The 144,179-nt window shown below is 37.2% G+C and overlaps 1 protein-coding gene across 1 annotated transcript; it reads left to right on the top strand.

The window, feature by feature from the left end:
* The first annotated feature begins 35,985 nt into the window (after positions 1–35,985).
* Positions 35,986–122,190, top strand: trp (transient receptor potential). Its single transcript, XM_081739258.1, has 13 exons — positions 35,986–36,082; positions 38,640–38,841; positions 42,374–42,547; positions 49,753–49,987; positions 56,982–57,134; positions 58,066–58,211; positions 64,350–64,456; positions 67,796–67,929; positions 70,458–70,581; positions 73,610–73,805; positions 78,299–78,463; positions 91,796–92,018; positions 120,980–122,190. Exons 1-13 carry the CDS (start codon positions 36,012–36,014, stop codon positions 122,122–122,124), a joined length of 3,075 nt encoding a protein of 1,024 aa, XP_081595384.1. The 5' UTR covers positions 35,986–36,011; the 3' UTR covers positions 122,125–122,190.
* Positions 122,191–144,179: the final 21,989 nt, after the last annotated feature.

The following is a 144,179-nucleotide window of genomic DNA, read 5'->3' as shown; positions in this document are numbered from 1 at the left end:
TGTATCATGAGGGACATATTAGAGGGTCTCGTGACAGGAAAAATAGGAAGAAAGCGAAGGAGACTACAATTAATGAATGATATCAAAACAGAAAAATAGTACGTAAAGGCTGTGGAGAATGGAAGTTTATCAGTTGCAGCAAAGTGACCTGCCAATAATAGCAGAATACCTATGATGATTATGATTTGTCCTTATTTTAACAAGCTGTAATTAGTTTTCCGATTGCGGGAAAAGTTCCCTTTTCGTTGATTTTAGCAAATGTTTGTTATACACACTGCATTTTAGTTAACATATAACAAAATAACAAATATACACCATGCATTTTCCAGTAATTTTTGTTCTCAATAGCATCAGTGAATTTTTTTACGAAAATTTGAGTAATTCTAAATCCGAACTTTGAAGGTTAATAACTCGGAAACCGGAGTTACGAGTAAAAATAAACTAGGTATGCAATAATTGTAAATTTGGAGCGAAGGAATTGACCTTTATTAATTATTCATAGATTTTTGTTTTTAGTGCATGAATTATTTTCATGAACGAACACGACATGCAAATAGTTGAATTTGGCAAAACAGTGAAAAGCATAATGACTTGTAATGTACCTTTATTTGTCAACCATAAAGATATGTCATGTATGTAGAAATGTGGTTTCATGTCCTCTTTTATTAAGATCTTTATGACACTTTTTCCCGGGATCTCTCACGAGTGGGACACCCTGTATATTTCTGAGTAAATAAGTTAAATTCGCTTTTAAGAAACATGACCAAAAATATGTTTTTATATCACTTTGGGTCCAAATGTAACCTTAAGCTGAAACATGGTTCAAATGTGCGTTTATATGGCCAATGGAAAAACATATATTAGTGCACACAAGGGTCAGAAATATGTAAAGAAGATACCAGCATAAAAATGTGACATGCCATAGAAATCCGAGCCTTACTTATAACATTTGTATTTTTTAAAAAATATTTTATATGCATATTTATATTTGCAGAGCGCTGGAAGATGGCTATCAGTGACTCCAGAGAAGATCTTTTAGCCGTTGAAGAGGAAATCATTGCTGATGATGAGGATGACAGAAGTGTACATGATATAATTTCCGCAAATGGTCTATCACAGGTTGAAAAGAATTTTTTGCTTCAAGCGGACCGAGGAGATTGTGCAACCATCAGAAGGTAATTGAAACACACATAATTACTCAATGATTTTTTCATATGAAAGGTTATAAGATTAATTTTAAGTCATGTTAGGTTAGTATGGACAGAATGGCCAATAATGCTTTTAGGCTTCTCGGTTTCTCATCATTCAATGCAATTATCATGCGACTTCTTGACCCTGCAGGAGGTTCACGAAAGACGCTTAAACAACAACAACAACAACAACAACAACTACTACTACTACTACTACTACTACTACTACTACTACTACTACTACTAATAATAATAATAATAATAATAATAATAATAATAATAATAATAATAATAATAATAATAATAATAATAATAAAGTTGCTCTTTCTGAAACCATCAATCTGACAATTGGTTTGAAGCACATTTCCACTTTTCTCTGTCCCGAGCCAATCTCTTTACTTCTAAAGATTCTACGGTTTTACACTGTAAACAATTAATTCTGGCTGCCAATACCCTAAAATTTACGGAATTAGTGTTTAAGTTATGGTAATAGGATATAAGATTGGTCTTTTTTTATGGCCTATAACCATAAATTTTACAGCAATACCGTAAATTTTAGAGTAATTTGTTGGCAGCTAGAATTGACAGTAATCGGTCAGTAAATGTGACCATAATTGTTTACAGTGTAACGTCATTCCGAACGCTCACGTTTCAATTTGCAGATTTTTAAAAGGAAAGGAAACAAGTGAAGTTAGTTAAAGAGAACGAAATCCAGGTGCATCTTTTTGTGTAATAAGAACGAGTATTATATACCTTTTTTTTTTAAAAAAAAACTTGTTTTTTAAAATAGTCTTTGTAATATAAGAAGTGAAAAAATAATCTAATTAATTTTAAATACTCATCGAATTTCTAATTTAGAAAGGAATAGTCACCTCGTCGAGATAAAAATTACAGTGAAAAGAATTTTGCCACTTTTGACCCTAAGTGCCATAAATGCAGAATTTCATGTTTTCCATCCCTGGTAAATTCTATGCACAAACTTAATATCTTTTTCTTGCTCTATAAAAAAATTGGGCCCTACTATATCATTTAAGAAACACGGCGAAATGTTGGAATTTCTTCTTTCTTTCTTTTTATCTTCTTGTTTTCCTTCTGTTCTTTTTTTATGAGAGTACTCAGCACCAGTGATGTCAATTTCGGGAAAAAGTCGCTAAATCTAGGGGATTCGACTTTCAGGATAGCGACAAAAAATATCTTTTTCGATTAGCGGCTTTTTTGGTGATTTTTGAATGAGAATTTGGCGACTTACGTACAAATCTAGCGACGTTTGTGCTACCAACAACTTGTCCTTCTATAACGAAGTACTATTAGTCGAATCAGTTTAGATACATGTTTGTTTTCCTTTTGTTTATTTGAATTAGCGCAAGCATTGATGAGCTGGGAAAGTATATACCATGTATCTCCATATTTCCACTATGATTGCTGTTACCTCTTGCCCTTTAACGGAGACCAACTCCAATTTATAATGTCGTTTAGGTTGCAGAGCTTCCGTTTAAAGGCAAAAATAATACTTTAGCAATAGTAAGTTGATAATTTGTAGAAACGTAAGTAAAAGTGTAGTAGATGTAAGATGGGATCCTTTGTTCGTTTCTCTAAACTCATTTTTGATTTTGCTAAACTGAAATTGATCATAAATTAAAAAATATATATATCGTTCTAAAAATGAATTATTCTTAGTTATATATGATCCTTTCAAATTGAATTGACCACAAATTTAACACACACACACACACATACTCTCTCTAACTCTCTCTCTTATATATATATATATATATATATATATATATATATATATATATATATATATATATATATATATATATATAGAGAGAGAGAGAGAGAGAGAGAGAGAGAGAGAGAGAATTCCACTAATAATTTTTTAGCGACTTTTCACCCGAAATTGTAGTCATTTCATCTCCCATTTAGCGACTTTTTGTGTCAACTTGTTGGCAACACTGCTCAGCACGGACACAAAGAATCTAGGGGCTGGAGCACAGGAGCACCTCCGGAGTCGGCGGTCCTGCTTTACATATGCTTTCATCAGTCTTTTGTTACTAATAACCATAATCTATAAAAATGAAAATTAAAATGACTATGTATGTGACTTAATAACTCCTGAAGCATCCAATTGGTCTCGATCAAATTTTCAACATAGTTGAGATGGTTTCTGTCATTTCACTTTGACGCTGCAACTTAGGGGAGAGGGATATGTATATATACATAAATGATCGAAAATGGCCGTTATTAGTGTCGAATCCATTGTTTTCGGGGTCGCTCAGATGAACAGTGACACTTCCGATGCCATTTAAGTACAAACTGAGCCCTGCAACTTGGGGAAGGTGAAAGGGGAAATATATAAAAATTTTCGAAAATGACCAATATCAAAAAGTACTTCAGTAATAGTAAAAAGAGACTGAGTAAAGGAATATATTACTAATATTTCTTATTTTAGCCAAGCGAAGTGGGTAATTGATGCTAGTTGAAAATATTCTTGTTTTTTTTTTTTAAATCATAAAACCGCCCTCCGTAGTATAGTGGTTAGAATGCATGCCTTTGTGCATAAGATCCTCAGTTCGACTACCAGTGGGAAAGCATCTAACGCACTACTGTGGAACAGACGTTACTTTAAGCTTTATGTCTAGTAAATAACATCACTACTAGGATAGCACTTAACCCCTTTCTGCATGATTTTTTTTTTCTTTTAGCGAAAATAATAATTAGTATTGGAAATCCTCATATGGAAGCTTGAAAAATGAATTAAAAACTTGAATTTTATATTTTTCACTTAATTTCGACGAGAAATAAGTAAGTGGCATATATGACACACTTATAAGTCACAAAGAACATGCCAGATGACACCAAAATCTCTTAGTCATACACGTCAATATCTCACACAGCAGAGAAAATAGTCATTTGATGCCTTTGATAAATCAGAGAAAACCTAAAGTGAAAAACGGGTATGTACCATATATGGCACGGCATGGGGTAAGGGGTTAAATGAAAACAAAACCCTCTAATAAAGAAAACTCAAAAAACACACTGGAGAAGATTTTAATGATAAAGTTGCATTTCGTAGGTACTCTAATTTTGTCTCGTGACACAGTTTACACACCTAGAGTAGTATCATCTTTACTCTCCTACGAAGAGTACGTGATTTATTTTTTAGCCATGTCACATTAAATAATGTCACACGAAGCACAATATTATCCCCTTTGCGTTAATTCAGAGGCTTCTCTTTAAACTTCATAATTACTATAAAATCGATATGTAACGTATAATTCAGAATAGCACGCGAATTATTCATAATAATATCTATTTATTAAATTGTAAATAGCTCTCTGTGTGTATTTGATTTATTGTAGACATCTACCTAGATACGTACATGGATTGTGTTATGTGCTTATGACAAGATATGATTGTGATAAGTATTATTTTTAAGAAAATAATTTGTGCATATATGATTCTAATCAGCTTATATTTAAGGCTATCCACTTAACACAAGAATATAATTTGAAATTATTCTTTTAAAAATAAAAATAGCATTTATTGCATAAGAAATGTTCAGAAGTTTGCTGTGAGGAATAGTTACGGGCTTCATGGATGCAGAAACCTAGGATCTACTGCAAATAGCTGTCTATATTAGTGGCCTGGTATCTTATCTTACTTTAATTCAAATTTTCCAGTGATAATACATCAACTATTGGTCATCCTACTGGATAATGAAATACGGTTGCTCTTCTGCATACTGTACGTTATAGACCTACTTGTATAATAAAATATAATTTGAATAAGTTTGAAGGTTATTGTTGAAGGGGAAAATGCAATGTTTCCCATATCCTGTTTCTTTCTTTCTTTCTTTCTTTTTTCTTTTCTTTTTGTCACTTCTATACAATAATTGACACTTCCTCTTTGGAAGAAAAAAAAAGTCCATACATTTTTTTTTTAATTCTGCGAATAAGGTTAGGAAGAGTTTAATGTATTCTGGAGCAAGGCGAAAGCATAGTATAACGAGAGTACGAACCAGAGAGGGAGTGGACCAGAGGGTCGTGGGTCAACAGAATGTGACCCACTGTGACTCACCACCAACCGTGACCCACCATGACTCACCGATCCATCATGGCCACTCTGACCCACTACGGTTCACCAACTCACTCTGCTCAGTGCATTGTAGAAAGCATCTCTGAATTCTAATGAATTAGTCTAGTTTAACTTTCAAGGCCCCCGTTTTTCTTCCTTTTACATTGGTTTCTATTTACTTACCTGAGATAAGTGAAAAAAGTTCAGGCACTTTTTGATATTGATATTTGTAATTGTAATAATAGCAATAGTACTTACTACTTGGGTTTCGAGACACAGTCGAATTTTACACTGTTTTCTTTTATTCTTTTACGTTGACCTACTTTACGTAGACTTTCAAATTTCATTCTATTTTCTACTGAAAAGTATCTGTAATTCAACAAGGAAATAATTATTTTAATATGGCCCATAACAAATACTTTACCATTCTATATTGTAAAGATCAGATCCACCGTTATTGTAACACAGCGGTGCTTGAGCGATTGACCGTAGAAATTCAAACTCCGATTAGTTAGAATTTCACAGCCTTGTGTAAACTCTTTAGTCAGTGGAGTAGAGGCCGTGGATCATGGGTCAGAATTGATGCCGATGGGTTTTGGTGGGTGGTGGGTCAGAGTTAGTCACGCTATCTGATGGGTTATAGTAGGTCACATCGGGTCGTGGATCATGGTGGGTGATGGGTCAGTGGGTCATAGGTCAAATTTTTATTGACCCACGCCATCTCAGCCTACGAATTACATAAGTTTCTGTTAGAAATGGGGTGAAGGACAACCATTTCCGCCTTTTTTTTTTTAGTTTAACGTCCCATGATTATACAGCGAGAACTAGAAAGATAATAGTGATGAGATTAATAAAAATGGAGAAACGATGAAAGTAGGAAGAAACGGAAAAACTTCGAAAAACCCCCACACACAATGTTTGCCCACCGCAAAGCTCACTTAGCGGAGCTGGGATCAAACCAAGGACACCACGTGCCAGAGATGAGAACTCTACCAGTGAGTCATCACGGTCGCGAGAACCAGTTCTGTTGGAATTCCCCTGAACAGAAGAATCAACCATAGCCTGCTGTCATATTTCATATATGAGCCCTCTCGCGCGGAAGACCTGGGTTCGATTCCCGCCAGGAACTCATGTGATTTGGATCTGACGTGAAATTGTATGTCCATGTCCCATAAAGCCTCGGTGCTGAACGGAATGCTAAAGCTAACTCAACTTAATTCAATACTCCCATATATATATATATATATATATATATATATATATATATATATATATATATATATATATATATAAGTTTGGCCCCCCACTGTACAACACATGTTTGGGTTGCCGATCTTTTTTTCGTTTTTAATTTGTCATGTGGACCTTTCTCTTCACCGTCAGCAGTAACCTGTTCACCTGTGAGTGTCGTGCTGTGAAAGTGGTGCGGTAAAATGTGTGACCTTACAGACTTCCAAAGAGGCATGATCGTTGGTGCCCGTCTGGTTGGAGCTTCAGTGGCAACAGTGGTGAACATTGCGGGGGTATCGAAAGGCACTGTGTCCAAGGCAACGAGGATATACACAATTCATGAGCAAACGACGTCTACAAAGCACAACAGTGGTCAAAAGACAATCCTGTCAGATAGGAACCGGAGGGTATTAAAATTGATTGTAGCAGCTAAAAAGAAGACCACTGCAATGAAAATTACGTCTGAACTCAATTCCGGCCTACAGAACCCTGTTTCATCGAAAACAATGCGACGGGAACTTCATAAAATGAAAATTCATGGCAGGGCCGCTATCGGCAAACCGTGGTCAGAGCAGTAAGTGCAAAGAGGAGTATCCAGTGGTACAAGGACCACAAGACGTGGACTCATGAGCAGTGGAAACACGTAATGTGGTCCGATAAATTGACCTTCACCTTGTTTCCAAGAACCGGCCGTGTTTACGTATGGAGATACGCAGGCCTATGATACAGACTGTCTGCTCCCAACTATAAAGCATGGGGGTGGTTCTGTTACAGTATGGGCACTGATATCGTGGTTTTCTGCAGGTCCCATCACAGCCTTGCATGTAATGATGAATGCTACGGCGTATGAGGCCATTTTGGGGAACCAGGTTCCACCTATGGCACAAATATTATTCCCTGATGGTGATGGCATCTACCAAGATGATTTGGCACTCTGTCACGCTGCAAAAAAAAAAAAAAAAAACGTTGAAATCATGGTTTGAGGAGCATGACCATGAACTATCATACCTTCCCTGGGTCCCACAATCAGCAGATCTGCACATCATTGAGCCATTGTGGTCTGAGTTAGAAAGGCGTGTTCGGTCTCATTACCCTCCACCAGCATCCCTTAAGGAACTGGAGCATGTTTTGGAGGAACAATGGTACAAAATTCCATACACCACGATTCAGAAGCTAATATATATATATATATATATATATATATATATATATATATATATATATATATATATATATATATATATATATATATATATATATGTGTGTGTGTGTGTGTGTGTGTGTCTGTGTGACATAACTCTTTTTAAAAATACATTACATTTTCTAAGAATAAAAAGTGGTATCATATTAAAACAATTAATAGCACATAGTAACTAGAATTACATTGAAGTTAACTGATAGAAATGGTTACCTTTTGAGAGAACTCATATGATTCAGATGTCACGTTAATACATAGAAATACATATCATATACTATAGTTTCATACGGGATATTAGACCAGACGCTGGGAAGCAACTATCCACAGCGCAACACTTGGTAGCATCATAGATATCAATAGTTTATATTATAGTACGTTTCACTGCTATAAATACGAGGCGCACCAAGAAAGTAAGTTTCCCACGCGTCCCATAGCCAGGAAACCGTATGTTGCGCGAAGCGACTGCGTGCACGTGAGAGAGTAAGGTCCTAAAATGGGACATGCGCCAGTGGAACTTCCCTAGTGCTCTAAGTAGCGTCGTGGCAGTGTTGAAGATTGGCGTTTCTATTTCAGCACCCGCCAAATGTGAACTGCGAGCAGTGGTAGTTTTTGAATGTACAGGGCATAGCCCCAATCGAAATCCATCGTTAGCTGTGCCAGGTCCATGGGCCTAACGGCATGAGCAAACAGTTCCTGCAGATTTTCCGCTCCTTATTGCACACCACTGTCACGGAGTGCCTGTTGATCAAGAAGTTTTGTGTTGAAGCAACTGACCCTAGAGCACAAAGCAAGGCGCACAGGGTCAGCATTGACATTTTTACAACGATACAGCTGACGATAGATTTCAATCGGTGCAATGCCTTGTGCATTCTAAAACTTTACCACTGCTTCCACTTCACACGCGGCGGGAGCTGAAATAGGAATGCCAATCTTCAATCACTGCCACGACGCTACTGAGAGCACTAGGGAAGTTTTGCTGGCGCATGCGCCATTTTAGGACCTTACTCTCTCACGTACACGCAGTCGCTTCCCGTATCATACGGTTTCCTAGCTATGGGACGCGTGGGAAACTTACTTTCTGGATGCGCCTCGTAATATATATACGTTTCACTCCAGGCTGTTACCTTACTTTCTGATCACGACTTATACTTATGTTACAAATTGAAATAGGATAAACTAACAATAATACATAATCGAACAGTCAAAGGAAAGGATGTAATATGTTTCTCCATATTTTTTGAAAATTCTTTCTTTTAGCTCCAATGCAATATACACTACTAGAGTTAAATGGTCCTATTTAGGAATAGACGCAAACGCAACGCAATAGCTGAGCACTCTCGAAACTTACCCCAATAAGCCTATACGAGTATAAGCCGCCCAGAAAACAACTGCATTCTTCTGAACCACGCTTCAAAATATTTTATCAATTCCAGTTCTCTAAGATATTTTATCATCTGTGTAATTCTAACTTCATTTCATCGAATTATTTTCAGAAGTAAACCCTTATCTTTATTGTTCTTGGAACAAATATCACAGACAATCCGGTAGAGAGAAGAATAAAGAATGAAATGAAATGAAATCTTTAAGTTTTACGTCCCATGGTTATGCCGGTTACTTGGTGCGAGCTGGGATCGAACAAAGAATCTCAATGCACCAGAAGTAAGCCCTTTACCACTGAGCCACCGCGGCCACAAAGTTTTATTTTCAATTCAGTCTTCGTACGTAATCAATTTAATTTTGTGGGCACGGTGGCTAAGTCGTAAAGCACTTACTTCCGGTGCACGGGGTTCTCTGTTCGATCCGCAACAAGCAAGTTTTTGGTGGACAACATAGGGTCCGTGGGTTTTCTCGGGATACTCCTATTTTCTTCCACTTTCTCGTTTCACCATTATTCCATCCATAATTCTTCCATCATTATTCCTTACTGTAATTATCGTCTCCTTTAGCCTAAAGGGCATAAACGTGGGACGTTAAACTGAAAGATTTAATTTTGTAATCAATTTATTGCTTACTCAGTCGAGTACGTTGATATTTTCCAGTACCTGAAATAGGACACACAAGTTTTGTAACCACTTTTGAGACTAGTGACCTAATTGTTAGGTTTAGACTAACCTTTGGTATGTACAGTGACTTCCACTTTGTTTGGCTGAACTAATTTGTTGTGGGAGTTTACTCAAATAAGTGCTGTTACAAGAAAAGTCACGCTGTAGGTCAAAAGTCACTTCATTGCCACATTGTTTCCCAGTGGAAGTTGTGTAAATGTGCCTTTTTACGCTGTTAAAGTTTGATATTTCGAAAAGTTGTATGTCACCAGAATTTAACATTGAAATTTCATAAGAAATAAATCACATTTTGACCTTTGAGCTTTTAGCTCATTAACCCTTGACTAAACTTCGGACCTTGGTCTATAATTAGGGTCGACCATAGGCATTTGGCATCACGTCCTATGGAATTGGCCCTTCCTTTCTCCAGAAAGAACAAATCTTAAAAGCCATTATTTTGTGTAAGTATGCTATCCTATCATGAACAACAAAGAGGAGAGAAAGTGCACTCGCACTCAGAAAGGCCTAAACACTACAAATACAATCTCATTGTGTCTATTTTCTTCTTTAAATAATAATGTATTATGTTAGTGAAAGATAAAGCAAACGCACCTGCAGAAGAAAGATGGTAATCCTTTTTTCTAGAATTCAATATCGAGCTTCAATCTCAATACATCAGTTTGCAATTTCAGTGTAACTGTCTTTATTTCTTGAGTTTCTTTTTATTTGATGAAAAAACGTGTTTGCATCTCCAATGATAAGGAACTTGATTGTGACAAAGACAAAACTAGTTTTCATATCGAAACTGTGATAACTAACTACTGTAAATGGAACAGGTGTTCGCTATTGTTCTAGAATTGAGTTCTTGTATTTTACAACAATCAAGCAATTCATTCTGTTATTTGATTGACCATTTGCTTTAGCTCTGTCCATGTAACCCTTAAAATAATGTGCTTAACATGATTTATGAGTGTAGTATTCAAATGGAAGGTTAACTTAGTAAACGTTGTGTAATGAGTGTAATATTAAAATACATAGAACAATTGGTATAAAGCCTGTATGAATTAATTAGAAAAATTAATTGTTTTTAAATTCGTTGTGGCAATGGGGCTCAGTGGTAGAGCGTTCATCTCTGGTGCAAGGGGTCCCGGGTTAAAACCCTGCTCACGCCAAGTGAACTTTGTGATAGACAAACACCATGTCCATGGGCTTTCTCTGGGTTCTACCGTTTCCTCCCACTTCCTTCATTCCACCATTTCATTCACATTTCATAATCACTGTCTACTTTAGCCTAGCCGGCATAACCGTGGGACGTAAAACTCAAAGATTTTTCGTTGTGGCAATGCTCTTGGAGCATTCTGAACTGGTTGTATATGTATCTTGACAAGGTAAGTATTCTTTCTTTCATAATATCTTGTTAAAGTATGCCTGTGGGGAGAAGGGCTGAAATTCGGATTCACCTTCGTATACGCCATAAATTTCAAACATTCATTCGTACTTGTAGATTGCTGGAGAAGTGGAAAGACCAACCAGAAATATTGAACATCAACTGCGTGGATCCATTGGATAGATCAGCGTTGATTACAGCCATTGAAAATGAGAACATTGAACTCATTAAGATTCTCCTTGAAAATGGAATTAAAGTCAAGGTAAGTTGTCGTTACTTAACTGTTTTAGGAACACATAACGTTGCACCACGATAACTAATGCAAAACTATTATGAAATCAACTCTGAAGACTTCATAAATAATAATTTTATTGTTTGTAAGCAAAAGAAAAAAAAATGTTTGCGGCTTCTATGTAATTTCATAATCTACAAACACTTTCATGCCCTGTTTTTTAATACTTACAAATGTTAAAAGCAAAATAATTACACAGAAGCATTAGTTTAAAACTGAAGACATTATATTGATGGTTTAGTACATACTTCTTTTATAGGAGCACCATTCAGCCCAAATTTAAACTTTATTATAAATATGCAAATTGGTCTTATAATATTTTAACCGGAGATTAGTCCGTACGCCCGTTACTTCACTGAGCTCGTTATGGAGCTAATCCGATAGCATCTTCAAGGGTGACGGTGATTTTAACGGTGACTGTCCAAACCCCGTTCATTCATTAAGGTACGTTTCGCTCAAAGATCATATGCAAACCGAAAAACATTGGTGAGTTGCAGGTTGCATAAACACCTACGAAAATGTTTAGATATTCTTAATCCTTATGAGGATCACGCAGTGGGCCTTATGAGATTGTGTTGTTAGTTGTAATCAGGCTAGTGGGCCTTATAAGGTTGTAATGTTAGTTGGAATCCCGCTAGTGGGATTTCCAAGATTGTGTTGTTAATACTTTTGCTATTCCGTTACTTCGCACAAGTGTTGAATGGATTCTGCTTTTTTTTTTTTTTTTTTTTTTTTTGCAATAGGTAGTTAGAACGATTATCTCGCCAGAGTTTGTTAATGCGATAAATCTGTTAACATACGACGATGGCTATCTATAGAACATATCCCATGCATGTAAACGAATTTTTGAATTTTGTTTCTTTTTGCCATAGAAAGTTAGAGCTATTATCTCAAACGAGATCGTTTACGGTAGCTATTCATATCTCGTTTAAAATCTATAGCATTCCCTAGTTTCTATGCAACCTGCACAATAGCAACGAAATTTTGGTTGCATATGATACAGGGATAAATAGCTTTCCTTAAATTGCAATTATTCGACCGAGTTCGTTAGCGGAATCAATCCATTAACATCTTAACGGATAACGGTGGGTAACGCTGTCGAAACCGTTGTAACCAAGAAGTTCGTAAGGCGAAAATCGAATTTGCTAGAAGTCTCCTGAGCCATACGACCCAACCACGAGAGCTATGGCAAAAACTGAAGTTCCTTGGTATTGGTGTCAAAGCCAAAATCGATAAACTTCCAGAACTTCATATAGACACCATAAATGAACAGCTATGCTATACACCAGATATCACACCAGATAAAATCAATACTTTGAAGAATATTAAAAAAACGAGCCCTGTAAAAAATATATTTAACCTTCACCTCGTCACTGCTCCGGAAGTCATGAAGGCAATAAACAAAATCAAATCACCTGCTTCAGGAGCTGACGACTTGCCAATCATTCTTATTAAAAAAATATTACCGTTCATTGTAGATGTCATTGTGCATATTTTTAATAGTTCCATCACAACCGGAGAATTTCCATCAATTTGGAAACTCTCTCACGTTCGCCCATTGCCTAAAACCAAAAATCCAACAAAAACAGAAGATCTTCGCTCTATTAGTATACTCCCTGCACTCTCCAAAGCATTAGAGCATATAATACATGACCAATTAACTAAGTTCCTCGAAAAAAATAACATCTTAAATCCGTTTCAGTCAGGTTTCAGATCTCAGCATAGCACTTGCACTGCTCTAGTAAATATCACTGATGATATTCGTGCCGCTATGGATGAACGCCAAGTTACACTGTTATCCCTACTAGATTTTTCTAAAGCTTTCCAAACTATAGACCATGACATACTGATTGCCAAACTGTCTTCCTTCTACAACTTTTCCCAGTCAACTTTATCTTGGTTTAGCTCCTATTTATCAAATAGAAAACAAAAAGTTGTCACTAATAGCATATGTTCTAATACGACACTTGTTCCATGTGGAGTCCCGCAGGGCAGCGTCCTAGGACCTCTCCTGTTTTCCTTATACATCAACGATTTACCTGAGCACATCACCCATTGTAAATATCACTTATATGCAGATGATATACAATGCTATTTAACCACTAATCCCCTAAATTTAACCACCGCGATTGATCACTTAAACAGTGACATTGAAAGTATCTGCACATGGGCACGTAAAAATGGACTGCAAGTAAACCCAACCAAATCAAAATATATCATGCTTGGTTCTCGTAAACTAATCTCCACAATCAATATTACAAGCCTACCGAATGTTCTTGTAAACAATGTAGCCATTCCTGTAAGCGATAGTGTCAATAACCTAGGACTCCAGATCGATAAATTCCTAAATTGGACAGACCATATTAATAGAGTATGCAAGAAAGCTTACGGCTCTCTCCATTCTCTTCAGCGTTTAAAAAACCTTCTTCCGGAATCCATTAAAGCGTCCCTGGTTCAGTCATTGGTAATCTCTCATTTAGATTATTGTGATGCAGCATATGTTGATTTAGCCGAAGATCTGGCAAAACGTTTACAGCGCATTCAGAATGCTTGCGTTCGATTCATATTTAATAAAAAGCGCTTCGACCACATCTCCCATTGTTATCAGAAACTAGGATGGTGCAATCTTAATACCCGCCGCCGCATTCATTCTCTAACACTTTTATATAAAATAATTAATAGCAAGAAACCTACTTATCTATCCTCTAAATTTAAATTTCTCGGCGATACTCACCCACTAAATACCCGTTCTAAAGGAAATACAACTCTCGCTGTTCAAACGCACAAATCTAATTTCTTTTCCAAATCTTTCACACTATTTGCCACCAAAGCTTGGAATGACACCCCTGAAAGCATCAGAAACTCTGGTTCAGTGTTGACTTTTAAACGTCGGCTTAAAGAATATCTTTCTGATGAAGGTCTTCAGTAAAAAAAAAAAAAAGTTACACACGAAACTATTCCTGGCGTTACCATGCAGTCGTTTTTTTTCTCTCTCTCTTTCTATTTCTTCTCATTTTCTTTTCTATTCCCTTCTGATACAGGTGTATGAACGTATACATTATAGACAATCACTTAAGCAGGTGGATCATTTTATCTATAGATAGTAAATCATAGGAATGTATTTTATGTTATATATAATCAAGATTGACGTCTTTGTTTCTTCTTGTATAGTTTAACATATCTTTAGCATTGTCTCTTGTTTGTTTTAGTGTTTATTTTATATGTAATAAGTTTTATTTTCATTTTTCATGTTTTATTTTCTGTATTGTTATGTATGTCGGTAACTCTTTAACATGCCAAACTGCATATCATTTTTATTCTCGTCGTAAAAAAAAAAAAAAAAAAAAAATGAGATCCGACTGTATAAGAAAAATGTAAATGGTTGAGTGGAAGAAAAGGTTATGCCTTAACTCCGCCATTTTAAATAAGAAATAAATAAATAAATAAATAAAAATAAATAAATCTTTCGCGTGATCCCCTTTACTTTGTATACCAGAGTTTATTATAAACTCAAATCCATTCATTTACGTTTCATAAGCGTGTCTCCTATTTAGTATCTCTAGCACAATTAATTTTTGTGGTGCATAAGAAAAGCATGCGTCCTTAAGTATATTATATAACGATCCATTAAGTGTATCTTTTACAATATGATTTATTCTAAAAGTAACCCAGATACTATTTGTATAGAAAGAGAAAAAAATCCTTTAAAATATTAAATGAAATTTTCTTTTAAAAACACATAAATTGGCAGCTATAAATTCATTTGTCTGCGTTGAATCTGTTGCTATATTGCACTGAATAATATATTTGACCAAAAAAAAAAAAAAAAAAAAAAAAACGGAATAAATAGAAGCTTTAAATTCACTTATGAATTTTCGAATATTTCTATTTCGTTGTCTATTATTAAGAAGAGGAAGAGAAACTGGTTGGGACATTGACTAAAACGCAACTGTATCATCTCGGACGCGGTAGAGAGTATAGTGGCAGGAAAGTGAGGGAGGGGGAGAAGCAGACTACAATTAATAGAAGATATCAAAACAGAAAAATCATATGTCAAGACGAAGAGGTTAGCGGAAGATCATGGAGCATGGAAGCTTCTCAGTTGCAGCAAGTGACCTGCCAATGAGGGCAGAATACGTATTATGGTGATGATAATTTTCAGCTGATATAATGTCAGATTTTATTATTCTCAAATTAAATTTACTGGTAAGACATGTAAAGTAGTAAATCGTGCAAATAGTTACACGTTACAATTTATTTGGTACATTGATATTGCTTAACAGTCAAGTTGTTCTGGATGTCAATATGCACCTTCAATTTCTTGAACCTCAAAACCCTACATGATCAGTTCTGACGTGTACAACTAGTTTTTTTTTTTTTTTTTTTTTAATAATTATCCTTTTATTATTACTCTTTGTTTCTCAGTATCTGCATCATTAATCAATGTTTCTTAGTTGCAATATTCTCACAATATGCAATATACGTGTATATGAGTCAAAGGTCATTATTTCACGATCTTCCATGCGAAAATTCAAACACTGTTTCACGATCACTTCCAGCTTAACTTTATGGCCTATCAAACCCGGAGGTTCAATGCCACGTTCATAAAAGTTATCCATTCACTTTTTGTCCTTAGCCAGCTGAATCCATTCTCTTGTTTATTCCTATTTCTACGAAATCCATCTTAATATTGTCCTTCCATCTGCACCTAGGTCTTCCTAATGATCGTTTTCCAATTGGTCTTCCAGACAAGACTTTGAAAGCGTTCCTACTTTCTTCCATCCTGGCTACATGACCTGCCCACCTGAGCCTCCTAGACTTGATGACCCTAACAATGTTTGGTTTTAAAAAAAATGTAGTTCCTCTTTATGAAGTTTCCGCCATTCCTCATCACGTTCCTGTAGGGTAACAATGTTGGTTTCGGAATTTTATTCTCAAATACTTTCAGTCGATGTTCTACCCTCAGCGCAACGACCATGTTTCGCAACCATGCAGAACAACAGGCATTATTATCGTTTTATGTATTTTTTTAAAGTTTCAAATTCCTCGACAGAATTCGCGACGACAAGAGATTTTGAACTGAATAATAACACGAATTCCCTGGTTTTAATTTGCATTTAATTTCTTCGTGAATATGGTTTTGATCTGTCAACATTGATCCTAGATATTTAAAAGTATTTGCTTCGTTGAAAGTATTATTTGATAGTTTGACGCGTCTATAATTTGCAGTATTACGATCCCGACGAAACTTCCATGCATGTAGTTTTCTCTACATTTACTTTCAAACCCATGTTTCTGCAAATAGTGTCGGACTGGAGCTGTCAGAGCTAGGCGGAGATGGAAAGTTAGAGGGGCGCCTCATGGACAAATTTATATAAACATTTTGGCTTTCAAAATGACCTTTTAGTTTCTTCACAGCATTAAGCATACATAGTTACACACAAAACGGCTAGGACGAAATACCGTAAATGTTGGATAGCACAGAATAATATAATAACAGCCAACAAAAATGTGAATGTAGGATAGATAAATTAACAGTAGCCTACCCATTCAAGTACAAACAGAGGAAAAAAATTACCATTAGTATTGTATGAATACATTACATTTCACACCATGAGTTATCTTTTAAGATTTCTTGACATTTTTGCTATTTCGCTTCCAATAACATCGTAATCTACAGGAAAATTCTGGACATATTCAGCGTTAAGAAGCATTAACTTTTCCAGTACACTTTGCTCCAAAAGTGGCCTCAATTTTTGATTTAATGATCTTCAACTTAGAAAGTAAGCATTCACACGTTACCGGATTAGTTGGAAGAGGTATATTATATTTATACACACAATATAAATTGCTATAAGTGCTTGCATTTAAAGTCAGCTTATACAAGAGTGTAAATTCACAGTGTATACAATATTGGATTCAGCTGATCGTGATCTTCCGTTTTGTTTTTTGAAGCATCAAAGATGTTCACTACATTACATAAACAAAACATCACACAAATGGTAAATAAAACAAAAATGAATCGTGGGGCCATGTCGATGCATATATTAAGGGCCTTAGAAATAATATTTATTCGTATGGCTTCGAAATTTGTCAATATTGTTCCCTTAATTAATTTGTCATGTGTGGAATGGTCCGACGGGTATAACTAACGGCCCCGCAGACCTTGCCATGCGGAAGGGTCCACAGGATCCGGGGGCCCACAAAGAGTAAGAGAAAGATGACAAGAGGGGCCCAAGAGTTAGGGAAAACGTTTTCTAAGGGGCCCAAATACGCGTATTAATGCTTGCCCCAACCAGAAAAAATCTAAGTTACGGCGCTGGTCATTAGCCTACTTCCCAATCATAGAGAATTTTGTTGGTGTCGATGAAATAAATATGTAAAAAAAAAAAAAAAAAAAAAAAAAAAAAAAAAAGTGCTACCGATTTTGACGATCGAAAAATTAATGTCATAAAATCCCACAAACTTGGATTTTTCCGAAGGAGTTGCCATCACTACATCTTGCAAGTGAAGGAGCAGTCTTTGACGTTGATTGCGATACGACCTCTGTTCTGACTTTGCGATGGTCATAACAAATCCATTTTTCATCAAAGTGACAATCGGATGTAGAAAAGTTTTGCATTTATTCGTTAGACTCACAGAACTACACACCTCCAGATGCTGATTCTTGTTGGTTGGAGTCAAATCATAAGTTCAACGTTTTCGCCACACTGATTAGAAATTGATTTAGCTCTGTGTTCAAACTCATGAGTATTCTTTCCATGCAAACAGATTATTATGGTTTCGCAAAATGTAAAAACTCTATGCAAATTTTACTGGTTCATTTTGGCAACATTTCAGAGATGAGCAAGAGTCATTGGCTGCATTGCAAAAATACATGGCCTTTGGCTTCAATTCGGCAACATTGCAGAAATAAGCAAAAGCTTTTCGCTTCAATTTGGCAGGATTGCTGAGATTCGCAAAAAAATTTGACTCCATTTTAGCTGCATTATAAAGATCGGCAAGTTGGTAACACTGCAGAAATAGGCAAGATCCTCCGGCTTCACTTTTGTGCAATTATAAAAAATAGACACGAACTTTTGGATTCAGTTTATAACATTACAGACATAGGTAGGCAAGGGCGCCCATCAGGGAAAGCAAGGTGAGGCGCTCGCCCTCCCCCCTTTAGAGGAAATTGTGCTTCGGAAGATCGAAACACCAATAGATTTTTAGAATAGTTACCGCAAAATTTGAGACTATATTTGAAATGTCGCTTATAATTGCCCTTCCTTGGAAACCACAACATGGGCACCCTTGCAGGTAGGCAAGAGTATTTGGCTTTAATTCGACAGTATTGCATAGCAGGAAAGAGCTTCCAAATTTAATTTGACAGTATTGCAGTAATAGGTGAAAGCTTCTTGCTTTACCCTTGCAACATTCTAGAAATAAACAATAGTTTTTGACTTCAATTCGGCAGTATTGTACTCAAGGCAAGAGTTTTTGACTTCAATTCGGCAGTATTGTACTCAAGGCAAGAGTTTTGACTTCAATTCGGCAGTATTGTACTCAATGCAAGAGTTTTTAGCTTCAGTTCGGCAGTATTATACTCAAGGCAAGAGTTTTTAGCTTCAGTTCGGCAGTATTGTACTCAAGGCAAGAGTTTTTAGCTTCAATTTGTTAGCATTTTAGGAATAGTGGAGGTACTCTGAGTTCAATTTGACAATTTTTCAGAAAAAGAATCGAGATACTTAGATTTAGTTTGACAGTATTTCACTTTTGCAGAATTGTAGAAACAGACAATATCTCTAGGTTTAGCCTGGCAATTTTTAAGAGCCGAGCCTTTGGCTTGAAAAAATGAAATCTTTAAGTTTTACGTCCCACACTTATGCCGGTTAGGCTAAAGGGGACAGTGATGATGAGAGATGAGTGAAGTGGTGAAATGAAGAAAGTGGGAGGAAACGGGAGGACCCCGAGAAATCCCACAAGCACGGTATTTGTCCACCACAAAGTCCATACGGCGCGAGCTGGGATCGAACCAGGGACCCCAAGCACTGGAGGTGAAAGCTCTACCACTGAGCGACCGCGTCCCCTACCTTTGGCTTGAGTTTGATGCATTGCAGAGATAGACCTTTGGCTTGAATTCCGCTGTATGGCACAGATAGTTAAGAGCTCTTGTCTTCAACTTGGTAGCTTTTCATATACAGGGTGGTAGGTAACTCCACCGACAAACTTTGGGAGGTGATTTCTTATATAAAATGAAAGAAAAAAGTTCTAATAAACATGGTATGAAAAACGTCTCCTTTCAGAGTTATGAGCCGCCGAAAATTCGAAAATTCACGTTTCGAAACGCTCTTCCTTAGAAACTACAGGACCGATCCCAAGCGGTTTATGGAATTACAAAGAAACTAGTATGCGCTCTATCTAAATATCCATATTCCACTGTGGTCCGTTATCGGCGAAACGAACTGTAAAAAGGAAAAATGAAATGAAATCTTTGAGTTTTACGCCCCACGGTTGTGCCGGTTAGGCTAAAGGAGACGGTGATGATGAGAGATGCATGAAATGGTGGAATGAAGAAATGGGAGGAAACGGGAGAACCCCGAGAAAACCCACGCACACGGTGTTTATCCACCACAAAGTTCACCTGGCGGGAGCAGTGTTTGAACCCGGGACCCCAAACACCAGAGGTGAACGCTCTACCACTGAACCACCGCGGTCCCGAACTGTAAAAAGGAAGTTGAGATATAGGGATACTCCTTTAAGTACTAATGGCGCGTTGGTTTCGCCGATAACGGAGGATGTTAAAACATGGATATTTAGATAGATCGTATACTAGTTCCTGTGTAATTCCTTAAACCGCTTGGGATAGGTCCTATAGTTTCTAAGGCAGGGCCTATAGTTTCGAAACATGATTTTTCGAATTTGCGGTGGTTCATAACTCTGAAAGGAGATGTTTTTCGACCTATGTTTATCAGAACTTTTTTCTTTCATTTCATATAAGGAATCACCTCCCAAAGTTTGTCGGTAGAGTTACCTACTACCCTGTATAGGAAGGAGCCTACGCATGTTCTTTACTTTACCCAGCTGACAGTTACTGCTCGGAAAGCTCCAGTGATCATGCTTCCTTCCGTTAGCTTTTTAAATATTAGGTGGGACATGCGACATTTCATATGCACCAACAAGTATATAGGAGCAAAGGCAGAAGAAGAGGTTACGAGGTTACGGGAGGTTATCCCTCCTCCCGAAAATCGTAAAAGAGATTTAAAAATAACGTGTGAAATATTAATTCTAGTAAAAAAACAATATTTTCTGAACACCTCCCTAAATAAAATATTATATTTGTCCCTGAAAGTACGAGAGGGAGTCTGAATATAAGTTTCCCCTCTCGTAACGGGGGAAACAAGACAATGGTTGCACGTGCAGCACACCCAGACTCAAGTGATTATCGTTCGCCCGCGATCCTACAGATGGCGCCATCGCCGCGCCTCCGCAAAGAGGAGACGAGTCTCTTAGTCTGACCCTGGTAGCTATGTAGAGAAGACGCGTTTTGACGTCGTGGTCAAAGGAAGAAGTTGAGAGCGGGTGTCCGCTTTGAATGGGCACGTGGCGTATCGGGACAGAAATCCATAACCGTCTCGTGGAAGTCTGTTGTTGGATGACAATGCGAGACCACATTCAACGCAATGCAACTCTTGAGTGGGAGCGCCTTGCACATCCGTCATACAGTCCTGATCTCGTTCCCACTGCCTTTCATCTGTTTCCGACTTTGAAGAAAACTCTCGGCGGCAGGCGATTTGGAAGCAATGCTGAAGTCACAGAAGTTGTTCCACCTCTTCTATATGCAGAGCCATGCATTTCTCCTGGAAGGGTTTTTAAAGCTTATAGATCGATATGACAAAATGTGGTGCATATGTGGAAAAATAAAAGTACGTCTAATCTTAATGTCACATGTTATTTTTGGTCTTGCATCCCCGCCTCTGTCCACAGTCGTCTGGGGAAACTTATTTTCGGACTCCCCTTCGTAATTCTATCTTCAAAGCCTAACAAAAATACTACACATTTAGTTGTTTTATTTGGAAAATATCGTTGATTCCAAAATAATATACATTCTATAGAAAATGATTAATTAACATACCGTAAGACCAAACGCCAATTATGTGACGGATAAATCTCATTTCTCACAGACAAAATATAGGAATATGAATTTCAATTATTTATGAATATTTCACATATGGATATTTCAATTACACGAACATAAATTATCTCCCTTTCAATCAACAGAGTGGTTAATTTTATTTACAACTTAATAGTAGCACCGCATAGTATTTCAATCGTCGAAATTTACTTCTGTTTGTGAATGGAACTAAGTTTTGAACTATTGAACTATTACAACTTGCCGCTCAACGATGCCGCCTAATAAATAAATAAATAAATAACCAAGTATCACAAACAAGTAACGTAACTAACAAGAATCAAATATATGAGCTAATATATCTAAATGTACAGATAGTTACAGAGCAATTTCTTTGCTGAAATTCTGGTAGTTCTGTTCAAGTTTTCATACTGTAATATACTGTAATTTACTGAAGTCGCACTGAACAACGTCGAAGAAATTAAACATTGATGTGACATGACTAGCATTCCCAACTCTGGAATATAAAATTGCCAGCAGTCTCTCACAAATTTCCTATGATATAGGCCTGTCGTAATCAAGGTACCAGCGTTATCTCCGACCCTACCAGTAAAATACTGCCCAAACGATAATCTTAAACATGACATAGAAAATTATTGGGGGTATATGTCCCTCCCCTTGTAAGGACGCCGGTGCTTCCTTTTTCGTTACACATTGCTGTCAAAAGTTGACAACTTTATAATTTCCTTTATTTAATGAAGTTTTTTAAACTAAGAGATATCCACAACAAATGACCTAACGAATTAGTGAATTGCGTTAAGGTATGAACTAAGGACTCTAGGCTTTGAGAACTGCGTTTAAAATGTTTATGTTTTTTTTTTCTTTCTTCTTAGGATGCATTGCTTCATGCTATCAAAGAAGAATATGTGGAAGCTGTGGAATTGTTACTCGAATGGGAGGAGAAAACTCATGTACCGGGACAATCTTATGTAAGTAAGTTTATACATGATATATCGAGTATAAAATGTGTTTATTGAACGTAATGACGGAGCAAGAGTTTCAAGGACACACATGACATGAAAATCCCAGTACGAAATTAGAAGTGAGTATTAATTTAGGTCCATTACTCTATGCAATAATAAACTGAAAGGTTCAATTTTAAAAAAATGTTGTTGGATGATATTCTATATTAATCTAATTTAACTGGACCAGAATTGTGCTTATTTTTTCATTCTCCTCTGATCATATATTATGTCCTGATAACTCCTTCATGGCCAAACTCAAAACATTTTGTCTCAGGGCCTTACTTACATCATGTGCGTATTTCTTATTAGAATGTCGGATGTGGTTTCCAAAGTCTTCAACAGGAGCGGGACACTCGGATTCGATTCCCAGTGGTACCTAGTGTGGTTCGAATCCTACGTTAATTTGTAGACCCATGTCTCATATAGTCTCGGTGCTAATAATAATTTGGTCTTTTAGTCTAGAAATACTCTGCATACCTATAGCTATAAACACAGTTTCTCTCTTTCTCTTTCTTTCATAGGGGATACAGTGGCTCAGTGAAAAGCGCTTACTTCTGTAGCGTGGGATCGCTGGTTCGATCCCCGACCATGTAAGTTTCTGGTGGAAAACATCGAAACTGTGGGTTTCCTCGGGGCACTTCCACACTCTCATTCCATTATATATTCCATCATCATTTATTTACCTTAATCATTCATTTCCCTTAGCCTAAAGGACATAATTGTGGGACGTTAAACCAAAAGATGTCATATGTGATGCCTTTCTTTCATTCTTTCTTAAAAAAAAAAAAAAAAAAAAGCATGTCCTAATGCATTACAAATTTCTACCTTTATCATCAACTTTTAATTTATACTAGATATAAATTAAGCTGTGAGGGGCCTTTAGAAGCAGTTACTTGTTTTTATATGTTTTTCATTAACTTAGTATGGTTCAACTGTGTTCTGGTTCAACCATGTCCTCAACTCTTGTCACTTTAATTTAACTTATTTTCTGATGTCAGACAATGATAAAATTTTGCACAGCAATATAAGTTGGGTGACAACGTAGTATTACATTGTCATTTCTACATATTTTTGTTTATTTCTATTTTTATTAAGTTATTAATATTACACTCTGCTAACTATCTATACATATACTAAAATGCTAGGTTTGTATGTTTGTGATCAAGAAGAGGTTACATGTCTATTATATGTTTGTGGCCAATCCTTTCGACAGTGAGTTTTCTGGAACCATAGGCTCTAGGCTCAGTGATCGATTGTAAATTTTGTGTAGATTGTTTAGTTCTAATTGAATATTTAGAAACTATGTCTGTTATTTCTTTATTGCATTATTTAGAGGTATATTGGGAGTATTGAAATGTAAAAAACTAAAGCTACATATCCTGCGAGTTATGCATTACAACACCACATATTTGTATGCGGGGTTAGTATATCTCTCCGGCGTTTGTTTCATGACTAAATGATAATCAAAAACGAAGGATAGGATATAACCATTTCTCCAGTCTAAGATTAGTCTCTATTGTTTCGAGTGTTTTGCCCAATGAACACCATATATCACTGACATTATAATTACTTATATGTGTAATGTATTTGGTTATTTCATACTCCATGCAAGAAGAAAGAAAACATTGATTATACATGAATTTGAAACTCCAACCGGAAGTAGGCTCAAATGTTCCAAACAGTGCGAAATACTAACAAAATGAATAATAAAAAATCTTCCCTTTATAGTACCGTTTGCCGACTTTTCTCAAGACGTCTTTGATTTGTGTCTATAAAGGAACATATATTGTGAGGAATGACAAGGAAATTAATGCTCATATGTGAATAATGCGCTGTGTAGAGAGAGTAGATTCAGCTAGCATATCTTATTCCGTTAAACGACCAAAAATGCTGTGAAGGGAACATGGGTAGCGCTCTCATATAATAAATTTATAATACTCAAAGCTGAAGGGAAGAGACAAAAATTCGAGAAAACAGGTTTTTCGACCAACTAATGTAGTCGCAACCAAAATTCGAGATACAGTGATTCCACGTTTCTCATTAAAAGTGACTATAATCTCTATAACTTGAAGCTATTTTTTTTTATTCAACCTCTAGAAGTTGAAGTGAAAGTTCTTTAAATTAATAAAGTACTGTACATATATTGTTTTGAAGCGATGAGAGGAGGAGGGGGCATTTGTGTCTAGACATGAGTGAAACAATTATAGTACACATTAGCAACAATACAATTTCGTGAAAGCGTATAGCTTCGAGTTATCGAGGTCACATCAAGAGAAATTCGATTTATAGAGGTAAATTTCGATTTGAAGAGGTTCGCAAATACGAAAGTTCGAGTTAGCGAGGTTTTTAAATAGGTTTATGAAACCCTTAAAATTCGACTCACCGAAGTTCTATTTTTCAAACATTCGATCTATAGACGTTATTTCAGCATTGGGTGCTATGGAAAGTTCAAGGGAATGTTTAAACAATCGAGTTACTATGGTATTCCAGTTATCGATGTCCAACCAGGGAGTAAATGTGAGGGGGAACGGGGAGGACGCCATCCCCCGACCTCGAAAAAATATGTACGGCGTCTCTTCAGTTTGTAAAGAATTACAATGGGCAAAGATAGGCACGGGGAACGGCGTGACGTCATGCCGCTACCTACCGTCCACCACCTTTTTGAGATCCACTTTGACCCCTGTGTCCAACTGTATGTGAAGCGCTTCCGATGCTTTATTTTTGATGATTCATGAAGAGATTTTTGAAAAAGAAGTAATTTTCTCGAAAACAGAATTATTTATTATTCTTTATTATATTTTAAAAGAAACCATTCTTTTTTAAAAAAATAAATATATAGGTCTATTATTTTAAATCTCTTCTCGATGTGTTACAAACATATGTTTTATTATTTATTTTTCCACTTTTGTTAGGCATATGCCACGAGGTTATTTATTTCGTGACCTATCGAGAAGTGTAGGGGCCGGAGTGAGCAATAGCTAGAAGGGATAGATAAGTGGTGCAGAGGATTAGGGCTCCAAAAGCGCTGGTCTGTACGGTATCCGAGGCTTGATTTACCTTTCTACAGTAAAGGTGCTTGTCTTGAATCTTATACACAAATTCATTCAAATTGATATAGGGACAATTAAAAAAAATTAATAAAGAAAGAAATTAATATTTACAGTACTAATTTGGTTCCCATCTCTGTCTGAACTTCACTTGTACAAAAAGGGTGCCCTTGTACCCTTGCCAACCATACGATAATTTATCGTGATATGCGATAATTTAAACCTTAATACGATAATGCCCTTCCGATAATAGCTGAATATACGATAATTTTAGAATTCATACTTTTTTCTTTTTCTTTTTTTCTTCTTTTCTTTTGCAGTTTTTGAATGTACAAACAAATTGTAGATGTGTTTTTAATAATTATAAAACTCACACAAACACTGTAGTTTTTAACAGTCATTCCCCTAAGATAAACCAATACCGATTTGAGAATTGGCAAATGACAACCCTGTATCCATTCTTAAAATTCAATTACGTTCATAATGGGTGGGAATATTGTTTTCCAGAGTAATATTAATAAGGATATTTTTAAAAAATCGTGAGAACAATGACGCCGATTTGGAGTTCGAAACTCAATATTATTAGATAAATGTATTATATATTACAGTGGTGCCCCCCTTATGTCCATGACGCACCCCCCAATTCTCTATCCATAGGTATTCTTCCATGAAAAAAATCTTTTCGATTAATTTTTACACCCCTCAAACATATTTATATAGATTTTTACCCCCCAAATATTTCAATGACGCAGTTTGCGTCATAGCCCCCTTTGTGGGCACCCCTGTATATTATAACCAGTGTTGTATTTAGGATTTTGTTTCGGGGGGGGGGGCTATGCACAACATATGAATAAGCACTCATTTTACCTTTTGGGTACCGGCAAATTTTAATGAAGTTTTGCATATAACAAATTTATTTCGAAGCGTGGCGGAGCTTGAGCCAGATAGCCACTCTCCTAAATACGCCACTAATTATAGTTATTATTAGTAGTAACATACTTGTTTTTACAATTATCACGTGCGTAACAAATAAACGATATTTTTTGTAATATACGATAATTTAAAAGACGAAAATCGATAATTACGGTTTCTGAGGTTGGCAACTCTGTTGCCATTCTCTATCCGTGAACTTTCATTTGTACGTAAAGGATGTATCGTGTCCACAGTGCATATCTTGCTCAGAAAGGTACTTTCATCGTTTTGAAGGAGTTTTCAGTTTTGAATATCCCGAATCTTTTTCTCTGAGTTGTCACGTAACGTTAGTTTACGTTAAATTTGCTCCTGTATTATATAATATTTATTTTGTTGACTACAGAATTGATTCTTTATAAATATGTATCTTTAAGTCCACGATTTAAATTTACGTGGAAATATATGACATTTTAATGTCTTTAGACATAACCTGTATCTTAAATTTATGTTCAGTGTGTTTTGAATGAAAGCATAACCTGTATTCTATTATTTTGACAATGTACTAGATAACGGTATTCAATTATGTTGCTAGCATGCCATTTTGTCCCACAAAAATATATGAGAAAAGACAGTATTGTCTTTCAAATATGGGTGTGTAGTTCACGCATTGTTTACAGTTGTCGTGCAGAGTCATCTGTTATTCAATATGTGTGACAGTATTGTTTTTTATACAAGGCTTATTGAATATTCTATTTCCCTTTAGAAGGCGAGAGGCAACATGCCAAAAGCATTACAGCCGAGCAAACTTCACAAACGGAACTATAATTAGCCATAAGCAAGGTCATTGTTCTTTAATCATTAGAAAACTAATAGATATGCATATAATGTTATTTTGTTTGTACGAGAGAAACCGAAGCTGATAACGAGTATTTGTTTCAGAATGAGTTGTGCAAATGTGTGTGGGTGATTGTTAGAATTTGGTGAGAATTGAAAGTACTTGGCAACAGTAGCAGGACCGTAACTTGTTGGGAGCAGGAGGGGCAACTGCCCTCCCTGAGGAAGCTCACCGCCGTTCGAAGGGGGTCCATTTTGAGACAAAATTTTCTTACGCCATACGCGATACGAACATAAAATTATAAATAATGCTTCAAATAGGTTCACTACATTACATAAACAAAGCAGCACACAAAAGGTAAATAAAACAAAAATGAGTCGTGGGCCCATTTCAGTAAAAAAACGTCTACTATTATGGACCTTAGAAATAATATTTATTCGTATGGATTTGAGATTTGTCAATATTGTGCCCTTAAGTAATTTGTCATGTATGGAACGGTCCCAGGGGCGTAACTAATGGCCCCACAGACGTTGCCGTGCGGAAGGGCTCACAGGTTCCGGGGGGCCCATAAAGAGTAGGAGAAAGATGGAAAGAGGAAATCCAAGAATTAGAAAAAAAAAACTTCCCTAGGAGGCCCAAATACGCGTATTAATGCTTGCCCCTCCCAGAAAAAAGTTAAAATTACGGCACTGAACAGTAGTTATTAAGAGTATGTGTCGAACAGGGGCATACCCAAAAATTTTTGTTTCAAGGTGTTCCAGCTTTAGGGAGGGAGATCCAAGTAGCTACTACATGCCACTGTCCATGTAATATTAAACGGGTATTATTGTACACTCGAAAAGACGATAAGTGAATTGTAAAATACTTCAGAAAAAGAAATGCTAGAACTAGATTGTTTTTCGGTGGCTCAATGGTGGGTCCTGGGTTCGATTCCAGGTGAATTTTAATTGGCCTTTGGAATTTTAACTGTCCTCGATGTTTCTGTGTTCGTGTCCTGTCGTTCTAGGTTAATAGAAAAACAAATAAAAACCTAGTAAACAGTAGTTAAGCAAGTCAATGAGGCACGTTCGGTGAATCTGTTAACTTTTTTTTTTTTTTAAAAAAAAAAAAAGTGGTAGAGCGTTCATCTCTGGTGCATGGGATCTTTGGTTCGATGCTGGCTCGCGCCAAGTGGGCTTTGTGGTGGACAAAAACAGTGTGTATGGCTCGTCTTGGTGTTCTCCCGTTTCCTTTCACTTTCTTCATTTCATCATTTCATTCATTTCTCATCACCGTCTCCTTTAGCCTAGAAGGCATAAACGTGGGACGTAAAGTTTAAAGATTTAATTTTATTTCATTAGATTGCTTTTATAAGAAAATAGTACAGACGAAGTGTAAAATCAACTTTTCACACTATTTTAATAATTTCCTTGTTAAACAAGTATATTTTTATTGAGAAACTGTATGTTGAGTTATTTTTAGGAGGGCCCGTGCCCAATCGACTCTCGTGCGTGCGAGTCTGGTGTCGAAACGAATGAAAATTAAATCTTTGAGTTTTACGTCCCATGATTATGCCGGTGAGGCTAAAGGAGACGGTAATGATGAGTAATGAATGAAATGGTGGAATGAAGAAAGTGGGAGGAAACGGGAGAACCCGAGGAAACCCACATACACGGTGTTTGTCCACCACAAAGTTCACTCGTCGGGGGGTGGGATCGAACCCGGGACCCCAAACACCAGAAGTGAACCCTCTACCACTGAGCCACCGCGGCATATCTATAACTGTCGCATATCTATAAATGTCTTCTTGTAAGAATATAATTTGATAATGATTTTGCAGGGTACTTTTAATACTGATACTATGTGTGTAATCGGGAAATGTATATTTGTGATAAATTGCATAGGAAAAGAAGTATAAATACGAAAATTAGAACGAGTAAAACAAAATGTTGCTAAATGGACAAGAAAGTTTTATTTTCGTTTTATTGTTCTTATTTACTGATGTTTTGACATGAAATTTGCCATATATACCTTCGGTATGTCTTTGCCGAATATACACACACTAACATTATAAGAAATATCTGGCAAATTCGTTATCAAATTGTATACCTACAACAACATATTTATAGACATGAGACAATAATTTTGGACATGAGTGTACATACTAGTACTATGAGCTCATGAAATAGATTGCATGTAACAAGATGATTTACCTACTAAGTATGACACATGACTGCTCTAGCTGATCTGATAACAAATAAATTATTTCTTGATATTTCTAAGAAGGAATCAATGTTATACTGACGCAAATTGCTATAGTATGATCGGAATTTTTTAAGTGAAATGTATTGAGACATTCAATAATTATTCTATTGTTCTTAACTTCCAAAGAAATGCTATTTGTTTATTATTGTCTTCAAGAAGAAGTGTTTTGTTTCCCGTTGCTTTGGAAATTAATATTTCTTTCAGTAACAAGGTACAGTCCGCTGCAAGAAACCTGCAACATGAACATGTACAGTAAGTTTATTGTGAAACGACGAAGTCTTTTGCTCCAAAATAAGTGTGCAGGGGAGGACGCCGAGGTTTCTCCTGGCGTGATTCTTGCCACTTAGATGTTATGTTGATTCCCTGCGCTATTAGGCGTAGTTTCACAATAAACTTACATGTTCATGTTGCAGGTATTTTGCTGCGGACTGTACAAGCTGCGGCAGTGAATTCGGCATTTAAAAACGTAATTACGAGGAAGCGATGAAATGTATTTGGGTGTAACAAGTTGGAATGCATTTAGTTATTTTTGAGTTTAAGTTACCAAACAGAAAACTGTGTGGCACAAAATAAGGAAAATAATGTTTCACCGAAAACGTAAGTATCCCAAAATGACGTCATGCAGATGACTACTATTCCGCTGTTCACATTCAGTACTCTCTTCCTAAAAATTCGCATTACTCTTTGCAGCATATGAAGAGAGTTCGTGGAATTTCGTGAATGCAAACTTTCAGTTCTGGAATTGACATACAGACACAGTCTCGGACTGGAGGATATAGAACCCCAGCAGAAGCCTCACTTGGGGACCCCATCTTCCCTTCCCATGTAGCATGTAGGAACCTCACAAAGTATACTAAGTTACAGAGTCTTGTAAAATCTCTATGATCGGGAAGGGGGGGGGGTCTCTTGATAAAGCTGTCAGCTTCGTTTACGTGTGGTAATGGGGCCCCAGGGTGGGAATATGTTCTGTTTCCTTATGGTGTTACAATAACTTGTGAAACGAGTAACAGAAGACCCCAGCAGGACTTTATACAAATTACTCTCATTTCGGCATTCCTGAGGCCCCAATACACATTAGACAATATGATGCTGGAGCCCCATTCTTCATTGTTGGGCCATATTCTTACTAGGTCACAAACAAAGGGCCCCAAATAGAACTTTATAATACTATTAGTTCCATTCCAGTAATGGGACCCCAACACTACACTCAATACTGGGGGCCACTGAACTTTGGGAACGGAACAAACTACGAGTAACTATGCCCCAACACAGGAGACATGTTTTATCTTACTTTCCATGTTATTCAACATTCATTATATATATATATATATATATATATATATATATATATATATATATATATATATATATATATATATATATATATATATATATATATATATATGACTTTATGTAGCTATATTTAATATAATATATTTAGTGATGGTCCCGCCAGGAATCCCTGCCCTTCTGGCCCTGGCCAGTCGGAGCCTGTATAGACAAGAAAGCTCCATCTTTGAAAAACAAAATCATTGTGATAATTTTCTTTTGCGGTGCAATACTATTTTTTTCTTAAATTTTATTTTGCGCAACACTGTTTTCTATTCGGTCATCTAAATTCACAAATAAATAAATGTTTTCACCGCGTCTAGTTCCTATTCCAACTTGTTGCACTCAAATAAATTTAATAATTGCCTCGTAATAGCGTTTGTAAAATCACCCAATCCACTGCCGCACTTTGTATATGAGACAGAAACCCAAAACTTAGCATGGAAAAAAGAATATAGAGTTCCCACGGGGAAACGAACCCGGCTTTCCCACATTAAAGGCAGCTACCCTCACTAGTAGGTGACCAGCTAGGAGCTAAAACTATTTAATTCTTTTACATTATGCATTGGTTAATCATTACTTGTTATACACGGTAATTACAAATGAATAGAATAATTTTACCCACGTATCTCAAATAATGTATGCACTGTAAAATAAATAAAATAAAATAAAATAAAAAGTACACAGGGGAACAGAGAACAGGAAAATTCTCAAAGTTTATGGATGAATGGATGGATTAGAGTTTAGTATCCCTTTCAGCAGCTAGGCTGAATGAGACGTGGAGATTAACGCTGCACTAGGAAGTAAACAAAGGTCTCGCGCTCTCAAAGCTTGTATATACGTTATCGATAATACTAATAATACTAATTATTTTTACGGTTGAATAGTTGTTATGCTTGGTTAGAGACGCTGTTATTGAAAGGGATTGAGTAACCTTTACAAGGAGTATGCTATGTTGGAATTAGTTGGGACAATTTTTATTATCCCGGCGGGAGCTCATGTGGTTCGGATTCCACGTTAATCAGTAGGTCCACGTCTCATATAGCCTCGATGCTGAACGGGACGTTAAACTCAAAATCAACTCAACTCAATTTTTATTATACCAGTGCTATGATATTTCCGTACAAGTTTTACTAAAAATCTACCAAGTTGGAACAATATCTACCATTAATGCAGTCAGTTTGTAGAGATTACCTCTTAAAATTCACGATGTTTATTGAAGAATTATTTGCCTCACAGCTACATAGATCATATAACCAACAACAAAGATGAATATCGAAAATGGCCACACAGGTCACCAGATCTTACTGCTTGGGACTTTTTTTCTGAGGGCATTTAAAGGATGCCGTTAGATGCCACAAAATATATCTGACTTGGAATTTCGTGCAGCTACTGCCATTGAATCCATATATATATATACTGATCCATGTTTGACAAGGATTTTGGTCTCGTCCAGAAATACGTCACGTGACACACAGCTTTCACATTGGCTGTCTGCGACTTTGTTAGCATACATAACATTTTAGACTCTCTTCATGGCTAATGCAAGTGGCTAATGCACGTGTGATTTCAGGCTCGACTTCGTGTAGGGATACCTACTTTAGATACAAATCAGAGTAGTAGTTGGAATATTACTATAAAATTCTCTAGTAATGCTGTAGAGATGGTATTTAGGTTGTTTTCCGGTGGTGGCGGATATACCCTGGGGGCCTCGGCTCCTCAGTTTTTAAGTATCAAAAATAATTGATGCAATTATTCATATATTTTTTAAAGTTTATGGTAAACGTTCCCTTTTATTCTTTATTAGAAAATTTTTGAAACAGACATATTTTCAGTTGCAATTTTGTTATGCAATGTATAAAACAATACTTGAGGTACACAATGTTAACTTCCAACCTAGCCATAATATCCATTGGGAGAGAGTTAAATAGGTAACTTCCAGAGTTGGCTTGGGTCAATGAAAACTTGACCCACGACCCACTGACCCACCACCCACCGTGACCCACTCTGACCCACCACCCACGGTGACCCACTCTGACCCACCACCCACGGTGACCCACTCTGATCCACCGTGACCCACCACCCACCATGAACCACTTTCATCTCCTGTGACCTATTCTGACTCACCAAAATCCATCATCATCAACTCTGAACACGATCCACGGCCTCTTCTGTACTGACTAAAGAGTTTACACTTGTAATAAAACAAGACTGTGAAATTGTCACTAATCGGAGTTTGAATTTCTAGTCAATCGCTCAAGCACCACTCTGTTAGAATAACGGTGGATCTGACCTTTATGATATAAAATGGTAAAGTGTTTGTCAGTGAGGGAATTGAAACAGTTCGAGGTGGGGGGAAATTAGTGTGTGCCTAAAATATACTTGTACTAAGAGAGTATTTTTGCAAGTGTTACTTTCTGAACGCATTCCAAAAGAAACTTCTGCTCGGGTACCCTACGTGAGAGCATCTCCATAAAGTATGCTCATAATTGTAGTTTGTGTAATCACTAAAACACTACGTTAAATTTAAGTTACAAATTTGCATAACTGCAATTATTATGAATATTTATTCAAAGTAGTGTATCTAAAGCAAAGAAGAGACTTACTAAAAAATAGGTACAAAGTTGAATAACACAAGTAAGCCATTAGTAATACAAGTATACATTTTCTATAACTCGTAATTTTCCACCTTAAAACAAAACTGAAATCGGGTTTATTTTCTGTTGGTAACTTTTACGTGGTAAGCCATCCGCAGTGGAATGATGTCCATCCTTCAGCCAAGAAATAATTAGCTCGTCTACTTTGAGCTTGTCTAGCGGTGGGCCATTAACATTGATGAACAACAAGTTAGACAATGTTTGAGCACTTAGTCTATTTCTAATATCAGTCATCTGTAAATTCATAAGGGGAAATTCCCGTTCGCACTCTGTTATGGAAATTGATAATATTTCTACCCGATTTCTGCAACTCCTCATCGACAATCTGCTTGTTAGACTTAAATCTGATAACGATTTTTCTTGGTCAGTTTTGAAATACTCAGCAAGAAGTATCATCTCTCTATCACCATACAACATCTTTTCCATATCACCATGTCAGTTGGCAATGTCAACTCATGGAGAACAGAAACTTCATCTACCACGCCTTCGATAGGGAATCTTGTGATAAATTATCAATTAAAGCCTGATAAACTGATGATTTCTTATTTGTTTATAAATTTAATTTTTGTAATTACACATGAAGGTTTGATGCCATTACCAAGTTCTCTCCCCGTCTAGAAAGCGAAAGGGAACGAGGTTCCTGGAAAGTGTTCAGAGGTGAATGGGAATTTCCCTCCTTCTTCCTCTCCAATGACTACAATGCTGTTTGCCATGTGCCAAATTACGATGAATTTAAATTAAATTATCATAGTATAATTATTTCCTTGTTGAATTATCAATACTTTTCAGTGGAAAAAAGGATGAAATTTGAAAGTTCCAAATCAAGGTAAGTAGACCAACGTAAAGGGAAAAAAGTGTAAAATTTTCCATATAATTATGCGTACAATCCAAACTTAAAATTTCCGTGTAATTAAGCTTACAGTACAAATTTTGTGCCTATTTTAGTCACAAGTTTTTGGGTTGATTGTCCTCTGCTGTAAGCGCTCCATATAATAAACATAAGTTTCAGCAATTATTATAGTAGAAAGCAATGGATATATGAAGCCAAGCACTGTAATTTTTTGTTTCTGATTTTTTTTTCTTAAATAACATCAACCGTTTTCGATCATTTTTACAAACCAACTCACTACCAATTTTCCATATATAGAGAGTGCCCACCCCCCACATAAAGGAGAATTTTTAAAAATGCTAGGACACATTCTGTTTATTTTCAATAAAGAGTTAATACACTGAATTTCCGCTCCATAAGTTTAACGGCTTGCGAGATACTCATTTTTTTCGCAAGAATTCGGATCCTCACTACCTCCTTAGGATATTATGTATTATAATGAAAGCAATATAACATCCCAGTTTGGATTAAGGCCTAACTATATACCAAAAGTAATTGCATTTGACTTTGCAATTTGACCATGATGATCAGGCACACATAGCTACATTCAATTTTTTATATAATAATTTATATATTACAGTGATTCAAAAATGTAATTTTTTCCAGTAGTTAGCTCTAAAAACTCACAGGTCTCGAAAGCCAAGTAGTAGTATAAGTCCTAATGCTATTATTACAATTAAAAATATCAATATCCAAAAGTACCTGAAGTTCTTTTTTAACTTGGTTAGATATACTCACCTCAGGTAAATAGACAGAAACAAATGGAAAAGGAAGGGAAATGAAGATCTTGAAAGCAAAATGAAGACAAATTTACCAGTCTTCAGAAGATAGTGTCTACCATGCAGTGAGCAAAGAGGGTCGGTAGATCATACTGAGTCGGTAGGTCGCAGTGGGTCATGGTGGGTGGTGGGTCGCAGTGAGTCATGATGGGTGGTGGGTCGCAGTGGGTCACGGTGGGTGGTGGGTCACAGTAGGTCACATGCTGTTGTCCCACGACCCACTGACCCACTCAGAAAACTTGACCCACTGACCCACCGACCTACTGACCCACTCCATCTCTGGTAACTTCTGCAGGACCCATGAAAAATTGTAAAGTCATGATATACCTATCATCGTTTGGGCTCTGGCTGCCTCCCAGTTTTACTTTCTACATCCGCCACTGTTTTCCTGTCATCGGACTTGTTTAGGTGACCGCGTTTGAAAAGTGACACACAGATCTAACTCGCTTGAAAAAAAAAAAAAGTTGTGATTCTGCCATCACTGATGTGCTTGTTGGCGGCTTCTACATGCCTGTAGAGGTATTAGAATCCAACAAGAGCCCAAGTAGCAATTCTTAACGGTACGTATTTTCTCATACATGATACCCAATAGAAGACAACCTCAGTAAAGGAATGTACACTTGAATCATTCAATGAAAAAGACACTATAAAATTGTTACTGCTACATTCAAAACACATACTTTTCTGTTTTTCAGAGCTGGGAATCAGTAGATAGGGACACGTCTAATTTTACTTCTGACATTACGCCACTGATTTTGGCCGCCCATATGAACAACTACGAAATCCTGAAGATTCTTTTAGACCGAGGTGCTACGCTTCCTATGCCTCATGACGTCAGGTAAGCACGTAACACTTTTTCAAAAGCTTTAAGGTCTTCATACAGTAGCTATGAACATACAGTCACGAACGAAAGTATTCTTCAGTTGACACAATGTCTTTTCCTAATAACTCAAGAATAAATTAACCTATTAGAATACCGATTTTGGCAAGTTATCAAATTATAACTATTGTATGGAAAACGACAAAAAGATCCAGATTAATTCGTTTGTTCCCGAGTTATTGGGAAAAAAGATAATTTGTCAACTGAAGAATACTTTGTTTTCCGTGTGTACGATGAAAGTAAATGGAACTCGTACCATTAAGCGTGTATAACGGAGTTAAATGTCCACAGTCAGACAACTATCAATCAATGCATGTCACTAAACTAAACAGAATGGCATAAGTGAATGTAAATACTCATGCACATTTTCTGAGAAAATAAAAAAAAAGTTATTACAAAATAAGTACATATATTATTTAAAAAGTAGGTAACAAGGAACAAAGACAGTATGGCAATCATCAATTACCATTGAGTTCATTTTTTTAGTCGCTGCCTTAACCTAGATTTTTGGATAATTCAAATTCTGGTCACGTAATTTCTATGGATGGCAACACTGAACATTCTTTTGATTCATACTTTTGGATGTAGAATAACATTATCTATTATTGTGGTAAATTACATTTCATTATCTGTTTTTACTTAAGAGAAATTGGCAAAAGAAAAATTGTTTTGCTTCTGAAAAATATTTCGTAGTCTGCTCCCTTAAGAACTCTTGAACCACCTGGCCGATCTCGCAACATGGATGAGGTTCGGGACTAGGATGGTTTTGTCATTCCGCTTTCACGGTAGAACTTAGAGGAGGGGGAGGAGAGGGGGGAGATATATAAAAAAATAATAAAATTTAATGACTTTTGAACAACGGGACCGATCTCGATCAAATTTTCAACATAGTTGAGGTTCAGGCCTTGGATATTTTCTTGTCATTTCACTTTAATGGTGCAACTTAAGGGAGAGGGAGATATATATATACTAATGATTGAAAATGACCGGTATTAAGGCCTGTGACAAACATCTTGGCATTTCAACTAAATGAATAAAACGCAATCTCTGGCGTGACGTTGGCAAGTGCTAAAGGGGTGTGGCTATTGGTAAGCAGACAAACTAAAGCGCGATCAGGTGACAGAGGATAGATGTGAATGTGTGCAAAATAAACGTGGCAATACCGCTGGCCTCTCATTTGCTAGCAGCATTTATAGGGAACTTGGAGCGCCGCCTTCAAATGCCAAGATGTTTGTCACGCTGTTTAGTGTCGAATAAATAGTTTTCTGCGTCCCTGAGATGAACAATGACACTTCCGATGTTGTTTAAATCAAAATTCAGCTCTCCAATTGGGGGAGGGGCAGATGTATAAAAATGAGTAATAATAACCAATATCAGAGAGACCTTCAATAATAGTAAAAAGTGTTTGGCTATTGGAACATATTACTAATTTAACTTATTTTAACCCAGAAAAGTGGGTAATTTACGCTAGTAATTGTATAAGTTTTAAAGGCTAAATTTGACAGGTACGTGTCATGCATTGATGTACGTGTCATGAACCTAGCTTTAAAAGGTCATACTCTAGCGACAGTGTGCAGGAGATTCTACTAATTCATCTCTAGATAACGATTTCAATTGACAAAATAATAATAATAATAATAATAATAATAATAATAATAATAATAATAATAATAATAATAATAATAATAATAATAATAATAATAATAATAATAATAAGAAGAAGAAGAAGAAGAAGATAAAAAAGTCTCTCTTTTTTAATTCCAACTGAATGTAACATGTTAACAGTGCAAGGTTTTTCAAAGGAAGATGGTAGACACTTAAAAAAAACACTGTACAATATTTACCGCATGCATAACCTGAATATAACCTTTACTTTGTTTGTGGGGGCACGGTGGCTCAGTGGTTGAGCCCTTACCTCTGGTGAGTGGGGTCCCCGATTAGATCCTCGGCCGATTAAGTTTGGATGGACAATATCGTGTCAGTGCCCTAGTGGCAGAGACAAGTTGCAAACCACTTGCTGTAAGCTTGAATTGCAAGTCGACCAAGCTTACATTCAGCATGATTGGAAAACGTGCAAGCATGCTGCAAGGTGGATTCCAGTAACGAAGTTACAAGGGGGCAACTTTGCATTCAGTGTTCTATTCAAGCTTGACACAAGCGTATTACAAGTAAATTGAAGTCAATAGCCAATGAATGGCCAGTGATGCTATGACGCTCTGCGAAAGGTCTAAAGCATTGCTTGCAAGTACAACAAAAGACAGATTTATGAGAGCATGCGTTTCAAGTGCAAGCGTAGAAAGCCAGAAAAAAGCACGCGTCAACTGGCAAAAAAAAAAAGAAAACTTTCTTGCTACTAGGTTGGGTTTTATCGATGTATTCCTCTTTCCACCAATTCTTGCATCATCATTCACTTGTTTTAATCGTCTGCCTTAGCCTAATAGAGATAATCGTGAGACGTTAAAACTCAAAGATTTCATTTAACTTTTTCCTTTATTTCTGTATGTACTCTTTTCAGATGTGGATGTGACGAATGTGTGGCGTCCAGTCAACAAGATTCCCTGCGTCACTCTCAAGCGAGGATCAACGCCTACCGTGCTCTGACCTCTCCCTCGCTCATCGCGCTCTCCAGTCGGGACCCTTTACTCACAGCTTTCGAGCTCTCCTGGGAGCTACGGCGCCTGAGCAAAATGGAATCTGAATTTTGTGTCGACTATAACGTACGTAAAAATTACTTTTCTAGTTTATTAAATTTTTATTAATAAAATCAACGTATAGTCTGTTCGTTTTAAGACTTCACCTGTAATATGGCAACTAAAGTGATAAATATTAATATTTTGATAAAGAAAACAAGTAGCAGAGTCACAAGTACGTGAAAGAATTTGCTTCCTGTGGCATTATACTTTCTCAAGTATTATTGAAACCAGGAGTGGTACTGCATTTCTGCCACGGACGGTTTAAATAGAGGGTTAAGAGGAAGGTCTTCCAATTGAAAATGATATATATATATATATATATATATATATATATATATATATATATATATATATATATATATATATACATACTTTTCTAGGTGAGAAAACATCTTTTCGAGACGATATTTTCGAGACTTGTGGGCAACAGTATAACTCAGAATGAGAATTTGCATTAGCTGTTATTGTTGGCTATGTGAAAAGCTTTACGCAATATATTTGACATTTACACTGACGAGGGAACCTATCCAAGTGCGACTCTGACTTCGAGTCGAGACTATGGCCGTTGGATACCTTGTCCCAAAAGATCATAACACGAAAAGTGATACATCCTCGATCGCAACCGTTGCAGAGATATAAGCGTGAAAAGTTAAAAATTGAGCTGCATACTATACATTACAAAGTCAGCTTCCGGGTCAGAATTTTCGGAAACGGTCAGGTAAGGAACCTCAGCGAATACATATCAAATTAGTGTTGGGAGCCCACCACCTTTTGAATGAAAAAAATGTTGCTCCCGGGGCACTCGCAGGGTCCCAGGCGGGGTCCAACTCAAAATTGGCAAATGGAACCGGGGGTCAAGTAGCATATTGTATGAAAGCTATTGTTAAATAAAAGAATATAGAACAAATCTCAACTTAACGGATTTAGAAGAGTGGCCATATATTGTCTGATGTAGGTTGTATTGACATTTTGACCAGTTGCCCGTTTGTACAGGGGCATCATAGAGAGTTGAGATTTGTTCTATCTTCTTTTATTTAACAATAGCTTTCATACAATATGCTACTTGACCCCCGGTTCCATTTGCCAATTTTGAGTTGGACCCCGCCTGGGACCCTGCGAGTGCCCCGGGAGCAACATTTTTTTTCATTCAAAAGGTGGTGGGCTCCCAACACTAATTTGATATGTATTCGCTGAGGTTCCTTACCTGACCGTTTCCGAAAAATCTGACCCGGAAGCTGACTTTGTAATGTATAGTATGCAGCTCAATTTCTAACTTTTCACGCTTATATCTCTGCAACGGTTGCGATCGAGGATGTATCACTTTTCGTGTTATGTTCTTTTGGGACAAGGTATCCAACGACTATAGTCTCGACTCGAAGTCAGAGTCGCACTTGGATAGGTTCCCTCGTGAGTAAAAAACAACGCATGAAAATGATTTTGTCTGTGTTTGATTTTTGTAATACATTTACATGAATAGAAGTCCTGCCATATGTTGTTCTTAATTGCACCATGTTCTCATTTTTATCCCTCTCATCTTTACTGTTCTTCTTAGTGTTGCAGAAACATCGGTATCTGTGATGCTATAATGAGCTTAGATTTTAACACTGAATGGAAGAGTTTTCATCTTTTTGATTTATTGTGGTAGCTAGCTGAAGTAATGGATACATTTGAACGAAATGCACCTTGTATTGGTAACATCTCTCATGCTGATATTGCTAGTATGCAGTGGCGGATCCAGGGGGCGATCAGGGCGATCGCCCTCTCCCCCAGAATAGGAAACTTTCTTATTTTATGTATATAAATATAACTCATATCAGTGTTTGGAGCTCTTAAAAGTAGCTCTAAATAGCAGTATTACAACCTACCGCCTTCCCAGAAATCCATCCTGGATCCGCCCCTGCTAGTATGTAACATTATTTTCTCTTTTCCCTATACGTACTAAGGAAGTAGTAGGTACGTAAGCTATAAATTGTGTTGACATATTGGACATCCTGTATCATATTGGGTACGTGTAAAAGTTCTACCCAATTGTAATAGGCAGTGTTTCTTCCAGAGATTTTTTGGGGGGCAATGTCCTCCCGGAGCTCTGAGAATGCCAAGAAGGAGACCAAAATAATGCATCTATAATATAATAATAAATACCAGCAGGGGAGATATTCCCCTCCGAATACTAAGTGTGCCACCGGAACATTTTCTGTGAAAGAAACACTGGTAATAGGTCACTGGTGAATGGTGTTATAACCCAATAGATGGCGCTCCAAGAGCAGGAATTGGTGGTCGAGGAGAACATTACAGAAGGAGCAGGCAGTGAGTGTATACTAGTGGGTCGTAACTAGAGAGTGTATTGCGGTGATGAAATAGACATCAATAAGGAACACTTGAGACACTGTTTACTATTTTAGTTCGATAAAGACAGTAGTGCTGCCTTGGACCACCAACATTAGACAGGTTTGTGGTGAGGATGCAATTGACGAAAGCACATGCCACAGCTGGTCTCAAAAATTCAGAGACGGAGACAGAAGCTGTCAAAACCGGTCTGAGCGTCCATCAGCACTTTCCGAAGAGGATCTGGACCAATCCATAACAGCCAGTCCGAATCCAACTGTAGAGGAATTAGCAGAAACTTTCCATACGCACAAGGCAACAGTGGAAAGAAGACTTGTGGCACTGCGTTTTACCAGAAAGTTCCATTGTTGAGTTCCATATCACCATGACCTGAGTGCAACTCAACAAGAAAGGCAAGTTACGGTATTTTATCCCAAGAAGTGTTATTGATTGTGTGGTGAGATGTTTCATTGGAATGTCCTGTAACCCAATCAAGCTGTAAATACGACCTTATATTGTCAACAACTACACAGGCAGCAATCATTGCGGTCGAAGCGATCAGCCGTTCTCAATCGCCAAGGGGTTATCACCCAAGAGATAACGCTAAGCCACACACTGCTGCGATCACACGTCATAAATTAATGGACTTTGGTTGGAAAACTTTACAACATCAATTCTATTTCTCTGACTTGGCCTCTACAGTCTTTCACCTTTTTCAAGTTTTGCAGATCTTCACTGGAAAGACCTCTGCTGAAGTGGAGGCTCTGAAAATTGCCTTACTTGAGTTGTTCAACTCCAAATCTACGAAGGTTTATCGGCGTGGAGTTTATCTTCTAGCCGAAAGATGGCAAGAGATCATTGATCATTCTGATATTTGTACAAATCTCTATGTGAATTACCTTTTTTGTTCTTCGAACTTCCATATATACACTAAACACCGGTAGAACTCTCGCAATAATATAGTATATTGCAATTATTTAAATTGAACGTTCCAATCAGCATATGAGATTATCATCTTCTGTAGGAGTAACATGAACTTGCACGAAAAATCGAACTTGGAATCACGTGCGCAGAAAGCATGCTAGTATCTCGATGGTCAATATTCTTCTGTCTCTTCCTGTCTAACATTAACACTATGCAAATGGACTTTTTTCCATGTTTTACAGGAGTAGGTTAGCCCATGTCTGCAGTAAGATCTATAACTATTTCAAATAAGGACTTATTTTAACAGGAGATGAGAGCCCAGGTGGAGACATTTGCTACATCCCTCCTCGACCACGCTCGGACGTCTTTGGAGCTGGAAGTGATGCTTAACTACAATGAGAATGAGGAACATCTGTCAGAGCCTTCGGAAAGGCACGACCTTCACAGGTTAAAATTGGCCATCAAATATAAGCAGAAACAGGTAAGCAACCCTAGCATACCCATTGTACACATTGATGAAGTAAGTGATTAAAGTTCAACGTGGCGTGACGGCAGGCAAAAATTTAAGGGATTTGTTACAAGAGCAACATGGGTTACCGGTAATGCAAATCAGAACATAAAAAGACGCCCGAAATAAATAATTCGGATTAATCCATTTTTACACATTATCTGAAAAGACAATATTGATTCAAGTTAATCCAGGAAGTGGTTAAATTATCAGTTGACTAGAGTAGCAGGAATTTTCAGTTGACTATAGTAGTAGTGGCTGATTGTCGTAAACAATATGTTACGATGTAGTTCGCGACAATGCGTGGTAGACAGAAATCCAATATTATAAGTAGCAAATGATAAAACTTAGCACTCTGTGCGACGTCTAACAACGTGCTGGAAGCGCAGCAAAAGTGACGATAGTCAGTAGCGTCTAGTCCCACCATGGGTGTTCATAACAACTGCAAAAAGGGGAGACATGGAGAAGACGAGATCTTGGATGTTCTTCTAGAATATGGGAGGTCATGTCTTTGACACAATGCCACAGTTCATCAACTGTACCTACCGGGTTTGCTGGTATGAGATGCATTGTTAAACTATCGATCAGATGTGTTCAAACGGCGAGAAATAAAAGGAACGCGAGGGACAAGGAAGAAGAGAAAGATGAAGGACAATAGGTACAAGGTAAAAGCACGCGTTATTCTGATGGAATGTTGTGGGGATCACAGTCGGGCCCAACACATTGTTACTGAACATTTGGTTTGTTAAAATGTCAGTACACGTGTAAGACGCACAAATGTAAAGGAATCGAATGGCATCCCATACAATAACATTCGATGCCGAACAGACCTGGCGATGCGAAAAGCAAACGATGCCCAGCCTAGTGTCAAGTAGTGCAAGATACGGCTGCGGCCATCATGATGCTGCAGGAAGAAGAGGGATACATCCGCAAAGAAAATGTTCTGTCATTGGCGCCAAGTTCTTGACATCATTATTGTCTCACATACCTATGCTGTGTAATGGAGCGTTTACACTTGGTCGATTTAGTCGCACGGCTAAATCGACTCGCTGCATTTGCCACTAAATCGAAGCAACTAGGCCGAATCAAATCGATGGATGTGTTCAATTGTTTCAACCACAGAAAATAGAACGTCTTTAAATTCAGTTGCCAGTCGATTAGTCACCTTCGATCAACAAGCGATTAAGTTGAAGTCCCGTTTATACGGTCGATTAAGTTGAAAGTGACGTCAATTCAACTGAATCGAACGCAAATCGACTAAGTGTAAACGCCCCATAACCAGTTGAAGCGTCAGTTATGGAAGTCATACAAATATGTCAAGCTCTGCTAGAGGACGTAGAACACTTTGGGGAGACACTGGCCGCTGTGTAACAGCCTCCCGTGTTTACCTAATGTGCAAAATTTGGCTGTACAATTCCCCAAGATCATAGGCACAAGCACTTTGTCTTTGGCCCGCGAGGGTCATTGGAATCCGGTGTTTCGCTGTGTAGTAACTACGTGGAGCTATCAAGTTTATATGCACTTCACTGGTAGGGATACGCACGAGTCGAGATTTAAGCCTAAATCTCGACTCGTCTCGACTCGAAAATATGTTTCTGTCTCGACTCGTGTCCCGACTAGACAGTTTCTGTCTCGACTTGACTCGAATTCGAGACGAGACGTCTCGCAATTCGAGTCATGCGCACACATCAACCAGAACTTTATGACTACCTACCTAATTGTCAGTATGATATGCAGCAACACATTAAAGCCTCAAAATAGATGGGGAATCGAATAATTAGGAAGTTATGTAGCAATTTTGCGTTCATGGGAACGAAAACACACTAATTATAACTATGCTAAATTACTATAGACTGCCAATTGCTCATTCAGAAAATTTATGAAGTTCACTTTATCGTGATTTTATACAAACTAGATATAGGCTACGGATAAAAGTTTATACAAACTAGATAATCAATTATTATTATTATTATTATTATTATTATTATTATTATTATTATTATTATTATTATTATTATTATTATTATTATTATTATTATTATTATATTTGAAGTACAATCAAATATCACGACATTAGGCCTAATTATTAGTTTTAATTAACTGAATTGAGTTGAAAATTAAATCTTGATGTCGAAAGGTTAACTATTACGTTTACGCATTCTGTATCTTTCTAAAGTAATAAATGCTGGAATTGATTTCAGGGCTGATTCTGAGTGAATACTTTCGTGAAAATAATATTCAAAATTATAAAAAGATTCTCGAGACATTCGAGTCAAGTTGAGATTTCTACGTTTGTCTCGACTCGAAAATTCGAGTCGAGAAATACGTTTGTCTCGACTCGTCTCGAATTTTACAAAGTGTGTCTCGACTCGTGCGCATCCCTATTCACTGGGGCTGTATTCAACTGTGACGGAAGGATAAAGCACGCTCGCGGTACGCCACTAGTTGTTCATGCCATAGGGTGACACCTGTTGGAAGTACTGCCGTTTTCAAGGACGAAGCATCATTTGACACAAACTTACGTCACACTAGGTTTCGACAACCAGCGAACTGTGGCTCGTTGCCCGGCCACTATATGATATACCCTGCCGTTGTACTACTTCACAGTACTGTAGTGATAATCAAGTTGAGTTGATTTTGAGTTCAACGTCCCGTTCAGCAACGAGGCTATATGAGACGTGGACTAACTGATTAACATGGAATCCGAACTACATAAACTCCCGTCGGAAATCGAACCTGGGTCTCCCACTGCAGTGATAATCAATTGTTTGTCCTTCAATACTCTACATCAGTGTTTCTTTCAGAAAAAAAAAATATATATATATTCTGGAGGGGCACACTTAGTATTAATAGGACACATATTATTTTCACATGGTACTATTCTATTCATCATTATATTATAGACGTATTATTCTGGTCTCCTTCGGGGGTTCACTATTACTGTTTCCCCCCTAAAATATGTCTGGAAACTCGCAAATTTGGGTTTCGTACGATATCCCCTTCTTGGTGTTGCATTTTAAATAACGAGCAGTATATATTTAACCTATTTGTAATTTATTTTGCAAATGTATCCTTAGAAGTAAATGCCTCAATGCTAAGGCTGTATGTCACTGTTAAGAGAAGATGAAGAACAATAGATAAAATTTGCTACTCTACAAAGTTTTTTTAAATAAAAAAAATTAGAGTACGTTAATAATATGTAAACGATTTCTTTCAGCAAAATATAATCCATTAAGTAGTACTACCAATAAGCAATATACTTTTTTTTTTAGCTATAAAACTTACAAGGAACGGACATGAACGTGACATCCGGACATCCAAATCGAACCTAATGCATTAGATAAACATAACAAAGATATCTTCATGCAGATAAAAATAGGTGCCATGGACAACGGAGTAAGTCCCTGGGGCCCATTAACTCTGTTAATATAAAGAAAATCGTAGACTCGCAGTGAAAAAGCTATTGCATCAACACTATTCGTTGGAAAGTCATGGTTTATAATTCATTCTCTTCAGCATGAAACAAGCTTTCCAGAGGTGCTATGAATTGTGGCCCATAACCTACTTGAGCGGGGAAGATTGCGAGAATGTCTGAAAAATTCCCTCCAGAAATCCCTCCCATCAACTTTGGACCCCTTTGGAGTGGCCTCGGGTAAAAGCACACAATCCGTAGTCAGTAGTGTTACGTGATTGAAGGACGGTTCGTACAGCGACACGACTATTTTTCCTGTTTTAGAAAGTTGTGCTACATGATTGGAGGACGGTCCATACAGCGACACTACTATTTTAAATTGTTTATCTTTACAAGCAGCGTAGCTATCGTACATTATCAATTTCTAGGTTCGCCAAAAAAAGGTCTTTTTTGACTTTCTCAAAAACTATGCATGAAGATTTCGACTCATCCATATCAGTTTTTTTTTCAGTTTTGTTAATCTATCAATTCGTAAATGTCTCATCTTTAATTATTTCTTCTTTAAGTGCTAATAAATATTACAGAATCGCAGTCAGACTCTTGAGACATAAAACGCGTTTTGTAGCAATTTCTGTCTGCGCTTCTTAATAGAAAGCACATGTTTTCATTTGAGCAATATATTGGCTGTATTAAGAGCAGTCTCAAATGAAAGCTTCAATTGACTGATATATGAGGAATGACCATTCGTATATTGCATGTCTAGAGCGAGTCAGATGTTTGATTAGACGACACGCAAAAGGGATCGGAAATCGGATTCAGTTAAGAAATAATAAAGAAGGAAACGAGCAGGGTAGAGAGTTCGATTGTCAGAACCCCAACAATTCAGAGTATGACTGCTCCAATTCTATAAAGCACTTCTATTAGGAGCGTGTATTGTAACGAGAAGAGTTATTTAATTTTAAACAAACAAGTGTTGTTTCATGTTCTGAAACTATGATAGACTTCCTAAATCTACGAATCTAGCATTAAAAGCAAAACTGACAGACATAGTATTTGGTATTTCAACAGAGGGGTAAGGGCGGAGATGAGCCCATATTATAAACAATTTTTGTGATCTCTTACTGTATTGCCACATGGCGGGGTTTCTCAACGTGAGGATCAAAACCCCTAAGAAGTTGCAAAGAGATTTGGAAAAGGTAAATGTAATTATGATCTAGTAGCGGACAAATATAAACTTAATTTTGAACTTCTTAATTTTTTAAAAAATGTGATGAAATATTTCAGTTTTACATCCCCTGATCCCTCGTATGTCGTCTTTGCTAAACAAGACAGTGATGATGAGAATAAATGAAATGGTGGAGTAAAGAAAATCTGAGGATACGGAAGAACTCTTAGAGAACCCACACACACCATGTTTCTCCATCATAGCGGTGACGCTTACCACTGAGCTACACACCGAGATTTGTGTTGGACAAACATCATCTGTGCGCATTTCTACGGATTGTCCCACTTTCTTCATTTCAACACTTCATTCCTTCTCATTATTGCCAACTCTTTTAGTCTACAGGAGATATTCAGTGGTAGAGCGTTCACCTCTGGTGCCTGGGGTCCTTGCTTCTATCCCAGCTCGCTCCAAGTGAACTTTGTTATGGACAAACATTGTGTGCGTGGCTTTTCTCAAGGTTCTTCCGTTTCCTCCTACTTTCTTTATTCCTCCGTTTCACTCACTTTTCATTATCACCGTCTCCTTTAGCCTAGCCGGTATAACCGTGGGTCGTAAACTTAAAGATTTCATTTCATTTTACTTCTACAGGACATATAACTATGAAACATAAAACTGAAATATTTCATTACATTTACATTTTTGTTCAACTGTAAGCGATAGAAGCAGCAGTAATCGAAGTGCTTATTACAAACCGGAAATTTGTTATGGCAGGTCATTGGCAAGACAGTGTAATAACACGGGGGCTTGATACAAAATATGTTGACAAAACATGCTCTATGAAGATAAATATTGAAATAAAACTAGTAGTAGATTTATATATCTTTCTAATTCGAAAAGATTGTACGTTCCACTTTCCCTTTCAATAGAATGATAAGAAACGGGATTGGGTATATTTGTGAAACATTGAATCCTTATGAGAACCAGTTCGTTGTTATCTATTCTCGCTTTTGCTCTATGTAATCAATATTGAAAACAAATTGTGGGTAACACACTTTCGTTTTCAAAACTGGTAAAGGACGGATTGAATAATAATAATAATAATAATAATAATAATAATAATAATAATAATAATAATAATAATAATAATAATAATAATAATAATAATAATAATAATAATATATAATTTTTGAATTCGGAAGGAATACATAAAACATCTGTATGATCAGAAGAACCGTCCCAATTTTACTGTGGTCAAAGCAGAGAAGGACGTGGATGATGAAGAAAAAGGAGCCATTATACGAGGCGCATCCAAAAAGTAAGTTTCCCAAGCGTTCCATAGGTAGAAAACAGTATGTTGCGCGAAACGACTACATACACGTGAGAGAGTAAGGTCCTAGCATGCCACATGCGGCAACAGAATTTTCCTAGTGCTCTTATCAGCGTCGTGCCACTGGTCGAAATTGGACGTTTCCATTCCAGTTCCCGCCGCGTGTGAAGTGCAAGCAGTGATAATGTTTTTGAATGCACAGGGCATAGCGTTAATTGAAATCCGTCGTTAGCTGTGCCAACTCTATGGGCCTAATGGCAGGAGGAAGCAGATGGTGCGTTGCTGGTGTAATCAATTTGCAGCAGGACGCCAAAATGTGCATGATAATTAGCTCAGTGGGAGGCCAACCGTCATCACAGACGACCTTGTGGACCTTGTTCGGGAATGCTTCATGCAGAATCGTCACTTCACTATAACGGAACTCAGTGGCCAGTTTCCGCAGATTTCCCGCTCCTTATTGCACAACATTGTCATGAAGCGCCTGTTATTCAGAAAGTTGTGTGGCACGTGGATGCCGAAGCAACTGACTCCAGAACACAAAGCAAGGCACATGGAGTCAACATTGACATTTTTGCAATGATACAGCTGACGATGGATTTCAATCGGCGCTATGCCCTGTGCGTTCAAAAACTTTAATCGGCCAAAGTATTACTCAAATTCCTCAATACAAAACATTTTGTCATTCATCGGTATTTGAGGTTGGAATAATGTACTCCAAAGCTACACGTAAAGGCTAGTTAGCTAAACAGAAGAAAGTATAATGAAATGAAAACTTTGCATTTAACGTCCCACTATTACGCCTTTTAGACTAAGAGAGATGATTATTAAGGTAAGTCAATGATGATGGAAGAATTGGTGGAATGAGAAAGTGGGAGGAAACTAGAGTACCCCGGGAAAACCCACGAGCACAATGTTGTCCACCCAAACTTACTTGGCCGGGGACCGAACCAAGGACTCCACGGGCCAGAAGTAAGCCCTCTGCCACTGAACCACCGTGCCCCGAAAAGCTAAACAGAGAGTATCTACTTCCATTAAAATTTAATGCAAATTATGACAGAAGCAAGATGCAGAAAAAAGTGCAATATAACCTAAACTAAATTATTAATTCCTATATATAATAAATAAATAAATAATCACAGGCTTCAATTTCCAAATGCGAGGGAGCTTAGAGAAAACAATGTTCTTTTTAGAAAAGAGTGTACTTTTTTTGACTGCTTAAGTATTGTCTTCTCCATATTTATTTATTTTATTTATTGTTTATTTTTTTATTTTAGTTTGTTGCCCACCCGAACGTCCAGCAGCTTCTGGCGTCCATCTGGTACGAGGGTCTTCCAGGATTTCGAAGGAAAAGCATGCCAAAGCAAATAATCAACGTTGTTCTGTTGGGGCTCATGTTCCCTGTCTACAGTATCATTTACATGGTGGCACCCAACTCCAAAATGGGGAAATTCATGAAGAAACCTTTTGTTAAGTTTATCTACCATTCAGCTTCTTACGTGTTCTTCTTACGTAAGTAATAGCTTAATTCTTTGAGCGATTCTTTGAGGATTCATATTTATGTCCATCATTTTCAACAATATTGGCAACATAAGCACACAGGACAAAAAATATTTACTTACCTCCCTCTAGAACTAATATTAATTCGCTTCTCTTGTTATATATATATAGCGAATCACTGTAACACGTTACCTAAATGACACCCTTGATGGTGTATGACCAATGCAGTTATTCAGAGGGAGTGTGCCAGTTGGTCGTATGAAAACAACACATCAAGAAGGGTCGAAGCAAAGATAACACAGAATAGCAAACCAGAAGTCATTGTCTTGAATGTATTCGTGGGCACTTCATGAATGAAATGGTCTGATTGATCGGTATTGCGAGTATCAAACACACTCTTCATGATCACCCACTGGGAGAAGGCTTTCTTAAAAGACCAGCCTTACACTAGTGGTCGATCCGTAATTCCAATGCATCAAGATGCATGTGCATGAAGTATTTGCTCAGGACTTCAAACGAAATCCCCTTTTGTTGCCCATTTGTTACTAGCACGTTTTATTGTCTCTATCCTACTAAGTAGAGGCCTACTACGATATGCAGTGATGGCTCCCAAGCGTTTTAAGGCAAGCTAACCTCCTCCTTGGAGAACATAGACCCAAGCTACCGAATCCCTTCGTATGATCATAGCCAGGCAATGTCCAATCCTAACCAGGACCTCTAGGCGAATCCAGGGTAACCAAATTCTGACCCTGCCTACCTCTATGTCGTTCAATCAGCGCCAGCAGGTGCCGCGTAGGAGGTACCCAACCAACCATCTCCCGGACCCAGCTGTATGCCTTATTCGCCTATTTTAGAAGTATCCCGAAGACATCCCTTCTCCGGTTGGGATAACAGGATCCCAACCTCTACCTACCTCATTTCACGGAAGAGGTACACCCTACATTATGGGTACCAATGGGTGATGTAGTGCATCTGCTCCAGGAAGATATTCCTGTTTACAGGGTACTAATCGTCCTTTCCGTTTTGGATACTGGCAGCCTCTTCTGATCTCTTGCCTCCCTCAGTAGGGGATCCCATTACCACTTCCACCTAATAGGCCCTGATTCTGGCGTCATTTGTAATTGCCATACTGCTGGTAATACATGCAGAATTGAAGATCAGGAGATGGTCTATTTCTGGGTAGTCGGAGTGTTCTGTAAAACGTGTTTGAGGAATATTTACGGCAATGTTACAATTCCTAGCTAATTCCATCGCGAACAAAAACATTGAAAGAAACCTATTATGTAGAAAAGAAGATATTTATTTTCATGGCTAATCCCAGATATTGAATTGTCACACCTTGCGTTAGAAGAAGAACTAAATAAAACAGAAATTCAGTTAACGTTTAAGTTAAAACTTACCGTGGTGAGAGTCAAGAAAAAGGAAAGATGTTTTCTTTTACCCATACGGACGTGCACTTAAAATTCATGTAATATGCGTGCAACTATGCTGTTAAATGTGTTGAAACATGCACTTAATACGTTCTAACACTAGAATAGAAAAGAACATTTTCAAACTTACAGCAAAGTTGTGACAGAAGTTTGTAGAAGAAATATAACATCGAATGTGTACTTTATCCTTCAGGGACATTTGTTCGAAATGTATTGCTCTAATATTTACAGTTTATGTACTCCTAAACGTTTTAAAACAAACAAAGTATGAGACTAAAATGAACACATTGATATGAAAGCATTTTAAGGTGCACTACACGAAATCATAAAAGTCTTACTTTTCCACATGTTCATACTGTACATATGTTTATCTACTCTTTTCCTAAGTTATTCTACAGTGTATGACAAGATGCTTCTCTACATTTTCTGATGTCAGTTTATAACGTTTGTCCATTAGAATAAGTTTGTAGCCAGAAGAAGAACCTCGCAACATCAATAGATATTTTCGGACTATTTATGGAGAGGACCAAGCTTAGTATCTACATTTTCTGGCAAGTTAGAATCTAACCCTTGAAAGTATTTTATCATGGATTCAGTTGTTTTGTAGTCGGTGTTTCTGACAAGAACATCTCTCGATTCCCCCCCCCCCCACAGGGCTTCCGAATTCACTGTGAACTGACTGGAACTCATGCTGAACCTTATCAACTAGAGCTAAGCAGTTGCTGAGCAGCATTCCTCTCATCTCTTAGTTTATAAATTGATGTCAACACGATCCTAAAATGAGTCTTTTTATCATTATTTGATTTCTCTTAACTTCTTGACAATTGAAAGCGTCTTGTCTCTGCTGAATGACTTTCACCTCAGAAGAGTCAAATTCTTAATGTTCTCAATAAAATCTTGGAACCTCAAGCCAAGTTCCTCAGAGGATAAGAATGGGTTCGAGGGGTGTGATGAAGTCCTTCATGATAAGCTTGTATACGAAGCGATACTTCCTCAAAGAATGTCTTTGTATTTGATATTAAGAAACTGACATCTGTAAACAGAGATCAAATTTCTTCTGCTATCCTATGAAGTCCATTAGTCAAACAGGTAACGTGGATCATCTTGGTATTTAAAAAAAATACAATGCTGTACTCGCCTTCAGCATCTAACCAACCACGTCTGATACCAAGACAAGAAACTTCTCGTCCCTACCGCCTGTTGGCTACAACATTTTCAAAGATTCATTAATAAAACAAGTTATTATTGAGTAGTTCACCCTCTCTTTACAACTTTTGACGCAATGCAGTAAGATAAGGTGTATCGGAATCATGTTCGGAGGTCTTTTTTTATAAATTAATAGAAAACTAAAATATTTTAAATAAAATTAACATTGCAACAGTATTAATGCATAATGGAATCAATCATTCTGCGTTTTACCGCAAACTCATGCGTCAAGATGTGTAAGGTGCCTAATTGTTCTCTAAACGCATGTCCGATGTCAACACTACTCCATACTTAAGTAAAGCCACTACATTCTCAGTAGGGTAAGGATTCTTTCACATTAATGCGGCGATTTGCCGTCGCCGTTCACGGCAGTTTGACGCGTGAGAAGTGTACCCTTTTATATTACGTGGTGTTTTGCCGCGGATGAAAAATATGCGATCAGGGTTGCTGTGCAACAGAAGAAACAAAACCTTGGGACTCTTGTCGTGTTGTGGTGGTTGCAATGGACAGACACAAAGAGTATCTTCTACTCGCCTTGTTAAACAGACAGAAAAAAAGGTCAGAGAGACATATGGGTTTACTTTTTTTTCTTTTCTTTTTTTTCTTTTTCTTTTTTCTTTTTTTTTTAGAGAAGTGATATCTTAAAGGAGATTTTTCTATACTGTTTCCACAATTGATAGACTTGAGCAAAATAGCGGCCAGATTCTGGATATTTAAAATACCATCCCGGTATTCACCTGTTGTGACTGGCAATACCAGAATAAAGTCCTTCCTGGTTAGTCGGTAATTGAGATCTATCTCAGAATCCCAAGTTAACACACAATCACTGAGCCCTAGACTGATCTGTACATATTATTGTTATAGTATTTCGGGTTTATTCTTTTGTTTTAAGCGTTCCGACTATTGACTCAAGTATCTTTAAAGCACTGCTCTAGTCCCTGAATTCAAAGGATTATTCAAGAAATTACAACCATAGAACTGTTAAAGATAATTATAAGGTACGGTATATTTATCAAATATTACATCTTGCTTTGCTAAAGTACATTAAGGTATTATTACTGAAGACCGGAACGAATTTTTATGTAACAATATATAAATACATACATACATACATATATATATATATATATATATATATATATATATATATATATATATATATATATATATATATATATATATATATATAGCAAAATGGTACATAAATATATAGCAAAAGACTGTAAAATATGTAATATTGCTGAAATATTTGATAGTGTATATTTCAGTTTTAGGCACCACAAATTTATAGAATTACAAGCTCATTTGACCAGTGCTGCCCGGACATTTATTTCTTCCAATCTTCCATTATATAGAAAAATAATTTATATTGATTTGGACTCCTTTTAATCAACGACCTGTGAATTCGACACTTCGGTAGTATCGGTCGTTTTCGATTATTTTTACATGTCATATTTTCCTATTTATTGTATGTAAAAAGTTTTGTTATTATCACAGCCATTCTCTACTCTTTCCTGACAATACTTGCTCTCTCCCCCAACACGCAAGCGGCAGATCGCTGCGTATATGTGAAGAACTCCATTGCTTGTAATGTCCTGCTTGGCTATACGCGGCGATCTGCCGCACTGCTTTCTAGCAGGGAGAGGCGGCTGTTTTTGCTCGCCGTGTAAATGGGCGGCGACCGCTGCGCATATGTGAAGAGTTTCATTGCTTGCAATGTCTTTCTACACTATGCGGCAGTTCGCCGGATAATGAGAAAGAGCTGTAAATTGTAAGAAAATTTCCAGAGAAGGTTCATTGATCTTAGTACCGTACCTTGCCCACTTTGTCAAAATGTAGGATGTTTTGTTTCTTACTTTTACTGAAAAACATCTGGCCGGAATGGTGTTTAGGAAAAAGGATTAATAAAATTTACTGAGAAGTAGGGACCGAGCTACAGAGAGAGAGGAAGATATTAAGAACACATGGGGGGATGGGTATTACTAATTGTTCCTTCTCTCAAACATTCTTTCGCCTTCTACGAAAGAGTGAAAGCGCTAAGTTTCTTTTCTATTTTTAAATTTTAATTTCATGTCGAGTCCTCCTTGAAAGCGAGGAAGAGATGGGGGACGTGAGACTAAAACCTGTATGATTTTTGAACAAGTGTGTGCCTTGTTTATTTCGTTTGTTAATAATATTGGTTCCTCCACATACTATACGTTCCTTCATCCTCGCATGTAAAAAGCCATTCTGTTGCATAGGCATTTAAATGCACTGAAAATACAAACTAAAACTGGAATTGTTGCATGCTATAAGCGTATATCTAAGATACAAACTTACACAACATGCTGAATATGCTCTTAAGCACTAACATATGCATTAATCTTTGAAATATGCGTTTATATGCACTATAAAACTTCCAATTCCAGCTGTATTATTTTTGTTAGAAATCCCGACCAAATTTAACATAGATGCATATAAATATGCTTTTGCATGCAATAAAATATACATTTGCATCAAATTCCGATATCTAGTTATCACCACCGACGACGATCACCGAGGCCTCATCAGGGGTGGATCCAGAACAGACTTCTGAGGGGGGGGTTGTAATACTGCTACTTAGAGCTACGTTTAAGAGCTCCAAACTCTGGGATGGGTTTTATTTATATATAAAATAAGAAAGTTTCCTCCTCTGGCAGGAGGGGGGGGGGGTCAATTGGCCCGATCGCCTCCCTGGATCCGCCATTGGGCGTCATGGGAATAGGATATAAAAGACGCCGCAGCAACTTCGACGGTATTAGTCGGCATTCGACTGGTAAAACTTACTTTCCTCTTCTCTAGTTGGAACGGGCAGGAGAAATCCTTTACCCTCCCTCCAATATTTACTGAGATGTCTCGACTCGTGTGCATCTCTACTAAAGACTGACTTGTACGGTTTAGTTTCATTTGGGTCGTTCAGAGCACAAGGGTATCAAATTCAATTGCCAAAGTTGTTAGAAATGTAGACATAAAATTTGTACGATTAACAGTGTTTTTCTCATTATAACAGTTACTTAAAGTATTTGAACATGAATTTTTTAAGCTTTGAAGGGAGCTTCAGATAGAGAACTTAAACATGAAATATACCCAAAATAATTTTAATAAAAAGTTTGATTATTCTCTTGTGGACAGAAGGTACCATTCGTTTGTTGACGTTTAGCTTTCCTTTCAGCACCAAATCTATATGAGACATGGGTCTACAACTTAACATGGATTCCGAACCACGTTAATGCGTTCAATGATCGTCTACCAGAAATCAAATCCAGGAATTCGTCAGAAATCTTATTTTTCACCTCTACAGTATTTTACATGTAAAGAGAAAAGAAAATGTGGGCATCTGCCAATTTACATATCGTGTAAGAACTAGTTCACGGCTATATGGTTATTGCAGCGTTTCCCAACCGGTGTGCCGTGGCACACTGGTGTGCCTTGAATGGGCCGCTGGTGTGCCGTGAATGGGCCGCTGGTGTGCCGCGAGGAATCGAAACAAAATTATTAATTTTATAGAAATCAAATTGTAAAACGTAGAGAAAAGTGTATATTTGTATTTCACATTACTATGAATCTACAATTTTAAATTTCATACCGTGTTACTGTTCTGTAAAATTTCCAATGTTGAAAAAAGTATTTGTTGTTATTGTTATGACCATTATTGCTTCTTTATTGTTGCAGACTATTTCGCAACTTGAAAATTTAAAATATCATTCAATCCTTTCGACAAATTACCTACATTTGTGTTTTAAAAGTAAATGAGATTTGTTTGTTCGTTCGTTATTTAGTGATCTTCCTTCTTACTAGTTAGTAAAAGGTTGGATACAGTTTTTTTTTTTAAAAAAAACGTTATTTTTAGAAACTTCAGTCCAATATTTTATTGTAATTGTTTTCTATTTTTAAATTAGAATGCAAAATAAGCATAATGATTTGCGACGGGGAAAAACCAGTGTTCGAGCTTTCTTCTCTGTGAGAAGGAGATCAATAATCACGGAAAAAATACCACTGTGTTTTATATTTACAAATAATATCTATAAGTGTGCCGCGAGAATCCAAATAACACGCGTAGTGTTCCGCAAGTTGAAAAAGGTTGAGAAACGCTGGGTTATTGTATGCCCACATTTTCGGTTCGATTCCTGGTGTGATCTTATGTGATTCGAAACCCACGTTAAGCTGTATCTCCACGTCTTATATAGTGTTAGTGCTGAAAGGAAAAATAAGAATGGAATCCAAGTAACCAACTAACTTGTGTAAGTCTTAGCTGATGACATTGAAATTCACTTACCATGCTATTTCGACTAGAGTTTCTGAATTGAACTGCCAATGTCCTTACTAATAATGAAGTCATCTTTCTTTATCAGTGGTGTTATGCGGTGCTTCCCAACGTGTGGAGTACATCTTGTTGGAGATATTTGGAAACTCATGGCTGCAAAGAATTCTCCAGGACTGGATGAGACGGGAGAGAGGAGCGTTTCCAGGACTCTTTGAATACGGAGTCATAGTTTATGTAATAAGTAAGCATGCATTTTGGTTACTACTCTGTCTATCTTATCCTCTATAGACCACATTAATTGTTATCAATATTATTAGGAATTAGAAACAATAGTTGTTATTTTTTTAAACTTAAACTCTGAGCTGATTGTTAAATGTAAGTTAATAGCCACTTACCTCCGAAACTCTAATTGTTTTATTGTACTTTTGACAGAGCACCGAGGGAATTCTCCAGTTTCTTTGGAGATTATCTTTGTGTCGCCCTTGTGACAAAGTTCTCGTGTCAATGTTGTAGGCTCATAGTAGATGCTAACCCAAATCTGGGATGTTCGAAAACTTTTAAGCGGTTCTATATAAAAAATGAAAATTTCCTAGTGTAAGGGTAATTTTGATCCGATCTTATCAAAACAGTTAACTATTAGTGATAAACAGTATAAAATCTATATAATTTATTGAAAAATAAGCATTTTTAATGAAGATAGTATGCTACGGAGAGACGCGTATTGGATAGCCGTTTATGAGTATCAAAGTGTAACTGGTTTAGCTGGAGGATTGGAAATAATAGTTGGAGAATTTCAGGAGTGCTTCATGGACCATAGGATAGGTGAGCACCTCTTTACAGACATAATAGTATTATCTTTACTTACTTTAGGTCCTAAGAGGCTCAGGTGGGCAGGTTATGTAGCTAGGATGGAAGAAAGTAGAAACGCTTTTAGTCTTGACTGGAAGATCAATCAAAAAACGACCATTAGGAAGACCTAGGCGCAGATGGGAGGACAATATTAAGATGGATCTCGCAGAGATAGGAATACAAAGTAGAAACTGGATCCAGTTGGCTAAGCATAGAAGACCGTGGAGAGCTTTAGTGAACGCGGCATTGAACCTCCTGGTTCCATAGGCCATAAAATTAGTTACTTTAGTTAATCTTCATTTACTTTTGACTTTTTTTTAAAGGTTTAGTTTGGTGGGAAATCCGAGCACTGTGGACGAGTGGCCTGTTAGAATATGTGAGCGATTTGTGGAATATTCTGGACTTCATTACCAACGTTTTCTATGTAACTTGGATAGCTCTTCGCTTTACGTCTTGCTACATAGTACAGGTAAGTCAACTGTATTATTAAACCTTTAAAACGTATGTCGCTTACATTTTACATGACACATGAAATCTAAAATAGAACTTACTAAAATCATATACAAGATGCCACCGACACACGAAGTGACTCTGCGCTTTGCTTCTTGGCTCAGTTATTTCTGACCTTCCAAACCGGAATTCACCACGATTTATTTAAAGTAGCCCTGTAATGTGAATATTGCAGAGACCCACGTATAACCGAAGTAGCTTATAAGAGTAAACTCACTGACTCCCTCACCAACAGATCTGACTCATTGGTTATAGGAACTTGAACTTTTGTATAAAAGTTTTCCTTAAACTACCTAGGTATGCACTATAAGTAATTACAGACATATTTACTGGCCGATTACCGTCAATTCTGTCTACCAACCTATTACCCTAAAATTTACGGTATTAGTGTTCCAGTTATGGTAATAGGGCATAAATACGGCTTTTTATTGCCTATAACCATCCATTTTGTAGCAATACCGTAAATTTTAGAGTAATCGGTTTGCAGCCAGAATTGACGGTAATCGTTCAGTAAATGTGACCGTAATTATTTACAGTGTGGGCTGTGAGTAACATAGGGTTTTGCGAACTTACACCCTTCAAGCAAGTAACGAGGATTGAACGTTTACTTTCTGTTCATCAAGTCTGTAAAACTTGGGTATATGAACTTGAAACTTTCAATAAATGTTCGTCTAAAAACGTAGACATGATTTTGCAAAATTCGAAACTCTAAGGGTCAAATAATATCTTTAATCTTTTTTTGGTGTTAACAGATCTCCAAAACTATTGGTTGGTTGATACAAATTGGAAATAGTCTATTATTTAAAAGTTTTCCTCTAACTATATAGGCTCTGAATAACATAGCGTTTTGCGAACTTCGACTATTGTTTAGAGAAAGATTACTTGAATCTTCTCTTAACGTTCAACAAGTTTCTGAAATGTGCGCGTAGGAGCTTAAAACTCTGCATAAATGCTTTTTATTATTATTATTATTATTAAATTTTAGTCTACGGGTAAGACGGGGTTTTGCAAAGATTCACCTTGTAAAGGAGGAAAAGGTATAAACGACTTAAACCCTTTTCCATGACCCATCACATCTTCTAAAGTATTGAGAATGGACTTAAAATTTTGTATACATATTTCGTTTCAACCTTTGGCTATGAATAAGACGGTGTTCTCAGAAACTTAACCTCAAAGTAAGGAAAGGTAGTTAAATATTTTGTCACTTTTCATCATAATCCGAAATCTTTGGGCAAAGGAAATAAGTTTTGTACGAATATTCTCAGCCTCTACACTATAGGTAGAATATCATTTTTGAGAAATTTATTATGTAGAGAGGATGGAAAGGAATCGTAAATATGTTGTGTTCTTTATTATATTTTTGAATCTGTTCGGTCTAAGAAGTTGAAATTTTGTACAAACGTTTCTAAACCTAGCGTGTAGGTAAGACGAAGCGTTGAGAAATTTTACTTTGAAGTATAGGTAAAGGGATTAAAGAATTTTCTATTATTATTTCAGGCTTCTTTTGAAACATTTGACATACAACCACGAAGTTTGAACATGTGTTATTTTTTTATATTCAATTGTGATATATGTCATGCGATAAGACGACTTGGCTCTTTTCAGGTAGAAAAGGTATAAAGGTAACCAAGAAAGTTTTGTCACTTTTTGTGGAGGTCTATGTTCAATTGGCCCTCACACCGTGAGTAGAATGCGAATGGAGATAAGGCGAAAGTCAGTTGTTGGTGTGGGTATATCCAACATACTACCTGGTTGTGGCAGTTCAGTTACAACGTGAACTTACGTAAGGACAGAGTGAACATGGGACCTCCATAGAGCATCATTAGGGCGTATATGTTGTACGAGTTCAATCTGGGGTCAAATACCGCTGTAACGGGGCGGAAGGTATGCCAAACTTTTGGTAGGGTGTCATGATTACCCGGACAGTGCAGCGATGATTTAACAAGTTTAAGGACAGTGACGAATCACTTGAAGATGCACCACGTACCAGAAGACCAACACATATAGAAACTGAAGATCTTCAAGTAGCAATTGAGGCAAACAGTGGGCAGACATGCGAGGAACTGGGACTACAATTCGGTGTGACTGGAAAAAACATTCAGCAGCACCTCCATCAACTTCAGAAACACTACGAGTTGGGTCGATGGGTCCCACATGATTTGACTCCGAGCGAGAAGGCAACATGAGCAGACACCTGTGTTTCTTTGCTGACCCGTCTGAGGAAGGAGCCATTCCCGTACAGAGTGTTGACATGTGATAAGAAGTGGGTCCTGTACGAAGCTCCACGTTGCCGTCATCATTGGTTAGGATGCCATGAACCGGTTCCAAAACAGCCGAAATCAGCACTGCACCAGATGAGGCAGGCGATGGACTGTTCGCGGCATCGTGCATCTGGAACTGCTACCAGCTGGTCAGAGCATCAATGCAAGTGTGTACAGTCAGCAGTTGCGCCAGCACTTCTGAATCGCAAAGAATCCCTCCTGTTACAGGACAACGCAAAGCCCCACGTGGCTAGGATGACCCGGGACACCATTCTACGCCTTCAGCCTTGGATGGGAAACACTATTGCATCCGCCATGCTCCCCGGACATTGCACCGTCCGATTATCACCTGTTCCATTCTTTGGACAATCGCCTTAGAGGATGCCAGTTCAAATCGCCTTAGAGGATGCCCTATGTTTATTGGAACTTTTTTTGTTTGTTTTAGTCTCAGGAATCACTCCTCTGCTTTTGTACAACGAATTTAGCGCCATACTGTATATTGTAATGTATGGTAAAGAAACGGTACACGTTTTGTTTCTTTTCACTTTTTTTTTTTTTTTTTTTTACAAGACGAAAATTTAAATATTTATTCATTTTTAAGCTGATCACAATTTTGGTATCATGTAATCAAACTATAATTGATCCCAACATATATGTGGGAGATAACATATATGCTAGCATAGGAGCACTAAATATTTGCCAGATAGATTTGAAGGAAATAGAAATGGCTATTAAGAACCTTAAGTCCAAAACGGCAGTTGGTTCTGACGGACTTCCCTCCTACATTGTGAAGGGTTGCGCTGATATATTTAAATATCCCCTATTAATTGCATTCAATTTATCACTAAGAACAAGCACTTTCCCAGACAAATGGAAAACAGCTTTAATTTGTCCAATTCCGAAGTCCAACAATAGTCAAGATATTACCAACTTTCGACCCATAGCAATATTACCTGCTTTTGCCAAAGTATTTGAGCATATCTTGTATCGACGAATCCTTAATTACGTCAAACCGGTTATCTCAATTAAACAACATGGTTTTATTTCACAAAGATCCACAATAACAAATCTTGCAATTATTACAGATTTTATAGCGAATTTATTAGATGTAGGCAGCCAAGTAGATGTGATTTATATTGACTTTGAAAAAGCTTTTGATAAAGTTAATCATAACATATTACTAGAAAAATTAAAGCTTTTTCACTTTTCTCCGTCCCTGATTAAATTCTTCTCATCATACCTATCTAATCGTAAACAATCCGTTCTTTTTAATGCATACAAATCTAAAGAATATATTGCATCCTCAGGAGTCCCTCAGGGTTCAAATTTAAGACCATTATTATTTCTCTTGTTTATTAATGATTTACCTGACTGTATTCCTGACCATGAAAAATTACTATATGCCGATGATCTAAAAATATATGCTAAAATCAATTCTGTGGGCGACAACATAAAGCTGCAGCAAGGTCTAGATCATATTGGTAACTGGTGCTCTTCGAATCAACTTGGGGTCAATGCAAGCAAGTGCAAAGCATTATCATTCACTAGGAGCAAATCACCGCGTCACTTTAATTATGAAATTAATAAACATGCAGTAAATAGGCATGATTCAGTTAAAGATCTTGGTGTTACGTTTGATTCTAAGTTAACGTTTGACAATCATATTATAAATATAACAAGTGAAGCATTCAAGCTATTAGGATTCATAATTAGAACGGGAAAAGAATTTAAGAACTGTGCAACATTACAGAAGTTGTACAATGCATATGTTCGCTCAAAGTTAGAGTATGCCTCTACTATTTGGAATCCGACTCACATAAAACATCGTAAGCAATTAGAAAGAATACATACATTTTTTTTTAAATTTCTAACATACAAAGGATCTCACATTTATCGTACTTATGACAGCTGTAAAACCATAGTTGCTAACTTTCTTCTTCCTACACTAGAACAAAGGCAACATATGATTGATTTATTATTCATTCAAAAAGTAACGCAAAATATTTCGGATTGTCCTGATTTAGTTCCTTTATTGAATTTTCATGTCTCCACATTAAAAGTACGTAGAAACACTGGTCTTTATTACTGCAAAAAATCACGAACTAATATAATAAAGAAATCACCAATCTAAAGAACAACAGCTTTGTATAATAGAATGTGTTCAAATAACAATGAATTTGATATATGTGATATGTCGCCTAAGAAATTTAGAAATGCCATTATCATAAGTTATCAAGAGTTGTGAACTCAAGTTATGTTATCAGGAGTTATGAACATGTAATTGCGTAATTTACAACACTGTAATTGGGCTATAGCCTGTTGTGTTGACAATAAATAAATAAATACACTTTCCATGGAGAAGAGATTTTTTTATTAAGCTAGACTCAAGATTCTGCGTCGTCTTCTGTCGTATTTAAAGATGCAATCCGCATTAAAGAGGTTAGTGCTTAATACAGTGAAGTGGCGTGGAAAATCATCGCCCAGGGCGAGAGTATACGACGGCGCCCTTGCACACAAGAGTGAGATTGGTGCACATGGTTGGCGCGAAGCATAAGACATTTTCAAAAATAAACCCTGCTTTTCTTTGATTTTGAGCACTTTTTATTACTTTTTTCCTTCCATTTTATATATGTGTATATGCATTTTCCTAACACGAGTAACATTTTTCCTCTTTCTTTTTCCTCTAGAATTTTGCGCCTCCTTACTTCGGAGCCTGGGGCCGTCGCCTCGCTCGCCCCCTCCCCCCAACTGGCTTAATATTTATTACTTAGAAAAGAAATACATTTACTATGATAAAATCAGGATCAAATATTTTTTATTTCCTGTAAATATATTCAGAATCAATTGAACTCCTAAGGAATCATATTATTTGATAACAAAGTATAAGCATATACTCGTATCTTTAGAGAAACAGAGCGGTAAATAGTTTTGTGAATATATTCCACTTGCATGTGCATGACTACTTTACAAACAACACTTCTCTATACCTTTCTCATGATCATTTCAAGATACTTCTCTCTGTGTCGCTGTACCGGGAGTAAAGACGACATATTCTGACATCAAACTTAGGCCAGTTGGAAATAACTATCTATGCAAGAAAAGATTATATGTTTGTGGCTAATCTTTTTGACAATAAGATCTCGAAAACCACAAGTGTTAGAAACGTGACATTTTCGTTGGTCGAGTCCAAATTTTGTGTAGATTTGCCAGTTCAAATTAAAAAAAAAAAAAAAAACAAAACTTATTTTTCTATTCCACATTTTAGGCGTCGTTTTGACCCCATTAGTTTAATATTGCCACTAGGACGTTAAGGTTGATACCCTTGTGAAAGGCAACCAGTAGAGGAGCTACGTATAGCGGGTTGACGGACATTTTAGGCGCTTTGCTTTAATCTGAATGACAAAACCTATTGCAAGATGGCAACTTCGAAGGCTTGTGGATCCACAATGAGACGTACTCGGATATGAAATTATATATATATATATATATATATATATATATATATATATATATATATATATATATATATATATATATATATATATAAAATGCACTTGGTATCATCTATCACTTATTCAAGTTCGCCACAACCCTCTCCCCCACATTCTATATATTAAAATACTACATTTATCTGATTGTCTATGGCAATTCACTGCGTTTGAGAGTCTTTCTGTCTTTTACTTGTGTCCTTCTAGGGACTTGCACGGATGTAGTGAGAAATGGGAAGGAGATTCACGCTCATATTAGAAGTGTGCGCTGTATAAATAGCGCAAGTTCAACTAGTTATATAATAGTCAGAAAGACTAGCATATGTTTTACTTTTATTCTTTTATTAGCGAGAATACAGCCTCGGATACAATCCCTGGTACCCACGGGAAGACTGGCATCCCTTTGACCCTATGCTTCTGTCAGAAGGAGTATTTGCTGCAGCCATGATATTCAGGTAAGATTTCCCTTTTGTCTATTTTTTTTATAATGTTTTAGGAACCTTTAAGATTTGGATTAATAGTCATAGGAAGTGCTATACGTTCAAACTGATGGTAACATATGTAATAAATAAATAAATAAGTAAATAAAAATAAAAAAGCGTTAGGAAACCTCGCCCAACTGAAACGAAATTTGTACAAGCTTGCGGCCGTTATTATTATTATTATTATTATTATTATTATTATTATTATTATTATTATTATTATTATTATTATTATTATTATTATTATTATTATTATTATTATTATTATATGATTACTATCCTGTTTTTATTATTAATTATTATAATTTAAATCTTGTAACTTTAGTTTCACGCACTCCCAGCAGTATTGAACAAATTTCAATTGAATTAATCTGTAAATGTAATTTTGCAATTAACAATTGAAGTAAGTAATGAGTTATTAATTGTAGTTGGCCATTAATAAATGAGAGTTAGTTGCAATTAATGAATCAATTGAAAGTAATTTGCAATTAAATTCAGTCAGTCAATTGCAATTAAATATATATACAGCAAAAAATGAGGTGTTGAAATAACACAAAATGATTACCACTTTAGCGTGTTACTTGTGTGACAATTCAACACCAAGCACATTGCCTTCACAGCATATCAAAAATACCTCGTTACTGGCTGTGTGTTTTTGCATTTTTTTTATTGTTTGGTATGAGCAAAGCTTTGCGAAATATATTTCGCATTTATGGCACAGGACAGATAAAATTCCAAAGGCTCTCCCACTGGGAATCGAACTCGGGACACCGTGCACCAAAGGCGGATGTGCTAGCCACTAGACCAGCGAAGAGGGCGTTTAGGTCTAACTTCAATCACGTCGGATGTGTGGAGGGTGGAGGTCAAAAGGAGTGATCTGCAGTGGTGCTATTTAGCCGGTTCGCTAGAACCTGTTGTTAAAATATTTCGTGTTCGCAGAATCGTCTATTATAGCCAGACATAACAGTAATTTTACCCAGTTATATCTAGAAACATTAAATTTTAATTTAACTGTCGTATCTTTGCTTTTAAAAATTCTCACAGCTACAGGTTAAACATATAATCTCTCAGAATAAGGTATAAGCGTTTATTTCTTAATCTCAAATTCTCAGATATCCAGAATGAGAACTGGGATCACATGAATGTAGTCGTGAGGGTTATTTATATTTGAAACATATATATACCATTATCAACAATTGTCGATCCATTGCTGAACTAAGGTTTTTCCAGTACTTTTTGGCAAAACTCTATCTTAGATAATTCGGTTTGGGTACAAAACCTCGCGGCCAGAACCTCGCGGCGACAAACTCGCGGACCAAAACCTCGCCTGGCCAAAACCTCGCCTCCCAAAACCTCGCGGCCCAAAATCTCGCCAGGCCGAAACCTCGCCTGGCCAAAACCTCGCCGCCCAAAACCTCGCGGGACAAAATCTCGCCGGGCCAAAACCCCGCCTGGCCAAAACCTCGCCGCCCAAAACGTCGCGGGCCAAAATCTCGCGGAGCCAAAACCTCGCCTGGCCAAAACCTCGCCACCCAAAACGTCGCGGGCCAAAATCTCGCCGGGCCAAAACCTCGCGCCCCAAAATATCGCCATACCCAAAATCTTGCCTGACCAAAATGTAAATGTTCCAACAGATGATAAGGATGACGGTATAAAAGACGCTGTTTCAGAAGAAGTATCACGGGTATTTGACCAAGTCCCGCAATACCATATGAAAATTCTATTTCTGTATTAGAGGATTTCAATGTGAAGGTAGGGCGACAGGATGTTTTTAAACTGGTTATAGGGAAAGAAAGTCTGCATAAGGAAAGTAATGACAACTAACGAGGTTAGTTTCGTGAACTTTGGAACATCCAAAAACTTAAAATTTTAACAACAATCTAATAATATTTATGAAAGTATGAAATAATATATGAGTTTTTACGACGTCCCTTGATTATGTCCTATAGGTTAAAAGAGATGTAGATGACCAGGATGAAGGAAATGATCGAATAAAGAAAATGGGAGGAAACGGGAATAACCCGAGAAAGCCCACGCACACAATGTTTTGTATCTTCTTTTTCTTCTTCCTATTATTATTATTATTATTATTATTATTATTATTATTATTATTATTATTATTATTATTATTATTATTATTATTATTATTTGTAATGTGGAATTGCATATTAAGAAACACATTGGGTAAATTTTAAAGAAAAGTTTCATTCGCGGCGAGGTTTTAGCCCGGCGAGATTTTGGGTGGCGAGGTTTTGGCCCGGCGAGATTTTGGGCGGCGAGGCTTTGGCCCGGCGAGATTTTGTCCGGCGAGGTTTTGGCCACGCGAGGTTTTGGGCGGCGAGGTTTTGGCCCGGCGAAATTTTGTCCCGCAAGGTTTTGGGCGGCGAGGTTTTGGCCACGCGAGGTTTAGGCCCGGCGAGATTTTGTCCCGCGAGGTTTTGGCCGGCGAGATTTTGGGCGGCGATGTTTTGGCCGCGAGATTTTGTCCGTAAGATATTCTAAGATATTCTCACTGCTACCTGATTTCGTTACAGCACCTTGTATTAGGATGTTGTGTAGGTATCTATTTGTCACTTGTGGTTTGTCTACTTTGTACTATTCGTTTCCTAAGAGAGTTATATCTATAACAACAAAAATGACCGATATTAGTGTTTAATCCATAGTTTTTGGGGTCGCTGAGCTGCATAATAACACCCCCGATTGCGTTTAAGTCAAAGTTGGCATGGGGTATGAGAAGGGGTGAGACTCGAAAGAAGTGACATAAAATAATCGAGAATGGTCAATATTAGTGTCTAATCCATAATTTTCGGAGTGCTGAGATGATTAGTGGTACTCCTGTTGACATTTAAATGCAAGTTCAACCTCCATCGGTTGATTGAGAAGGAGTAAGGTGTTGAATGGGAAAAGGTAATATTGAAATGCGTATCATAAGAGAGGCAGAGGTTCAATACGTTCCATAAACCTTTTTCCCCGCACGAGAAAAAGGATATTTCTGCTAGAAAATAAATAACTATCGGATTCCTTAAGCCTACAGGAGACAAACCAAAACATTGTATATTATAAGCATATTTTATTTCAGTATAACTATAAAAAGTTTTACAGTGGATAAAATCAAACAAAAGTAAATAAAATTCGTTCAGAGAAAAAGTTTTCTTCCCGTATCTACATGTATAATTTCCATTTCTAGAAAATTCATTCTCATTTTCTTGATGTTAACCAATCCAAATATACAGTATTTTATGTGTGAAGTACAATCTCCTCATTTTATTTATTTATTTATTTATTTATTTATTGTTTTAAATCTAATTCCAGTTTCTTGAAACTGGTGCACGTGTTTAGTGTTAATCCTCATCTGGGTCCCCTCCAAATTTCTCTCGGACGCATGGTGATAGACATCATTAAATTCTTTTTCATCTATACACTCGTTCTTTTTGCATTCGCCTGTGGTAAGTACAAAGTTTGAGTTAGCGGCCTTTAGGATGTCAAATCACTACCATATCTGTATCATGTTGAAGACAAGAAATTGTTGGCCTCCCCTGGTAGTTAGTGAGCCAATTTAGGTTTTAGATAGTATAAAAATAGAGCAAAGGCATATAATTTCGTGATAGAGATAAGTTCGTGATACTATGAGAAGAAATTAAAGTACCAATTGTATTTACGTTGTTAATTAAGCGCTCATAGTTGCTACTAAACCCATTAAATGTTACTATAACCTGGCTACTATCTGTTTGGCCATACGAAAGCAGAAAAACCTAAAGTTAGTTGGTGCCATTTTCTTATCATCTTGTCTGTGTGCATTGCAAGAAGCTTCACATTCAATGTATTGTAAGTATATAAAGTACTGGACAAGCACACAGAGAAAAATCCGTTCTCCGGATAGCGGTATATTGTACAAATATATGATATCCTCTTGCTTACTATAGAAATCAGTACGGAGCATACATCATCCGTATGCTACATAGACACTGTCCTTAGATGTTACATTATGCCGTTGCAGGATGTCTGACATCTAACAGTTTTCCGTATATCACATGCATATACTTATGTTACCTTCGTCAGCTATATGTTATATACGTCCATTTGTATGTGAGATCCGGACCGCCTACATTGTTTCATACGGAAAGTAAGTATAGATGGAACACTTATACAGAAAGTATTACAAAACATGCGTTTTCAGTTATACGTCTGCTGTACGTTAAGTCCAAAAACTACAGGAATTACGCATGTAACCTACCTTTTTAAGTAAGCCTCCTACATTTTTTTTCTCAGTCCATTGGACAAAAATAAACGACCAAAATCGTCATTAGTTCTAATGGCGTTTTGGTCGTTTATTTTATCAAAACATCCGATATATTTCAATGAAATTTTTTTTGTACGCCTTATATCTGGAGAACTACCATATAGCATAGCCAAACCCAAACTTTCACTTAGCTTAGTACGATTTGCTTATGCCGTATAAAATATAAAAACTCGATTTAGGGACCGTTCAAATCTTTTGTGGCCCCTGATCCAAACACTAATTGTTGGCCAAGATCGCCAATAATTTGGTGCATTTTTTGGATCATTCCTAAAATTCTTGGCCAAGATCTTAATCTTTTGATCAATATTTTTTGTCATTCCTAAAATCCTTGTTTTGGTCCGATACTTCCATTCGCGATACCCTAGTGTTCCCCATCTAGTGGTTGAGAAACCCTGCAGTAGATAAACGTTATTTCTAGCTAGTGACGATAAAATATCACATTTTTTTTTTTTTTTTTTTTTTTTACCAACCTGATTTCTTCCTGGAACCGCCACTAATATAAGTAGAGCTTCAACTTAGAAAAAAGTAAGTTCATTGGAAAATTATGTTATAATGTACTAATAAACAACGCTCAAAGTTAGAAGAAGATGAGAATAATATCTTTCAGTGATACATCCGACGTTCATGCCCTTTAGGCTAAGGGTGACAGATGATTATGGAAGTGAATTATAATAGGAAGAAGAACTGGTGGAGTTGTAGTGTAGGAGAAACGGAGTTACCTTAGAATACCCATGGACATGATGCTGTCCACCCCAGTGACGTAACTAGGGAGGTAAACGTGCCTTATGGCCCGGGCGGCGGTTAGGGGTGCGCAAAACTGGGTCAATATTTATTCACTATAATGCAAGGGAAGGAGTTTTAGCAATTTCAAGATTATAAAAAAAAAAACCTTAGAAACTTAACAGTATAACAACTACTCACTAACCTTAGGATCATATCCATAGAGCATAAGTTACCTTCAAAGCTATCTTTTGAATACATTGTAAAAACCTTCACAGCCAAAAGAGCCCGCAAAGTTAAATTTTAATTCCTGCTTTTTGTGTTTTCATTTAACTTACATTGATTTAAGAGATTTGTAAAGTGTCCAAGTATAATACTCGAGACAATAGCTTAACTGTTTGTCATAATTAAATATTCTATTCTAAAGCAACAGACTGTTGATTGATTCTACACGTATGTACATCCCGATATAATTCCAAAAACATTGTGATTTGCAGTTACTGATAAGACTATAAGAATATGTCAAGGATTTTACTTTCGGATTATTTGGCAATCAAATACTAATTAGTTTGGTGTTTTATCTTGTACTAAAAATTAAACTATATACTGCAATTTTGAAATCAAGCTTTACCACTTGAAGAAAAAATGAAATAGAAGAATTATGCCAATACCAATACCGGGTGTAGTAGGGAACGTTTTGGTTTGGTTGGTCAGGGGTGGAGCTTTGAAGATAGTCTTGCTCCGTGACGAGAACTAGCCTAGTTGCGTCGCTGTCCTCCACAAACTAACTTGGCCGGGGATCGAACTAGTGACTTAAAATTGGAAGGAAATATGATAATCTTAAAAAATATGAAATTTTACGCTTCTTTAGTAATTCTTCAACATGAGTAAGATAGATGTAGAAATCTCAACTATTGCAATTTAAAGAGATTTTTGTTTTGATTATATTTTTAGGTTTGAACCAGTTATTGTGGTACTACGCTGATCTAGAGAAGAGAAAATGCTACCACCGCCCAGATGGGAAGCCGGATTTTGAACAAGAAGACAATGCTTGCTACATTTGGAGGCGTTTTGCTAAGTAGAGTACATTCATTATTACATTATTAACAACATACAAGGGCAATCAATTATGTCTTAAAATTTAAGCATTCTCTCAACAAGTGACGGACAAATTATTTTACGACAGGGTCAAAGTTAAGGAAAATTTTAGACGCGTCAATGCAATTTGTTACAAACAACAATAGTACATTTTACAACAATAGTACATTTTACAACAATAGTACATTTTATATTTTATTGTAATACTTATCTCTATAAATGATTCAACTTTCTTGTCATCTTCTTCAAACTGAGATGAGATGTACTGTTTCTTAGAAGTGAAGTTAGTTCCTCATATGACAATCTGATTCTAAATAAGTTGTCTGAAGTAACCCTCATATTCGGTATAGTAAGAGTCAAGGGCGCCGATTTCTCTGTAAATTTGGGAGGGGAGCATTCAGATGCAGAAGGTATATATATAGATGAAGATTTTAAGACAAATTGCACTCAAATTATGCCAAATATTGTATACTCATATATACAATAGGGGACCCACCTGAGCTTTGGGGGGCCCGGGCCCTCTCGGCCCCCCAGGATCGGCGCCCTTGATAAGAGTACACGTCTTTTTCCCTCACTTTTTTTTAATTATAAGAGATGTTTATACAGTTTGTACACAAGATTACAAATAAGTAAGTCTGAAAAGTTGTTTCCTCTACAATTCGATCTCCTGCCCAAGGTTTAGAGGTTTGCTGGTTAGAGCCTTTTTATTTCAACTGTGCTCTCGGAAAATATGTGAAACATACTTCTGCCTCATCCCCACCGCCCTCTTACGGATTGTCATTCAGTCATTTGGTCTTGACGAGTGAAGATCGTAGGCTAGCTTAAAATGGCTAACAAGACAGAGCACAGCGAAGTCCGTGAAATAATCCTGTAGACAGATCCTTAACACATCTTTTGATGCACTGAAACATCAGCAATGTTGCCAATTCAGAGTGTTAATTTATGAAAACTACGATTTCCCTAATTCTCCCTTACAGAGGCCTCATCCGATCAGTTATCATCGGAAATGAAAAAAAAATTCTGTTCCATAGTTTCCAAGCTACTAAACAAACTGAAAATTAACGACAGAACATCTATACGTATGAGGTATGAGTCAATTTACATGTTTTGCAAAAAAATTGATTTACACGTTCGGTTACATCTTGCAACACTGTGTGGTTCCTAATATACTTCAATCGTTACTTCCTAGTTTAAAAATATATACATGAACAAAGCTTCATTTTGGTATAACCATTATTTGTGTATCGCTTCAGGTTCAAAAGTTCTACTATCCCAAACTCTGGGTTGCATTGTATATTGAACACCCTGTATATGTCGCTTGTTAATGCGTACTATTCAATGTGAATCAATTCCGTCAGCTAAGATACGGGGAAATTATTTACAGATTTTGTTTCGTAAGGTAACAAAGCACGAAATTTAGGATAACTTCAATCATGACAGCACTTTTATAAACTGCCGATTTTAAAGGTATCATTTTATATAACGATAACGAAATAATTACATTCAGGATTATAACTTTATAAAAGTTTGTTACGGTTATCGAGAGTGAGCTTAAACAGAGGCATACATTGCTTTATTCTTTTTCAAGAACAATTCCCAAGAAAATAACGCAAATCACTCATAATATCTTTCCTTGTAGATTAATCTTGACTTTTTCTTCAATCAATGATGCTTATTGTATTAATTCTTTTTTTGCAGTTGACTAAGTACACGTGTAACAATGTCCTCACTTGAGAGTTGAATTACAAATACTCTCACCTCCAAGGGCGCCAATCCTGGGGTGCCGGGCCCCCATGTATTTTCATCAATATATATTTTTATTGTTGCATGTATTGTTATATGTATTTTTTTATGAATATAGAATATTTGGCATTATTTGAAATTCAATTTGTCTTAAAGTTCTCATGTATGTCTTTTTAGACCCTCATCTGCAACCAACATACATCTGAATGAGCCCCCTCCTCCAAGTTACAGAGAAATCGGCACCATTGCTCACCTCTGTCAGTTCATGTGAAGCTGGTGCCGTGCTTGTGGTGTTTTCATGCTCAGAAATTACAAGATTCAATTTCTGATACCTCGAGTCCAGAGACAGAACCGCTCACCAACAGTATTTATGAATATGTCATAAAGCATCTTGCGACGTCTGAATATATTTGAGTGTCTGAATGAGGACCTTTATTTCTTAACTGATTTACAAACTTCTATTTGTACCTGATAAGTACATTTGTCCTCTATGTAATGTACTATCCACTTTTTGACATAGTGCTAATTCCTTTGCACGCATTTGCATCAATATGTGACTAGTAGAGCAAACCTGCCAGAGAAAAATTCCGATGTTTCTTATCAACACCAAGATTGAATGATAGTTTTCATCTCTTCGCCAGAACAAAAGTGATGTCCCTTAAGAGTCTTCATCCCGGTGAAATTAAAATACCGCTAATTTTACAGTAATTATGTGATATCTTCAAATAGATAAAAGATAATCGAAATGTGGAACAAGAGCGCCCTAGACAATATTATTTTACATGAGATACCGTTATCACGACTCATTTATCTGCTTTCGATTTCGAGCCATTTTGAAAATCGGCATTTACTTTCGCGTTTCTAAACAGTTGAAAACGGAAAGCCACTAGGTGATTTGTGATAACGGTACCTCACGCAAAATAATATTGTCTAGGGAGCTCTTGTTCCATATTTCAATTATCTTTTATCTATTTGAAGATATCACATAATTACTGTAAAATTAGAGGTATTTTAATTTCGCCGGGATGAAGACTCTTAAGGTGCTCTTTCATATTTGAGAAGAGGTGGAAGTCGTTCAATCAAGCCTTGCTTTTTAAACATCATAGTACAATTTAGATACACACTACTCAAACAAGTAACAATTTTAAATATGCGAATGCATTAGGAAAATTCTTTTTTTGAAGTAGTTATTTTATGCCTCAGAGTACAGAAATCCTGTTGTGTCATAATATACTTAATAACCCAACTTTTTTCTTTCTTTTTAGCTTGTTTGAAACGTCACAGTCACTATTCTGGGCTAGTTTCGGATTAGTTGACTTGGCGACGTTCGAGTTAACAGGGATTAAAAGTTTCACAAGGTTCTGGGCTCTTCTGATGTTTGGTTCATATTCAGTGATTAACGTCATCGTCCTGTTGAATATGCTCATCGCTATGATGTCCAATTCCTATCAGATCATTTCGGTAAGTGTAACTTGAAATGACTTCGACTTCCGCTGTATTTATTGATTGGTCACTAGTGTTATCAACGTGATCATACAGAATTCCTACAGACTTATGAATAGAACGACCACGGAAATCCTGCACACTCACTCTTGAAAAAGTTGTTATAGCTATGAATAAAGTACCATAAGGTGCTTATAGACGGAGCAAGTAGCAAGTACTGGCCACTCTCTCACTTCCACAAATATGCCTATTTATTGGATAAGTACTTGCCGCAAGTAAAGAAGTAAGTATCGTCAGTCGGTGAAGTGTTGACATCATGTCTGACGTTGATGCCTTGTCACTACTACCTCTCTTAAAAACGAGTTAGCTGCTCTATGCCATGCCAACTTCGACTTGTACACTTCATCTGAATCTTTTAGATTTAACAACTTTTACAAATTCCTGCCTGTAAGTGGTTTTTATGGATTTAATTTTCGATCGCAAGAAATGAATAAAAGTTACCACAACATTCTGTTGTAAAAGGCTTTCTCGTAAATTTTTCAGCGCACTTCCACATTTAAACTTGTCAGTGTACTCCTCATGTTGCACGTTCCATAACAGTTCGTAGTTTTGAAATATATCCAAAAAAGGTAATGATGTCATCACTCTGCCACTTGATAACTTCTTTCTTCTCAGGAACATTCACAGACGTGTTTAATTATAAGATTTCGCGACAAATAATCAATTTTTACTCTCAACAACCGCCTACTGTCTCCAAGTGCAACATGAGTGAACTTTGATAAGACAGTTCTGGCCACGAGTAGTCACGTGACCGACCACGTGAGGCGCTACTTGCCGTTTGCGCGCCAGTAAAATCAAACATGTTTGAGTTTTCTTTTCGCCAGTACCTACTTGCCGGTCCAGTGGAAAGTACCTCAATGGACGTGGGTAGTATGTGGTGAGTTGTTGACGTCTAGTAACTTGCCGCCAGTTCTGACTTTCTACTTGCCCCGTCTATAAGCACCTATAGTTACAATTAATTAGGGTCTATACACAAAGGTGATTTTAAAAAATAAAGCTACGAGTCGTATTTCGGGTCTTATATTCTTCTTATTGTTCGAATTTCCAGTTTTGCCGCTGTAAGCAACCACTGATTTTTTTTACAGAGCTGTTACATGACGGATAAGTTGCGTCAGATCATCGCAATATCAAGTTGAAACTCTGTGGTCACAGAAAGATGGTGAAACGTGGAAGTGCCTAGTATAATCAGATTTTTGCGTTTGTAGTCCATCTCGTTAGCAGACATTGATGGACAGCTTGTTGAGATGTACACTACTGTAGCATGATACAAAAAACTGGTCAAGGAAAATTTTATTTATTTTGGTACATTATAGTATACCAAATTTTAAAAGTCCGAAATTATTGTAAATATTTATTTTTTTCTAAAAATCTATGTAAACAATTCAAGGCTGGCTTGAGTACAAACTATTAACTGTCTGAATTGAATGAATTAAGTCAGGGTTGTTTCCAGGATCTAGTCCGCTTTATTGAAATAAGCCCAAAACTTATTTTATTCTATCGGACATACACGTGGAACTTCAAGAGAAGGAAATATGAAAGACATACGGATTACATTCCGCAGTTTTATAGAAAGAAGACCACCTACTTTCAGTCAACGCAATTCAAGTCTATACTTCAGCTCTAGACTTGTCATTCGCCTAGAAGTTACATACATTACGTAAGTCAAGAAGAGGCGGAGCCCTTGAAGTTTACTTCAACTACCACAAGGATCACAAGGATATACTTTCATATTAACCTTTTCTGATAGTTTCAGATTCCTTGCTTCGTATCTCAAGCACAGCGTTTATACTACTGGTGGGCACAAAAACAGGTTTTTCGGTTTTCTCCAAAACCGGTTCGGTTTTTCACCGGATTCGGTTTCGGTTTTCTTCAAAACCGGTTCCGTTTTTTTTCAAAATTTGTTCTATTTCTGACCAGAATAGTGTTTTGTTGTTGTCCGGAAACCGAATCCGTTTCCACAAAAATAGTTCTATATGCTTTCCAAAAGTTTTGGAGAAAACAGAAACCGGCTTCGGTAAAAAACCGAACCGAGTTTTGCAGAAAAGAGAAACCGGTTTGAAATGTCGGTTTTTCGGGTTTCGGTTTTTCTAGAAACCGGTTTCCGGTTTTTATAAAAACCGGTTTTGCCCATCCCTAGTTTATACACGTTATAAAAGCAAGTAATAATATCAAAACCTCTTTATGATTCAATTATCAGTTTTATATTCTCTTCAATTTATATTTGTCTTTATCTATCGCAATATTCTGTAAGAAATCAACCTAAGTTTCAGATAGATTGAGAAAGTACAATCAAGGGTTCGATTCTCAGTTTATACTCCAGTATTTAGTATTCTTCACAGAATAACAACATTTTAAGATAATTTGTAAAATATTCTTATCTTAAATTTGAAAATAAAATTGCGATCTTTTACTGGTACTGCAGATCGGTTTAAATATACACACACGATTCTTCACACACAATATACTCTTTCACCTAGGAAATAAGTTTCAATAATTAAGACTTTCCCGAGTCGAAGAATAAAGCTATCTTTGTATAATAGTGAAACTAGGAAACTATTCTGAAATTAGGCGGAAGACTAACATAAGACTATTGATACAGAAACAGAGGATTCGAGGACCGGCAAGTGTGAAAATTCAGGGAGTCTTGTTTAAATCGTCATAGAAAGAACGTAATTATCGTTATCAATAGCTTTATCTGAAATTAGTGGTGAGTCCAACTCATATATTCGACTACTACATTCACATTCAAAAAACTTGGTTATGTTCTATTTACAATAATGAGCTCTGAGAGATCCTAATCAAAACCACCTAGTTTGCCTGGAGCTCTGCGGGATAACAACTACTCTTTGCTTGCGTGCAGCACATAGAAATTCTAAATCTCTTTCACTTACCTTGTCTGGAGCTCTGCGGGATAGCAATTACTCTTTGCTTGCGTGCAGCACATAGAAATTCTAAATCTCTTTCACTTAGCTTGTCTGGAGCTCTGCGGGATAACAACTACTCTTTGCTTGCGTGCAACACAGAGAAATTCTAAATATCTTTCACTTAGCTTGTCTGGAGCTCTGTAAAAACCCTTTAATTGGCTACCTGGGCCTAGGGACACCTATTTTACTGAAACAACTTAGAGACTTTTGTATTCGTCTTCGGACCTCATTTATAGTGACTTTGTTCTATATTGTATATAACAGGGATTTTATAATTAAAATGATATGGAAGAAAACCGAATCCTATGTTAAATTCCTCTACCTACCATCCCCATGCTGAAAGCGTCGGTGGACTACCGACGTCTCGCGAAAAAAAAAAAAAAAAAAAAAAAAAAATTGGCGGCCCCACAGCGACAACCGCGGTGACCCCGCTTCCGTTTTGAAAATTATAACACCAGTGGCTCACCAGCGGCAGAGACGTGACGAAACACCAGTAAACCATAAAATTACTCCCCCAACATATGTTAAATCGCCTATATACGTGATTACATTAATGCGAGTCTAGAAAACAATAAAAAAAAAAAGTAGCCGAGGGCAGGCGTGAACCACCACCCTCATGATGACTACTTCCGACTTCGCCACGGAGGCGATGAAGAAAACCTCGCTTGTAGAGAGGTAAATCCTTGACGTATTTTTAATTTCGACAACCAGAGTGCTCCTTTATCCGTGTATATTCGACGATAACCGTTTGGGATCAGATAAAATGCGTTCGCCATGTAATTTTGTAACAACATCACGAGCGTCTATTTAGTTTATTTCAAAGTTCTCCCATATTCACTTTCTAATGATCGGCGACAGTTGCCTTCTAAATTCATACAATTATACGCACTTAACTCAAGATTTTTCACTTCATGATATAGAGACAGTGGTTACCCTTGACCCTCGGAGCTCACTTTAGGAGCAATTCGTCAGGAAAATAAATATATAATAATAACCACATGCACGTGACTGGTGATAGTTTGTGTTTGTCCCATCGTGATTCTCCGCAACGAAACGAATGAGCGCGGACCAAAATGAAGCTCTCGCTGCTATGCAATGGTAACTTCAACATCCCGATTCTAGATACCTGTTTCGACTCGACGAAACCCTGTCGCCAGTGGTACATTTTAAGTAACCCTTTGACACGTCGCTATATCAACAATCAACATTTACCGGCAAGTGGGCCATATGTGTTGGCGACATTCACGGCATGGAGATGTTATCAAGGTAATTTTGCAATATGTATTTCTTTTTATCATTGTTAACCTCTTTTATGTATAGGTTTGAGTACAGGAACAAGATCGACGAGTGTATACCGACTTGGCTCACTAAAAGGTATCAACCGTACCTTATGGCGCAGTTACAGAAAACAAACAGCTGTTTTAGCAATTTACAAAACATCACTTTTATTTTATGAATACCCTATATTCTTCATTACCTAACACTGGATATTACTTTGCATTTACATGTATTTTTATCTTTGTGAAGGAACGATCAGACACCGAATGGAAGTTTGCCAGAAGTAAATTGTGGATCAGTTACTTCGAAGAGGGCGACACTGTTCCTCCACCTTTCAACATCTTTCCTTCCGTGAAGACTATACAGAATTTGTTCAACTGCAGACAAAAGAAGCAGCCACCGGATGTGATGGAGGTAATTGGAATGGTTGCCCCCTTAATCGATTTACAGAGTCCGAGATATTAACACTTACATGTAAGTAGTTGACTTGCCACAAGCTTACGGCAAGCCCATACATTTGCTATTACAAGTACATCATGGCAGTCTTACATTGTTTATTCGAAACTAAAGTTGCGTCAAACTTGCCTCGTGTTTATATTGGTATAGATCCATGGTTTCGAACTAGAAGAGAATTTCACTAGTTAAAACTGCAAAACTTTGATGAGTTCATTCTTATGCAGAATAGAATTTGAACACAGGATAGGTACCCAAAGGTTTGAATCTTGCTGACGTCCCTGCGATCGCGCCCACGTGGCTTCCATATTTCAGCACTTTTCGTGGGAATCATTATATCACACGCTGAATAACACTGATCTGTCACCAGCCGCTTTTCAAGTCTGAAATAGCCGCTTTTCAAATCTGAAATAGAGACTTTTCGTGAAATTAATACAAATGTACTGCTAAGGTTTTCTGCACAAAACGCGAATCAGTACAAATTTACCGATAACCCATGCAGCTTTTGTAGCACGTAGAACTTTCCATCAAACAGTCAAACGTAGTTGAAACCAGTGATGTCCATCTGTGGGGAAAATCCCATTTGTGGGATATTTTTATATTAATTTAGCAATGATAACGTTTATGTATATCTACACTGAGAAAAAAAATTGTAGGTGTCGTACTTAAAAAGATAGGTTACATGCGTAATTCCTGTAGTTTTTGGACTTAACGTACAGCAAACGTATAACTGAAAACGCATGTTTTATAATACTTTCAGTATAAGTGTCCCATCTATACGTAATTTCTGTATGAAACAATGTAGGCGGTCAGGATCTCACATACAAATGGACATATATAACATATAGGTGACGAAGGTAACATAAGTATATGCATGTGATATACGGAAAACTGTTAGATGTCATACATCCTGCAACGGCAAGATGTAACATCTAAGGGCAGTGCCTAAGTAGTATATAGATAACGTATGTACTGATTTCTGTAGTAACCAAGAGGATACCGTATATTTGTACAATATACCGCTGTCTGGAGAACGGATTTTTCTCTGTGTAGCTATAGGGCAATAAAGAGAATAGCCCGGTACCTCATGATAACAGAGCTTGTGACCAGACTTGTTTAAACTTGTTTTACGGGCGGAAAGTAGGCTAATGATTTATAATAAACGTGAAATAAGTACTAATAGTAAAATTTTATTATTGAAAACTGCATGTTAGTGTGAAACTTATTTATGCAGGAATTTGTGAATCTGATATAAAAAGCAACAGGAAACGAAAATTGTACTCTGTAGTTAAAAAAAAAAAAAAAAATCATGAACGGAAGAAAGCAAATTACCAAACGAGAAACAGCATATTTGTAAAACGTTCCACACGGAAAAATCGGAGAATTCAATTTGACTAGTTTCAATAGAATATTATGACACAAAACAGGCCCGTATCCATGGCGGGGGGATGGGGGCGGGCTCCTCTAAATTATTCACGGTAGATTTTCAAATGAACTATAATATGGTGATGAACTATTACATGTTTGAATCAGGGCCCCCCTCCTAACTTCTATTGGGCCCCCTTACATTTTTGGGCTGATTACGGACCTGACACAAAAGCGAGAAGGAAATACTAAATTCTGACAACAAAATGTGCTTTTATTTATCAATGATTTCAATAGTCTCTTTTAATTAAGGAAAATATTTATAGGGATTTGGAAGATCGGAATTTACGAATAATTCAACCAAATATTGAAAAAGTTTCAGTTTTCACATTTGACGTGCCTAGTATCAAAATCCGTCACATCCATTTCGCTTCGTTTCGAGTAATCTCGGAAAACGTGCAGTGAAGCCCCATATACACGGTACTAACTAACTAACTAACTAACTCTATGGCCTATGGAACCCGGAGGTTCAATGCCGCGTTCACAAAAGCTACTGACTTCTATCCTTAGCTAACTGCATCCAGTTTCTACTTTGTATTCCAATCGCTGCGAGATCCATCTTAATATTATCCTCCCATCTGCGCCTAGGTCTTCCTAATGGTCGTTTTCCGATTGGTCTTCCAGTCAAGACTTTGAAAGCGTTTCTACTTTCTTCCATTCTAGCTACATGACCCGCCCACCTAAGCCTCCTAGACTTGATGACCCTAACAATGTTGGGTAAACCATATAAATTATGTAGTTCATCGTTATGAAGTTTCCGCCATTCCCCATTCCCGTTCCTCTTGGGTCCAAATATTCGTCTCAGGATCTTCTTCTCAAATACTTCCAGTCTATGTTCTTCCCTCAGAGTAAGTGACCATGTTTCGCAACCATACAGAACAACAGTCATGATTATCGTTTTGTATATTTTAAGTTTCAAATTTCTCGACAGAATTCGTGGCGATAAGAGATTTTGAACCGAATAGTAACACGAATTCCCTGCTTTTAGTCGACATTTAATTTCTTCGTGAATATGATTTTCGTCTGTTAATATTGATCCTAGATATTTGAAAGTATCCACTTTATCGAAAGTATTATTTAATATTTTAACGCATCCACAATTTGCTGTATTCCGGTCCCGACGCACTTCCATGTATTTAGTTTTCTCTGCATTTACTTCTAAACCCATGTCTCTGCAAGCGTTTAATAAGATCTCTGCATTTCTTTCTTTGTTCTCCTATCATCCCCTATTAAATTTACATTATCAATATATGCCATAACATGGTGAATACCGTTCAACTGTAGGCCCTGGTTGCTATCTTTGATTTTCCTTATAGCGTATTCCAGAACGAAGTTAAATAATAATGGCGACATACACACGTACAAAGTCCCATATTTGAACTATTTTTTTGGTATGAAATATTAAGCTTTTAAACACGATTGTGTTCCTATGCAATTCCTTTAAATCAAACGTGTAAAAAGCAATATATAACTCAATTTCGGTTTTTAAAAAATTGATTTGGCGGTTTTTGATACTAGATGTATCATTTGTAAATTTTTAAAAATTTTGTTATTAGTAGCAAAAGCAATATTGTTATTAGTAGCAATTTAAGAGCAAAGTGGGAATTACTGCCTTTGGAGAAGATATTTTATCAGGTTTCAGGTTGGCGTCACTGGTAGAAACCAGTAGAATATCATTGTTTATAGTACCACACAGATAAGCCTATTATCACGGGTTTGTTGTTGTTTATATTTTGCTTTCCTTTTTAGAATGTATTTATGAGTCAGAGACATTACCCTTCAACGGAACTGAAAATTGGTTATGTTCAGTAAAGCAAACACGTTATTGATAAAAAGCTTCTTGTATTTTTGCGTTGTTTAGAAATATGCGTTACTTGCATGTATGTGAGCAACAGGGGCATGAGGAACAAATGGTGATGTATCTTATTGCTTTGTTTACCTATACGTACTATGTTACCTCCATTCCTCGATGTTGAAGGTCAATCACATGTTACAGATAACAACTCAAACGTCTCAGATTACAAATGTTCCTATTTGTATTTGTTTTTGTGTGTATAATTTACCTGTCTATATATAGAGCATTTCGAACTCATGATATTTTTGCGATACAAACATTAAGACTAAAAGTTCTATTGAAATGAATGTTTCTAGCAGTGGCGGATCCAGAACGGATTTCTGGGGGGGGGGGGGCAGGTTGTAATACTGCTACTTAGAGTTACTTTTAAGAGCTCCAAACTCTGGGATGCGTTTTATTTATATATAAAATAAGAAAGTTTCCTCTTCTGGAGGGGAGAATAGTCCCCCCCGGAACCACCCCTGCTTTTTAATCTATTATAAAGTTCATTGGGGCAGATTGAGAGCTAATAGCTACTTCATTGCTGTTTTGAATATTTGACGAAAAGAAAGGGCTCTGGTGAAAATGTAAATCAAGGTAATAATACACTGAGAAAAAAAATGTAGGTGGCGTACTTAAAAAGATAGGTTACATGCGTAATTCCTGTAGTTTTTGGACTTAACGTACAGCAGACGTATAACTGAAAACGCATGTTTTATAATACTTTCTGTTTAAGAGTTCCATCTATACGTACTTTCCGTATGAAACAATGTAGGCGGTCAGGATCTCACATACAAATGGATGTATATAACATATAACTGACGAAGGTAACATATGTGATATACGGAAAACTGTTAGATGTCAGACATCCTGCAACGGCATGATGTAACATCTAAGGGCAGTGCATATGTAGCATACGGATAACGTATGCTCCGTACTAATTTCTATAGTAAGCAAGAGGATACCGTATATTTGTACAATATACCGCTGTCTGAAGAACGGATTTTTTTTTTGTGTAACTGTGCAAACGTCAATGGTATGCCTTTGTGTATTCAGCTATACTGCTAATCAAAACTTAGACAATGTAGAATCAATTTCTGTCAATTAGGAGCTGAGACAGCCCCGTAGCCAGTCCAAAAATCTAGAGGGTCCGGATCCAACCACATTATAGTTCATTTGCAAGTATACCGTAAAAAATTTAGGGGAATCAGGAAAAATTTAGGGGGGGCTGGGGCCCTAGACTCCCCGTGGATACGGGCCTGAGCTAAGATATTTCTTTTGTCCAGCCCTCCTAAAGTTATGTAAATCGCTTCGCGTTATAAAGGTGCAGAGTTTAAAAGGCTCGCAACTTTAGGGCCAAAGAGAGTAGAAAACCTCAAGGACTGACGACTGATAAGTTAAATTGAAAGCCTAGAAATAGAAAGCCTATAAGTTAAATTGAAAGCCTAGAAATAGAAAGCCTATGAGTTAATTTGAAAGTCTAAAAATAGAAGCCTATGAGTTAATTTGAAAATCTAGAAATAGAAAGCCTATGAGTTAAATTGAAACCCTAGTAATAGAAAGCCTATGAGTTAAATTGAAAGCCTAGAAATAGAAAGCCTATGAGTTAATTTGAAAGCCTAGAAATAGAAAGCCTATGAGTTAAATTGAAAGCCTAGAAATAGAAAGCTTATGAGTTAAATTGAAAGCCTAGAAATAGAAAGCCTATGAGTTACATTGAAAGCAGCTCTCCCAAACGAGACAAAAGTTTTAAAATTTCCATGTTGCCCACCAACCTATAATTGAGGTGAGAAAGATTTCCAAGGGTGGAATTCTAGAAGTAATTGAACGGTCTGATCGTGCAGACAGAACTCATCCCCCCCTCCGCCTTGGGGGTACAGTCATAGAAATTGGTATGTGAAACAATGAAGTAGTCCATTATATGCCAATAACCCTGCAAAAGTACTTGTTGCTTATATGAACGAGTAGAGGAGAGGTAAAGTTGGCCAATTTTTTGAGTTTTAGTTTTTTGACGTAAATCACATTTTCTGGGCAGTTCCATATAAGACGAGATATCTTTTCACTGAATTAGTCTAGAAGCATAATTTTTGTTTCTGTATTTTCTCCGGACAGTAATGAAAAAATTAGTGTACACATAACGTGGTACTATGGTGGGATGGAAGACAAGATGAAGGTCTGCATGATCCCTTCTAAAATGATATACAGGGCGTTTTAATAGGAATTTTGTTCTGCATTCTTATCTCGCTTTGTATTACAGCAATGGCTACCATTTTTTTTATTATTATTACAATTATATTTTCTAGACATTAGCTTCATTTTACCAGCGTAGAGTGACTGTAAAGGTTCCCTCAAATTATATTTCTTCATATTTTTAAAAGGATTTTGGTTTTCTTTTTCTACGAATAGGACGGGAATTGCACAAGTGTTACCTCGTTGGAATCATTGTTTTCAACGAGATATCAATCATTACCTTGTGATAATTAGGAAAGGGGAGTCACCAGAGCCCCCAACTGAAAGTCTTCGATTTCGTTCAAATCTCTGCCCGGTGTACGTATAAAGGTAAATGGTCCACTGTTGATATGAATATTATTATAATAAAATTAATTTTTGGTTCAGTTACAATATGGTAATAATTGCGGAATGGGTTCCAAACTGGAACCGATCCAGTTTTTTCCTTGTCTCATATGTAGAAAATAAGTAAATTACATATTTTCATTTTGTTTAAAATAGAATTAAGGCATGCCAATAAGTTCCAGCACATTTAAAAATCCAAAAGTGGAAGCGATCACGATGCGCGATGCAACCAGTGTTCCTAGATCTAACGATTAAAAAGTAGCGAGCTTGTGCTCCAAAAGTGTAAATATATATATATATATATATATATATATATATATATATATATATATATATATATAGAGAGAGAGAGAGAGAGAGAGAGAGAGAGAGAGAGATGTCAGATGCCAAGGTTGACAGTGGTCAGACGGCGACCGCAGTTTCGGACTATTGGCGGTGGTGTGTTAAGGCAAACTCCATACTACGTCAGCTGCAATAGAACTGTAGGTGCAATGAACTGGGCAGGCGATAATAGTATAAAATAGACGAATTTTCTAATTTTCGAGGAGACATATTTGCTTAAGTAAGTTTTAGTGGGCTCTGAAATACACTTTACAATGTTTACAGTAGGTTTGTTCACTGTTATTCTTTACTTCTTTAATTCATTTCTAAATTTTTTAATTGGGAGCCAAGAATTTTCAAAGATTAATTGTATCTCCACTTACACATTATATTAATATTGACAATACAGTAACACAATTAAATTTGCGACGTTCATGTTTACACAGCTCCCATAACTATTAGCACCAGGGATTAACTAAAACAGCAGCACGATCAGTGATACTACAACAGCGCAAACTTAACTAGAGTCTATCCAGTCTTGCCAGATTTGGAGATTTTAAAATGTACTAAAAACAAGAATTGAACCAGTATCGAACATGTTGGTTTTAATAAAACTATTGTTCTTTGTGAATTGATTAAGTGAAGAAACAAAACTTAAACAAAACTTTTATTGTATTATATAACACTAATAATTCGTGATTTCATGTCTTAAAATATATATATAGTGCATTCTTAAGGTGGATCACTAGATATTCTCGCTGCTGTGCTAAACGCTGCTTGAATAGCGCGGCGTTGCCAGATATTGTTGAGTGTTTACTGATGCCAGATAATAAAGAAAGTAATTCTGAAATTCTGCTTGGATACTTACTGGTAAAATTAGTTTTCGACCCTTACCGCAATTCACAGGAAAGTTCCGCTTCTCGAACTACAACGCTAGAATCCAGGACTTTCTTATTGTGACTACCACAATAAACGTAAAAATTTGGCAACAACGCATTATGGTGTTCTGCGCAAATTTCTTCTCAAAATCTATTTCCTTAAATGTAAATTAATATTTAAATAAAATGTGAAACATAACACGAATAACGGTCAAACAAATTATCTATTTCGTAATAAGATCGTTATTTTAAAATACTTTACACACACAATAAGTGCCATCTTGTGTGCTCATTGTAAAACGAATCAAATATTTTCTTTTATGTGTTACCTTTCTCGATATCAGACGACACAACCAAATGAAACAGTGTCTTGTATTGTAGCTGAAACATAACTCCATCTTATAGTACAATATTTATAATATGTAACGTTCCATTGCGCAATAGTTAAGGGAACAAGCTAAAATATGTACTGACTTCCGGGTGGTGATCCACCTTAAGACTCATAGCCTGCAGATAATTAAAAATAGCCGAAAAAGTAGCATTTCTCCCAATTTGAAACTTTGGTAGCGAGGATACTTTAAAAATCTCCCAATTCGCTACTTTTAGCCCAATCTGGCAACACCGAATGAAGCACAAAATGAACCTGAATCGTAATGCAAGAGTTAAATTGCCAATAACAAGGGAAAAAGAACGTAACTTCCGATTCTAGAATTTAGAACACAGTAATTTATGTGATTATTTATACTGAGTACTTAACTTATTTGATTCTGAAATTAAAAAATCCACCAGAATATATTGTATGACAATGGTTAAACATTCTATTGAATTCTTCGAAATGGAATCAGCAATTTGATCCATGAAGATACATGTTGATTAACTTTGGAAACCTTTAATCTCACATGTGGACATTCATCAGGTTATGTCTTCCTGGTAGTCTTGACAGCAACTCTATAAACTAATCCTCTGTGTGTTCACTGATAGCTAATCGTCATAAAGAATTTTACTAATCTGTCGTAATAAGCTGTATAAATATTGTAACATTGCAAATCTTCAACTGCAGAATTTCTGTAAGATTATCTTTCGGTTACATTATGAGTTTATTAGAGACAATTCTTCTGTTAGTTATTTTGTAGTTGAAACACCAGATAACAAAAACAGACTTTTTTTTGGGAGTTGATGTAGAAGGCATTATTAGTCTTTGAGGGATGTATTGAGAGAAGAGTTCGTGTAGTTGCCACCAACTGATTGTTTCTTGGTGAAGTTCTGGTTCCTGGGGAAGTAGATGCTTGGCACAGTGTGGATATTCGGAGGTAGAAATGCGTACTCGTGAGTGGTTGTTCGATAGAAAGGATGTTGAGGTCGCTCGTAGCCGTAGCCTGAAAACACACTCGGGGTCTCAAATTTTGGTGGAATGTTAACTGTCACGTAATAATCAGAAGTTCTCTCAACTTTTCCATCTTTCGGATGTTTCGGTTCTAACTTTTCAGCTTTCTGTTCTAGCTTTCCAGGCTTTAGTTGTGCATTTTCTGATTTGTCAATCTCTTCTGGACGTACATGGGTCAATTTGAAGCAAGGACAAGGCATTCTTGGCTTTAAATAAGATTCCACACTTTCGTACTACAAAACCCTCTTCAACTAATTTTCATCACGTGTTTTTTACTGTTTATGTTATGGTAACTGTTAACAAAGAACCATTGTCGTAAATGTGTTTCCTTGATTAGTTTTTTTTTATGACTAAGGTTTTATTGTTTTAACGATAGCCGAAAACAATTCTGCAGTAACTTTATATCCAATATTAGCCTTTGGCCAGCTGGAAACTCTGTCCCCAGACTCCATCGTTGCTTGGCCTACGGCCTCGCACCTCATATGTATCTTTCTTTACTTTTTAATACTCTGTTTAATCACTCGCTAGTTATTTTTACAGCTTAAAATATATAAAACGATAATCATGCATGTTGTTTTGTATGGTTGCGAAACATAGTCGCTTACTTTGAGGGAACAACGTAGACTGAATATATTTGAGAACAAAATCCTGAGACTAATATTTGGACTCAAGAGGAACGGGAATGGGGAATGGCGGAAACTTCATAACGAGAAACTACATAATTTATGCGGTTTACCAAACATTCATGAAATCTAGGAGGCTCAAGTGGGCACGTCATGTAGCCAGGATAGAAGAAAATAGGAACGCTTTCAAAGTCTTAACTGGAAATCGAATCGGCAAACGACTATTAGGAGGACCTAGGCGAAGATGGGAGGACAATATTAAGATGGATCTCGCAGAAATAGGAATACAAAGTAGGAACTGAATAGAAGTCAGTCAAAGTATGCTAAGGATAGAAGTCAGTGGCGAGCTTTTGTGAATGCGGCATTGAACTTTCGGATTCCATATAGAGTTAGTTAGCTAGCCTTTGTTCTTCAAAGAAAACTTCCATTTAAATAACATGGAGATTTTTCACTTCCCTTTTAGAACCCTAAAAACTAAAAATATTCACTTTTAGCAATTGTTCTTTCGGGTTAATCCCGAAAAACTACAATTATGCCAAATTTCATCATTCCGATCCTCCGGGTGTACCCAATAATTTTGGGGTGTAGAACGTCTGGCATATATAAACAATATGCTAAAGATTTTTCAATTGCCCCTACAACCCCACTAAAGTTGGAATGTTTCGTGATTTATTTAAGTACCTCTAACGAAAATGTACAAGCATACCTAATTTCAACTTTTTATTCCAATTTCATGCACCTAAAACATGAGATTATAGGTAAAAGAAAAAGAGACATTTAAATAACATGGGGAATTTCTTCATCCCTCATTAGATTCCCTAAATAATTAAAAAATATTCACTTTTGGCAATTTTCCTCTGGAATAGTTCCGAAATGCTACGATCATGCCCAATTTTAATTTTCTACGTGAACCGGAAGTGCCCGTTCTTTATGTCAGAGAGTGAGTGAGTTCATGTAGTTAGGATAATGTATATATCATAATGTATTGTTAAAAATGATTTGAGAATCCACTAATTACATAAATTTATTATCGCCTTTTTGAACTTGGTAACACTAAATTGGTAATTCTGTTTTAAGGTTGCTTACACCAATAGTATCTTTCTGAAGACGGTACTTGGTCAAAACTCTGTGACTAAGTATATCACTGCTAATAAACTTCTTAACTTTAGGTCAATTTATATTGCTTATGTTGTACTGAATGTCAGTAATAGCACTAATGGTTGACAAAGTTTATGTATTTCTTTCGTTAGTCCACTGGGCATTTATAAGTGAACACATCCTTCCGACATTAGCACTACACTGTAAAAAATAAAACAACATTTAAACACATTTAGTACAGATGTTGAGAGAGAAATATATCAAGTATGTGTTCATAAAGCGTGCTTTGCGTGTCTTAAAGCGTTCATTGTCCGAAAACAGTATTTAGAGTGACATATTTAAAACACTTCTTGCCGACAAACAGTTCGAAAACAAAGTGATGACATATATTTTGCACATTTTGTATATACATCTAGGACATACTTGGACAACACAGTATCTACAAGGTATCTACAGTGAATACGTGTGTCATCTACAGGTATTCAAAGAGTGTCGGTAATGTGTACCATGTCCTGCTGTGTCTAAAAGTAGTTTCTGTATTTTGTGCAGTGTATGACTTGGAAGAAACGCTAAAATTATGGTATCTTCAGAAGAACCGAATATTCTGAGGTTTAGTTTCTAGAAAAGACTACCTTTTGTCCTTCAAAATATTAAACTTGAGGTCTGTTTGATCATTATTAATAAATTTCTTCACTTTAATGACTTGATGAAACAGATAATTTTCGTTGAGATCTAGTGGCGTAGATAACGACCCTAGAGACCCCTTCCAATTATGAAAATTGATTTGCATAGGTGGTTTCTTAGTTTTATGGGGAGGGGGAAGCAGTGGCTTTTCTAGCTCGGGACCGCGGAGCCCAGGTCACCAGTTTTCTGAGTAACACAAATAATTTAAGTTATTATTTATATATTTTTGAAAGTTTATAGTAAACTCATGATATACCTATTATAGTCTAGGTCCTGCTTGGCGCCCCAGTTTTTAATTTCTAGATCCGCCACTGGGGAGAAGAGCGTATTTCGTTGCCAATGGATTACAATTACTATCTTGCATAGTCACTTCCAATGTTAGTACTGCATTCTACTTTATGCCAAAAGACTGATGACTGTCGAAGTAGGTTACTCAATCAAAATGTTCGTTCTCAGAAAGAGAAGTATCCCATTTCGTTCAGTAACTAATAATGCAGTGTTTTCTCTAAACGTATTAGAGTGGAATTTTCTCACCCTACAGTTCTACAATTCCTCCAAACTTTTTGAAGTTATAGATGTAGCATGTAAATGATGTATACGAGGGAGACCCAAAAGAAACCGGACTTTCGTTCTAAAAAAAAAAAAAAAAAAAAAAAAATATTATATTTTTTACAAAATTCTTTCAGTCTCCTTCAAAGTACTCTACATTAAATGCGATTCATTTCTCCCATCTTCTTTCCCACTGTTTGAAGCGCCCTCTGGAACTCTGGAACTTTTATATCGTCCAATGCGCTCTGTGAAGTTCTTTTTACAGCTTCTATACCATCAAAACATTTTCCTTTTAGATTTTGTTTAATTCTCGGAAAATGTCATCATGTTGGTCAAAAAGTTTGGACCACTTTCAATCTGATTTTTCAAGTCCTGGCTCAAATTCACACGAATGATTTGATCCTGTGTGAGCAGGCGAGAAACAAACTTAGCGGCAACATGTCTCATTTGCAAAACCTCACGCTGGCACGAGCTCCAACTCACTCCTGCCTGTTTTGAAATATCATCGATCATGAAACGGCGATCCTCGCTGATTTTGGGGCAGATTTGTTCGATGTTTTCGTCGTTTCGAAATGATGAAGAGCACCCAGAACGAGCATGATCTTAAACACTCATCCATTTCACCACACTTAAAGCGCCCAAACCACTCAAAAATTTGTGTGCCGTTGATAGTATCCTTCTTGAAAGCCTGTTGAAGCATTTGGTAAGTTTTCGTTTCCGATTTTCCAAGTAGGAAGCAAACACACTCCTTGTTTCTTTGAATCTACCATAACGATTTCGCAGGCGGCAAACGAGAACAGTTGAGAAAAACAATAATACGATCAAACTTTAACCTCCTATGCAGAGCCGCTTGGCCAACTGATCTGGGGAGGTCTCTACTAGACCCACCTAGCAGGAGAACTCTCTACTACGCCTAGGAACGGCAGCGCTCTTTCAATTCGATTTCTTTTGGGTCCCCCCTCGTATTATCTACTCCCTAGACCTTTATATTCTCATCAGCCCGAAACCAAGAAGACTAGATAAAGTACTGCGTATAAATGTACTCATAAAATGATATACGAGGGCAATTAAAAAAATGTTTGGTTATCAATGCCATACACTCGCAGATAAACAACTTTTATTATATACACATTAGAAAAGTACATTACATTACTTTGCAGCATATTCACCATTAAAATTGAAGCACTTGTCATACCGTTTCACAATATTTCAAATTTCTTCTAAAAAAAAAATCGCACCTAGGAATGAAGCCACCCGCTAACAGCATCGTGAAACGCATTGACATGGTCAAAGTGATGCGGCGCAAGCCACTGTTTCGTGCGCCTGAAAAGGTAGTAGTCGCTCGGCGCCAAATCTGGATTATAGGGAGGATGATCAAAAACATGCCATTGGAACTTCTTGCCGCATCGTGCACATCAATTCGTAAATATGCCACATCATTCATGTGCGACACCTTCACTAATCACGTTTGGTCCGTAAACAACATACAGTTCACGATGAATCACAGCTGCCGAAAGCTTTTTCGGAGTCAGAAATCATATTAGCAAACATACACTTCACATTTGATGGATTTTTTTATTCAAGCGTTCATTTTTAATTGCTATAATGGATAAGTGAACTCTAATGCAACCTTCTCCTTCTACTGCTCACCGTCGACTGAACTACTATAACTACACACAACGCCACAGGATTTGACTTCATTCTTTTGTGGCTATTTCTCGCGCATGCGCAAACGGAGCTTTCTGAATTGCCCTCGTACATAATCCATGATTTTTGCAGAATCGGACGAGACATGTTCCGTCCACGTAAATTCTGGACAATCCTGGTCTCCCAGGGCATATAATAACCTTAAGCATTAACACATGTGATAGCTCATATATACTTATGAATCATTTTGAGATAGTGCATTTTATTGAATTGCAGACCCTGACTCGAGAGAAAGAGCAGGAGCGTCATGAAGCAGTGATGCGTCTTCTGGTCCGTCGCTACGTCACTGCTGAGCAGAGGAAGAGAGATGAGTATGGGATTACAGAGGATGACGTCATGGAGATTCGCCAGGACATCTCGACGCTGCGTTACGAACTGATTGATATCCTCAGGAACAATGGAATGAAGACTCCAATGATATCACCACAGGACACATCAGGTACCAGTAACTTCGTGGGTAATGACTCCAAGATTTTATACATCTACAGGGTATTACAAAAATTTGTCAGAACATTTTGGGAACAAATTCCTTACATCATAATATGAAAACATGTAAAAATGAACTTTAAAAGGTCCATAATTCCACTACTATAGGATAGAAGTCAGGTCAAGGCATCACTGAGGAATTAGTATGTGAACTGTCGAATTATCAATATTTCAGAACGTACTTGCACAATCATTTTTAGAGAGGATGTTTGGCAATACTTTTGATCACTTTCCATCTACCTCTCTGAAAATTGGTGTGCAAGTACTGGAGCATTCTTAAACATGGATATTTGGATAGTTCACATACCAATTTCTCAGTAATGTCTTGATCCGACTACGATAGGTCCCATAGTAGTGTGTTGCACGTTTTCGGTACTCTAGACCTCCGAAACTATCCACTTTTGAGCACAGATCCATACTAACTTTTTTTCTTATTTTGATGTCAGAAATGTGTTCCCAAAAAATTCTTACACATTTTTGTAACACCCTTATATATATATATATATATATATATATATATATATATATATATACCGGGTGATTCAATAAGAACGTATCAGGCCTATATCGCAGCTAATACTGCACGTAGAGCCTTCAAACAAAAAATTGCATTACCAAATCGTACGTGTATAATGCAATAAAAATAGCAGCGACACCAGTGGCGTATCGTGAATATCTCCAACGGGGGTCATCTGCAAAATTTGACATGGAAACCGGTTGGTTGTGCCTCCATTGCACACAATGGGAGAAACTTCGAGAAGAAACACGTTGGCATATTTCTTCCTCGCTGGGAGCTACACGGTCGCATTACTAGATGAAAGTCAGATGGCGCGAGGGTGTTTCCCCTCGACGTTTCTCCCATTGTGAGCTTGTTTCAATGGAGGCACAACCAACCCCTGTTTCCATGTCAAATTTTGCAGATGACTTCCGTTGAAGATATTCACGATACGCCACTGGTGTCGCTACTATTTTTATTACATTCTACACATACGATTTGGTAATGCAATTTTTTGTTTGAAGGCTCTACGTGCAGTATTAGCTGCGATATAGGCCTGGTACGTTCTTATTGAATCACCCGGTATATATATATGGGGGCATAGTTGGAAAATTTAATGGTTTGAAAGACTACCCCATGCCGTAAGCGTCGACGAACCACCGATAGGCAAACTACGCGACCTCTCGCCAAAAATTGACTGACCCCTCAGCGACGATCCGCGGTAGCCCCACTTCCGTTTTGAAAATTATACCACCAGTGACAGAGACGCGACAACATGCCAATCAACTACATTATTACTCCCCCGAAAATATGTTAAATCGCCTATATGTGTGATTTGTTTACATTAAGGTGAGTCTTAAAAAAACACTGAAAAAAAGTAAGGGAGGGGGCCCAAATTTCGTCCTCTAGTCATGTTTTCGTACCTTGAGGCTGCAGGATATAGGTTAGGAGAGCCAAATTTGCACATTATCTATAGTGACTATTCCTTTATTGGGTAGTCAAGATGAGTTGCGTGTATCAGCATTTAGTTTTATTTTTACAATATGATTTCAAAAGTATTGCAATCTGTCCAAAAACAAAAACGTGGTCCTAATTCCGTCCCCCATTAAAATTTCAAAAGAAAGTACAATGTTAAGGTTTCTTTTGTAATAAGCAGTTTTATTTAACTAGTTACAAAAAAATAGGCAGAAAAGTGAACATGTGTAGCTGACTATGATGATGTACTTTTAACTTGTACGTGTAACGAAGCAAACTACAAACAAATGAACTAAGGAAAATACAAGTAAAACAAGTGCAAATAGAATTATAGAAAAACTGGTTATCAGGATAAGATGAGGATTTAACCATTTAAACAATCCCGGCAAATGAATGTAGCACGGCGTTCAGCACCACAACAAGCTTCATGAAGCCATGTAAGACATTGCGAGCAGCGTATCCACGTTTCACCATGTCTAACTGTCGAATATTTCCCCCCACAAATTGTACATTGAGCATCAGCATCATCCTCACTAAAGCTGTCAGACGAGTCGGCATATGGAATGTCAAAGCTGGAGTCACTGTCGCTTGTCGTGTCTTCTTTGGCTTTGCGGAAGGATGGTTTCCCGCACTTTTGTTTGGCACTAGTAGGTTGAACACGTGTCTTCGAATGTCTCGAGCGATTTTTTTGCCATAGCTTCTTCAATCTTTCTCTTATGGGGCGAGCTGGTGATAACGGTTGCTGTACCTCGTCTCGTAGATATTGATGGTTGGATCACTGGAACGTTCCTAATGTTTTGAGGAGTAACTGCTGGTTGCTGGTTTTGAAACTGCTTGCTGGTGGATGCTTGGTCAGAAGGACGGATCATATCATCGGAATTATTAGTTCCATCCTGATGTTTGGTGTCAGACTGTGGAGGGCCAAGAAAATCCGCTTCACTAAAAATATTCGGATTGTATGGAATAATGCCCGTTTTGCGAAATCCGTTGACAGCTGTTTGTACGACTGCAGCACGCTCATATGCTTCACGGAACAAACCAGCTACCTGAAGATTGCCAACTGTGCGACCAGGATGGTCACTCAACCAACTTTCAATGGCTTGACCATAATACGTCTTAAAGGGAAACATGAAAGCAACATCAAGCGGTTGCAGTTTCGATATAGAATGAGGAGGCAAGCAAACTATTGACACTCCACGCGTCTATTACATTGATGTTACGCGTATGCGAATAATGTCCGTCTACAATTAACACAACGGGGTCTTCTTTTGAAGGTTTTGTGATGAACAAGAAATGTTGAAACCACTTCTCAAACAGATCGGCCGTTATCCATCCAGACGGGTGAACCGCTCCGATACTTCCTGGTGGTGCTCCATCCATCAGTTCACTTTTCATTAGTTGTCTTAGGAAAATCATCATGGGGGGCACAAATTGCCCAGCAGCAGACATACACATCACCACAGTGATTAACGAACCGCACTCAGCAGAGGACACTTTATGCACCTCCCGTTTTCCTTTCATGGCCTCAATGCGCGCAGCTTTGTGTTGCACGATCGAAATGCCCGTCTCATCAACGTTGAACACTTTGACCGGGTTAGATTGCACTTTTTTCAGTTCTGGCTTTAACAGAGCAAAAAACTGTTCAACACTTTGAGGGGTGAATCCTTGAATCCGAGCAAGTGACAGAGATTGAGGTTTTCGAATTGAGATTTCGGGATGTCTTTTGAAGAATAGACGCATCCACTTACGTCCAGCTGTTTTATTTTCTACTGAAAACGGGTGTGGAATATTGTTCCGAATAGCAAGTTGATAGGCCATGCGTCGTAAATCTTTCAGTGTTACACCGTAAAAGTGCTTCTGCATGACCATGCAGTATTCAACAAGTTGACTCTCCAAGTCGAGGGTCAGCACTGGTTTCCTGCCAATTGTCATCGCTACCAACTCTTCTCCACTTAAATGTCCACCTTTCTTCACATAGTCTTTCAATGTCGCCCTATGAACATTATACATTTTACTGGCTGCTTTGTATCCCAACTCTTTCTTCTGCACTGCAGCAATCGCAGTCCTCATAGCATCTTTATTCCATTGTTTCCGGGGACCCATCTGAAACAAATGGAATGCATGTGTGAGTTCCTAATTTCGTCCCCTGGGAATAAGGGGACGAAATTCGGAACATACAGGGGGACGAAATTAGGAACAACTTTCACGCTCACATGGCTCTTCCTACCTTCCTAACAAAAATACCTTGTGACACTTAAACACATACAAATATTGCTATTGTCATCTACTTACACCACTGACATGTGGACAGTACCAAACCAATACTTCCAACAAATACAATAGAATAATATGAACAACACTGCAAGAACTCACCTTCGCAAAAATCACATGTTTCCTCGTCAAACAACAGCACACGCGTCCTTGACCGCTACACTCTCACAACTGCCCCCGCTTGCCTTCCCCTGCACAAATGTTGCTGCACCGACAGCGCTCCTACCATCAACAACGTGAAACTGAAGGGGACGAAATTAGGCACGTGGACGAAATTTGGGCCCCCTACCTTACGCCGGGGAGGGCGCGAACCACCAAACTTATGATTACTAGGAACGTATTCTTTCCACTTTGCCACAGAGGCGATGAAGAAAACCTCGCTTGTAGATGGATAAATCGTTGATGTCTTTTTAATTTGGTCAATCAGAGTGATTCTTTAATACGTTTGGAATAAGATAAAATGCGTTCGCCATGTACTTTTATAAGAAAATGACGTGCGTCTATTTACTTTATTTCGTAGTTCTCCCATATTCCAGTGGCACACTAGGGACAGTGGCACACTAGGGACAATCCTTCGACGCGTCGCTATATCGACGATCAACATTTACCAGCAAGTGGGTGTGGGACCCACTAGGTGTTGGCTACGTTAACGGCATGGGGGTAACCTAAAATATCTCTTAAAAAAATGTTTTAGAAGATTGTGCCTTCTCGAGTCAGCGAAGTACAGCTATTAAGATGTTTAGTAAGATTACTAGTTGGACACGTAGAAACTAACGTCCGTGGATGTCGCCAGTCATGATTACAGAGGGTAGCTCGGAGAGGAATTTTTCTCTTGAAGCTACGAAATTTTCTCCAGGGACAAATATCCGAGCGTGCTCAAAATGAGTTAGCAATAAGTTTTCCAACACTACTGTAATTCCCTGTGCAGGGACGTACGAAAGAATTTATTTCAGGAGGCCTAAATTCAATGTAAGGATAAATTACATTAACATTTGTAAAATTATCTCAACAATTAGACTTACTTTACAGGAAAATCGGAATTTCGGGGAAGTTCGGACGACTAGGACCCACTCCCTACGTATGTCCCGTCACTGTGCAGTGTGCAGTGAAATTTTTCCCAGTGTAGGATCTAGAAAGTAAAAACTGTGGGTACAGCCAGAACCCAAACTATGATAGGTATTTAATAAGTGTATGCAAATCATTTTAATTCGAAATCCGTTTACACACTTCGTTAACAGGAACTAGGAATAAAAAATGAATCATTCCTTTCACCAATTACAGTTAGACATGAAATACGAATTAGCAGCTAATAAATTATAGGCATTTATAGGTACGGGGAGCGTGGTAGCTCAGTGGTAGAGCGTTCACCACCTCCGGTGTTTGGGGTCTCTGGTTCGATCCCAATTCGCGCCGTGTGTACTTTGTGGTGGACAAACACCATGCTCGTGGGTTTTCTAGGGGTTCTCTCGTTTCCTCCCACTTTCTTCATTCTACCATTTCCTTCATAATCACCGTCTCCTTTAGCCTGACCGGCATAACCGTGGGACGTAAAACTTAAAGATTTCATCTCTTTTTTTTTTTTTTTTTTTTTTTTTTTTTTTTTTGCATTTACAGGTATGGTAGCTCAACAGTTTCAAGAGTAAGTAATTCGTCGATTGCCTATAGTTTGCACATTGATTAACAATTTTTCATGGATCCTCTAAAAGTTTCCAAATTAACTGTGTCCTGATAGATATTATGACTAGGTTGGACATTCACATTGTGTACCTCAAGTACTGTTTTGCACATTGCATAACAGACAAAAATGAAACTGAAACTATATCTAATGTTTCAAAAATTTTCCAATAAAGAATGAAAGTCAATGCTTACTATAAATTTTCAAAAACTATATAAATAATAGCTTCAAATATCTTTTTTCACTCAAAAAACAGAGGGAGCCTTGGCCTCCCCGTCTCCGGGCTAGATTCGCCACTTATTTCCCCCTCGGAAGAAATCGTCTTAAATCACCACTAGATATCGCAGGTTGTAGATTCACATGCCTTAAACTTTGAACTGAAAACATATTAAACTACTAACTTTGAAAAATTAAAAATTACTACGTATTGTGCTGTTAAGTATATATTTGGTAGTACTGAAAAATTATTAGATCTGCCCTGACATCTGCTGTGTAAACTGGGAACTACAGTTAACAAACTGTAGCGTAGTCTGCCATCTATGCATAGCGATGGGAACTACTTTCTATGGATTTGAGTAAGCTAAGAGTTCTTTGTCTCCTTTGGATATAAACTTTTGGAGTGTGGACCCACTCGAACAGGGTCGTAACTTGGGGGGGGGGGGGGCTAGGAAAGGCAACTTTCCTCCAGGAAAGCTCCCCGCCGGTCGAAGGGGGACCACTTTAAGACAAAATTTTCTTACTCCATAAACGATACGAACATGAAATTATAAATGAAACTTCAAATAGGTTCACTAAATTACATAAATAAAACAGCAAGAAAAGGTAAATAAAACAAAAATTAGTCGTGGGCCCATTTCAGTAAAACTCTCTACCATTAGGGGCCCTACAAATAATATTTATTCCTATGCTTTAAAATTTGTCAATATTATCCCCTTAATTAATTTGTCATGTGTGAAACGCGCCCCGAGACATGCGCAAGGGCCCACAGGCATCGGGCCCCACAAAAAGTAAGAGAAAGATGCAAAGAAGGAGCTTATTTTTGAATTTTGCAGGAGGGCCCAAAACAAATTTTTCTGTGGGGCCCAAATATTAATGCCTGCCCCCCAGAAAAAATCTAAGTTACGGCGCTGCACTCGAACGCATGTTTCGGGATGATTAACACAATTTAATAGACTATATTTTAGAGCATTAAAACTGAATACGGATCAATATAATATTAGTTACCACAAAAGTTCTATATAAAAATTTATTCCGTGGCCAAAGTAAGGACAGGAGAACAAATGTGTTTGTTTTAATTATAGTACCTTCTCTGCTAATCTAGTAGCTAGGGCGCACGCCTTTGCTGCACGGAGTCCGGAGTACGAATCCCGTTGGGGACGACTTAAAATTTGAATATATTATGGTAGTTCGAATTCCACTTTAAACTGTAGGTCCGCGTGTGATATATCCCTAGCTCTGAAAAGGAAAGTTAAAACCAACTTAAATTACCGTCTCAATTAATTAGCATAATCAAAAATAAAATAGGTGAATATTTTTTTCTCTTATCTATGTGGATAGACAGATAGTTTTTCTTATTTTGAGACAGAGAAATAGTACTATTAAGGACAAGTACCGGTACTAACACTTTCTTTCTTTCCTTTTAAATTTTTGTAAGAAAAGTGAAAATAGTTACAGTAGAGTATCAACTAATCGACCAGGAACTATTCGGTCCCATACTCTCCGATCTTACTACTAACTCTATAGCCTATGGTGACAAACACAGTGCTCGTGGGTTTTCTCGGGGTTCTCTCGTTTCCTCCCACTTTCTTCATTCCACCATTTCATTCATTTCTCATCATCACCGTCTCCTTTAGCCTAACCGGCATAACCGTGGGAAATAAAACTTAAAGATTTCATTTCATTTTTTCTATAGCCTATGGAACCCAGAGGTTCAATGCTGCGTTTACGAGTGGCCAACTGGATTCGGTTTCTACTTTCTATTCCCATTTCTACAAAAATCAATCTTAATACAATCCTTCCAACTGCGCATAGGTCTTCCTAATGGTCGTTTTCCGATTGGTCTTCCAGTGAAGACTTTTTTACTTTCTTCCATCCTGCCTACATGACCTGTCCACTTGAACTTCCTAGATTGATGATCCTAACGATGTTTGGTAAACTGTATAAATTATGTAATTCCTCGTTATGAAGTTTCCGTCATCCCCATTCTCGTTCCTCTTGGGTCCGAATATTCGCCTCAAATTCTTATTATCAAATACTTTCAGTCTACGTTCTTCCATCAGAATAACCATGTTTCACAAGCAGCGGCGCAAATCTGTCTTCAATATTGAGGGGGACGGGTAATGTGTAAAATATTTATGAAGTTGAAAAACAATGCTGTGGAGGATCAGGGGAGCAGAATTGTCTTCAACATTGGGAGGCAGGTAGATTTGAGGCTTAGTCTGGGGGATATCAATTTTATCTGACTTTTCTTTCTGGCAATCAGACACAAATCATCGCATTTCTTCCCAAAAACATATTTCAAATCGGATTATTGGGGAGACCCCTCCAGTTCCAAGATTGGAGCGGACATGCCCTCATTATACCCCGGGATTTGCGCCAGTGTTCACAACCATAAAGTATGATCTGTCAGGAAAGTAAATGTACACCTATTTTTCGAGTCTGGCATTCCTGCGCTCCATCCGTGGAGAGTATGAGAATTAAATCAATCAAATGTTTACTGAGGGGCAAAAAGAAAAGCTTAATCTGAATAAGACATTGCAGAGGGACATAAGCTGTGAATACGAATAGTGCATTGTGTAAATAAAGGACGACACCGAAAGAGAGAGCCAGAAACAGCTGTTAAACTTACAAAAAAAGATTAAAAATTGTCGAAGTGGGAACATAAAACACAAATACAACAAATACGCCGACAACTAAAAGGTCACCATGCCATGATCTTGGTGTAGTGGTTAAGGTGCTGGCTTAGAAATGCAAAGGTCGCCAGTTCGAATCTTAAGCGAGGACATTTTAAAAATTTTTGTTAATAATACATACAACTCATGAGAGATGGTAAAAGAGGTCTATTTAGTTTTTCGTAGCAATTATTATTGGTAATGTTTAGTACTGATAATACTTTTTGTCTTTGCGTATTGCTTTTATTCTTTTCTTCATTTCGAAAGAGAAGAATATCCGAACAAATGCCACCAAAATTCCTCATATTTTGAATGTAAACGCCATTTGCAATTAGTGAAGAATAAAAATTGAACGTTCCGAAGTAGCTGCAAAAAGTAAAAAGAAAAACATGGAAGTCGACCATACTCATGGTTATTAAAAATACAATTTCTACATGCCTTACACCTCCCGACCACGTTTCTACGTTAGCAAGTAAGAGATTTGTGTTTAGGTTAGGTTGGTCAATACGTTTTGCAAAGGGGCCCGGTTTAGCTCTGACGCACCACAGGTGCGAGAAGGGAGAAAAACACTTTTTCTCTCTCCCTCTGTGTGTCTACTTATCTATCTATTTGTATATATATAACGCTATTTGTGAATGCCATAACCACCCTAATTTTCAGCGGATTGAGACGAAACTTGGCACAAACATTAATTGTTGAAATATCTTGATGAGTTCGTTAACCAGAATAATCAGATGAAAATGTTCAAAATGGTGGCCCTTCAAACTCTTAAAAAGTTCCAAGGGAACCAAATTTCGCCCATAAATAGGTATTCAGAAAGTTTGAATAAATTTTCCTCTTTTACTGAAATATTTGTGTGCAGAAACTTATTGAAATATTGGACCCGATTAATTGCCTAAAGAAGGTTCACGCCCTTTCGCTACGGTCAGGGTTTTTTTTTTTTTTTTTGCAGGAGGGGGTTATTTTCGTATCGGAACAAGATGATTGTTAGTGATGATATGAAATTACACATTGAAAGTGAAGTAACTTCTGTAACGTGTTATTTGAAAGAATAATATAATAAATGTGCATTCCTCTAACACACATAACTCATGTATTTCGAGTTCGGGAGCCTGAATGGCGAGGAGTGTTATTTGATTTGCTTTTTAGTAACACATTGCATTGCAAATAAAGGTAGGCAACATTAGTGGTAAGTAAAACAACAATAATAATAATAATAATAATAATAATAATAATAATAATAATAATAATAATAATAATAATAATAATAATAATAATAATAATAATAATAATAATAGGTGTTGTTTGTGGCAAGGTAATATCTTAATCAATTCTTCTTCAAACGTAATGATTGTAACGCCATATCTCCCTTAGAAACAAAATATTAGCAATTTATATCGAGAGAACGGGAAACTGTAGAGCGATGGGAGCAACGTTGGACAGTATGCACTCATAGTACTCAGAAAAGTAAGCGATTTCAATGCAAAAGGAACGAAGAGTCATTGTCATGGGTACTCATGGGGCCACGGCAGAGCCCTCTTTAGGCAAAGTGTCAATAACTTATATCGAGAGATGATACTGGGATGGGACCAACTTTGGACACCGTGGACCCATAAAGCACATCGAAAAAAATAGGGGGGGGGGGCGCCAGCCAGCCTTACTTATTTCCACATAATAATATAAAATTATGTTGTCGAAATACACACACGAGTTAGCTACTAATATTTCATATTATTATTATTATTATTATCGACAGCGTCTTTTCATTACGTGTGTGTGTTTGACATGAAGCCAAAGAGAAGATCCATCATTCGTAGAAAGAATAATAGTCAGTTACTTTAACTGTGAACGACAGCGAAAAATACGAAAAGAGTGGACTACCTGTAACGTAAAGAAGCAATATTTTCTCTCAAATGGATAAAAAATCAAGCCGAGATTGATTCGAACTCGCATGGACGGCGCGAAAAGCCAGTGCTTTGTCGACTTTTTTTTTTTAACTGACTCACTGAACGTGTTTCAGTAACTTACTTATTGCTAATTTTACTTGCTTCAGTCGTTTAACTTGCTTTTTCTAATAACTTATAACGACAGAGACACGAACACAGAAACATCGAGAACAGTTAAAAATGATAGATGCTCTCCCGCCGGGAATCGAACCCGGAACTCCATACACCAAAGGCGCACGTGCTAGCGACTAGACCAGCGGGAAGGGCACAAATCTCTCCCTATGTCGTTAGGGATTACGACCACTGTCTTGCCAGCTATCACTTCTGTGGGTTGTATACTATGATCACATGTTTCTTCTCTGCTGGAAGAGTAAAACCTACATTATATGTAATACATGAGGTATTTAGACCTACATGCTCTTCATATAATGTAATAAAATGGTCATGCTGGGAATAAGAAAAAGAACATTCCTTGGACAAAACGGAAACTATTGGCATCAGAAATATTTATCTACGAGGCATGCGCAGTAGTATATTTCAGAATAGTTACTGTTTTGTTCAGTAAACGAAGAAAGGGGTATAAAAAAGCAAATACGTCGCGTCAGCGAGATCGACCAGATTTAACAGGGGCGGAAGCAGATGTATAGTAATACAACAACTTCGCTCAGTTGATACGAGCCGAGCCAGTTGACATCACTACCCGAGTTGGTCTTCTGCTTGGGCTCAAGAATTCGACCGTGCAGGTCTCAGCCTTAATTTTAAGAACTACAGTATAATTTTAAGTACTACAAGAAAAATACCTTTGACTCGACTCGGATTGAACTCGAGTCGAGTCGAATTTTGGCTCGACTCCTGCTCATCCCTATTCGTATTTGTATTTTGTTTCCACTTCAACAATTTCTACTCTTTTTTTTCTTCGTTTACCTATTGTTTCAGGATTTCTCTGTCGGTGTCGTCCTTTATTAACACCATGCACTATTCTTATTCCCAGCTTGTGACCCGCTTCAATGTCTTATTCAGTTTAGGCTTTTCTCCTTACATTGACTTGACATGTGATTGATTTAATTCTCACTTTCCGCGCACGACCGATGAAAATGTTTTATTATTATTATTATTATTATTATTATTATTATTATTATTATTATTATTATTATTATTATTATTATTATTATTAGTATTATTATTATTATTATTATACTATTGAACTTGCACGGCGAAATTACTGTATAATACGATATCATTTCAGTAATTTTATTCCTTTGTATGTTATTTAATTTATTAATGGGCACTAAATTGTCTCCAGATCAACGAATAAATTAACTACGGCATGCACTTTGGTGGAAATATCATTACATGAACATGTTTGGAACGAACCAATAATCTTATTGTAATGATATTTCCACCAAAGTGCATGCCGTAGTTAATTTATTCGTTGATCTGGAGACAATTTAGTGCCCATTAATAAACTAAATAACATACAATGGAGTAAAATTACAGAAATGATATTGTGTTATACAGTAATTTCGCCGTGCAAGTTCAATAATAATAATAATAATAATAATAATAATAATAATAATAATAATAATAATAATAATAATAATAATAATAATAATAATAATAATAATAAAACATTTTCATCGGTCTTGCGCGGAAAGTGAGAATTAAATCAATCACATGTCAAGTCAATGTAAGAAGAAAAGCCTAAACTGAATAAGACATTGAAGCGGGTCACAAGCTGGGAATAAGAATAGTGCACGGTGTAAATAAAGGACGACACCGAAAGAGAAATCCAGAAACAGCAGGTAAAAGGAGAAAAAAGAGTAGTCATTGTTGAAGTGGAAACATAAAATACAAACACGAATAGGGATGAGCACAAGTCGAGCCAAAATTCAATTCAACTCGAGTACAATTTGAGTCGAGTCAAAGGTAATTTTCTTGAATTGAGTTCCGAGCCAAGTCGCTGTTTTCGAGGTCTAGTTTCGAGTTGAGTTGAGTTTGATAATGGCTCTCTCACTCGTTCAGCTCGTTTTAACTCGTTTTGAAATATTGGCCTGATCAGACTGGAAAGCAAAAGCCATGAGAAATGTAAGCAGTAATGTGGAATACTTTTAGTGTTGCTCACGACAGAGGTGCGTCTCATCTCGTAATTTTAGTGCATCTCGTGGGGCAATTTTAGTGTATCTCGTCTCGTCTAGATAACGAGAAGACAAGAGTTTATTATTATTATTATTATTATTATTATTATTACGAGACAGCCTCAAATGTCGTAATCACCAATATAAGTATATACTGTAGTTCTTAAAATCAAGGCTGAGATCTGCACGGTCGAATTCTTGAGCCCAAGCAGAAGACCAACTCGGGTAGTGATATCAACCGGCTCGGCTCGTATCAACTGAGCGAACAGCTCGAGTCGGCTCGGTTGGGATGAGCCGATGACCCGAGCCGGCTTAGTTGGAACAAGCCATCGACTCAGCTCAATTGAGCCGATGGCTCGAGCTTTCTCGGTTGGGATGGGTCACCTACTCGGCTCATGTGAACCGGTTCGAGCCAGCTAAGTTGAAACTAGTTCATCAGCACGTTTCGACTCAGCTCAACTAAGCCGATGGCTCAAATCGGCTCGGTGTGGTGAGCTGTTGGCTCGACTCACTTCTCGATTCGGTTCGATATTGAATGAGCTGTAAGCCGAGCCGCTCGAGCCGTTGAGAAGCCCAAACCCGGTCCCAGCTGTTTTGAATATGTTTGGATGAAGCCTATAACTTTTAACAATTTTTTGCTCGAGCCCGAATACTTGCCCCTTCGGAACTCAAACCCAGAACGTGACCGATGTGCTTGCCTCCTGAAGACTTCCAGACGACCGAGATCGACAGTCAATTAGCTTTTACTATTCAGATACAAACCGTATATCTTTTAAAGATTATACATGAAGTTGAAATAATTATAATAATAATAATAATAATAATAATAATAATAATAATAATAATAATAATAATAATAATAATAATATAATAATAATAATAATAATAGTTTTAAACTTGCCCTGAAATTTGGCAAAACTTACTTAAAAGTAGAGATTTCGGGGAAAGGGTTCCGTACCTTCAAGACACACCTCTGCAACTACCAACATTTTAAACTAGAACCTTTCATTGAAGTTTCATGTAGAAAGTATGTTTTGAGGAAAATAACTGTAATAAATATAACTGAATATCACGCGACAGTAAGGCATATAATAAACTAATTTTTAGAATATGCAGAGGTAAATATAAAAGCTTTGCTACAAAAATACCTAAACAGAGCATAATTCAATGAGCTCTGAAATACAATGTAACGAAATAGCCTATGAGATTCAGTCTACAGAGCAATTGTTACTTAAAGAATGGACATACACTATTTGAGAATCGAGACAAGACGGGAAATGTTTACGATACTTTTCGTCTCGTCTCGATTCTCATCTCCAAAGAGAGACGAAAATTTTGATTTAGCCCTGACCCGTCTCGAATGTAAAATGTTAATTCTCATGTTATTTTATTTGTTTTAGAAACGAGATGAGAAACTCCTCTTCTCGTGAGCAACATTAAACCAAACCGAAATATTCTTTCCAAATGTCACGTTTCTCCTTGTAATGGTATGACCTGAGCGATAATTTAGCTTCTAGCTTTTAATCTTCTACGAGATAATAATAATTATTATTATTACTATTATTATTCCTGAAGATTTGATAGTTCAAGTATTGAAACATCCGAGTATTCAAATATCTGAATATAATAAAACGTATGTTATCGCTGATCAATCGCCATCAAAAATTCTAAAGTAAGAAAAAAAATTGCAACGTGCATTCGCAGAAGCACATTGACCACTGAACCGCGATCGCTACGCGGTAAACGATCCGTCTTTAGTCTGGTTACGTTAGGTTTCTTTGTCTCCGCTTGCAAACTTGTATGTTATATTTTTCGATTCAAAATGTCTTTCGTATTTCTTTTATGAAGTCGGCAAAGTTTATATTAATAACTTGAGTTTTTCTTAAACCACTGGTTCACAAGTTCGTTCTTTCTCCACACGAAACTACAAATATGACAGATTGAATTCTCATACTCCCCATTTCTTTCAAAGCAGTCGCCATTACCTGGTCAAAGACTTATTTCCGCCACGATTCATATTAACCAAAATAAATTCATTTTTCGGAAGCGGAACTTTCACTTTCCGGATTTCGCAAAATTATGGAATTCAGTTATACTCCGGAATTCAGAAGAATTTCGAAACTCGGAAAGAATCCGGAATTTAGAAAATTCCGGAATTGAGAAAAACTCCGACTTTCGAAAAAATCCGGATTTTCCGAATTCCGGAATGTTAACGAAATCAGAAATTTCTAAATTCCGGATTTTTCCGAATTCCGAAATTATTACAAAATTGGAATTTTCCGAATTCCGGAATTTGTCCGGCTTTGCTTTCGGGAGTCCGAAAACTAATAATTCCGGAACGGGCTATCCCTAGTTTATACACAACCTTTCAGAACACTAAGCTAGTAGCTGTCTACAAACAAACAAGTAATGCAAAGCATGTTGTATACTGCAATACGTCATGTATTAAAATCCGACACCATGACCCCTTTATTACATTATATGAAGAGCATGTAGGTCTAAATACCTCATGTATTACATATAATGTAGGTTTTACTCTTCCAGCAAAGAAGAAACATGTGATCATAGTATACAACCCACAGAAGTGATAGCTGGCAATACAGTGGTCGTAATCCCTAACGACACAGGAAGTGAGCGTTGCCATCGGCGCTGGTCTAGAGGCTAGCACTTGAGCCTTGGGTGTATGGAGTCTCGGGTTCGATTCTCGGCGGGAGAGCATCTATCATTTTTAACTGTTCTCGATGTTTCTGTGTTCGTGTCCCTGTCGTTATAAGTTATTAGAAAAAGCAAGTTAAACGAGTGAAGCAAGTAAAATTAGCAATAAGTAAGTTACTGAAATGCGTTCGGTGAGTCAGTTAAAAAAATAGTGGACAAAGCACTGGCTTTTCGCGCCGTCCATGCGAGTTCGAATCAATCTCGGCTTGATAATTTATCCATTTGAGAGAAAGTATTGTTTCTTTTCGCTACAGGATGGATTTTCTCTTTGGTTTCATGTCAAACATGCTCACGTAATGAAAAGACGCTGTAGATAATAATAATAATAATAATAATAATAATAATAATAATAATAATAATAATAATAATAATAATAATAATAATAATAATAATAATAATAATAATATGAAATATTAGTAGCTAACTCGTGTGTGTATTTCGACAATATAATTTTATATTATTATGTGGAAATAAGTAAGGCTGGCTGGCGCCCTCCCCCCCCCCTATTTTTTTCGATGCGCCTTATGGGTCCACGGTGTCCAACGTTGGTCCCATCCCAGTATCACCTCCTGTTTTCTCGATATAAGCTATCGATATTTTGCCTAAAGAGGGCTCTGCCGTGGCCCCATGAGTACCCATGACAATGACTCTTCGTTCCTTTTGCATTGAAATCGCTTACTTTTCTGAGTACTATGAGTGCATACTGTCCAACGTTGCTCCCATCGCTCTACAGTTTCCCGTTCTCTCGATATAAATTGCTAATATTTTGTTTCTAAGGGAGATATGGCGTTACAATCATTACGTTTGAAAATAATAATAATAATAATAATAATAATAATAATAATAATAATAATAATAATAATATGAAATATTAGTAGCTAACTCGTGTGTGTATTTCGACAATATAATTTTATATTATTATGTGGAAATAAGTAAGGCTGGCTGGCGCCCTCCCCCCCCCTATTTTTTTCGATGCGCCTTATGGGTCCACGGTGTCCAACGTTGGTCCCATCCCAGTATCACCTCCTGTTTTCTCGATATAAGCTATCGATATTTTGCCTAAAGAGGGCTCTGCCGTGGCCCCATGAGTACCCATGACAATGACTCTTCGTTCCTTTTGCATTGAAATCGCTTACTTTTCTGAGTACTATGAGTGCATACTGTCCAACGTTGCTCCCATCGCTCTACAGTTTCCCGTTCTCTCGATATAAATTGCTAATATTTTGTTTCTAAGGGAGATATGGCGTTACAATCATTACGTTTGAAGAAGAACTGAGGAAGATATTGACGTGCCTGAAGTTGGCCCCCCCACCTCTCCCAAATTACATCAAACATTGCACATCGTTAGTGCATCGTTAGTGCACGTTAGTGCACTCAGAACTAACGTTAGTGCTATCAGCGTTTACGAGATATTGAAGATTTTTGGTGGGGGGGCCAACTTCATATGAAGTAAGCCCCCCCACCCATCTTTATGCAGACAGGTTTTCACAAAACTTAGCACATCGTTAGTGCATCGTTAGTGCACTTAAACGCACTAAGCACCACTGTTAGTGCTAACATATTTTGGGATTTATTCAAGATTTTTGGTGGGGGGGGCAACTTCAGAAATATCAAATTCTATACAAATAGATGTAGAAACATAGAGTTAACGGCAATCGTTAGTGCATCGTTAGTGCACCTAAACGCACTAAGCACTAACGTTAGTGCTAACATATTTTGGGATTTATTCAAGATTTTTGGTGGGGGGGCCAACTTCAGAAATATCAAATTCTATACAAATAGAGGTAGAAACATAGAGTTAACGGCAATCGTTAGTGCATCGTTAGTGCACCTAAACGCACTAAGCACTAACGTTAGTGCTAACATATTTTGGGATTTATTCAAGATTTTTGGTGGGGGGGTCAACTTCAGAAATATCAAATTCTATACAAATAGAGGTAGAAACATAGAGTTAATGGCAATCGTTAGTGCATCGTTAGTGCACCTAAACGCACTAAGCACTAACGTTAGTGCTAACATATTTTGGGATTTATTCAAGATTTTTGGTGGGGGGGCCAACTTCAGAAATATCAAATTCTATACAAATAGAGATAGCAACAGGATTAACGGCAATCGTTAGTGCATCGTTAGTGCACTTAAACGCAGTAAGCACTAATGTCAGTTCTACTGTATTTTGGGATTTATTCAAGATTTTTGGTTAGATGTCAACGTTAGAAATATAAAATTCCGTACAAATTGATGTAGAAACATGGGGTTAACAGCTATCGTTAGTGCTTCGTTTGTGCACTTAAATGCAGTAAACACTAACGTTAGCATTACCATATTCTGGGATTTATTCAAGATTTTTGTTGGGCGGGCCAACTTCAGAAATATCAAAGTCCATACAAACCTTTAGTGGTTTCTAGAAGCACTAACGATCCATTAACAAATGGCATCAATTTTTTGTTAGTGCTTGAAGTTGGGGCAAGTTCCCGTGCCCTCCAAAGATATTGTACTTGTAGCACCTACACTATTGAAGTACTAACGTTAGGGGTTGGTGCACTAAGAACCACTAACAATTGCACTAAAAGATATCATCAGTGCTTTTGACTTTGGCGGAAATTTGATGCAATTAAAAATTCCCAATAAATTTCTTATGGGAGTTTCGTGACATGTAATTGTCCATAGCTACCCTAATATTGAAGTACTAACGAAACTGTTAGTATTTTCTAGAAGCACTAACGATTGCACTAGAAGAGATCATTAGTGCTCTTGAATTTGACGGAAATTTGATGCAATGTAAAATTTCCCATAAATTTATTATGTGAGTTTCGTAACATGTAATTAGCCATAACTAAATAGTGAAGTATTAGCTAAACTGTTAGTGTTTTCTAGAAGCACTAACAATCCACTAACGAATGGCACTAAGTTTTTAGTTAGTGCTTGAAGTGGGGGCGCTAAGTTCACTCTGGCCTCAAAAGGTATTTTAATTGTAGCACCTATACTAATGAAGCACTAACCTTAGGTGTAGATGCACTAAGAAGCACTAACAATGCACTAACGATTGCTCTAGAAGAGATCATTAGTGATTTTGAATTTGGCGGAAATACGATTCAATAAATAATTTGCCATAAATTTCTTGTGAGTTTCGTGATATATAATTGGCCATAACTACACTAATAGTGATGCACTAATGAAATTGTTAGTGTTTTATAAAAGTACTAACGAATGGCACTATTTTTTCCGTTAGTGCTTAAAGTGTGGGTGCGAAATTCACGCTGACTTCCCCAAAGGTTTTTTTTTACTTGTAACACCTACACTAATGAAGCACTAACGTTAGGTGTTTGTGCTTTAAGAAGCTCTTACAATGCACTAACAATTGCACTAACAGAGGTAATTAGTGCTTTTGAATGCGATGGGAATTTGATACAATGAATAATTCCCCATGTGTTTCTTATGGGAGTTTTCTGACTTATAATTGGCCATATCCTCACTAATGGTAAAACACTAACGAAACTACTTGTATCTTCTAAAGGTACTAACAATGCACTAACGAATAAAACTATTTTTTTCGTTAGTGCTTGTAGTGGGGGCTAACTTCACGCTAATTTCGAAAGTTTTTTTTACTTGTAACATTAGTGCTTCCTAGTGCACCAACACCTAAGTTGAATGCTTCATTAGTGTAGGTGCTACAAGTAAAAAACCTTTGCGGGCAAGCGTGAACTTGGTTCCCACTTCAAGCACTAACGGAAAATAAGTCCATTCGTTAATGTATCGTTAGCGCTTCTGCAAAACACCCATAGTTCCGTTAATGCTTAACTATTGATGTAGATATGGCCAATTATATGCCACAAAAATCCCATAAGAAATTCATGGGGAATTTTTCATTGCGTCAAATTTCCGCCAAAATCAAAAGCACTAATGACCTCTTCTACTGAAATCGTTAGTGCTTCAACCGCACTAACACCTAATGTTAGTTCTTCATTAATGTAGGTCCTACAAGTAAAAAAAAACCTTTGGTAGCCTTCATGAACTTGGCACCTCCACTTCAACCAATAACGAAAAATTAAAGTCGTTCGTTAGTGCATCGTTCGTGGTTCTAAAAAATACTTTCAGTTTCGTTAGTGCTTCACTATTAGTATAGTTATGACCAGTTACATCTCAGGAAACTCACATAAGAAATTTAAGGGGAGTTTTTCACTGTGTCAAATTTCTGCCAAATTAAAAAGCACTAATGATCACTTCTAGTACAATCCTCAGTGCATCGTTAGTGCTTCTTCGTGCACCAACCCCTAACATTAATGCTTAATTAGTGTAGATGCTACTAGTAAAATATCTTTGGTGGTCAGCGTGAATTTGCGCCCACTTCAAGCACTAACAAAGTAATTGGTGCATTCGTTAGTGCTTCCTGAAAATACTGACACTTTGTATGGAACTTGATATTTCTGAAGTTGACCCCCACCAAAAATTTTGAATAAATACCAAAATGTGGCAGCACTAACGTTAGTGCTTAGTGCATTTAAGAACACAAATCACGCTCTAACGATTGCCGTTAACCCCATGTTTCTACCTCTATTTGAATAAAATTTGATATTTCTGAAGTTGGCCCCCCCAAGATCTTGAATAAATCCCAAAATATGGTAGCACTAACGTTAGTGCTTAGTGCGTTTAAGTGCACTAACAATGCACTAACGATTGCCGTTACCCCATATTTATGCATCAATTGTATGGAATTTGATATTTCTGACGTTGACTCCTAACCAACAATCTTGAATAAATACCAAAATATTGTAGAACTGACATTAGTCCTTAGTGCGTTAAGTGCACTAACGATGCACTAACGACTGCCGTTAACTCTATGTTTCTACCTCTATTTGTATAGAATTTGATATTTCTGAAGCTGGCCCCCCACCAAAAATCTTGAATAAATCCCAAAATATGTTAGCACTAACGTTAGTGCTTAGTGCGTTTAGGTGCACTAACGATGCACTAACGATTGCTGTTAACTCTATGTTTCTACCTCTATTTGTATAGAATTTGATATTTCTGAAGTTGGCCCCCCCACCAAAAATCTTGAATAAATCCCAAAATATGTTAGCACTAACAGTGGTGCTTAGTGTGTTTAAGTGCACTAACGATGCACTAACGATGTGCTAAGTTTTGTGAAAACCTGTCTGCATAAAGATGGGTGGGGGGGCTAACTTCATATGAAGTTGGCCCCCCACCAAAATCTTCAATATCTCGTAAACGCTGATAGCACTAACGTTAGTTCTGAGTGCACTAACGTGCACTAACGATGCACTAACGATGTGCAATGTTTGATGTAATTTGGGAGAGGTGGGGGGGCCAACTTCAGGCACGTAAGATATTGCCTTGCCACAAACAACACCTATTATTATTATTATTATTATTATTATTATTATTATTATTATTATTATTATTATTATTATTATTATTATTATTATTATTATTATTATTGTTTTACTTACCACTAATGTTGCCTACCTTTATTTGCAATGCAATGTGTTACTAAAAAGCAAATCAAATAACACTCCTCGCCATTCAGGCTCCCGAACTCGAAATACATGAGTTATGTGTGTTAGAGGAATGCACATTTATTATATTATTCTTTCAAATAACACGTTACAGAAGTTACTTCACTTTCAATGTGTAATTTCATATCATCACTAACAATCATCTTGTTCCAATAGGAAAATAACCCCCTCCTGAAAAAAAAAAAACTGACCGTAGCGAAAGGGCGTGAACCTTCTTTAGGCGATTAATCGGGTCCAATATTTCAATAAGTTTCTGCACACAAATATTTCAGTAAAAGAGGAAAATTTATTCAAACTTTCTGAATACCTATTTATGGGCGAAATTTGGTTCCCTTGGAACTTTTTAAGAGTTTGAAGGGCCACCATTTTGAACATTTTCATCTGATTATTCTGGTTAACGAACTCATCAAGATATTTCAACAATTAATGTTTGTGCCAAGTTTCGTCTCAATCCGCTGAAAATTAGGGTGGTTATGGCATTCACAAATAGCGTTATATATATACAAATAGATAGATAAATAGGCACACAGAGGGAGAGAGAAAAAGTGTTTTTCTCCCTTCTCGCACCTGTGGTGCGTCAGAGCTAAACCGGGCCCCTTTGCAAAACGTATTGACGAGCCTAACCTAAACACAAGCCTCTTACTTGCTAACGTAGAAACGTGGTCGGGAGGTGTAAGGCATGTAGAAATTGTATTTTTAATAACCATGAGTATGGTCGACTTCCATGTTTTTCCTTTTACTTTTTGCAGCTACTTCGGAACGTTCAATTTTTATTCTTTACTAATTGCAAATGGCGTTTACATTCAAAATATGATGAATTTTGGTGGCATTTGTTCGGATATTCTTCTCTTTCGAAATGAAGACAAGAATAAAAGCAATACGCAAAGACAAAAAGTATTATCAGTACTAAACATTACCAATAATAATTGCTACGAAAAACTAAATAGACCTCTTTTACCATCTCTCATGAGTTGTATGTATTATTAACAAAAAATTTTTAAAAATGTCCTCGCTTAAGATTCGAACTTGTGTCCTTTGCATTTGTAAGCCAGCACCTTAACCACTACACCAAGATCATTGCATGGTGACCTTTTAGTTGTCGGCGTATTTGTTGTATTTGTGTTTTATGTTCCCACTTCGACAATTTTTAATCTTTTTTTGTAAGTTTAACAGCTGTTTCTGGCTTTCTCTTTCGGTGTCGTCCTTTATTTACACAATGCACTATTCGTATTCACAGCTTGTGTCCCTCTGCAATGTCTTATTCAGATTAAGCTTTTCTTTTTGCCCCTCAGTAAACATTTGATTGATTTAATTCTCATACTCTCCACGGATGGAGCGCAGGAATGCCAGACTCGAAAAATAGGTGTACATTTACTTTCCTGACAGATCATACAAGAGATATGATTATCATTTCATATATTTTAACCTTTATATTCCTCGACAGAATTCGCAACGAGAAAAGATTTTGAACCCAATAATAATAATACGAATTCCCTGCTTTCAGTTGACATTTAATCCGATCTAGTTCAAAAAAAAAGAAAAAGAAAAAGAAAAGAAAGAAAAAGAAAAGAAAAAGAAAAAAAGAAAAATAAAGAGATAACATAAAATCCTAATAAAATGAGGAACATTTTTGAAAGATATTCTCAATGTAACGTCGTCATAAGAAATTGAAAAGGGAAAGCAGTCATCTATGAAGGACTTTTACCGAAAAAAAAGAAAGAGATTTGCAAATTTTGACTCTTTACGTCTACCTTTTGTACGTTTGTGAAATAACTTATTAATGGATAATAAAAGATATTAAAATCATTTATTTAAGAGTAAGACTTACATTTTACGTTGATGTTAATTTATTTGAAAATAGTGTATATGTGCCGGAAATAATGTCATACATGCTATTGCTAAACGACTGTATTTGCAGCGCACTCTATTTGACGAGATCGATGATGCTATAAGTCAACTATCGATCGAGATTGTTCAGTTGCCTCCGAGCTCTCGCAGGTGAAAGACGGGTAATTTTTTAAACCTCTATTTTATCTCTTGTATATACAAGTCGCGATATAGCGCTCACTGAAACAAAAATATAATACATAATCAAGTTTTGTGTGAAACTCGGTAAATCTTTAGCGGAAAATTATTCCAATGGTTCAATAAGCCTTCGGGTATGAATTTTTATCATAAACTAAGTCTACAGATGGCACAAAGCGTTTTTCAAAGGCCGTCAAGAGGTCGACGACAAAACCCGCGCTGGAGGCCCGTCAACCTCCTCAAATGACGAAAATGTGACTCGTGTGAAACATCTTTTACAAACACACCGTCGAGTGACTAAGCATTTAATCGCTGGTATGTTCAATCTAAAAACTATCGTCCGTGAGATTGTGACCAAAGATTTGCACACAAGAAAAATGTGCGAGAAACTTGTCCCAAAAATTTTGAGCGATAATCAAAATCTCGCCGAGTGGAAATATGTCAAAACGTTTTGGAAATGTATGAAAATGATCCTCACTTTTTGGACAATGTTATCAAGGGTAATGAAACGTGGATATTCCAGTAGAACCCCGAAACGAAGAGGCAAAGTACCGAGTGCCACACAGCGGCGTCCCTTCATCCCAAGAAGGTTCGAATGAACAAATCAAAAATCAAGGCCATATTCATTGAGTTTTTTTGACATCAGAGGAATCGTCCACCATGAGTTTGTACCTTCAGGAACAACCGTTAGCTCTAAATTGTACGTACAAGTTCTCAAGATACTGAACGTAAGAATCCGGCGCGTCAGACCAGACTTCTGCGTCGATTGAAATTTCATCATAACAACGCGTCAGCCTACACTGTATTCTTTGTGACCAGTTATCTGGCTAAATCTAACTTAGTACGCTGTCGTTGGCACCATGCAGTTCGGATTTAGGTCCTGGAGAGTTCCTTTTGTTTTTCCGTTTGAAATCCTCTCTGAAAGAACACCGCTTCAGAACCATTGTCGACATAAAAAACAGCCTTTTGAAACGACTTTAAACGCAATTCCTGAGGCCTACAAGGATGGCTTCAACGATTAGAAATCCCACTGGTATAATATCAACACAAGAGGATTATATTTTGAAGAGTTCAATGTACAGTTATTATTATTATTATTATTATTATTATTATTATTATTATTATTATTATTATTATTATTATTATTATTATTATTATTATTATTATTTGTAGACTTGATGACAGTACTTTCCAGACAGAATCACTTTAGCTATATTTTTCCTGCAATTAAAATACTGTAGACCTAAAACTTATCTTAAATGTGTACAATATTTGTATTCTTGGACCTTGTATTCTTGTATCCTTTTCTGTAATAATTTTTTAAAACGTACAACACAGTAGGTAAGAAACATTTATGAAGTACTGGTCTGTAGAAGGAAGTCTGAAAATATGAAGAACAGAAGAGAATTTAGATCTTTGCAACCACTCCGGTTGTTCACTATTCTCTTAGTTTTAATGTAGGATTACCCTTTTAGTATATTATATAAATTTCGATCTTCTTCCTCTCTCCATTTTTCCTCCTAGCACACATACATTATGACTTTCTAATAAAAGATTTCTTTTCAAATTATATCCTATTTCTTTCTTTTTACCTATCTCCATCAAATTGTGTTTATTATTCATCGTCCTCTTCCAACTCTTTTTAACGTGCTGGTTGTCGGTCCACGCACTTAATCTTCTCATGTCTTCTTCATATTCACATTTGCAATGCGTCCATGCCCTTTTATAATGTCCAGGTATCTGTCCCATGTTTCGAAGTGTATCTGTTACGAAAGCATTTGCTTAGAACAGATTCTAATATTTATGTATGTATGTAGGGTAAATGCTCTACGAGTCAGACACTGGTACTATCACAAAACGAGTTATCAGCTCTACAGCGATACTAAAAGTGCCCCCTGTTTTGATTCAAACACTGGTTTACACGTTTCGTCGTGTTGGCAGTAACTTTACGAAAAGTAGAAGTGTTAATATTCTCAATGGCACTGCAAATGTTCGTTCCCAGGTCTTCTATAGTTCCAGAATGGTTCTTGTATACCTCTTGCTTTTAGTAGCCCCATAGATATGATGGTGGTGCTTGGGGTTCCGGGTTTGATCCCAGCCCTCTCCAAGTGAACTTTGTGGTGGACAAACACCGTGTGCGTGGGTTTTCTCGGGATTCTCCCGTTGCCTCCCACTTTCTTCATTCCGCCATATCATTCATCACTCATCATCACCCTCTGTTTTAGTCTAACCAGCATAACCGTGGGACGTAAAACTCAAATAAATAATTTCATTTCTCATAGAAATGAATAGCAGTGTTGCCGGGTGCATGTAAGTAAAAGTTTTATCACGATAATTTCAAAGTTTCTTTTTCATTGTTTTCAGGAATTGCATAATGTAGACAGATCCTTAACACACCTTTTGACACACTGAAACATCAGCAGTGTTGGCAATTCAGAGTGTTAATTTATGAAAACTACGATTTCCCTAGTTCCTCCATTAGTTGTTGGTGGAAATGAAAAATTCTTTTCTGTACTCCATAGTTTCCAAGCTACTCCAACTAAACAAAGTAAATATTAACGCCAGAGCATCCATACGTATGAGTTATGAGTCAATTTACATGTTTTACAAAAAAGATTGATTGTATATACATGAACAACGCTTCATTTTGCTATAACCATTATTTGTGTATCGCTTCAGATTCTAAAGTCCTACTATCCCAAACTCCGGGTTTCATTGTAGGATTTAGGATTTAGGATTTAGATTTCTGGGCTTTCGGCATCTGAGGCCATTTAGCCCGTCACGATTTGAGGGAAGACGTCCCTCGTCGAGCACACAATCCAATGAAAGGGAAGGAAGAAAGGATTGGGGAGGGAAGGAGGCGGCCTGGGATCTATAAGTTAGGTACCACTCCGGCATTTTCCTGGTGTGAATGAGGAAAGCCCAGGAAAACCTCATTCAGAGTGGCTGGCCTGAAAGAAGCGTGTTACACTTTTTCGACCGAGTGACCCCACCGGGAATCGAACCGGGTTTCATTTTATATTGGACACCCTGTATTTATAAAGTCTTCATAGTTCGCAATCAGAAGCAATGAAGACTCAATGTGTAACATTTTTAGCAACGAGATTGAATTAATAACTGTGTCTTCAAAGATTATTCATCATTATATGTAATTACCCAGTAGTGTCCCTGTCAACCTTTATTGCTCTGGAATGTTATTGGGAAAAATGAAGCGAAATCTTTTAGTTTAACGTACCACGAATATGCTCTTTAGGCTAAAGATGATGATTAAGGCAAGTGAATGATGTTAGCAGAATTAGAAGAATGAGAAAGTGGGAGGAAACGGGAATAGCCCGAAAAGATCCATTGATACGATGTTGTCCACCTCAAACTTATTTGGCAGGCGATTGAACCAAGAACACCATGCACCAGAAGTAAGCACTTTACCACTGAATTACTGTGCCCCCACAGTAAATTTATCCTTCTTGAATGTTTTAAATAGCATTATACCTACAGTTTATGTCGGAAAGTCCTGTTCTATAGTCATCACGATATACAGTGAATTTTAGTGGCTTTTTTTTTTTTTTTTTTTTTTTACGATACACAATTACCACACTTATTACGCATAGTCAACACTTCAAGGTACCCACACGACTGGCAACTTCGTTTTCTTCCTGGGAAACAGTTGCGCACTCACGGGGATTTCACTGGGTCCGGGCCCCATTCGAAAACTTCCTAACTCAACATACATTTACGTACTTTCTTTAATAAAACCATATTTCTTTAACAGGGAAATAATTAATGTAGCATGAAAATTTGACCTTCCACTTTATCTGTACTCTTTCTCTTATAAAAACAATCTAGTTCTATTATTTTTTCCATGAAAATATAGGTGGAAGTATTTACAATTACTTATCGTCTTTTCGGGTGCAGAATAATACCCATTCAATACTACAAAGACGTAGTGGCTTGTACAATGTGTCTCAAAAGTCACCGAACCCGATGTTTAAGATCGTATAAATAAAAAACTAAATGGCATGAGAAGGAACGCTCTTTGCAACAGAAAGCCCTATATATTCAGAAAATTTTCAGACACAAACATCTTTCTTGCCATGTATGTTTTAATAATAAACATTAAAAATGTTGCCAGAGTCGGAAAAAATATGCAAATCGATTATACTAAATCACAAAAGCCATACCCGTAAAATATTTTCATCATTTCTCAATACTACCGAACAATCTGGATGCCCTTATATTGAATTTAACAGAAAAAGTACGTTGATGAAGTCTTACAAACATTGCACATGTGTATTATTGAGCTATTCACAAAATCCATGTTTTTACAATAATATGAACCACGCTGGCAACACTGCTGCTGTCAAGTATCACTGACAGATGGGTTTGTCCTCTAGCTAGCACACCGTCACCTATTGTACAATGAACAGCTAACTGGATAGCAACTATTCTAGGCACATGAAACAAATGAAAAAAACGAATCGCTACATTTCAGGGTTGCAAGGTACGTATGTACGTTATCAGATTTTTCCTTTAAAAATAAACTTTTTTTGTTTTTCATTAAAAATGCCTTAGTGTGCTAGCTAGAGGTCAAACCCATCTATCAGTGATACTTGACAGCAGCAGTGTTGCCAGTGTGGTTCATATTATTGTATGGTACTATTCACATGGATTTTGTGAATAGTTCAATAATACACGTGTGCAATGTTTGTAAGACTTCATCAACGTACTTTTTCTGTTAAATTCAATAAAAGGGCATCCAGGTTGTTCGGTAGTATTGATTGAGAAATGAAAAATGTTTACGTGTATGGCTTCTGTGATTCAGTATAACCGATTTGCTAAAAAAAAATTCCGACTCGGGCAACATTTTTAATTTTTATTATTAAAACATATAGGGCAAGAAAGATGTTTGTGTTTGAAAATTTTCTCAATATATAGGGCTTTCTGTTGCAAAGAGCGTTCCTTCTCATTCCATTTAGTTTTTTTTTTTTTTTTAATTATACGGCCTTAAACATAGGGTTCGGTGGCTTTTGGGACAGTCTGCAGTATTGGACCTCCCAACAACAAAAAAAATCTGGGTGCAAAAGTCATTATCATAGATCGGAAACAACCTCTCAACTTCTGTAAGGATATCTAATAAAACTTAAAAGCATGTGCTCATAAAAGAAACCACTGGATAGATAATGACGTTATCGTCACTCATAGTGTTACTTACAGAATAAAATGCTTACTTAATCATTGTAAAACTTGCTAAAATTATGGTGCTTTAATAGAGTCTGAGATTTATTTAATATTGAGTGTATATTTTATATCAGGTGGAGAGATAATTGATGCAACAGAGCTAATAATATAATCGTTTATGTAAATTTCAGATCTCAAATCTTTCCGAAAACACGAAAATCTTTCCGAAAAATATACACAGCTGGTAACACTGTTTCATATTTCTGTTTTGCTCGATATAGGTATATGAATTAAACAGAAATAACAATTTGTAACACATGTAATGTCTTTTAAGATCAGTTGAACTAAAATCTTTTTTTAAATACATGTTATTTTAATTTTACAGAGTCACGCAACCCATTATGTAAATATGTTTTTATTTTCACGTGACCATGTAGTATTTGGGATGGGTGTTACCAGGGCACATTGATTCCAAGCTAGAGTCTTCACCCTAGTCTCCTGAGCTAATTCGATAAGAATTTTTCTTATGAGGATATCCGAAGTCAATAACTTAACACAATCCATCTGGGGCCGCGGTGGCTCAGTGGTAGAGCGTTCACCTCTGGTGTACGGAGTCTTTGGTTCGATCCAAGCACGCGCCAAATGAACTCTGTGGTGGAAAAACACCGTGTGCGTGGATTTCTTCGGGGTTTTCCCGTTTCCTCCCACTTTCTTCATTCCACCATTTCTCATTATCACCGTCTCCTTTAGCCTAGACGGTATAAGCGTGGGACGTAGAACTTCAAAATTTAAAGATTTACAACCCATCTGTATACTTCGGAAGAACTACAGATCAACATTGAACGAACTCTGAACAAACTTTCACGTGGAACGCTTCATAACATGTTCAGAAACATACCCAGAAGGGTACACATGTATGAAGGAATAAATGATGACCATTTTCAATGTCTTTCGTAGTATCTCCATAGGTTGCATGACTTTTTGAACACTTTATAATGATATCGATAAAGATTGTACACTGTCAAATTTATGAAATTGAAAATTTTCTTCAAGCTAATTTTTCTTAAATTTTGCAGTTTCTGGGAAGAAGGGCCGCGTTATGGAGAGACGCCTGCTGAAGGACTTTCATATTGGATTCGTCGAGGGAGTCGTGAAAGACGCCATTGCAAGCGAGAAGAAACCTCAAGACGTGTTCAACAAGATAGCTCAGGCCATTGGACGGCGTTCAACCTCTAAGAAGAAAGATTGGAACGCTATGGTGCGACATAACTCTGAGAAGCGAGACCCAATCGGCAGCAGCTCTCGGCTGTCTACTCGCCGATCTACACGAAGAGGACTCACAAAATTCGTGCGGGAACGCGAAGGATCGACACTCCTTACACTCGACCCTAACAAGCTGCTGGCTTACAATCCTAAACTTGTAGAATTATCACCCGCAAGCCGTGTGGCATACGCCAAATTTAAACTCAACAAATTTAAAAGAGAATTTGATCAAGTTTGCATTGAAGAAGGTGATGATGACGTTTTTGCACCCGATCGAACAAATGCTTCAGGATCTACTGACACAATCAACAAAACTCTTCCGTCTGGGGCATCTTTGAAACAAAAACATTCATTCACAAAAGCAGAAACTGAATTTAGAATACCATCTGGTTCTTCGGAACTTTCTGTAAATAATAAAGAACGTAACATTTCAGAACACATAAATGACTCACGTACCAACAAGACCACCAATTCATCCCCCTTAAAACAATTTCAATTTCACCAACAAGAAACAAATGAATTAACAACTAACTCCTCCAACAGTACCTCTGGTGAAAAGGACATTCTAAAAAATGCACCTATTCAGTCTAAGCATGGTGAACCAACACCGCAACTGCTCTCTAGGGAGTCAGCGAAACGAAGAAGCTCCCGTTCAGTGACTCCGTTAGAGCGGCCGCTTTCTGGAGAGTCAGAGAGACAAGGAAGCTCTCGTTCAGCTACTCCGTTACAGCGGCCGCCCTCTAGAGAGTCAGTGAGACAAGGAAGCTCCCGTTCATCGACTCCGTTACAGCGGCCGCCCTCTAGAGAGTCAGTCAGACGAAGAAGCTCCCGTTCAGCGACTTCGTTAGAGCGGCCCCTCTCTAGAGAGTCAACGAGACAAGGAAGCTCTCGGTCGGTGACTCCGTTACAATTTGAAATATCTCCGATTCGGAATCATATCCACAAAGAATGGTTGTAGAAACTAGCAATAACACAGAAATCTTGTAATACGTTATGTATATTACTCTGTTACTGTAATAAAATATATAACAGTAATAATATTATGTTGGTTCTTGAATTAACAACTACAATATGTGTTACTGTTAGGAATATAAATGAAAGTTGGCGTGTATTTGGTTGGTGCGCTAAATAGTTACGACTTGGAGCTCTTAATTTTAAAGCAGCATATCTAATTAAACATAAAAACAATTACCATTAGAATCTATGTAATTTTTGCCAACAAGAAAAATGTTCGTTGATTCCGATAGCATAAAACTCGAGTTCCATTGGTTGTTGAGGATCTTCTGCAGAAAGATGTCAAGTTGCTGGAAAAAGTGATAATTGATGGGAGAAAGATCTAATGAATAAGCTGGGTGATGTAGAGTTTCTTATCACAGTTTATTTAATTTTTGTGTAGTCATTTGTGAGGGAAGTCGTAGAGAAAAATTAGTCCTTTTCGATTGATCAATCCTGGCCTTAAATTTTATAGTTTTTGGTGCATTTTGTCGATTTGCTGGCAATACTTCTGTTAATACTTCTCTTATTTGATGGTTCCACCAGGATTCAAGAAGTTATGACTCTACATAAGGACCATCAAGTCAGGGGCGGATCCAGGACCGACTTCTAGGGGGAGCGGTGGGTTGTCATACTGCTACTTTTAAGGGCTCCAAACTTTGGGATGGGTTTTATTTATATATATATATAAAATAAAAAAAGTTTCCTCTTCTGGGGGTGCGATCGCCCCGATCAACCCCCCTGGATCCGCCCCTGCATCAAATAATGAAACGATCTTTGTCCACGATGTATTTCTCGTCCCATGTCAAGGTTCTATCAAGAAATAAATATTTTTTTGTTGCGAAGAAAAGCACAGAGCAGACTTCGTATCGGCGAAGTTTGGAGTTTTCGTTCTCAAGACATGAGGCCACCAATTTGTAGAGCTTTTCTGCCACGTTTCCCACCTTTTGCAAATGTCAAACAACTGTTGAATAGCAACGTGAAATGAACAGTCAACTGAGTCTCCCAAGTTGTTTTGCGCGGGTTCACTTCAATACTGACCCTCAATTCCTCAATGGAGAATGTTGGTTTAATGGTTTGGGCTACCACTGACGACCTTGATAGTACGTTAATAATAATAATAATAATAATAATAATAATAATAATAATAATAATAATAATAATAATAATAATAATAATAAAGAAAACATCTTAGTAATGAGTAAATAGTTGCTGAGGATCAGAGATGACGCGAAACAATGAAAAGTTGGAATATGACTCACTGACTCACCACCAATCGTGACCCAGGACCCACGACCCAAAGTGACCCACTCTGACTCATCACCCACCGTGATCCACTCTGACCCATCACGCGCCGTTCGATCCTAGCTCGCGGCATGTGGACTTTCTGGTGGACAAACACCGTGCTTGTGGGTTTTCTCAGGGTTCTCCCGTTTCCTCCCACTTTCTTCATTCCACTGTTTCATTCATTTCTCATAATCACCGTCCCCTTTAGCCTCACCGACATAACCGTGGGACGTAAAACTAAAGATTTCATTTCATTTCATTTTTTTCCATCACCCACCGTGACCCACTCCGACCCAACGTGACTCACTGATCCACCACTCACGAAAACACATTGTCATAAACTCTGACCCATGATTCACCTCTCCTCTCCATTGACTACTGAGTTTACACTATAAAAACAAGGCGATGAAGTTAACACTAAATGGAGTTTGAATTTCTACGGTCAATCGTTGAAGCATCGCTGTGTTACAATATTGTAATATCCTATGTGATGTCGTAAACAAGCAATGTCACGCGTCAATGTTTATAAACACCACCACATGGTTCGGCAAGTGGATCTCCCACCAGAGGGACCTACAATCACATGCAGACGACGGCTTCTGGCCCCTCCCACGGAGCAGAAGACGACATCGGAGCAGCAGCGCCACCGCTACCCAAGGAACCCTATAAATTGGATGGACGAAAACAGCTCGATACCAGTTTTCTGGTGACCCTCCTCTAGTCTGCTTCGGGACTTTAGGAGTAACCTAACCCCAGGGCCTCTAGTCTGCTACGGGACTACGTCTATCCTTTCTCCTGGCTTAGCCTGCTACGGGGCTCTGACTGGGAATCATAGGATATTACAATATTGGTGGATCTGACGTTTCCGATATAAGATGATAAAATGTTTGTCATACTATGAATTTCAATTTTATTATCATATATAATTATTTCCTTGTAGAATTACAGATACTTTTCATTGGAAAATACAATAAATTTGAAACTCTCAAGTCAAGGTAAAGTAGGCAAACGTAAAGGAAAAAAAAATAAATAAAATTTTCCGTATAATAATTAAGCATACCGTACAAACTTAAAATTTCCATGTAATTAAGCTTACATTACAAATTTTATGTCTATTTTTCTCACGATTTTATGGTTTGATTGCCTTGTACTCTGAATGCTCTTGCAATAAATACAAGTTTCAGAAATTATTATTATAGAAAGAAATGGATATAAAGTATGAAGCCCTGTAGTTTTTCTTTCTCAATTAATAATTGCTTTCAACTTATTTCTCAACTAACATCGATCGTTTTAGATTATTTTTTACATATCAACCCACTACCAATTTCCCATATATAGAAAGTGTACCCCCGAATTAAAAGAGAATTTTAACAAAATGCTAGGACACGTGCTGTTTATTTTACCTAAAGAGTTAATGTACTGAATTTCAGCTCCCTAAGTTGCACGGCTCCTGAGATACTAAATTTTTCGCAAAACTTCGGATCCCCACTCCTCCCTTAGGATATACAGGGTGTTTCAAAACAACACAACACTGACAACGTTTGGGAGGTGATTCCCGGCACCAAGATAAGACGAAAAGTATAGACCAACCTGGGTGCACAAATGATTCCTTTCGGAGTTATAGGCTGCCGAAAACCTGAAAAAGTAAAATTTAAAGGGCCATAGCTCCGATACTGTGGAACCTATCATACTCGGATCAAGACTTCACTTAGAAACTAGTATGTGCCCTATCCAAATATCCATGTTTCAGAATCCTGTGGTACTTCCGCAACAATTTTTATAGAGGTAGTTCGTGAGTACTTCAAATTATATGCTCGTAGCTAAAAAGCCTCTAGAAAAATAGTTGCGTGAGTACCTTAGAATTCTGAAACATGTACTTTTGGATAGAACACATATTAGTTCACCTAGTTCCTAAAAGAAATCTTGACGCGACTACGGTAGGTCCCATAGTTTTAGAGCTATGGACCTTTAAACTTCATTTTTTCATGCTTCCGGCAGCCTTTAACTCCGAAAGGAAGCATTTGTGCACCCAGGTTGGTCTATACTTTTCGTCTTATCTTAGTGTCACGAATCACCTCCCAAACGTTGTCGATGTTGTTTTGAAACACCCTGTATATTATAATGAAAGCTATATGATAACATACCAATTGGAATTGGAGTCTAACTATATACCTAAAGTAAATTAATATGGCTTTGTCATTTGGCCGTAATGATCACGCACACACAGTTACATTGATTTTCTTTATAATAATTCATATATTACAGATGATTCAAAAATACTTTTTTTTTTCAGTAGTCAGCTCTCCTAAAAGCGCACATATAAATATCAATATCCAAAAATGCCTGAAGTTCTTTTTCTGCACTTAGATATACTAATCTCAGGAAATAAATAGAAACAAATGTAAAAGGAAGAAAAAGGAGGCCTTGAAAGGAAATCGAAGACAAATTCATCAGTGTTCAGAAGAAGCTGTATACATAGCACGTCCAGAAAGTAAGTTCCGTTTCAATTTATCTCCGCTGCAGCGCTGCGATCGCAGTTCCGCACATGCGCGGTAGACGCTCTGTATCAAGGAGAAGAAACGTGCGCCATTTGGAGATCGCTGTCAGTCACGTACGCTTTGTTGTGCTTGTTTACAATGTCGGTGTTGATTGAAAATCCCACCGCTTGTGATTCGTTTTCTGAATGCGAGGAAAGTGAAACCAAGTGAAATTTATCGGCAAATTTGCAATGTTTATGGAGAAAATGCGATGAGTGATTCAATGGTGAGAAGATGGGTCCGACAATTCAATGAAGGTCGTAGTGACGTATACGATGAAGAACGAAGTGGGCGTCCATCTTTGGTTACAGAACTGGTTCACGCGATTGATGACAAGATACTGGAAAACCGCAGCGACTTTCATCTGTTCTTACATCTCACGTCTTTCCTTGGCGGTCAACACTTCAACAATGACGACGAGCTGAAAGAAACTGTTTCCAACTGGTTGAAGACACAGGCGGCAAACTTCAATGAAGAAAGTATACAAAACCTTGTGCCACGCTATGACAAATGCCTGCAAAATTTCGGAAGTTATGTGGAAAAGTAGTTTAAGAGTTGTAGAATTTTGTGCAAAAAATATTTTTTTTCTGTATCTGTACACAGTTTAATTTTATTACCAAACGGAACTTACTTTCTGGACGTGCCTCGTACAATGCTCTGATGTGAGCAAAGTGGGTCGGTGGGTCAGAATGGATCAGGGTAGGTGGTGGGTCGCAGTGGCTCACGTCATTTTGACCCACTCCTTCTCTGCTGAGGATAATACTGTTGAATTTTTAGTTTTCAGACTATTATAGTTCGTTGGTTTAATTGTGATTCGGCATCCCTTTGAGCACCTAGGTTATATACGACGTGGACTTACCGTTTAACATGGAATCCCCACCACTGGGAATTGAACCCGGGCCATCCGCGCCAAAAACACGTTCCCTAACCATGTAATCACAAAGGAGCTGTTCCAGAAGCAATTCTGAATTAAAGTGGTAAAACGAAAGGCCTTGGAACTCTCAAGACGATTGGACAGTAATGGAGAATTTCACTGAAGGATTTTATAAATAATGTTTACTATACTTTGATCATACTCTTCACTCAGATCATGACCCTGAAGACAGACTGCTTTTTTCAACTCAATACAACTTTCCAGTTTCTTAAGAGTCTTCATCCCGGCGAAATTAAAATACCGCTAATTTTACAGTAATTATGTGATATCTTCAAATAGATAAAAGATAATCAAAATGTGGAACAATAGCGCCCTAGACAATATTATTTTACATGAGATACCGTTATCGCGACTCACTTATCTGCTTTCGATTTCGAGCCATCTTGATAATCGGCATTTATTTTCGCGTTTCTAAACGACTGAAAACGGAAAGCTACTAGGTGACTTGTGCCTCATGCAAAATAATATTGTCTAGGGCGCTCTTGTTCCATATTTCAATTATCTTTTATCTATTTGAAGATATCACATAATTACTGTAAAATTAGAGGTATTTTAATTTCGCCGGGATGAAGACTCTTAAACAATTTCACGTTGGACAGTTTGTGGATCTGATTCCTTCATGTTTAAAAACTTGATAAAGAGCTATGAAGAATATGGGATGAAAATAAATGTTAAAAAGATAAGAGCCATAGTGATTAGAACGAATTGGTGTCAAATATAGAAGTAGGAAGGGAGCAAATAGAAAAGACAACTAGTTTTCTATACGGTCAGTGATGAAATGAACTGCGAACGTAAAACAAAAGCAAGGATAGTAATGTTGAAAGAAACCTTTAGGAGCATGAAATGGGTTTTGTAGGATCTTGAATAAAGAGTTGAGGAAAAAGACTTATTAAATGCTTTGTGTGGTGTATTATACTGTGTAGGGCAGAAACACGGACATTACGGAAAAATGATGTAAAACGACTGGAAGCTTTCGAAATGTGGGTGTGGAGGAGAATAGAGAGAATTAGCTTGATCGAGCCGAAAACGAATGAGAGGGAGTTAGAAATCGTGTGGGGGGAAAAGGAACAATTTTAGATGTTATTAAGAAGAGGAAGATAAACTCATTGGGACATTGACTAAGGAGGAAACTTTACCATGAGGGATATGCAAGAGGGTGTGGTAGCAGAAAAGACAAGGAGGGGGCGAAGAAGGCTATAATTAATGGACGATATCAAAACAGAAATTTCGTACGAGAAAACGAAATGGTTAGCGGAAGACTTTGGAACATGGAACTTTTCGGTTTGCGGCCAGTGACCTGCTAATGATGACAGAATACCTATGGTGATGATATATCTTGCGTCCTACTGTACATGTAAATTATAGGGCATGCACTATCCACTCTCCAGATGAAAATCTACTCCTTACAGACATGGGCACTTGCGTGTCCTCCAGCTGGCTCTCTACGTTCGTTGTACGGTGGATTTCGCCCTCTTTGTCTGGGCCATAAATTAACCAGATTAACATAGAGTCATTCCAGATTACAGGGATATTTTCCCTCTTTGTGTAGGCTAAGGGGAACCCATGTTAGTTACAGAGGAGAATCACTCTGTACTATAAGATAAATAAAATGAGAGAGTGATGAAGGTGAATATTGAAAACAGAGTAAATGTAAGTCAGGATGATTCGGAATAAACATGCAAGAGTAGAGTGTGAGCATTAATGATAGCGTGTGTGAATATTGTAACATCCCACGTGTTACTGTATACAAACGATACCTTACGCTTGTGTTTGTAAACCCCCGCATGGTTATACAACAGTATACTACACACCATGTGGATGTGGATTTACTATAAGCAGCAGATGACGGACATTTCGCTCCTCCTACGAAGCGCATGGTGACATCGGAGCAGCAGCGCTACCGCCATCTTGGAGGCCCACAATTTCGGCAGAAATCAGCACAGTCAAACTTAGGAAGCGCTACATCTGAGTCCGTACTATCATAGATGCCTCAACAAACCCACGCCAAGCACAAAACACAAATGGAAGGCGTGGGCTTCGGGCCGATTCTTCAAATAAGCAAAAAGCCCGTCAAGTCTGAAGTCTGAAGTCTGAAAGGCCAGTACCAGTTGTCTGGTGTCTCTCCTACTGTTTGCCTTGCAGCATTAGGGGTAACCCAATCCCAAGCCTCTAGTCTGTCACGGGACTCTTGGTTATTTCTTTCCTCATGACAGCCTGCTAAGGGGCTCTGTTCGGAATCCTACCACAGTCGCTTAGCCTGCTTCGGCGTTCTGTGATTACTAATCCCTTCACCGCTTGCCACGGAGCATTGGGGATTCCTATACCACTCTGCTTTGCCTGCTACGGGGCTCTGTTGGGAATCCTACCACAGTCACTTAGCCTGCCTCGGGGTTCTGTGATTACTAACCCCTTCACCGCTTGCCACGGAGCATTGGGGATTCCTATACCACTCTGCTTTGCCTGCTACGGGGCTCTGTTGGGAATCCTACCACAGTCACTTAGCCTGCCTCGGGGTTCTGTGATTACTAACCCCTTCACCGCTTGCCACGGAGCATTGGGGATTCCTATACCACTCTGCTTAGTCTACTTCGGCGTTCTGTGATTACTAACCCCTTCACCGCTTGCCACGGAGCATTGGGGATTCCTATACCACTCTGCTTAGCCTGCTACGGGGCTCTGTAGAGATCCTGTTCTCGGCCTCACGGCTAATGACTACCTAATTTCAACCTGATAATCTAGAGGAAAACAACTTTGTAGTATTTTCTGTTATATAATGACATTTTATAAAGTAAAGCCGGTAGTGGGAGTCGATTCCGGACCTTGTTTTATTACCATCTACCTTCGAGAAAGTTTTACAATATATTGAGAAGATGTGTGTAAAAATGAGAGCTTATACACCTGATAAATTTATGCTCAACTTGAATAATTTTGTTTGGCTGCAGAAAACATTTATCCACGACTGCAATTGCAGCTTGTAACCAGATGTAACTGTTACTAGAAACTGATAATTCGATGGACAAAAGGGAGAAACTTCGGAGGCGTATATGTTGAAACAACTAATTAACTGAAGCTTTTAACGCTATTGAAACATATATGTCCTTTCTCTGACCTCTGCTGGACACAAAATAAATTATCTGGCTACATGATATTGCTGCAGACGGAGGAAATTATGAACCTCAGAGATTTCGCAATTGCATCACAGGTCCCACCGGCGACTCAGTTGTTCTATTGGTTAAAAATAACAACAGTATCTGATGGCTTTTGCTTTATAATAATGATACGATTTCTAAATGGGTTTCATATTTTTTTAAAAAAAGTTGCCTCGAGTCAACCAAAGCTGAATATTTTGTGTAGATACAAGTTCCATAAATTTAATCAAAATATTGTCTGCTATTTCACAAACCATGATATGTCTCAGGGAATTATTGCTCAAAGAATTCTTTGACACATCTTCCATATGTGTCAGGATTATTTACATCATAGACCTATGTTCATTCTTCTAATCAAGAAAACATTTGTGTTAAGTTGAAGATTCACTAACACATTTTTCTTGTTCTTTAATAGTGTCAGAATCTAGTACACTCTGTAAAGAAAAAATAGCGACACTTACTCTGATATGGTTTTCACAACATACATTAACCAATATGAGTTTTCACATGAATTGCTGATAATATTACAATGCGTATTCTTAATGAGCAGTTCATCCTTAATACTTTTTTCAGTTCAACAGTTCCAGGTTTTCTATATGCATATAATGAATTTATAAGCATATATAAGTACTTGTGTGTGTTTTCAGCAAAAACGGCTGTGGGAAGAATTATACATAGAAGTATGAAAGATCAACAATAATATCACAAAACAAAAAATGTAATTTCTTAAGAGTAAGACATATTGTGTACGAACATTGAGAGGTACAATACATCAAACTAGATTTCGTATGTGGACCATGGGCTTTAGGAAGTGCAGGGAAATCGTCGAGGCCTTTTGGTGACAAGGCTATTGCAAAATGCAACCTTGGTCTCACGGAATCACTCCCGGATTATCTGTTCCGTGAGTTCCATTCTATCCGAGATAGTTGTCTATTGCGTCTTCTGTTCACATCGGCCCAAACTTTACAATTGGATTCATGTCAGGTGAGTTTGGAGGCCACATAAGTTTTTGAATAGTCATATTCTTGCACCATGTATTAACGATTTTCGTTCATTGACATGAAGCATTTACGTCCTGGAAAATGAAGTAGTCCATATCTTCTTTAGAAAAGTTATCTTTAACTGTTGTAAGAATTTTACGTACCAGAATTTGAAGACATTTTTGTACATCAAATGACTCTTCACATATATCCATTGTTCTGACGTCTTTGACAGTGAAGCAAGCCCATATCATCACTCAGTAACTGAATATTTGCATCTCTTAAACAAAATCCGTATCAAGTTTCTCGCTCATTCGTATCCACAACTTCACATCACTATCGTTTCCCACTATTCTAAACTTTTTTCAACGGAGAAAACAACATGCTTCCAGTTGTCATAAGTCCAAGTAGCATATCGCCTCACAAACGTACGTGTCGAAGTCTTCTGTGTTTTTGTTAGTTTCGACTTTCCAGGCGGTTTTTTCTTCGTAATATCCTCCTCATACAGTTAAGACAATACAGTCATACGAGTAGTGCTCTCAAACGGGTCGGGTTACGGGTCGGGTCGGGTCAGGTCAACTCGGGTCGGGTTATCGGGTCGGGTCAGTCGAGTCAGCTCGGGTCGGGTTGTCGGGTCGGGTTATTCGGGTCGGGTTGTCGGGTCGGGTCAATCGGGTCAACTCGGGTCGGATTGTCGGGTCGGGTTATTCGGGTCGGGTCAATCGGGTCAGCTCGGGTCGGGTTGTCGGGTCGGGTTATCGGGTCGGGTCACTCGGGTCGGGTCAGTCGGGTTATCGGGTCGGGTTGTCGGGTTGGGTCAGTTCACTTTGGTCAACTGAGTTTAGGTTGAGTTTACACTCGGCTGGAGTCGAATGCTGCTGTTTTTCACTAGCTGCCTAATTAAAAATAGCAATTTTCAATTGATTTTATAGAAGTCATAAATCTATTTTGAATACTTGCAACTAGTGTTTTTATGGTAAATGCTTATTTTTCTACTTGTGTGTACTTTAATTTTTAAATGTGGAAGATTGATTTTACCAATCGACTGTAATATTAATATCTACGCCAATATGGAGTCTGGATTTAGAAGAAAACTAGAAGTTGTTTAAGTAACGCCAAAAGAAAGATTGGATATGGACGACCAAGCCCAAGCAGGGCCGCGGTGGCTCAGTGGTAGAGAATTCATCTCTGGTGCATGGTGTTCAGTAGCGTAGCTAGAGTTTTTTTCGGGGGGGGGGGGCAATGAAGGGCCCAAGAGGATTTTGAGCGGGACATCTCCAATATATATATATATATATATATATATATATATATATATATATATATATATATATATATATATGTGTGTGTGTGTGTGTGTGTATTCAAGGTGAACGTTTCCATCTTTATTGTTCATGATTTTACTCTTTGGAAAACAGTGAAAATATAAGAATTTAGTACCTCAAACAACTAGGATTCATTAATGCAATTGATTTCTAATATAAGTAAATAGTTATTTAATCATGGCGTTTAAAATATGTGTAGCTGGTTGACTTAAGTGGAAATGAATACACTTTTACAGGTAAAGAAAATAACTTATAGGTTCATGCCTCTACTTGAAGAGGATCTTTCTATTCGTGTGGGCAGCAGCAAACATATCCACAACTTGTTAAAGATCTAACGATTTAGCAATTTTCTTCTCAATATAAAGTAACACTAAGTTTTTCAACCTATTATAAGTCATTGACTTGCGTATACAAGTCTTTAATCTTTTCAAAGAAGAGAATGACCTTTCACATGTAGCACTAGAAACTGATATAATCACAGAGATGATACCTAGCTTGTAGGTTTCTAGGAATGCGTTTTTGTAGACACAAAGAAGTTCAACGAAATTCGTTAAGGAATCAGCTTTCGTTTTCTTCTCGTCTTCATACAACTTAATTGTTAGAGCAACCCACATTATGCTTTATTTCTTGTTTAATTATGTTTTTTTTAAATTATGCTTTATTGTTAATTTCAATGATTATTTTACATTAATCGTGTACATAGGCGCCGACTTGAAGAAAATATTGGGGGGGCCAAAACAATGAATAAATATATAATCATATTCAGCCGTTTTCTACCAACTGCTGGAAAAAGGCCTCCTTCTTTCCAGATCTCGGTCTGCTGCATCCGCTTCACTGCTAAATTCATGATCTAATTCAAATTTGTGTAAACGCATTAAAACAAATTCAAGTTCAAATTCTGGGAACTTCACTGCACCACATTGATCTTCACTTCTCATATCACTGTTACCATAGTGTTGGTTGAAACTTCAGTGCTCTATTAACTCTTTTAGGATTTTTGGTAACTTTTGTTACCATGGCGTACTATGGTCTTTGACCTCTTATTTATGTTCTATAACAGGTACTTGAGTTGTTTTTTTATTAGTCAAGTCAAGGATAGACCAAAGAACACCCCAGATGCGTTTTGGAACCGGATGGTCAACTTGGCGGCCCCAAGTGGGGGCGGAAGTGCGTGACTTTTTACTTTTTCTTAAGGCAAATTTCAAAAATTTTTCACGCCTGTAGTTTTCACGGTATAGATTGGAATTGTATGTACCTTTGGATATTTCTCAATTTTTTTCTGAGATCTCTACGTAAAGCCGAGTCCGGGCACGAGGGCCGAGGGGCTGATTTTTTCAGAAAAAAATTCAGTTTTCCCGATTTTTCCGGTTCAGGAATACGATACGTACATGTGCTTGGCACCGTTGGAAAGGGCTTGTTATACTAAAGAAAATAACGTTTAAGCCATGACTCTAGGCTAAATAGTAATGACGCAGTAAATTTTTATAATATATACGTATGTGTGTGTATAAAGAGAGAGCCTAAATTCAGACTTTCAACAATTTTTCTGCCCTTTGTTTTTAAGATACAAGATTGGAATTTTGCACACGTATTATGTACATAACAGTGTATTTTGAGAAAAAATTCAGCTCCCTATGTCAACCCAGGCCTAGGCCAGAGGAGCAAAATGTTTTGGTTGGATTTGCAAAAATACTTCCGAGTTTTTCCCTAATTATCTGGTTTAGGTGTATGATACTGACATGTGAGTGATACCGTTGGAAAGGGCTTATAATATTGAAGCAAATGGCGTTTGAACCATGACTCTAGGCTAAATAGGAATGACGCAGTACATTTTAAAAATATTTTATACCTAGGTATATATAGAGGAAGTTCGGGTATTATGGAATACCATTTTTGTTTCGCTTGTAACTCAGTTAAAAATTGCACATTGAAACAAAAAGGAAAACAAGTATACGCCTTACATAGTTGGCTTTATTTATGCATATCTTGATAAAGAAGTTTCGTTACAGGGTTGAGTAAAATTTATAATTTGTAAAGAAACCACTTTGGAGGGTAATGAAATAGTCAAGCATGGAATACAAATGCTAGACAGAAAAGACATTAGTTTTCTGTTGAACATACAATAAATACAGTGACAATATACGAAAATTCTTAATGCCAAGCCATAACTGATTGTGATTATTTTGCAAAAGTCATAAATATAATACTCTGCTTCAGGATCGGCACAGTCATTGTATGCTCACATTAAACATGATGAACGCTGGAGCCAAGCTCACCCCTTGTATCATCAGAAAATTTGCTGTAATAAAAAACACACTTAGACCTTGCATTGTTGTCATCATAAATGTATGTTTAATTGCCCAATACCGATAGATATTTTTGTAATCGGAATACCATTCGGAATACCATGCTTTTCTTGCGGGTATCCATATTGCCCTCCACGCTTGGAAACGAAAGAGCTGTTAAACACATTCGAAAGCTTATAGGATAATGGCGCTTATCAAACTACCTATGTATATCCAACATCATAGTAAATAAAGAGTTGTTGTTCTATTACATTTCAATAGGAAAATACAGGTTGTAAAACACTCATCTGTAAAAGTATTCCTGAATAAGAAATCAGATTTTCACGTCTACCAACACAACGAATGTCACAATCACATGGAGACTGGCTGTAGAGCATCATGGGAACGTGAGGTAGTAGTTTCTTTCCTCTCCGCTTGGAAACAACACATCACAGGCGAGATAATGAGGTGTTCCATACTATCCGACTATTCCATAATACCCGAACTTCCTCTATTTATATACATATATGAAAAGATAAGTCACCTTCAGACTTTCAAAAATTTCTCCCGACCTCAGTTTTCTAGATACAAGAACGAAATTTTGTGCACGTATTATGTACATAACAAGATTTTTTTTTAAGATTCAGATCCCTACGTGAACCTAGGCCCGGGCCAGAAGGGCACAAAAATTTCGATTTTTTTCGAAAAATCTCGTTTTTTTTAATTTTCTTATTTCTGGTGTATAATACGGACCAGAGAGTGATACCGTTGGAAAGTATGAGCAATCCTGAGAAAAACGAGGTATGAATCACGATCCTACAATAAATAGTAAGGAAGCAGTAGCTGTTTGAGTGAAAGTCTAAAATTTACCTCAAAAAGTGGAAATCCTGAAATGGTTAAACGCCGATTTGAAAACGGTGCTTTTTATCGAATAAGAAGGCTGTTCCTAATGAATTAAAGGCACGACGTAATTTACGACAGAAATTCTTGCTCCTTTTGGTAATTCTTCCTCAACTGGATTATATTGGGGGGGGGGCGAGGACCCCACCTTTAAATATTGGGGGGGGCAAAAGTGCCCTGCCCCCCTAAAGTCGGCGCCTATGATCGTGTATAATGTATATTTATTATACATCAAATATTCTAAATATCTTGATCTATTTATTGATATTTTTTTGCAACTAGTTTCTCTCATATTTAATGAACTTTCTACTTAATTCATTGTAAAGAGATGTGCTTTGCTCGAATAAATTTTTTCTATCATTTGTGTGCGCCTTACAGGTACATATATACAGAAAGGGAAAGTAAAAGATGCCACCAAAAAGTACAGAAAGTGCTTAAGTTCAAAAAGTAAACATACCAATACTGTGATGACGCCAGAGGGGGCAAGGGGGGCGAGCGCCCCCCTAGTAGCTACTTCTGCCCCCCTGACTGCCACCTAGACTGCCCCCCCCCAGACTCGTACAATCTTTAAACATTCTTCATGTAGTATTATATATCAGTATCATAACCAATCTCATTGACAAACTGTAGTCTACTTTCAATGAATTTACTATGTGACAGATTAATCCTCAAGCTTTCTTCTTTGAGCGTCTGGGTATGCACGCATATTTCTGTTTTCTAATTTAGCCCCTTTTGAGGTAAATTTTAGTTATACTTCTTTCTTATGATTTTTAATAATTGTGCCTAGCGAAGAATAGTAGATTTGGTCGACTTGTTTTCTTCTCATTGGATCAACTTCGATTGGAAACAAAAGAAAGGTAAAACCAGTTACGCAACTTGTTTGTATTTGGCCAGGTTTGAAGTTTTCAGTTTCATATTTTGTTTTATTTAAAACTTCTTTTTTCTGAAACATTATTCTCGGCTTCCAATATTCAGAGGATGTGCTTATAACAGCTTAGTTTGCAACTACCATGGCTTAATTTTTTGAAGGACATAAAAAGAGTTGTGTTTTCCCTTCCTGCAAATGATAATAATAAAATTATGGAATGAAATTGATTCCCAATAAAATGTATTGTCAGAGTGCTGATCTTTAGTTAGTAATTGGTTTATACTAGTGCTCCTTTACTTATTTTGTTTCAAAGTACTGACGTGACGTCTACCATATTGACTAGGAACTGCTGAAAAATTCGTAGCCCAACCCAGAAGGAGTGCACGTGGATTGGTGAAGTTTTACTTCTTCTTCTCTTCCCCCGAGAGTCAATATACTACCTTGTACAGAGCTCCAGCTTTTGCAGAAAAGTTTAAAAAAATCTAGATTTCCTCGCACCACTGTTCGTAGCACTACCCCTATCAGATCTAAAATGGCGTCTTTCAAGTGTTATTTAAGTTTGGGAAATAAGTACACGTAATAGTTAGACGGAGCTAAATCTGCAGAATAAGAATGATGATCTAGACATTGAAATCCTAGATTATGCAATGTCAGTTATGTTCGCAGGGCTTGATGGATATATATATATATATATATATATATAGAGAGAGAGAGAGAGAGAGAGAGAGAGGGAGAGAGCGAGAGATACGTAGCATATAGACGAATGTGTTACTTGTGGCATACGCGAAAGTAATTCAATTTATGTTTAGGCTTCAAAAGTTTCATTGAAAAATATTTCATGTGCAGACGTTACTTATTTGTTAGTTACAAATTTTATTTGAAATAAGTTTAATTTATAATCATATAGATCTAACATAAAAACAGCAACGAAATACACAATGTAATGTAAAATAAGTCAAACGTAATAAATATGTCATTTTTGGTATGGCAAATAGCCGCCCCCGAAAATGTATCTGCCCCTCCTTTGCCCCCCTAAGAACTTAAAGCTGGCGTCGTCACTGTAACAATATAGTATGGAGTTCTTGCATACTATTCATTGTTGGCGGAAAAATTTCTTCTTTTACTTTCTTTTCTCCACATCAAAGGATTACACCGAAAAGTTTACAGAAATGAAAATAAGCTTTTCATTGTTGCATTGTTATGTTCTCAATGATTTTGCATTGTAAATATTGGCTTTAAAAAATATTAACACAGTATGTTAAACTTTCAGTTAAAGAGAATTTTCCAAGAATTGTGCTATATATTTTAAATTATGCTTTATGCTTTATTTTCTAAAATTATACTTTTAAAACTAGTTTCCCAATGTGAGTGCATTTTGGCGTTCACCCAGTGTCGTGACCATAGTGCTCTCAAACGGGTCGGGTTGACCCGACCCGACCCGACTCGGATCGGGTCAGTTCGGGTCGGGTTACGGGTCGGGTCAACTCGGGTCGGGTCAGTCGGGTCAGTTCGGGTCGGGTTGTCGGGTCAGGCTACTCGGGTCGGGTTGTCGGGTCGGGTCAGTCGGGTCAGCTCGGGTCGGGTTGTCGGGTCGGCTCAATCGGGTCAGCTCGGGTCGGGTTATTCGGGTCGGGTCAATCGGGTCAGCTCGGGTCGGGTTGTCGGGTCGGGTCAATCGGGTCAGCTCGGGTTGGGTTATTGGGTCAGGTCAATCAGATCGGATCACGGTTCGGGTCAGTCGGGTCGGGTCGGGTCATCGGGTCGGGTCAGTCAATTCGGGTCACGGGTCGGGTCGGGTCGGTCTTCAACCCGACCCGACCCGACCCGTTGAGAGCACTACATACAAGTGACTGCAGTTCCAAAATCGAATTGATTTTTGGGGAAGCCATTCCTTTATTCTGCAGTGCTATTGATTTTATTTGGCGATCTGCTCTGGGTGATGCTTTCTTTTTTCTATTACACTGGTGACCAAGGGATGATTTCTTATACTATTTTTGCTTGTGAATTACTCTTTTTGCCGTCGGATGGCGAATTTTGAGTATTCCAGCCATCTCCCTTAGAGATGTAACTAAGCTGTGCAAAGCAAGAAGTATGTCTTGTTCACGTGACGACAAGTCACATTTCTTACCAATCATACTTGTTTACAGTCCACATGTAGCAACAATTTCATACAAAAACAACGCTACACAACAACAATATTGCCACTTGACACTGTGTAAACAATGACAACGCATAGAACAATCACAAAATGCTAATTACCTGGGCTACACATCACAAATGCAATGCAGAATTCTCACTCCAATAACTTATGAGACGCTCTCAGGTGCCATCTGGAGAGAATATAACTGATACATCAATAATTAGTAAGCGCCATTGTACACCATAGGTGTCACATATAATGCAAATGAATTATCGTTCTCATAATTTCCTTCTATCCCTCTTCTAGCTGGCTGTAACTATGGTTTTCTGTGTAAGTTACCTTGACAATTGAAGTGTCGCTATTTTTTCTTTACAGATTGAAATTCCTTGATGGTCACTTATATTTCTGAATCTCTCCCTCATACAGACAGGGGCGGCGATTAGGGGAGGCGGCAAGACGGGCAGTTGACCCCACTTTTTTTAAGTGACTCCTTAATGTATATAGTTTCATTTGGAAATGTAAAGTTTTTGTATGTATTGCTGGTTCATAGAAAAAATGGTGCCATATAATATTTGCCATTACGTGAGGACGTATTGGTTATTTATCTTTCCGTGAATTTAAGAAAGCTACAGGAATTTCGTTTTAATTGCAATTCAAAGCAATTAATATTGCAATTGCGTTTTTCTTTAAATATCGAAGCACATGCTTGTAGTATTTACTGTCTTTAATTTTCTGAGAGTAATAACGTACATTTAATGGCATGTGTGAAATTAAAAATACAAGTTATTCATGAATGCCCAGTTTCAATATAACTTCTACAAGACGTGATTAATACTATCCTTTCTATTTATTTGTTTTGCAAATTTGTTATTAAATAATCTGATCACATAATTTTCCAGACAGAATTTTAAGATGTTCATGAGCAAGAAATCAAATCTCTTCTTACACCTTCGTTGTTTAAGAGTACAAAGGGCTAGTACTTACTTGCGTTGCTCTTGTCAATTTACTTAATAAAATATGGAATACGATATACTATATTTTAACTGAAAGAGATACAGTAGTATCCTATTAGTTATACAACCTTTCGTCAAACAAAATGATAGGAACAATCAGAAAACTAACATTGATATACAAATATTCAGGTTGTCTTGCCCCCCCCCCCCCCACTTTTAACGTCCAATCGCCACCACTGCATACAGAAGTGCTTTCTTTTGTGTCCATGTCGGCATTCTGCGTTCTAGAAAAATGAAAAGAAAGTTACGTTAGATGTTATGTTTCTGGGCCATTTTATCCATCTATGGCCATTTTAGCCCGTCACATATGAAGGATGAATAAGTTGGCCTAGCTTGGCCTGTTTCTTCTTTTTCCTACTATCTTCGTGATCTGTCGTCTTCCATTAGCTTCTTTAGTAGATCTTCATTTCTTCTCTTTTCGGTTGCATTCTGCGCCAACACCACATTTCACATGTTTCCAGCTTAGATATTTCAGCTTTTCTCAATGTCCACGTCTCTGATCCGTAAACTGCTACACTCCGTACCAAGGTCTTAATAAATCGTTTTCGAACGTTCAGCGACTCATTTCTTGATGTTAGTAGTCCTCTTTTTCTATTGAATGCTTGTTTAGCCTGCGCTATTCTGGAACTTACGTCTTTTTCACTTCTTCCGTCCGAGGATATTAGACTTCATAAGTAGAGGAACATCTTAACGTCTTCGATTTTCTCTTCCTCTATCCACACGTTTGCCTCTTCCTGTCCTGCTCTTGTGCACTTTATCACTTTGGTTTTCTTCTTATTTATCTTCATCTTGCATGTTTTGTCCAGTTGGTCATTCAAGTTTAAAAGTGGGTAGCAGCTCTACCATTACCACACTGATTCTGAAAATGATTGACATCGGCAAGGCTCAGATGTAGACAAAAACAGTCAGGGACAAGATGTCCTCTAAGGCTGTTTCACTGCGAGGTGGAAGAACTTCGGACGCCACCACCTTTCTCAGTCCCTAGAAAACAACAGTAGAGAAAGCTTTGAAAATTTTGTATACGCAGACTTTATCTACAGTTGCATAAACAACGTCATCGAAATGCCCAACATAATTCTTTTGTTTTAAAAAATCTCGAAGCTTTCTTGAGTCGTAATAATTGGAGTCATGATATGAATGAAGAGTATGACAATCAAGGAGGTTATATTAAGCATGCAAAATCCTTAAGTGAAATTGTCCATTGTTATCCACTCATCTTTAGAGATTTAAAGTCTTTCGACAAACTTTCATGCAAAATGACTTCTGAACCTGCTCCTTCTGAGTTATATTATCGTATGTCAACCAGAGATGGCGTGGGTCAATGAAAACTTGACCCACGACCTACTGACACATCACTCACCGTAACCAACGACCCACTGACTCACTACCCATCGTGACTCACTCGTGAGATACTCAATTTTTCGCAAAAATTCAGACCCCAACTCCCCCATAGTGTATATATTATAACGAAAGCAATATTATAGCATCTGTTGGAATGGGAGCCTAATTATATACCAAAAGTCATTTCATTTGGCTTTGATATTTGGTCGTGATGATCACGCTCACACAATTACATTCAACTTTTCCAGTAGTCAGCTTGTCGCAAAACGCACAGGCTGTCTCGAAAGCCAAGTAGTAAATCCAATTGCTGTTATTACAATTACAAATATCAATATCCAAAAGTGTCTGAAGTTCTTTTCTCACTTAAATATACTCATCTCAGGTAAGTAAATAGAAACAAATGAAAAAAGAATTAAAATGAAGGCCTTCAAAATAAATTCACTAGTGTTCGGAAGATGTTGAATGCAATACACTGAGGAGAGAGGGTCCGTGGGTCAGAGTGATTTTTGGTGGGTAGGTGGGTCATAGCGGGTCGGTGGCATGAGTGGGTCACGGTGGGTGATGGGTTCCAGTGGGTCATGTGTTATGTTGATCCATGACTCCTGAAGCACTCATTAATTTTGACACACGACACACAGATCCACTCCATCTCTGATGTGAACTATTTGAATCGAAATCCAGACACTGACATACATGCCTTTACCTATATGTAGCTCAGAAAATAATGAACATATTTTGTATGGGGGCTAATATCTAGAGTTATAATTAGGCTCCGGATTCTTAGGTTCGAACCTATTTTATTCCTGTACAGTGGATGCAAAAAATTCGTGTTTTCTTTACATTTCAAGTTGCTATAAGTAGAACTATATTAGTTTTATAGGACCTAAAATGTCCTAATTGGTGGGTTAGGACCTAAAAAATCCTAAATTAGCTTTTAGAACCTATAACGTCCTAAATGATTCTTTATAGTTATTTTTAACTTGAAAAACACTTCAGGACGTGGGGGCTCTTAGCAGCACTGTACTATGCAGATAATTTTGAAAGCATTGTTCAAGTCACTGAAGTCACAGTTTGCTGTACAACAACTAAGTTACATTAAAGCCAACTTTTCTCATCTGCCTCAATCCATCACTGAATTGGAGAAGAAGTCTCTTCCACTAACAGAAGCTCTTCAAATTCTTTAAGAAGTGAAAGAGAAAAAAGTACTTGGGGAAGTTGGAACAAAAATTGCGGACAAGTTGGAGGCGGTTTTGAAACGCAGTCCTGATTTCACATAAATACAACTAGTGGGCCAAATTCTTCGTGGAGACAATGTCCAAGAAAATTTGCTATGGAATCCCGAGGAATTAGCCAGTATGAAATATGCGCCTCTTACATCGTGTAATGTGGAACGCAGTTTTTCTGCATTCAAGAGAATTTTGTCAGACGACAGGAAAAAGTTCATAACAGAAAATCTTGCCAAATATTTTGTTGTTTAGTGCCATTACAGAGAGTGAAGTGACCACTCTTTGAGCTATAGAAAATATGAAAAGTGCCGGAAAAACAATGTTTGAACATTCGTATTTCCTCAGTGTATCGTTAGAAAAGTGAAGTGATATTTGTGGTGTTGTATAAAATTTCAAATATAAGAAAACTGACAAAAAAAACTACTACTACTATAGTACGACAGGCCATACATATGTTAAACTATATTTCAGCTATCAAAAAAAGGCCAAGGTAAGAAGAGTATTATTATTTTATTACGCAGAAGACTCGTTAGCATAAAGCTTACTAAATTAAGGTTACCATATAAGTATGAAATAGCTAACAAAGTGTTTAAAGTGTAGTAATATTCCGTTTTCAGTAATATAACGCTAAAAATCCTAAACCGTGTTTTTAAAAACCTATAAAATCCTAAAATGCACTTTTTGAAATCCTAATTTGAATTTTTTGGGACCTAAAAATCCGAAGCCTAGTTATAATAACTTCAATCAGATTAGGGCAGACAATTGACTTACTTCGAATTGACTTAATTTATTAAATAAAACTCGAGAAAACTCGAGCTAGTGTTGTGCCCTTTTGGCTATTTCTGAACAATGTCTAATGAAACTCGAATTAAGAAATAAGTTTTGACGGAAGAAAAGATTGGCAATTTTCAGCCGAATATAAGCATTGTTATTAAATTTTGAGCCAGCTCTGTAGTCACCATAATTCCTTCGGCTAGGATGATGGATAGATCTTGCCTATTCTATGGGCACACGTATATTCTCTGGAGTTCTCTACCAAATTACTCCATCTACCTTCTCTTCCTAGTTTTGATGCTGTCATTACCTTTCCGCTTACGTTAACATTGCAAGAATTTCCTGATCGCTCGAAGTAGGAAGTGTTTACGATTTAAATCAACACATTGCTACACAACATAAATTTTAGTTCTCAATGAAGAAACATTCTGTCTGCACATAATTTTAATTTGCTACATTACTTCCTTAATTTATCTAAATATGTGTGAATGACCTACCAGCACAAGTCAGGGAGTTAAATTTTATTCCATTTAAAACATGAATAATTTACAAAGTATTAAGATCATAGTTAATTAAATATCTTTTCCCTTCCACCAATTAATTTCTGTCATATTACAATATGGTTAATGTACAGGACTTCGAAGCGGGCGTTACGGGTTCAATTCCAGGGGAGAGCACATGTGGTTCAGATCTCACGTTAAGTTGTAGGTTCACGTCTCAAATAGCCTAGGAACTGAAAGGGAAGCTACCATCTAATTCAACCAACCAGCTAATGGTCTGAAAACTAAAATTCAACAGAAGTATCCTATTGAACCTCTATTTGTTCATTACTACGTATATTATTATTATTATTATTATTATTATTATTATTATTATTATTATTATTATTATTATTATTATTATTATTATTGTTATTATTATTATTATTATAAATAATAATAATAATAATATTCCTATGTCCTGAAACTCCTGGTTTGGAAGCAGGAGAAATACTTATAATCAAATATCAATACCGAATTCATAGGCAGCGAAGTTGACAAAATCGATTTTTGACCTTTTTTTCCCAGTTTCCGACCATTGTGCGATGCCCCGCTCGCCTCCCTTTCTCTAGCTACGGCTCTGCGCATCAGTAAGTCTAAAACTATGGCCATAGTAACGCAGCGTTATCCATTATCTCGTTCTGAAAGGAAAATCGTCTGAAGTTCATAACATGATCAAATCAGTTTATGACGAAGGAATTATGAATCATAAGAATGTGTTT

Source organism: Thermobia domestica, chromosome 14, assembly GCF_964235325.1.
Source record: "Thermobia domestica chromosome 14, izTheDome1.hap1.1, whole genome shotgun sequence".
NCBI lineage: Eukaryota > Metazoa > Arthropoda > Insecta > Zygentoma > Lepismatidae > Thermobia > Thermobia domestica.
The sequence above is the reverse complement of the archived record's forward strand: the minus strand, read 5'-3'. Positions and strand labels throughout refer to the sequence as shown.

What these genes read in the sequence shown, in the direction of transcription:
- trp (XM_081739258.1), top strand. Translation starts at nt 36,012, where the DNA reads ATGAACAACTACGAAATCCTGAAGATTCTTTTAGACCGAGGTGCTACG. An exon ending in GCTGCAGCCATGATATTCAG is followed by an intron (nt 64,457 to 67,795) that starts GTAAGATTTCCC and finishes ATCTAATTCCAG; the next exon opens with TTTCTTGAAACTGGTGCACG. An exon ending in AGCCACCGGATGTGATGGAG is followed by an intron (nt 78,464 to 91,795) that starts GTAATTGGAATG and finishes ATTGAATTGCAG; the next exon opens with ACCCTGACTCGAGAGAAAGA.